At 43.9% G+C, this 144,179-nt stretch overlaps 5 protein-coding genes and 1 pseudogene across 10 annotated transcripts; 3 read left to right on the forward strand and 3 right to left on the reverse strand.

Moving 5' to 3' along the window:
• The first annotated feature begins 8,144 nt into the window (after positions 1 to 8,144).
• LOC121549703 (zinc finger homeobox protein 2) lies at positions 8,145 to 25,441 on the forward strand. 2 transcript variants are annotated; one of them, XM_041861545.2, is made up of 5 exons: positions 8,145 to 8,211; positions 10,144 to 10,302; positions 10,707 to 10,767; positions 11,076 to 15,274; positions 23,958 to 25,441. In XM_041861545.2, exons 1-5 carry the CDS (start codon positions 8,206 to 8,208, stop codon positions 24,369 to 24,371), a joined length of 4,839 nt encoding a protein of 1,612 aa, XP_041717479.2. In that variant the 5' UTR covers positions 8,145 to 8,205; the 3' UTR covers positions 24,372 to 25,441. The 2 variants fall into 2 exon arrangements, with proteins under 2 accessions (XP_041717479.2, XP_041717478.2); XM_041861544.2 differs by lacking the exon at positions 8,145 to 8,211 and adding an exon at positions 8,632 to 8,748.
• Positions 25,442 to 30,148: 4,707 nt separating this feature from the next.
• LOC121549701 (polyadenylate-binding protein 2) lies at positions 30,149 to 51,989 on the forward strand. 3 transcript variants are annotated; one of them, XM_041861541.2, is made up of 7 exons: positions 30,149 to 30,650; positions 32,305 to 32,413; positions 32,632 to 32,699; positions 33,947 to 34,053; positions 40,953 to 41,040; positions 41,534 to 41,688; positions 51,356 to 51,989. In XM_041861541.2, exons 1-7 carry the CDS (start codon positions 30,504 to 30,506, stop codon positions 51,540 to 51,542), a joined length of 861 nt encoding a protein of 286 aa, XP_041717475.1. In that variant the 5' UTR covers positions 30,149 to 30,503; the 3' UTR covers positions 51,543 to 51,989. The 3 variants fall into 3 exon arrangements, with proteins under 3 accessions (XP_041717475.1, XP_041717477.1, XP_045066345.1); XM_041861543.2 differs by lacking the exon at positions 51,356 to 51,989 and adding an exon at positions 50,466 to 50,541 and having other exon boundaries at positions 30,150 to 30,650; XM_045210410.1 differs by lacking the exon at positions 30,149 to 30,650 and adding an exon at positions 30,963 to 31,046.
• A 1,552-nt stretch (positions 51,990 to 53,541) lies between these two features.
• LOC121549431 lies at positions 53,542 to 57,957 on the reverse strand (annotated as a pseudogene).
• Positions 57,958 to 70,737: 12,780 nt separating this feature from the next.
• On the forward strand, positions 70,738 to 80,638 carry LOC121549700 (solute carrier family 22 member 17-like). Its single transcript, XM_041861540.1, has 9 exons — positions 70,738 to 71,090; positions 73,948 to 74,051; positions 74,466 to 74,620; positions 76,923 to 77,088; positions 77,616 to 77,731; positions 77,849 to 77,954; positions 78,480 to 78,703; positions 79,507 to 79,618; positions 79,809 to 80,638. The coding sequence occupies exons 1-9, from the start codon at positions 70,767 to 70,769 to the stop codon at positions 80,083 to 80,085; spliced, it is 1,584 nt and encodes a 527-aa protein (XP_041717474.1). The 5' UTR covers positions 70,738 to 70,766; the 3' UTR covers positions 80,086 to 80,638.
• A 6,305-nt stretch (positions 80,639 to 86,943) lies between these two features.
• On the reverse strand, positions 86,944 to 103,074 carry LOC121549430 (sialic acid-binding Ig-like lectin 13). Its single transcript, XM_041861238.1, has 7 exons — positions 103,021 to 103,074; positions 101,549 to 101,623; positions 100,328 to 100,714; positions 99,894 to 100,199; positions 99,612 to 99,757; positions 99,286 to 99,460; positions 86,944 to 86,996 (listed from the first exon to the last, which is right to left on the reverse strand). The coding sequence occupies exons 2-7, from the start codon at positions 101,595 to 101,597 to the stop codon at positions 86,944 to 86,946; spliced, it is 1,116 nt and encodes a 371-aa protein (XP_041717172.1). The 5' UTR covers positions 101,598 to 101,623; positions 103,021 to 103,074.
• Positions 103,075 to 124,207: 21,133 nt separating this feature from the next.
• On the reverse strand, positions 124,208 to 127,508 carry LOC121549584 (B-cell receptor CD22-like). Of its 3 annotated transcripts, none has more exons than XM_041861367.2 (6): positions 127,140 to 127,508; positions 126,715 to 127,020; positions 126,312 to 126,578; positions 125,244 to 125,328; positions 125,074 to 125,131; positions 124,208 to 124,695 (listed from the first exon to the last, which is right to left on the reverse strand). In XM_041861367.2, the coding sequence occupies exons 1-6, from the start codon at positions 127,483 to 127,485 to the stop codon at positions 124,417 to 124,419; spliced, it is 1,341 nt and encodes a 446-aa protein (XP_041717301.1). In that variant the 5' UTR covers positions 127,486 to 127,508; the 3' UTR covers positions 124,208 to 124,416. The 3 variants fall into 3 exon arrangements, with proteins under 3 accessions (XP_041717301.1, XP_045066272.1, XP_041717302.1); XM_045210337.1 differs by having other exon boundaries at positions 127,347 to 127,506; XM_041861368.2 differs by having other exon boundaries at positions 127,341 to 127,506.
• Positions 127,509 to 144,179: the final 16,671 nt, after the last annotated feature.

Raw genomic sequence — 144,179 nt, forward strand, 5'->3', positions numbered from 1 at the left:
ATGCTGTCAATCCAGCATGACTTCTTCCGCCTTCAAAATAACTAGAAACTCTGAACTGGGAAATCTCAGACTTCAGTGAGTTCAAGACAACTGGAAACTCTGATAAAACTAGCTCATACTGGGAAAATACGGAAAATACTTTTGAACGGTCATCCAACTCGGAATTCTAAGTAGGGATTTAAGGAATTCTAAGTAGGAATTCTAAGTAGGCCTCTTTCTAGAGCCCACAAGACGGACCGCCGCGCCACCTTCCTGTTCAAGTGAGAAGAGCACAACAAGGTGAGTACAAAAATGTATTGTATGCTGCTGCATAAATGATGTAATATACGAAGGAGATATGTATACTGTAGCCAAAAAAGTAATACTAAGTGTATGTTGTGTGGCGCAGCGGTCTAAGGCACTGCATCTCAGTGCTAGAGACGTCACTACAGAACCCGGTTTGATTCCAGGCTGTATCACAATCCGGCCGTGATTGGGTGTCCCATAGGGCGGCGCACAATTGGCCCAGTGTCGTCCGGGTTTGGCCGGGGTAGGCCGTCATTGTAAATAAGAGTTTGTTCTTAACCTACTTGCCTAGTTAAATAAAGGTTAAATCAAATAAAATAGTAATATGTTAGTAGCCCTTGTGCCTCACCCTATTAATTTGTATTGTTTAGTGTTGTAGCTTTGCTGGCATGCATCCCACAACATTTTTGTTGTTGTTTGCCCCACCAAGATTTACATGCTAAAATTGCCACTGAATAACGGAAAATCCCAAATACTTTACATGTAGTGTGTGTGTGTGTGTGTGTGCATCTATGAGTTACACATACATGTCAGTACATGCACAAAAAGTAGGTCACATGGGGTAGAGGCATTGTGCCATGAGGTGTTGCTTAATTTGTTTTTTGAAAGCAGGTTTACTGTTCACTTGTGCTATATGAGATTGAAGGGAGTTCCATGCAATCATGGCTCTGTATAATACTGTACGTTTCCTTACATTTGTTCTGGACCTGGGGTCTGTGAAAAGACCCCTGGTGGCATGTCTGGTGGGGTAAGTGTGTGTGTGTGTCAGTGCTGTGTGTAAGTTGACTATGCAAACAATTTGGAATTTCCAACACATTAATGTTTCTTACAAAAACAAGAAGCGATGCAGTCAGAGAGACTGGCATGCATAGTTGATATTAGCCCAGTGATTACATTTACATTGCATTTTTACATTTTAGTCATTTAGCAGATGCTCTTATCCAGAGCGACTTACAGTTAGTGAGTGCATACATTTTCATACTGGCCCCCTGTGGGAAACGAACCCACAACCCTGGCGTTGCAAGCGCCATGCTCTACCAACTGAGCTACAGGGGACTACAGATCCACAGTATCTCTGTTGAAAGTTACATTTATATTAAATAATTTTCAAATCAACATAATTTCATACAATTCCATGGAAAAACACAAGTACACCACTATCACAAAGGCACATGTTACATGCATGTTATACATATAGTATTATTAATTAATTCAGTTTCCCGTTGGCTATAAATTGCTTTTGGCCCACTGTTCCTTTGTATTAGTATGTTTTATAAAGGACCATGGTAATATTAGGGTTGCTGTCTATCACTGTTTCACTGGCATGGTATAATGCTCTCCACACAGCTGGAGGTCCACTCCTGGCGCTCGTTGATGGGCAGGACATGCTGGCACACCATCTTGGTTCTAATGAAGAGGAAAACGTGCCACTTTTCTGGTCCAGCTGCAGCTTAACTAGTTCCTTCTTTGCAGCACTTGACCATATGACTGGACAATAATCAAGATGAGACCAAACTAGCGCCTGCGGGACTTGCTTTGTGGATGACATGTCTGATAAAGTGTAGCCACTGAGTGTAGCACGCTAGCTAGCTAGCTTAGTTCATGCCCCTAGCTAGCCTACTGCGACGCTGCCTAGCACTGAGTGTAGCACGCTAGCTAGCTAGCTTAGTTCATGCCCCTAGCTAGCCTACTGCGACGCTGCCTAGCACTGATTTGTTACAAACCACGTGCAAATAACCAAGGAATACAAAAACCATGACTATTCCAATTCCAAATAGGTACCTAAATAAACAAGAACATTATTTTTTATCTAAAATGTGATTTATGACATGATCGAGCTGAAGAATTGACAGGTCATTGTTCCAAAGCTGGACATTTGCTTGTCTTTTTTTTGGGGGGGACTCAGTCTGGCTTTCAATTTACTCCAAAAAGTTGTAAAAGTAGAATGCACAAGGTGCAATTTCGAAATTGGGTAGTGCATCAGCAGTTTACATCTTGTCATGTCATTCATTGCAGACTGAGGTAATTATACTATACTAACTCAATGTTATTTGTTTTGTTTTTTTCAAGGTTGGTTAACAAGACCAAACACACCTAGTTTGGTGATAGAGGTTGGACGACACATTCCCATTCCTAATCATCCAACACCTCCAGCTAGAGTGGATCCAAAACTTGCTGAATGGCAGATGGAAGTATCGTTATGTGACACTGGAAGTGATTGCTCTGATTTGACTGACTCCACATATGGACAGGTTGGTAGTTCATTATTCTTTAGAAGTGGTTGAATTACCATGTACTACGCCAATGACACCCAGACAGCACAGCAGGACATATCTGGAAACTTGGGAACCAATCATAATAACTTTTCATTGAATATTTGTAATAACAAAATTAGACCATCATTTTAGTGTTAACCATTTTAATTAGACAAAGTTAAGGACATGACAAACTAAAATAAAGTATTAGAATATGCAGAATTTTCTCTGACATTAGTCAGCTACCTTTCAGCTACTATTTGTTACAATATACAGCTGTATGTGCACTAATTTTGCATAGTGCTCTGGACAGTATCTTTGCAGGTAGACATCCATTTTCTCCTTGAACCCTCTGATCGTCAGACAGACCTAAAGGTGGAGGGGGAGAGTGAAATATAAAGAAAATATAACATATTTATAACATAAATACAAACTTATCGGACACTACAGCATGGAATATAGTGGTAATAACATGGTAAGGATAGGGTAACAAGTTCTAGTTACTCATGGTTACACCACATACTTTGTGCCATAGTATAGAGAGGTAACAAAACAGATGCCCTTTCCCAGCCCTCAAACCCTAATCGGCAGTGTAAGTAAACATATTATTCTTAAAGCACAAAGTATTACCCTTAAACAAGAATGTAATTATACTGAAATTAAGGGGTATCAATGTTTTCATTGTAACTATAACTAACCATACTATACTAAACCATCCTATTATCATGCTATTACCACTTGGTTCTGTGCTGTTTGTAAAGCGCTACCAAATTATCTTTAAGAAGACATTAGTACAATATACAGTGGGGGAAAAAAGTATTTAGTCAGCCACCAATTGTGCAAGTTCTCCCACTTAAAAAGATGAGAGAGGCCTGTAATTTTCATCATAGGTACACGTCAACTATGACAGATAAAATGAGAAAAAAAAAATCAAGAAAATCACATTGTAGGATTTTTTATGAATTTATTTGCAAATTATTACATTTACATTTACATAAATTATGGTGGAAAATAAGTATTTGGTCAATAACAAAAGTTTCTCAATACTTTGTTATATACCCTTTGTTGGCAATGACACAGGTCAAACGTTTTCTGTAAGTCTTCACAAGGTTTTCACACAATGTTGCTGGTATTTTGGCCCATTCCTCCATGCAGATCTCCTCTAGAACAGTGATGTTTTGGGGCTGTCGCTGGGCAACACGGACTTCCAACTCCCTCCAAAGATTTTCTATGGGGTTGAGATCTGGAGACTGGCTAGGCCACTCCAGGACCTTGAAATGCTTCTTACGAAGCCACTCCTTCGTTGCCCGGGCGGTGTGTTTGGGATCATTGTCATGATGAAAGACCCAGCCACGTTTAATCCTCAATGCCCTTGCTGATGGAAGGAGGTTTTCACTCAAAATCTCACGATACATGGCCCCATTCATTCTTTCCTTTACACGGATCAGTCGTCCTGGTCGATGATGTTTCCAACCCCGTTTCACAGTAGGTATGGTGTTCTTTGGATGCAACTCAGCATTCTTTGTCCTCCAAACACGACAAGTTGAGTTTTTACCAAAAAGTTATATTTTGGTTTCATCTGACATTCTCCCAATCCTCTTCTGGATCATCCAAATGCACTCTAGCAAACTTCAGACGGGCCTGGACATGTACTGGCTTAAGCAGGGGGACACGTCTGGCACTGCAGGATTTGAGTCCCTGGCGGCGTAGTTTGTACTGATGGTAGGCTTTGTTACTTTGGTCCCAGCTCTCTGCAGGTCATTCACTAGGTCCCCCCGTGTGGTTCTGGGATTTTTGCTCACCGTTCTTGTGATCATTTTGACCCCACGGGGTGAGATCTTGCGTGGAGCCCCAGATCGAGGGAGATTATCAGTGGTCTTGTATGTCTTCCATTTCCTAATAATTGCTCCCACAGTTGATTTATTAAAACCAAGCTGCTTACCTATTGCAGATTCAGTCTTCCCAGCCTGGTGCAGGTCTACAATTTTGTTTCTGGTGTACTTTGACAGCTCTTTGGTCTTGGCCATAGTGGAGTGTGGAGTGTGACTGTTTGAGGTTGTGGACAGGTGTCTTTTATACTGATAACAAGTTCAAACAGGTGCCATTAATACAGGTAACGAGTGGAGGACAGAGGAGCCTCTTAAAGAAGAAGTTACAGGTCTTTGAGAGCCAGAAATCTTGCTTGTTTGTAGGTGACCAAATACTTATTTTCCACCATAATTTGCTAATAAATTCATAAAAAATCCTACAATGTGATTTTCTGGATTTTCTTTTCTCAATTTGTCTGTCATAGTTGACGTGTACCTATGATGAAAATTACAGGCCTCTCTCATCTTTTTAAGTGGGAGAACTTGCACAATTGGTGGCAGACTAAATACTTTTTTTTCCCCCACTGTATGCCATCAATCTGTATGATGCATGCTTTCTGGCAGAAACAACCATTAACATGAAAAAGAAAAGAGAAAGAAGCATAATTGCATTATGTAACGACTGACACCGGAATCCCCTGCTCACCCAGTCTTTGGGCAGTCTTTTCAATGTTCCTCAGTGCAGACTGTCTTCTCCCTATGGCACGAGAACCTCTATCTCCCCATCACAAAAGCCAAAGTCAGCCTGGTCAAGGTCTACACGCACTTCACTATCCTCTCCTTCCCCCTCAAAAGTAAAAGAACACCTCTGTGTTGTACACTGTGCAAAGCAAACCAGATTCAGTTCCATCAGCCTGGAATCAATCCCTGTCGGGCACATCTCTCAAGGTGAGGTTGAAGTCTGGGGTGTCAAAATACTGGTCTTGGAATTGTGTCTGACCAATACACACCACTGGTAAGAGAAAAGCTGCCAGAAAGGGGGAGGGGTGCAGCGAGAAAATGTATTACATACAGTTGAAGTAGAAAGTTTACATTTACATATTTTACATTTTTAGTCATTTAGCAGACGCTCTTATCCAGAGCGACTTACAGTTAGTGAGTGCACACATTATATTTTTCATACTGGCCCCCCGTGGGAATCGAACCCACAACCCTGGCGTTGCAAACGCCATGCTCTACCAACTGAGCTACATCCCTGCCGGCCATTCCCTCCCCTACCCTGGACGACGCTGGGCCAATTGTGCGCCGCCCCATGGGTCTCCCGGTCACGGCCGGCTACGACAGAGCCTGGATTCGAACCAGGATCTCTAGTGGCACAGCTAGCACTGCAATGCAGTGCCTTAGACCACTGCGCCACTCGGGAGACAATACACTTAGGTTGGAGTCATTAAAACTTTTCTTTCAACCACTCCACAAATTTCTTGTTAACAAACTATAGTTTAGGCAAGTCAGTTAGGACATCTACTTTGTGCATGACACAAGTAATTTTTCCAACAATTGTTTACAGACAGATTATTTCACTTATAATTCACTGTATCACAATTCCAGTGGGTCAGAAGTTTACATACACTAAGTTGACTGTGCCTTTAAACAGCTTGGAAAATACCAGAACATGATGTCATGGCTTTAGAAGCTTCTGATAGGCTAATTGACATAATTTGAGTCAATTGGAGGTGTACCTGTGGATGTATTTCAAGGCCTACCTTCAAACTCAGTGCCTCTTTGCTTGACATCATGGGAAAATCAAAAGAAATCAGCCAAGACCTCAGAAAAAAATGGTAGAACTCCACAATTCTGGTTCATCCTTGGGAGCAATTTCCAAACGCCTGTACAAACAATAGTACGCAAGTATAAACACCATGGGACCACGCAGCCGTCATACCGCTCAGGAAGGAGACGCGTTCTGTCTCCTAGAGATGAACGTACTTTGGTGCGGAAAGTGCAAATCAATCCCAGAACAACAGCAAATGACCTTGTGAAGATGCTGGAGGAAACAGGTACAAAAGTATCTATATCCACAGTAAAATGAGTCCTATATCGACATAACCTGAAAGGCCGCTCAGCAAGGAAGAAGCCACTGCTCCAAAACCGCCATAAAAAAGCCAGACTACGGTTTGCAACTGCACATGGGGACAAAGATCGTACTTTTTGGAGAAATGTCCTCTGGTCTGATGAAACAAAAATAGAACTGTTTGGCCATAATGACCATTGTTATGTTTGGAGGATAAAGCTCCAAACAAGCCGAAGACCACCATCCCAACCGTGAAGCACGGAGGTGGCAGCATCATGCTGTGGGGGTGCTTTGCTGCAGGAGGGACTGGTGCACTTCACAAAATAGATGGCATCATGAGGAAGGAAAATTATGTGGATATATTGAAGCAACATCTCAAGACATCAGTCAGGAAGTTAAAGTTTGGTCTTCGAAATGGACAATGACCCCAAGCATACTTCCAAAGTTGTGGCAAAATCGCTTAAGGACAACAAAGTCAAGGTATTGGAGTGGCCATCACAAAGCCCTGACCTCAATCCTATAGAAAATGTGTGGGCAGAACGAAAAAGCGTGTGCGAGCAAGGAGGCCTACAAACCTGACTCAGTTACACCAGCTCTGTCAGGAGGAATGGGCAAAACTTCACCCAACTTATTGTGGGAAGCTTGTGGAAGGCTACCCGAAACGTTTGACCCAAGTTAAACAATTTAAAGGCAATGCTACCAAATACTAATTTAGTGTATGTAAACTTCTGACCCACTGGGAATGTGATGAAATAAATAAAAGCTGAAATAAATCATTCTCTCTACTATTATTCTGACATTTCACATTCTTAAAATAAAGTGGTGATCCTAACTGACATAAGACAGGGAATTTATACTAGGATTAAATGTCAGGAATTATGAAAAACTGAGTTTAAATGTATTTGGCTAAGGTGTATGTAAACTTCTGACTTCAACTGTATCCTTTGAATAATATTTTTTTCACCTCACTGCTAAAAAGGATGCACATTTGTTTATAATTTGTAAGTATAGTGTGATGGATTCTAAATGAAATCAGTCCCCATATGACTAAATGAACATAGCTAGTAGTCTACATTTGAGTTTTCTCTACCAACCTTCATCAACAGCATTCCACTTGAATTAATCTGTTGGCCCACATTATACATTCTAAGTGTGTACTCTATATTGTAAGTGCATCTATCATATTTGAAAGTGTTTTTTAATATAAAATTATGAGTTATGGCAATGCCGTCGGGGCACAATTGTACAATCTGGAGTCTATACACACCTATCTCTTCCAATTGTTTCTGAATATCAGCATCACAGACACATTTCCTCTCCGTTCCAAACTCATTGACTCTACAATGAGACAAATGTATTAACATCAAAATGCTCACTGCGAAATAAATTCGTCTAAGAACTACACATAAGTTCATTTGGAAAATAGTATGTGGTCTTATTGGCTTTGTTGCCATGTGGAAATGTACGATGTCATAGACAGAGAGCGCGTGCAGCAGTAACACTAGCTAGTACATTCGCATTATACATTTCAAATAGGCAAATATTATTTGAATGAACTAATATTGTTACATAAAGGTTTTATATTGACGACTAATGTCTGCGTCCCTGCTGAACGTCAGCAATCAGCCTTGGGGGGAGCTGTCGTGTGTTTACTAGAGGTAAGAGGGGAAAGAGGGAGAGAGCGAATGAGTGAGTGAGGGAGAGAGAGAGAACAGGCGAGGGAGGGCGACCAGAAAAACTTTTCAGTTTTAAAGAGCGAGAGGAAGCGTGTGCTGGAGCGGCGACCATGCAGGTAAATGCATTAACTAATTGCTCTGAAGTTAATTAAACGATATTGGCGATGTCTTGATTGCGATTGTGTTTGGAAGATTGCTGCGCAAATGATAGTTTCAATCGAACGATTAATTGTTGTATATCAAATAGTTCTATGCACCGAATTCGAACATTATTTTCAAACTTTTCAACCTCCCTTTCTCTTCACCCCACCACCCCCCTTTGCCGTGCGCAGTGTGCAAGTAGTCTGTTTCAAGTAGCTTAGCATTTGATTATTGTGTCAATTATTGCACGAAACCATCTACAATGATTGTTAAGATGTTCATGAATACTAAATATATTGGATAATGAAGCTGATCATTAAAATGCGTTCTGGGTTTTGTGGAATGGTGAGGGAGGAGGGGGTGCGATGTTTTTTTTTTTTTTACACATCTGTGAAGGGAAGCCATATTCATTAATTAAATCGCTTAGTCCATGTAGGCCTCAATTTGCGCTGTTGAGCAGGCAGCGGTTGGTGTAATACTGGATGCCCGATTGGCAGCCCACAATCTGTGGGGTAAGGGAACCACTCTAGGCCGAGGTTTCGGATTGGGAACCAAAAGCCTAGCGACTCAGTCTATGTATCTATTTGTAGTGGAACGCTATGCTTCAGGATGTGTAGCTATGTACACCTGGGCTAAGTATTGTTTTTTTTTTTGTCTACTGGACTAGCTAGTTGAAGGACGGTTGAGAGTGCGACGGGTTATCTTGCTAGCTAGCAGGTTGGCACCATTGTTTTGATCCTTTTGTTTAATTTCGCAACATTAATGAATAATCAATGCGGTAGTATCGAGTCTCTGTTTTAACCGTCTTTATAATTGCAGAGCAGAACTAGTGTTTCTTGCATTTCATAACATTAGTTAGTAACACAACGTTGATAGCTTGGCTAACTAGCTTGCTAGCTAATTGACTGATCACTGTTCCGCGTAGTTAATTAAGCTGTACCTTAATTAGCTAAAGAATCAAGAGCAATGGGCATTTTTTATATGTAACTTTACAGTTGTATAAATCATTTACACTGGTTTATAACGCACTGCACTCTCTCAACCATAATAATCATGCAACCTTGCTAGTAAAACGATATTTTCTGGGAACGGCTAGCTAGCTAATTGGTGAGGACGGAAGTGGGTAATACAGCAGTGTTGGTATTCGGCATGTATGTTTTTTTTATCGCTCATCGATTAATTTAGAAGTACCGGTATTCAAAGTTGTAGCCTAATAATAGGGTCGTTTTAAGTAGTTTGGTCTAATCACACAATTCAATTTCTGCCGAGTAGCATTGGAAAAGGACAACACTGCATTGTCTCGTGGTGGGGTATGCTGGCCGTTTACCAGGCTATTTCGTTGGTGTGTGTGAACGTTCAAATGGCCAATGGTTCGTTCATTAGTTACAATGAAGCGACATGTTATGTTTTGCATGACCCTAGATATCATACTCGTCTCAGAAATGTGCTAAATGTATGCTGGTCAAGGTCAATAATCAGGCCATTCACAACAATTGAAGTGGTTTAAATTTTTCTTCGTGCCAAGTGAAGTGACATTGCATTCGAGTCAGAAAATATTCGGTATTTTTTTGTTGTCTAATGTCATTTGAAGTTGATTTTATTGATTTGGACCGAGTTCATTTAAAACTATTTTGGGTGGGTCTGTAGCCTAAACAATTGGGATAGCGATAGGCTATATTTGTTTCTTCTGTTATCAGCGTCTGATAGGCCTCAATATAGATAATTAACTAACTTGGATCACTCTCACTGTTTAGGTTTATTTAGATTTCCAACATACTTACTGAAATAACATTTGCGCTGTCTAGCCTTTTTTTTTGTTTTGTTTTCTACAGAGAAACACCACTGGATATGGTCATGATTTCAAAGCAATATTTTTCAATCGACTGAAACACATTTTGATCTTGCAGGAGAAGTCTGGCGAGACAGTGTGCAGTGACAGCAACGAGGTGGCGGTGTGGTTGTGCCCCCTGTGTCAACAAGGGCTACCAGACAGGGGCTCCCTTTCTCTGCACCTGACAGACAGTCATAGCGTGCTCCATAACTGTGTAGACCAGCTGCTGGACATTGTAAGTAGTGCTACGCTACGCTACATCATATGGGTCAACAAAACTTGACATGTGTGTCTGTTATGTTGATGTATTTTATGAATGATACTTGGATGATGTCAAACAGAAATACATTATAAATTATTGTACATACATTGTGTATACATAGTTGTGGGATTTTAGACCGTTTAGGATGTGATAATACAATACAACTTTATTTATCCCCTTAGGGCATTATTAGTAGAGGATCCCTGGTTATGTGAAAGAATGCAAAATCGTAGAATGAGTCACCAATTTGTACTAAGATGCTCTCTTGTTGGACTGCAACACAAAGCAGTTGGTTCCTGTGTCAGCAGAATTTAGTCTTAAGGTAAAGTTTCCTTGACATGTTTTTCAGAATGAATTAATCACGTTTTCTTCACCAGGCTGCTCCCAAACAGGGGGCGAGGGGAGGGGACGGGGACACCGATGTTCAGCATGACGCAGGTGAGTTTGTCCTCCGATTGACAGCAGTACCTACCATTTTGCACTGGATTAATTGATCAATATTGTATTTACGAATGCATTTGATTTATGGATTATTTGAATAGAGGATACAAGCACATTGACAGAGTAGCCTAAACAACTAGCTTGTGCTCATTTTAAAACGTCTGTCACTAAGACGGTATTGTTACACCTACAAGCATACATCTGCTATGACTGTATTTGTGTTGTCAGGTAATCAATCAGGTGCTGTCAGGGTTCCATCTACCAAAAAAGCTTTTGAAATATCTTGCCTTTCTCCTTTACATCAGATGCCACATCAATACAGCTGAAGCTTTTAGAAGGCTCCACCTCCCTCTCAGACCTATGTCAAAATAATGAGAACACTGAAGGACCCCAACAAAATTCTGACAGTAGGCACACTCTCATTGGGTCTGAAGACAAAGATAAAGAGATGGACAAAGAAGTAGAGGGAACTAGAGACCCGGAGGGAGATGGAGTTGTCTTTGAGACAGATCAGGAGAGAAATCAGTCCACAGGAACACCTGACAACAATGAAGAGTCAACGGGTACAAATTGTGTAATGGCTGAAGGCGATGACAGCCGACCATTCAAGTGTAATGCGTGCTTAGAGGCTTTTCCTACAAGGACTGCATTAAGTGTTCACTACAACTCTGCATCCCATGTGCAATGGATGAGAACAGGATCCCTAAAACAGGGTGGTGAAAATGACACCCCAGCCACTCCCTCAGTCCCTTTTCTGTCTCGGCCATATCTATCAAACAAGCCCTACCAGTGCGCTGTTTGTCGAGTCTCTTACAACCATGCCATCACCCTGGAGAGTCATTTGAAATCTGTTTTGCACCAGACCCGCAGCAGAAATGCAGGAATCTCTGCCAACAGTGCAGCTGGAAATTCAGGAAGCAACAACATGGCTACCAACTTAGTAGTTACATCTGGGGGCAGCGCTGCACAGTTGGTTAGCACTACCACCAGCGATTGTGTCACCCCGGCAAGCCTGACAGCAGTAGCAATGACTACCAAAGACGGAGAACCAATTGAAACCCAGCCGGCTCCCTCACTGCTTTCCTCCCCTGTGGCCTCTGCTCAGGCAGTCTCAGCTTTTCTCACCCTCCTCACGTCCAGCCCAAGCTCTCTCTCTCACTCCCTCCTCCCCCCTCTGTTTGCGGCTGGTGCGTCACCTGCCACAGCCTCACCTCAGCTCATAACCCAGCCTCAGATGCTCGTCCCCTTTATCCTGAATGGGCTCCAAAGCCAGAGACTAAATCCAGAGCTTTTGACACAGTCTGTACCCTTACTAGGTCTCAATGCTGCTCAGCAAGCTATCCTGGCCCAAAGACTCGGTAGTTTACAGAACCAGTGGCCAGCTGTCGGTCACCAAGCAACCACACAAGCCTGTTCAGAAGACAACCAAACAAACAAGAGCAAAGTGAAGCAAGACACAAATGAGACGACAACTGAGGAGAAAGAGTCACTTAAGGCTGAGAAGGGGGAAAATAGGTCCATGGAATGTGGTGATGGAGAAAGAGAGATTTGTGAGGAGGATGGTAAAGGATATGCACAAGAGCTCCTCAGCGCATTGGTAAGCAAAAATAGCAAGGCTGAGTCATGTAGGATAGATGGAGATAATGAAATGAAAGCGAGCACAGCGGAGAGTGGGAACTCAGCAGATCACATGGGGGCAGATGAGAAATGGGGGGACATTGACAAGTGTAGTGACCGCTCACCGTCTGTTACCAGCAACTCAAACCTAAGTCCTACCACTTTAAATCTTATGCTTAGCCCTGATTCTACCCCTCAAAAATCTGAAGTTGGCACAAGCCCTTATGCCTCGGTCTGCTCCCCAAAATCTAGCCCCTCTAAACGCGCCTTCAATTCCTCTGATCCAACTCGTTCCCATGCTCATTTGAGGGCTTGCCACTTCTCCTCAGGCCCCCCGGTACTGTCAGAGTTTCAGATACAGGTTCTGCGTGCTTTTCTGGAGTCGCGTAGTGAGGCCGACGCGGCCAGTCCTCCCCGTGATGACTGCGAGTCGTTGGGCAGGGAGGTGGGGCTCACCGAGGCGGAGGTACGCAGGTGGCTCACAGAGGCCCGACGAGCCAAAAAGAGTCTGAAAGCTGGGGAAACAGGGCACATGAGCAGCATTGTAGCCTATGGTAAAAAATACAAGGGTCTTGATAATGAAGAGGAGGAAGGTTCTCTTACAATAGATGAGACCGAGGGTGGGGACAGCGACGAGGCCTCTGGCAGTCACGCAATGGATTTGTCCAATAGTGGAGGGCGGAAAGAGATTGGGAGGGAGAGCCAAGGGGACTCGTGTCTGACCTCAGACAATGAAGAATTCTACACCTCTGTCATTGTGAGTGATGAGGACAGCCTGAGTGGCTCCATGAGGGAGAGGCCAGGCAGCCCTGCTAAAGAGGAGGCTCTGGTAGAACTGGCAGGAGACAAGGGCTCAGGTGGAGGAAAGGTGCTGCGCTCCACCACTGTGTTCCTCTCAGACGCTGAGGATGACGATGATGCCGAGGAGGCCGCAGCTCAGAGAGCGAAGAGGAGGAAGAGGAAGAGGGAGTTGGAGGAGGTCGAGGTTAAGAAGGAGAGACTAGACCCCGACGTGGATTTACAACTAGAGGCTCAAGCTGATCCTCCTTCCCACCTTCCTATCACCATTGACCATCAACAGCTTACAAGTGGCATTCTACACCCCCTCCCTCTGTCTCTGTCCCTTACTCCATTCTCTACTCAGTTCCATAGCCCTTATGTTCTCTCTCTCCCTCCCTCAGTGGTTGGGCTCAGTGTTGCAGAAGGAGATGGAGGCAAAGTACCTGCCTTTCCAAACCCCCCTAACATCACCCGGTTCTCTGACCCTCTCATTACATCATCTCTCTCCTCCCACACCTCCCACTACATGTCTAATGGTGGAGACTGTGAGGCTGCTTTAGATCTCAGCATTGGGAAAAGCAACAGCTCAACATCTTATTCCTCCACGTCTATCACGGGTGACAAGACTTCAGCACAAAAGGGCCGTCTGCTTGACGGACTCGGTCTAAGGCCCACAGCTTTTGGGGTACCTGGGGAAGGGAGACTCATTGTGGTCAAGGTCAAACCTGAGCAAGCGACTTACAACAGCAGTGGCTTTGTCAGTGGCAATAACATGGCAAAGGCCAGCACTGTCTACATGAGGACAGAGGAGAGGGAAAAAGAGGAGCGGGACCAGAAAGGCAGGCCCAAAGCACGACGGTACCGGGACATGAGACGTTCCAGGACCATCATCCAGGCTGAGCAGCTAAATGTGCTTTATGGCTGCTATTTCAAAGACCCAAATCCTGGGAAACATGAGTTTGAGCAGATATCAGAGTGGGTCCATCTCCCGAAAAAAGTTGTACAGATCTGGTTCCAGAACATGCGGGCTAGGGAGCGCAAGGGCGAGGTTCGCTTCATCAGTGATGGCACTCTGGCAGCAGTTGGCAAACCGCTTATCAAGTTCACCTGGCCACTGTCACAACCCATCTTCTCCTGCACCCCCAAATCAAACCCCAACTCCAACAGCAGTCTCTCTACTGGAGCCAATCCAGTACGGACCCTCCCAAAGACGGAGGTGAAGAAGGAGGAAAATGTAAAAAAACAAGTTCCGAACAGGCCCAAGGTAGCCTCCTCTTCTGTGTCTTCAGTGAGCGGCAGTGTGTCTTCAGTGAGCGGCAGTGTGTCTTCAGTGAGCGGCAGTGTGTCTTCAGTGAGCGGCAGTGTGTCTTCAGTGAGCGGCAGTGTGTCTTCAGTGCCAAAGACCAAAATGGAGATGACAAACAATGTCACAATGGTCAAAATCGCCCCCAAAAGCATCGCTCCGGCCCTCGCTGTCATCCCCAAGGAAACCCGACCTCGCCCCTCTCCCAAACATGCGCCTGATGAGGAAGTGGATGATCGTAACCAAGAGAAGCCACTAGCCATGCCTGGCTCCACCAACCGCATGGTGCCAAAACTGCCCTCTACGCCAATTAGCAAGTCCCCTGCTGCGACGTCACAAAAACAAAAGGGGCTCAATTACTGGTCGGCAAAGGGCCCGTTTAAGATCAACACACTTTCTAGGGAACAGTTGGGTCTGTCAACACCCTGTACCCCCCCAGTTGTTGGTGCAACTGCTGCCCCCACTGCCATCACCATTTCTGCTGCCTCTGCTGCCACGACCGCAGCAACTACCACCACCACAACAGCAAGCCCTCAAACCACCATCAGCATTGTCACCATCGCTAAGACCGCTCCATCGGAGAGCAGCTTCCTGCACCACTCTACCACCCGCAGGCCACGCACACACCTGTCCTGTTTGCAGCTGTCCATCCTGCAGTCTTGCTATGAAACATGCGCCCACCCTAACGCGCTGGAGTGTGAGGCAGTAGGGACGGAGCTGGGGCTGCCGCTCAAGGTGGTGCAGATCTGGTTCCAGAATACCCGCGCCAAGGAGAAACGCTGGAGGCTGCAGCAGGAGAAACTGGTGAGACATTTTACTGTACAGTATGCAATGAATTGGTATATATGTGTGTGTGTGTGTGTGTACAGTGGGGAAAAAAAGTATTTAGTCAGCCACCAATTGTGCAAGTTCTCCCACTTAAAAAGATGAGAGAGGCCTGTAATTTTCATCATAGGTACACGTCAACTATGACAGACAAAATGAGAAAAAAATATCCAGAAAATCACTTTGTAGGATTTTTAATTAATTTATTGGCAAACGATGGTGGAAAATAAGTATTTGGTCAATAACAAAAGTTTCTCAATACTTTGTTATATACCCTTTGTTGGCAATGACACAGGTCAAACGTTTTCTGTAAGTCTTCACAAGGTTTTCACACACTGTTGCTTGTATTTTGGCCCATTCCTCCATGCAGATCTCCTCTAGAGCAGTGATGTTTTGGGGCTGTCGCTGGGCAACACAGACTTTCAACCCCCCTCTAAAGATTTTCTATGGGGTTGAGATCTGGAGACTGGCTAGGCCACTCCAGGACCTTGAAATGCTTCTTACGAAGCCACTCCTTCGTTGCCCGGGCGGTGTGTTTGGGATCATTGTCATGCTGAAAGACCCAGCCACGTTTCATCTTCAATGCCCTTGCTGATGGAAGGAGGTTTTCACTCAAAATCTCACGATACATGGCCCCATTCATTCTTTCCTTTACACGGATCAGTCGTCCTGGTCCCTTTGCAGAAAAACAGCCCAAAAGCATTATGTTTCCACCCCCATGCTTCACAGTAGGTATGGTGTTCTTTGGATGCAACTCAGCATTCTTTGTCCTCCAAACATGACGAGTTGAGTTTTTACCAAAAAGTTATATTTTGGTTTCATCTGACCATATGACATTCTCCCAATCCTCTTCTGGATCATCCAAATGCACTTCAGACGGGCCTGGACATGTACTGGCTTAAGCAGGGGGACACGTCTCGCACTGCAGGATTTGAGTCCCTGGCGGCGTAGTGTGTTACTGATGGTAGGCTTTGTTACTTTGGTCCCAGCTCTCTGCAGGTCATTCACTAGGTCCCCCCGTGTGGTCCTGGGATTTTTGCTCACCGTTCTTGTAATCATTTTGACCCCACGGGGTGAGATCTTGCGTGGAGCCCCATATTGAGGGAGATTATCAGTGGTCTTGTATGTCTTCCATTTCCTAATAATTGCTCCCACAGTTGATTTCTTCAAACCAAGCTGCTTACCTATTGCAGATTCAGTCTTCCCAGCCTGGTGCAAGTCTACAATTTTGTTTCTGGTGTCCTTTGACAGCTCTTTGGTCTTGGCCATTGTGGAGTTTGGAGTGTAACTGTTTGAGGTTGTGGACAGGTGTCTTTTATACTGATAACAAGTTCAAACAGGTGCCATTAATACAGGTAACGAGTGGAGGACAGAGGAGCCTCTTAAAGAACAAGTTACAGGTCTGTGAGAGCCAGAAATCTTGCTTGTTTGTAGGTGACCAAATACTTATTTTCCACCATAATTTGCAAATAAATTCATTAAAAATCCTACAATGGGATTTTCTGAAATTTTTTTTCTCAATTTGTCTGTCATAGTTGACGTGTACCTATGATGAAAATTACAGGCCTCTCTCATCTTTTTAAGTGGGAGAACTTGCACAATTGGTGGCTGACTAAATACTTTTTTTCCCCACTGTATATACAGTGAGGGGAAAAAAGTATTTGATCCCCTGCTGATTTTGTATGTTTGCCCACTGACAAAGACATGATCAGTCTATAATTTTAATGGTTGGTTTATTTGAACAGTCAGAGACAGAATAACAACCAAAAAAATCCAGAAAAACGCATGTCAAAAATGTTATGAATTAATTTGCATTTTAATGAGGGAAATAAGTATTTGACCCCTCTGCAAAAAATGACTTAGTACTTAGTGGCAAAACCCTTGTTGGCAATCACCAAGGTCAGACGTTTCTGGTAGTTGGCCACCAGGTTTGCACACATCTCAGGAGGGATTTTGTTCCACTCCTCTTTGCAGATCTTCTCCAAGTCATTAAGGTTTTGAGGCTGATGTTTGGCAACTCGAACCTTCAGCTCCCTCCACAGATTTTCTATGGGATTAAGGTCTGGAGACTGGCTAGGCCACTCCGGGACCTTAATGTGCTTCTTCTTGAGCCACTCCTTTGTTGCCTTGGCCGTGTGTTTTGGGTCATTGTCATGCTGGAATACCCATCCACGACCCATTTTCAATGCCCTGGCTGAGGGAAGGAGGTTCTCACCCAAGATTTGACAGTACATGGCCCCGTCCATCGTCCCTTTGATGCGGTGAAGTTGTCCTGTCCCCTTAGCAGAAAAACACCCCCAAAGCATAATGTTTCCACCTCCATGTTTGACGGTGGGGATGGTGTTCTTGGGGTCATAGGCAGCATTCCTCCTCCTCCAAACACGGCGAGTTGAGTTAATGCCAAAGAGCTCGATTTTGGTCTCATCTGACCACAACACTTTCACCCAGTTCTCCTCTGAATCATTCAGATGTTCATTGGCAAACTTCGGACGGCCCTGTATATGTGCTTTCTTGAGCAGGGGGACCTTGCGGGCGTTGCAGGATTTCAGTCCTTCACGGCCATAGTGTGTTACCAATTGTTTTCTTGGTGACTATGGTCCCAGCTGCCTTAAGATCATTGACAAGATCCTCCCGTGTAGTTCTGGGCTGATTCCTCACCGTTCTCATGAGCATTGCAACTCCACGAGGTGAGATCTTGCATGGAGCCCCAGGCCGAGTGAGATTGACAGTTATTTTGTGTTTCTTCCATTTGCAAATAATCGCACCAACTGTTGTCACCTTCTCACCAAGCTGCTTGGTGATGGTCTTGTAGCCCATTCCAGCCTTGTGTAGGTCTACAATCTTGTCCCTGACATCCTTGGAGAGCTCTTTGGTCTTGGCCATGATGGAGAGTTTGGAATCTGATTGATTGATTGCTTCTGTGGACAGGTGTCTTTTATACAGGTAATAAACTGAGATTAGGAGCACTCCCTTTAAGAGTGTGCTCCTAATCTCAGCTCATTACCTGTATAAAAGACACCTGGGAGCCAGAAATATTTCTGATTGAGAGTTTATTTTTATTTTTATTCTCTCTCACTGTTCAAATAAACCTACCATTAAAATGATAGACTGATCATTTCTTTGTCAGTGGGCAAACATACAAAATCAGCAGGGGATCAAATACTTTTTCCCTCACTGTGTGTGTGTGTGTGTGTGTGTGTGTGTATATATATATAAAAAATATATATATATATATATATATATATATATATATATATATATATATATATATATATATATATATATATATATATATATATATATATATATATATATATATATATATACAGTTGAAGTCGGAAGTTTACATACACTTAGGTTGGAGTAATTAAAATATGTTTTTCAACCACTCCACAAATTTCTTGTTAACAAACTATAATTTTGGCAAGTTGGTTAGGACATCTACTTTGTGCATGACACAAGTAATTTTTTCCAACAATTGTTTACAGACAGATTATTTCACTTATAATTCACTGTATCACAATTTCAGTGGATCAGAAGTTTACATACACTAAGTTGACTGTGCCTTTAAACAGCTTGGAAAATTCCAGAAAATGATGTCATGGCTTTAGAAGCTTCTGATAGGCTAATTGACATAATTTGAGTCAATTGGAGGTGTACCTGTGGATGTATTTCAAGGCCTACTTTCAAACTCAGTGCCTCTTTGCTTGACATCATGGGAAAATCAAAAGAAATCAGCCAAGACCAAAAAGTCTGGTTCATCTTTGGGAGCAATTTCCAAACGCCTGAAGGTACCACGTTCATCTGTACAAACAATAGTACGCAAGTATAAATACCATGGGACCACGCAGCCGTCATACCGCTCAGGAAGGAGATGCGTTCTGTCTCCTAGAGATGAATGTACTTTGGTGCAAAAAGTGCAAATCAATCCCAGAACAACAGCAAAGGAACTTGTGAAGATGCTGGAAGAAACCTGTACAAAAGTATCAATATCCACAGTAAAACGAGTCCTATATCGACATAACCTGAAAGGCTGCTTAGCAAGGAAGAAGCCACTGCTCAAAAACCGCCATAAAAAAGCCAGACTACGGTTTGCAACTGCACATGGGGAAATTATCGTACTTTTTGGAGAAATGTCCTCTGGTCTGATGAAACAAAAATAGAACTTTTTGGCCATAATGACCATCGTTATGTTTGGAAGAAAAAGGTGGACGCTTGCAAGCTGCAAGCCGAAGAACACCATCCCAACCGTGAAGCACAGAGGTGGCAGCATCATGCTGTGGGGGTGCTTTGCTGCAGGAGGGACTGGTGCACTTCACAAAATAGATGGCATCATGAGGAAGGAAAATTATGTGGATATATTGAAGCAACATCTCAAAACATCAGTCAGGAAGTTGAAGCTTGGTCGCAAATGGGTCTTCCAAATGGACAATGACTCAAAGCATACTTTCAAAATTGTGGCAAAATGGCTTAAGGACAACAAAGTCAAGGTATTGGAGTGGCCATCACAAAGCCCTGACCTCAATCCTATAGAAAATGTGTGGGCAGAACTGAAAAAGCGTGTCAGAGCAAGGAGGCCTACAAACCTGACTCAGTTACACCAGCTCTGTCAGGAGGAATGGGCAAAAATTCACCCAACTTATTGTGGGAAGCTTGTGGAAGGCTACCCGAAACGTTTGACCCAAGTTAAACAATTTAAAGGCAATGCTACCAAATACTAATTGAGTGTATGTAAACTTCTGACCCACTGGGAATGTGATGAAAGAAATAAAAGCTGAAATAAATAATTCTCTCTACTATTATTCTGACATTTCACATTCTTAAAATAAAGTGGTGATCCTAACTGACCTAAAACAGGGAATTTGTACTAGGAATTGTGAAAAACTGAGTTTAAATGTATTTGGCTAAGGTGTATGGAAACTTCCGATTTCAACTGTGTGTGTGTGTGTGTGTGTGTGTATATATATATATATATATATACACACACACAGTGGGGGAAAAAAAGTATTTAGTCAGCCACCAATTGTGCAAGTTCTCCCACTTAAAAAGATGAGAGCGGCCTGTAATTTTCATCATAGGTACACGTCAACTATGACAGACAAATTGAGAAGAAAAAAAATCCAGAATCACAATGAATTTCTGTGCAAATTATGGTGGAAAATAAGTATTTGGTCACCTACAAACAAGCAAGATTTCTGGCTCTCACAGACCTGTAACTTCTTCTTTAAGAGGCTCCTCTGTCCTCCACTCGTTACCTGTATTAATGGCACCCGTTTGAACTTGTTATCAGTATAAAAGACACCTGTCCACAACCTCAAACAGTCACACTCCAAACTCCACTATGGCCAATACCAAAGAGCTGTCAAAGGACACCAGAAACAAAATTGTAGACCTGCACCAGGCTGGGAAGACTGAATCTGCAATAGGTAAGCAGCTTGGTTTGAAGAAATCAACTGTGGGAGCAATTATTAGGAAATGGAAGACATACAAGACCACTGATAATCTCCCTCGATCTGGGGCTCCACGCAAGATCTCACCCCGTGGGGTCAAAATGATCACAAGAACGGTGAGCAAAAATCCCAGAACCACACGGGGGGACCTAGTGAATGACCTGCAGAGAGCTGGGACCAAAGTAACAAAGCCTACCATCAGTAACACACTACGCCGCCAGGGATTCAAATCCTGCAGTGCCAGACGTGTCCCCCTGTTTAAGTCAGTACATGTCCAGGCCCGTCTGAAGTTTGCTAGAGTGCATTTGGATGATCCAGAAGAGGATTGGGAGAATGTCATATGGTCAGATGAAGCCAAAATAGAACTTTTTGGTAAAAACTCAACTCGTCGTGTTTGGAGGACAAAGAATGCTGAGTTGCATCCAAAGAACACCATACCTACTGTGAAGCATGGGGGTGGAAACATCATGCTTTGGGGCTGTTTTTCTGCAAAGGGACCAGGACGACTGATCCGGGTAAAGGAAAGAATGAATGGGGCCAAGTATCGTGAGATTTTGAGTGAAAACCTCCTTCCATCAGCAAGGGCATTGAAGATGAAACGTGGCTGGGTCTTTCAGCATGAAAATGATCCCAAACACACCGCCCGGGCAACGAAGGAGTGGCTTCGTAAGAAGCATTTCAAGGTCCTGGAGTGGCCTAGCCAGTCTCCAGATCTCAAGCCCATAGAAAATCTTTGGAGGGAGTTGAAAGTCTGTTGCCCAGCGACAGCCCCAAAACATCACTGCTCTAGAGGAGATCTGCATGGAGGAATGGGCCAAAATAACAGCAACAGTGTGTGAAAACCTTGTGAAGACTTACAGGAAACGTTTGACCTGTGTCATTGCCAACAAAGGGTATATAACAAAGTATTGAGAAACATTTGTTATTGACCACATACTTATTTTCCACCATAATTTGCAAATAAATTCATTAAAAATCCTACAATGTGATTTTCTGGATTTTCTTTTTCTCATTTTGTCTGTCATAGTTGACGTGTACCTATGATGAAAATTACAGGCCTGTCTCATCTTTTTAAGTGGGAGAACTTGCACAATTGGTGGCTGACTAAATACTTTTTTTCCCCACTATGTATGTATGTGTGTGTGTGTGTGTGTGTGTATATATATATATATATATATATATATGGACAGGTTTTCACAGAAAGAGATTAAGCCCAGTTGTGGACAAGAAATATATTTCTAAAGGAGCTCTCCATTGTGTGTGTTAGGCCAGGACTAGGCTGTGTCTGGGAAACCAGCCCTAAAACTTTGCTTCTTGTCTAGAACTGTATATATGTACAGTACCAGTCAAAAGTTTACACACCTACTCATTCAAGGGTTTTCTTTATTTTTTACTTTTTTCTACATTGTAGAATAGTAGTGAAGACATCAAAACTATGAAATAACACCTATGGAGTCATGTAGTAACCAAAAAAGCGTTAAACAAATCAAAATATATTTTGAGATTCTTTAAATAGCCACCCTTTGCCTTGATGACAGCTTTGCACACTCTTGGCATTCTCTTAACCAGCTTCACCTGGAATGCTTTTCCAACAGTCTTGAAGGAGTTCCCACATATTCTTAGCACTTGTTGGATGCTATTCCTTCACTCTGCCGTCCGACACATCCCAAACCATCTCAATTGGGTTGAGGTTGGGGAATTGTGGAGGCCAGGTCATCACTCTCCTTCTTGGTCAAATAGCAGCCCTTACACGGCCTGGAGGTGTGTTGGGTCATTGTCCTGTTGAAAAACAAATGATAGTCTCCTGAGTGGCGCAGTGGTCTAAGGCACTGAATCGCAGTGCTAGCTGTGCCACTAGAGATCCTGGTTCGAATCCAGGCTCTGTCGCAGCTGGCCGCAACTGGGAGACTCATGGGCGGCGCACAATTGGCCTAGTGTCGTCCAGGGTAGGGGAGGGAATGGCCAGCAGGGATGTAAAAAAAATGTATTCACTAACTGTAAGTCGCTCTGGATAATGACTAAAATGTAAATGTAATAGTCCCACTAAGCCCAAACCAGATGGGATGACGTATCACAGCAGAATGCTGTGGTAGCCATCCTGGTTAAATGTGCATTGAATTCTAAATAAATCATAGACAGTGTCACCAGCAAAGCACCATAACACTACCTCCTCCATGCTTTACAGTGGGAACTACACATGTAGAGATCATCTGTTCACCCACACCGCGTCTCACAAAGACACAGCGGTTGGAACCAAAAATCTCAAATTTGGACACCAGACCAAAGGACACATTTCCACAGGTCTAATGTCCATTGTTCGTGTTTCTTGGCCCAAGCAGGTCTCTTCTTCTTATTGGTGTCCTTTAGTAGTGGTTTCTTTGCAGCAATTTGACCATGAAGGCCTGATTCACACAGTCCCCTCTGAACAGTTGATGTTGAAATGTGTCCGTTACTTGAAGTCTGTGAAGCACTTATTTGGGCTGCAATTTCTGAGGCTGGTAACTCTAGTGAACTTATCCTCTGCAGTAGAGGTAACTCTGGGTCTTCCATTCCTGTGGTGTTCCTCATTATAGCCAGTTTCATCATAGCGCTTGATGGTTTTTGCGATTGCACTTGAAGATACTTTCAAAGTTCTTGAAATGTTCCGTATTGACTGACCTTCATGTCTTAAAGTAACGATGGACTGTCATTTCTCTTTGCTTATTTGAGCTGTTCTTGCCATAATATGGACTTGGTCTTTTACCAAATAGGGCTATCTTCTGTATACCACCCCTACTTTGTCACAACACAACTGGTTGGCTCAAACGCATTAAGAAGGAAAGAAATTCCACAAATTAACTTTTAAGAAGGCACACCTGTTAATTGAAATGCATTCCAGGTGACTACCTCATGAAGCTGGTTGAGAGAATGCAAAGAGTGTGCAAAGCTGTCATCAAGGTAAATGGTGGCTATTTTGAAGAATCTCAAATATATATATTTTTGTTACTACATGATTCCATATGTGTTATTTCATAGTTTTGATGTCTTCACTATTATTCTACAATGTACAAATAAAGAAAAACCCTTGAATGTAGGTGTGTCCAAACTTTTGACTGGTAGTGTAAGTTGAGGTAGTACACCAGTGACCGTTTGGCCTTTTTGTTGAACATGCATGTCAGAAGCCAGTGTTGGAGTAACATCTTGGTCTCTGCCCCTCTCTCTCCCCCTTGTAGTCTCCTGTGTCGTCAGATCCCTCCCAGAAGGTTGACATGAGCTCGGGCAGCTACCTGCAGTACAACGCTCTGCGAGCCCACCGTCCCATCCTTCCCAAACCGGTTCAGCTGACCGTCCTGGAGCCCTCTTCTCCCCCAGCCGGGGGCCAGCCTGCAGGCCGAGAGACGCTGAGAGGCAAGTGCGAGGCCTGCAACACAGGCTTTGAGTCCAGAGCAGCAGCAAGATCCCATGTCTTCTCCCTTCGGCATCTAGCCACTCTGAGAACCACTAACTTTGGCCAGCCGGCGACCATCGTCAACAATAAATCTGATACCGGGTCTATTTCTGTTTCCGCCTCCGGGTCTTGTGTGGAGGACCCTCCAGCTTCCCCACCCCCAACTCCAACCCCACCCCCAGCCAGCAGCACCAGCTAAGGCACCCGACTCCGGACCTATTGGGCTCCTTACATTTTTATAAACACATTGGGCACTGGTCCTCCAAGCTAATATTCTTTAGTTTCTGATGGAACGGCCCAATCACCTACCACCCTTGCTCCCCCTCTCATTGGAAGTCTTTCTGCCGAGTTCTTGTGTCCAAACTGGATACAGTTGTTGTCACACTGCTTCACCAAAAGTTATGAAATGAGTGAACATTTACCAATCCCCTTTGATATTGTCCTGGGCTGCGGTTAGAATCTTTGTCGCCACATCCTTGTCCTAAACCATCCTGGCCCAATTTTTTTAAATCACTCTTACAAAACGTGTGTATTATCCCTAAAGACTGTGCTTATGCAAAAACAATTAGGCCATTATCTGACAGACTTAAAAGATTCTTATCCTCGTGACCTGTAACTGGATAGATTTGACCAGAAGAAATGAGAAGTAGCTCTGTTTTAGTGGCGTTGAACTTGCCGTCTTGATTGGGTCTGTATCAGTACAAACGTTCTGTCAGGATACAGGTGGAGTGTGTTCAGAGATGGTTCATGCCACGTCACATGGAATCGAAAGGTACTTTTAACTGATGGGACTAGAATTGGCCTGTTAAACTGAACAGATGATCCCCTCCTGTAAACACACTGGCTGCGGCTGAAATGGAATCCTATTCCCTATATAGTGCACTACTTTCGACCAGAGCTCCATGGGCCCTGGTCAAAAGTAGTTCACTATATAGGGTGCCATTTGGGATGCACCCATTCACTGTGTTCTCATGACAATCCTCTATAGACAGGGAAAAGAGAGGCTGAAGAGGGCAGACTCTCATTATACGGCACTTTGATGCGTTTTACATTGTATGAAACGTTTTTATTCTTAAGCGTTCTTATGCAGAGCGTCTTTCTACTTAATGAAAGATGTGCGTGTTGCATGTTGGATGTCTTATTGTAAGTCATGAATTAAATTGAAGCATTGTTTTTGGTACTTGCAGTCTGTCAAAAAAAGATCTACAGTGAGGGGAAAAAAGTATTTGATCCCCTGCTGATTTTGTATGTTTGCCCACTGACAAAGAAATGATCAGTCTATAATTTTAATGGTAGGTTTATTTGAACAGTGAGAGACAGAATAACAACAAAGAAATCCAGACAAATGCATGTCAAAAATGTTATAAATTGATTTGCATTTTAAATTAGGGAAATAAGTATTTGACCCCTCTGCAAAACATGACTTAGTACTTGGTGGCAAAACCCTTGTTGGCAATCAGAGGTCAGACGTTTCTTGTAGTTGGCTACCAGGTTTGCACACTTCTCAGGAGGGATTTTGTCCCACTCCTCTTTGCAGATCTTCTCCAAGTCATTTAAGGTTTTGAGGCTGACGTTTGGCAACTCGAACCTTCAGCTCCCTCCACAGATTTTCTCCCTCCACAGATTTTCTATGGGATTAAGGTCTGGAGACTGGCTAGGCCACTCCAGGACCTTAATGTGCTTCTTCTTGAGCCACTCCTTTGTTGCCTTGGCCGTGTGTTTTGGGTCATTGTCATGCTGGAATACCCATCCACGACCCATTTTCAATGCCCTGGCTGAGGGAAGGAGGTTCTCACCCAAGATTTGACGGTACATGGCCCCGTTCATCGTCCATTTGATGCGGTGAAGTTGTCCTGTCCCCTTAGCAGAAAAACACCCCCAAAGCATAATGTTTGAGTTGATGCCAAAGAGCTCAATTTTGGTATCATCTGACCACAACACTTTCACCCAGTTCTCTGAATCATTCAGATGTTCATTGGCAAACTTCAGGCGGGCCTGTATATGTGCTTTCTTGAGCAGGGGGACCTTGCGGGCGCTGCAGGATTTCAGTCCTTCACGGCATAGTGTGTTACCAATTGTTTTCTTGGTGACTATGGTCCCAGCTGCCTTGAGATCATTAACAAGATCCTCCCGTGTAGTTCTGGGCTGATTCCTCACCGTTCTCATGATCATTGCAACTCCACAAGGTGAGATCTTGCATGGAGCCCCAGGCCGAGGGAGATTGACAGTTATATTGTGTTTCTTCCATTTGCGAATAATCGCACCAACTGTTGTCACCTTCTCACCAAGCTGCTTGGCGATGGTCTTGTAGCCCATTCCAGCCTTGTGTAGGTCTACAATCTTGTCCCTGACATCCTTGGAGAGCTCTTTGGTCTTGGCCATGGTGGAGAGTTTGGAATCTGGTTGATTGATTGCTTTTGTGGACAGGTATCTTTTATACAGGTAACAAACTGAGATTAGGAGCACTCCCTTTAAGAGTGTGCTCCTAATCTCAGCTCGTTACCTGTATAAAAGACACCTGGGAGCCAGAAATCTTTCTGATTGAGAGGGAGTCAAATACTTATTTCCCTCATTAAAATGAAAATCAATTTATAACATTTTTGACATGCGTTTTTCTGGATTTTTTTGTTATTCTGTCTCTCACTGTTCAAATAAACCTACCATTCAAATTATAGACTGATCATGTCTTTGTCAGTGGGCAAACGTACAAAATCAGCAGGGGATCAAATACTTTTCCCTCACTGTACATTGAGTCATTTAAACACCAAACAAAATGGATCAGACCTTACTGCTGTGCAAGGAAAGTCTTAGTCCTGACACTTGTTAAATTATTTCTCAATTTATTAATTCACTAGTGGTGTGAAAGATCTATTGAATGAATGTGGAGCAAGAAAATAACATATTTCCTCCCTTTTTTGTCAATGAAAATATCCACAACAAATCATTGCAAGCATAAGATTGAAACAAGTGTTATTCCTTATAACCATCAATATACACTGAACAAAAATATAAACGCAACGTAAAATGTTGGTCCCATGTTTCATGAGCTGAAATGAAAGATCCCTGAAATTTTCCATAGGCACAAAAACCTTATTTCTCTCATTTTGTGCACAAATGTGTTTGCGTCCCTGTTAGTGAGCATTTCTCCTTTGCCAAGAAAATCCATCCACGTGACAGGTGTGGCATATCAAGAAGCTGATCATCAGAAACATGATCATTACACAGGTGCACCTTGTGCTGGGGACAAAAGGCCACTTAAAAAAATTGCAGTTTTGTCAACACAGATGTCTCAATATTTGAGGGAGCGTGCAATTGGCACGCTGACTGCAGGAATGGCCACCAGAGCTGTTGCCAGAGAATGGAATGTTAATTTCTCTTCCATAAGCCGCCTCCAACGTTGTTTTAGAGAATTTGGCAGTACGTCCAACTGGCCTCACAACCACAGACCACTTGTATGGCGTCGTGTGGGCGAGCAGTTTGCCCCATGGTGGGGTTATGGTATGGGCAGGCATAAGCTACGGACAACGAACACAATTGCATTTTATTGATTGCAGTTTGAATGCACAGCAAGACCGTGACGAGATCCTGAGGCCCGTTTTATAAAAAATTTTTAAGGTATCCGTGACCAACAGATGCATATCTGTATTCACAGTCATGTGAAATCCATAGATTAGGGCCTAATGATTTTATTTCAATTGACTGATTTCCTCATATGAACTGTAACTCAGTAAAATCTTTGAAATTGTTGCATGTTACGTTTTATATTTTTGTTCAGTGTACGTCAACTTCCGGGGGAGGTCAAATGAAACAGACTTGACAACAAGGAATAGAAAAGAACAGGGTTTTAATTTCTGTGATTTCATTTTGTTTTTTGTCTTGAAACATGTGGTTGCAAGCTAATACTTGTTATTTGTGTACTGGGTAGACATAATGCAACCAGTCCAGAAACCAGCAGAAGGGAGTCAGTTGGGTACACTTGTAGTCACCTTTGTGTTACTGGGGATACTTTTGTAAGCAATTGGGACATGCAAAAAGTCAAGACCGCACAAACTATGAAAGGTGCTGTTTTGAAGGACACATAAAATACTAAAGATGTTTTTCCTTCTGTTTTGTTGTATGTTAGTATTAATGTTACTATTAATAGTTTTAACAAAATGCAAAACTACAAAAATTACACTTTTTATTTTTTATTCTTTTTATAAATATATTAAGAAATAAATAAATGATATTCCAAAGTTATCCTTCCTATGCTTTCTGTCATAAAAAAAAAACCAAAAAGCAATCTTGAGGTTGACAGAGCAGGAGAGTTATTCTTCATGCAAACTGTAAAGGAACTCCCATGGCTTGACACTTGAGCCAGTCCAAGATTTTTACCATGAGCTACAGATGAATGCATTTCAGCCTTCACAACATGGGGCAGGCACTTGATTTGGCTCATAGACTACAAGTTTGAAAATATCCATAATTACTTCTTTTTTTTCTCCTGGTGTCGAGCTGTAGCTTGTGTCTAAAACAAGGACTGGGTTGCAGTGCTGTGCTCCAAGTCTGGGATCTGTCCAAGGTAGTTTTATAGAGATCTGCTTTTTATTCTAATCATTTTTCATTGTCACTTGATTATCACTATTGTTATAACTGTACTACTTCTGCTATTTTTACCATTTTACTGTTTTGATTATTATTGACTCATAACGGTTTTGATGTCTCTTTTACTCAAAGAGATTTTATATGAATATTGAACAATAATGGTGGCAGTGTGTTATAAGATGTTAGAATATTGATTTAAGCTTTTTTTTCCTTACTTGTACTTTCATTTTGTGTTGGATCGCAATTTGGTTTTCTTTGGTATACAGAAAATAAATTTAATTGAACAACAGAACGGGTCTAATTACTATGTTATGGGTATGTCAGTCTGGTGTACTACTCCTCATCTTGTTAAATGAATCTTATCAGTCACTTGTAATAGTCTACATGTTATCATAACCAAGAGAGTTGAGGTATTTACAAATTCACTGAACATAGCATAGCTGACTTTTTTGCCATATTACTACTTGGGCTCTGCTGCATGTCTAGTCGGACTAGTTGGTAGGGAGGGGAGAGAGAGTTCTGTCTCTGTCAGGAACCTGGGCTTTTGGCGTGGATGGTAGAGCTCTCCTCTGGACCATGGGATAATACGATCGCACCCCACTATGCCACTTCTCTCTCTATAACTCAGTTGGCTACATTGGTGGCAGGGGTGGGATGCCTATAGGTCCTTTGGAAAGGCATGGGGGTGTGGATGGTTCTAGAGGGGATTACAGTAGCATAGGGTGATGAGAGTTCTACTCTCTGAGGAGCTCTCGATATTTAGTTATTAAGCAGCCAGCCATTTAGTTTCTAGATTACAACCTAATCTGCAACCCAACCTGATCTGGTAATATAATAAAAACAAATGGTAGAAGTAAACATTCAGCTATGCTTTTTTTTAACACTTCCTCTCACTACACTTTTCTTGCAATAACTTCAACCACCATCATATTTGTTCAGCCATCCCTATGGGGAAAGAATAGGATTTGGGATTAAACACCGAAAATAAGGTCTGAGGTTAACACAGGTTTAGGCGCTATTATACGTTTTGTTCTATTGGATAATAGCAGTCAGTTAACAGCCTAGGTGATTCTTTAATTTTTTATTAATTTGTTATTATCCAAAAACCCTCCAAAAACACAATTTTCCTCATTCATAGGCTTTGTCAAACGAACCATGGCGGAGTTAGCGCCTACAAAAAGACGCCATTAATGATAATGCAGTAATAGGTCGCAAAACAAATAGGGGAGTGGGTTTTGTGATTGACAGATTTCTAATCGAATCAGATTTTGAAGTGTAAACCAAGATTTTGTAAAAAGGGATAAATGTGTTGCCAGATATCCAATAGACGCAGGGGTGTGTGTCTAAAATCCTCAACTGACTAATAAGATTGCGAGTTTACGGCCGCAGTGATACGTTACTCCACCCCCAGTTTCCATTTCTGAACTGAGGGACACGGCGCACGAGAAGAATCCTCGATTTTATGTATATTTCTTCATGTAAATAAACTGTAGATTATCGTCAGAAAATTCGCGAAATAAAACTGAATTAGCCACTAGCCTGTGAAATCGTAGCATATATTATCCGTTGAACCCGTTCGGACAGAGGCTAGAGTCGAAGCTGGCCTTTTATTTCACGTTTTAACTTTCCTAAGCGGCGTGTTCCGCCGTATTTTTTTTCTTTGACCCACTCACTCTCCCCCTGTGCGAGTAGTGGCCTGTAACGTTGATTTAGCCACGAGGCGCGTCGGATCAACCGGAATTGGGCGATGGCGGAGTTCGGTAACGGACTGGACTCAGGAATGACGGAGGAATCCCTGCTGGACTCAGACCCAGGGCACCCAGAACTAGAAGACCCGGGTGTTGGCGATGAGGAGCCGGGATTAGAGGAAGGAGAGGCCGCTATCGAGGACCCGGTAAGTGAAGGGCATAGTTTATGCCCAAAACCTCATTTAAAGTTGAGACAGTGTGTTTTGTACGATATGTATTGCGAGTGTAAACACGTTATTTTAAGATGGGTTTCGCTATATTCCTATACCCCGTGGTGGTATGCGACTGTGACTCTTATCTCCTGGTCGATATAACCGCCATTGTGGCTCACGCAGTGCAGTAGAAATGGGTGGTGACATGCGTGGTTTTGGCGGCCATGTTGGCGCAGCAGTGGTGGTAGTTTCTCTGCACCAGAGATGTCGACCTAGTGGGGGGAAAAAATCTTCGTCGCTAAAATGCGAGATGTAGACGGGCGAGGGTAGGACAGGCCGCCATTAGCCGCCGCATTGGGAGTCTATCCGTAGACACGGCGAGAGCTCACGGTAAACACGCCTCCTTTATTTTCTCATACGCTGACAGCTGCTGAAATAGAAGCGCTGAGGCGCATACAGAATATGATAGTCAATTAACAGTCATTGCTAGCTACAAGCAAGCATTGTAATGGGCTGTTAGTTATCCTTCTAACCTCATATAGCAAAAATGCTAGCAAAGGGTATGCGGCACTTGCGCTGTTGTAGGTAGGATGGATATGGACATTTAGGCTGGCTATAGTGGAGGGAGCCGAATAACTAACGTTAGCTAATTGGGACGATGATGACATGCACCTGACATGTTCATCCTCCCGCTTAAGGCATTTAGAAGGACAAGCAATTTTGTGTGAACGTTTAGTCTTTGATGTAATCTTGAGAATGTATTATCTGTTGATACATGAGTGGGTCATGGATATTACTGTAGTTGTGTGCAAAGATGCGGATTGCCAATACTCTTAAATTAAAGCTGTTGGTTTGCGTTTGAATGTTGGCTTGCTACAATATTTCAGATTTTATACGCACGTGTGATTTGTGGTCTTTGACATAGAATGTGTTCGAAAGCAGTTCTGGGGGTGCAGTATTTTTTTTTAGGGCTGGGCTCGCATCCTTCGGGTTTTTTTTAGGGCTGGGCTCGCATCCTTCGGGTTTTTTTTAGGGCTGGGCTTGCATCCTAAAATATTTTCAGAAGGGGGAGGGAGGGAAGAGAGGACACACTAAATATGCAACAAAATACAGCCAGGTATCAGTGATGACCGAGTCAAATAAGCCATGTAGTTGCCATGAATTTCAGTGTCCTTTTGAAGCCTGTCAAAGCTGTTGGATTTGTCTATTAGATGTGGATGTCATGTATGACATCCCCAAGACCTGGAATGGATTTAACTGCAATGCAAGTAGTGTCAGTCAGTGAGTGCATGTCTATATAGCTGAGGATGGCTCTGGAGCGAGAATGCTGCGGTGTCAGTGGAGTGTCTGAAATGAATGGTGAATAAATGCTGCCTGTTACAAAGACCCAGCCAGTGGTCATGTGCCAGGCTGTTCTAATCAGAAGCCAGTGTAGAAACGGGGTCAGCTCAGGCTGCTGACATTTTTAAGTGTTATGTGCATGCAGGTCATGGGTGAATATGATGAATTCATTCCTTTTGGTTATTTTTTTATTATTTTCTTCCGCTGATGTGTGTGTCAAGCCTGCTGACTGGTGTTCTTTGTAATTGATGGGTGTGTCTGTATTTGTTGATTTTTTTTAAAATTTATTTTTTATTTATTTTTTCAGGAGCTGGAGGCGATCAAAGCCCGGGTTCGAGAGATGGAGGAGGAAGCAGAAAAGCTGAAGGAGTTACAGAACGAGGTGGAGAAACAGATGAACCTTAGCCCTCCACCAGGTGAGTTTATGTGGAAGGAAAGGGTAATGAAGTGCCTCTGAGAATGTTTCCCAAAAACAACTGTTTGAGAACACTGAATGAATGTTGTTTTTCACTGAAGTTTCCAGAGAGCAGATACAAGACAGATTAATATCAGACTCATCCAAATCTATATCAGTTTGTTCTGAAGTTCACTATTTTAAATGTCACTCATCATTGCTCAATTTTGCTCTCAATAGCTGGTCCCGTCATCATGTCCATCGAGGAGAAAATGGAAGCCGACGCAAGATCTATCTACGTTGGAAACGTAAGGCTTCGCCTCTCCTTAACAACCTCAGATGTTGTTTGGGTTGCTCTTAGGGATGTAACGATTCACCAATATGCATCGGCCCCACGTTCAAATGTTTACGATCCAAATGCATCGGTACGCGGGAGCACAAACCAATCCAAATAAAGCATGCATCGATCAGAAAACCGTCCAAAATTTTACGAATCGCCCGATTCACTAATGTTTTTACTCGTATTGTTTTATCTGTTGTGACAATTGATGCGCCCTCTCTCCTTCAGTTCAGTAACCTATTGAGCTTTTATGCATGTAACTACTGTATGACTGTCATAACAACAGCGCGGGAGACAGCTGCTCGCGCCAACGAGAGGTCGGCCTATCCCTGTTCTAATAGGCTATTCGTACATTTGTGCGGCACCTACAGCATTCATATGCATGTAAAATGGCTTTAACTGGAGTGACAACCAATGTAATTAGCTGGGTCATTGTTACCAAATCCGCTGTAGAAAATGGAGTGTAGCCTACCAGTGGACGCAACTCCCATCCAACTGCTGATTGGGGTTTTCAATCATTCAGATTCGATTTAGATTGTTTTAATAAAAAAATTGAAAATAAATGTGTTCATGCCACACAAAAAAGTGCATAGACTCCTATCGAACTAAATCGCATCAATTCGTTCCCCTAATCAAACGAATCCCTCGACGAACCTGTGCCCCCGCACATTGACCCCTGTATATAGCCTCCCTACTGTTATTTTATTTTACTGCTCTTTAATGATTTTTTACTTATCTATTTCTTTACTTAACACTTATTCTTCTTAAAACTGCATTGTTGGTTAAGGGCTTGTAAGTAAGCATTTCTCTGTAAGGTTGTATTCGGCGCATGTGGCAAATAACATTTGATTTAATTTTAAATTGAGGCCATGTATCTAGATGCTTATCGAATCCTTAATGAAAGGAGATCTACACATCCTTGGTTGATCTGTTTGCATGTATGTGGGGTTCCCTTGGTCAGGCCTATCAGTTTGCATTTACTATCAGGTTCAAAGGGCTGACTCAAATTTCCACAAATGTCCCGTTGACATTAATGCAGCCATGATGTTCCGTTGACATTTTAATGCATGATTTTCACATGCATTTGTGCAAAAACCTTAATTTGGGGTTTGGCTCTGAGTGAATTCTGTATATGGAATCGACTAGCCACTCTCTCTCTCTGTGTGTCGGAGTGTTTGTCAGAGGTATCTCACTGTTCTCCCTTTCTGTGGACAGGTGGATTATGGCGCCACGGCGGAGGAGCTAGAAGCCCACTTCCACGGCTGCGGCTCCGTCAACAGAGTCACCATCCTGTGTGACAAGTTCACAGGGCATCCCAAAGGGTAAATATCTACACCCCCATTCCTCCATGTGCAGTAGTGTTCTTTCACTACAGGCCTGCTAGTACACAATACTGCAGTATTCTATCAGTCATCTAGAGGAAAGAGTATACACAACATACTTTACTAGCTGTACCCTCTAGGCATCCCAGATGGTAATTGTCTACACTCCATGTGCATAGTTAGCAAAGTAGTGCGCTTTTATTCTAATGGATGTACAGTGCCATCAGAAAGTATTCACACCTGTTGACTTTTGTTGTTACAAAGTAGGAATAAAATAGATTTAATTGTGGGTTTTTTTTTTTGTCAACGATCAACACAAAATACTTTGTCAAAGTGGAAGGATTATTATTATTATTTTTTAATGGAAAATAAAACACCAGGTATTCAAGCCCCTGAGTCAATACATGTTAGAATCAACTTTGGCAGCGATTACAGCTAGAGAACGACTGTTAATCAGCCGGGCCGATATATCGGGCCAATATTGGCTTTTTCTTCTCTATCGGCCTTGCTGATAGTCCCGCTACATGGCAAAACTGCTGCTATGCCAGCCGCCACTCACCACCTGAGCCACGAGGAATGTCTAGCTGGGAAAATCAGCAGCAAGCAGAAAGCTGGCTCATTCTCCAGCAGAAAGATGCAGTATTGAGAAATGGATGAATTGACAGTGTCCAAAATCAAACTCCTGTTGCAAATATTACTTTAGTTAATTAACTAATAAGGTTTGTCTCGACGTGCCCAGACATGCATGTAATAAGCAAGCTAGCTAGCTAAGCAGATAGCTATGTGACCTGTTAGCAAAGATTACAATAACTAACCCTTTCATCTGTGGTGTTTGCTAGCTATATTAGCTACTATGCTAGCTAGCTGGCTAGATCAGGGCACTCCAAATTGGTTCCTGGAGAGCTACAGGTTTTTGCTCCAACCCTAATCTAGCGCACCTGATTCTAATAATTAGCTGGTTGATAAGCTGAATCAGGTTAGTTACAACTGTGGTTGGATCGAAAACCTACAGAAGGGTAGCGCTCCAGGAACAGGGTTGGAGAGCCCTGGGCTAGATAAAAATGGTGATAAGATATCAGATTGGAGCTGATAGCCAACGTAGCTAGCTAACAGTAGCTGGTTATCATTTTGAACGAACCATCTGACTTGAGGTGTGACATTAGCCATTTTACTGGAGTGCTGATCTGAACAGCTGTAATCGTATACGTAAATTGACAGTTGATAGTCGGATTAGATGATTGTCGTAATAGGGAAAGAAGGAAGTGTTTTAAAATGCCCAAATAAAGGTTGGCAATAGGTTTAGCTAACAAAAAATATCCCTGCATGTTTATGGACCAGGAAAGCTGTAGATCAGCACGCGTGTGCGTTCTCATTTCTCAAACTATTTTTGAGTCATTCAGACAGAACGTGCATTGGTGTTGCATCTTTTTTTTCCTACCCTCGCTCTACTTGTTAGATATTATGCACATTTATGGCTTGGTAGCAAATGTCATCGCCATTGAGCTAGTTCTCACAGTAGCAGTAAACCGCAGCAAGTGATATGAGCCAATGGAGAGATGTGAAAGGAAGCAGCGTTACAGCCTCGCTCTATCCAATCGTAGCGGTAGGATCAACCCGCCCATTTCTTGACAGATGGCTGAACTAGCCAATTGTTTTGAATTTCCTCCTGGCAGCTGAATTGTTTAGAGATGTGTCCTGACAGCTGAAAAAATAACTTTTTCCCTATCACTGAAAATGACCAAAAAAAATCCTAGTTCGATTCCCACGGGGGACCAGTTTGGAAAAAGTATGAAAAATTTATGCACTCACTACTGTAAGTCGCTCTGGATAAGAGCTTCTGCCAAATGACTAAAATGTAAAAATGTAGTTTCATAAGCAGCAGTAATCACAAATCATGACATTACGTTGGACTCATTTGCATTGAATAGATGTTCTTTTATATTCTCAAACTAACAGCAGGTGCCTATATGATGTCTTTCCAAACAGGCATGACATACTGGAGTGATGCTTCTATGCAAATGTTGTTGATCGGTAGGCAAATATAACCCCTTATTTTAGCCACTGAACTATCTCCATATTTACTTCCATAATAAATAAATAAAACTGGTACCCGGTTACCTTCAGACTAGTCTTGGGAGGTTTATGGGTGTCCTAGAGCAAAACAACCGAAGTACTTGTTCGTGAGACACTCCCCTTTCCACAGAGGGGTCATATTAGTGTGTAACTGTTCAGACACTTCAGACAGAAGTTTGCAGATCGGCTTTAAAACTGCAAAATTATCTCCACCAACGAGGGGTGTGAACAGTTTGTGTCATGAACAGTGCTTGTACCCATAGAATAGACGTGGCAGGCGTGGGATGTTCCCCAATGCTGGAATGCCCCCCCGAGTGAAAATGTTTGGGAAGCACTGATCTAGAGCAGTGGGATTTAGTTAAAGAATAGGTTCAGCTTCCAGCCTAAATCTACATGCTCACAGGTCTATGTTGATCATTCATGTGCCACTGATTCACATAAACCCATTATTGGATACAGGCATGTTTTTGTGGATGTAAGGTTACAGATCTGTGTTCAGCCGACAACTTTGTCACATTGCTCATAGACCTATCTTAGCTAAGCTGTTACTTTGATAAGCTAGCACATGCTTTAGCAGTACAGTGGATGCTTATTGGAGCACGTGCTTGCTTGTATGAATAATTCAGCATTACTTCCATTGCTTGGTTAGACCGTAAGGACCACATGGCTTAAAGTGTTCTGACAGCTATAGTACATTGAGCATAGAGCTGGGTGATATGGAAGAAAACCCATATCGCGATAAATTGCCTGAATTTATGCGCTAACGATAAATAGAACGATAAGTTGCACCACATTTGTTTATTTATTGTCCTTTTAAACTATACTGAACAAAATATAAACGCAACATATAAAGTGTTGGTTTCATGAGCTGAAATAAAAGATCCCAGAAATTTTACATACACACAAAAAGCTTCTTTCTCACAAATGTTTTGCACTAATTAGTTTACATCCCTGTTAGCGAGCGTTTCTTCTCCTTTGCCAAGATAATCCATCCACGTGACAGGTGTGACATATCAAGAAGCTGATTAAACAGCATGATCCTTACACAAGTGCACCTTGTGCTGGGGGTAAAATAAAAGGCCACTCTAAAATGTGTAGTTCTGTTACACAACACAAGGCCACAGATCTCAAGTTTTGAGGGAGTGTAAATTGGCATGCTAACTGCAGGAATGTCCAACAGAGCTGTTGCCAGAGAATTGAATGTTCATTTCTCTACCATAAGCCACCTCCAACATTGTTTTAGAGAATTTGGCAGAAGATCCGACCGGCCACACAACCGCAGACCACGTGTAATCATTTCTAACTTCACATTTAACTCGAATAGGCTACTTATCGCAATGAACGATATCAACAAAATGCATGCAATAAGTGATCAATAATTTTAGGTTTATCGTCTCAGCTCTAATGGATGACCAAGGTTTTCTTTTCTGACATAATGGTCTAGCTCAATCCTGTACCCATTTACTATAGCCATGCAAACCGATGCACAATTCATGACTAGTATCAGTGTTTCCCCTATATTCTTTTAATTCCCCTATATACATTTCTTACCACTGCTGCCAAAAATGAGTATTTAAAAAAAAAAAAATTTTATTACTGAGTGAACAAAACATTAAGAACACCTCCCTAATATTGAGATGCACCCCTCCCCCCTTTTCCCTGAGAACAGCCTCATTTCGTCGGGGCACTTTATAAGGTGTCAAGTGCCAATTTGTAAGTCGCTCTGGATAAGAGCGTCTGCTAAATGACTTGAATGTAAGTGTTCTGTGGAAGGTATTAGGCATCCCGGGCTCATGTTGCCTCCAATGCTTCCCACAGTTGTCAAGTTGGCTGGATGTCCTTTGGGCGGTGGACCATTCTTGATACACACGGGAAACTGTTGAGCGTGAAAACCCCAGCAGCGCTGCGGTCCTTGACACACTCAAACCGGTGCGCTTGGCACCTACTACCATACCCCATTCAAAGGCACTTCAATCTTTTGTCTTGCCCGTTCACCCTCTGAATAGCACACATACACAATCCATGTCTCAATCATTATGAATAAGAATGAACAGAAAGAAGCAGAGACCAGCTTCGCCAAAATATCTGATTCTCAGATTATACAGGACTATAGAAATAATGGTGTGGGGGACAGTGAGGCACTCTCTTTCTCGCTCACTCGCCTCTCCTCCATCTACACTGATTTTGAAGTGGATTTAAGAAGTGACATCAATAAGGGATCATAGCTTTGGCCTCGATTCACCTGGTCAGTCGGTCATGGGAAGAGCAGGTGTTTTGTACAGTGTATATTTCTGCTTTTAAATGGATAGTCGTTGGCTCAATGAGTTAAGTCTGTGGGAACCGCTAGCTACTCGCTTACGTGTCTTTTGTTAGAGCCAAACTTTTTGTGGAAGGTACTACATCGCGCACTCAACGTTGACGAAATACGTTTAGTTTCCTTGTAGGTCTACAGGGAAACTGTGAAGCCAGCTGTACAGCCTATTGCCTGTTTCTGTTTGACTCTCTTTTTTATTAAAGAATGTGAAACGATGTCTGTTTTGATCATTTTCATTACATCATAGCTTTTCTTTATATGGCCTTAAATAAATGTGTTCCTATGTGCAGGATATTACACTACCTGCTCGTCGAACATCTCGTTCCAAAATCATAGGCATTAATATGGAGTTGGTCCCCCCCATTGCTGCTATACCAGCCTCCACTCTTCTGGGAAGGCTTTCCACTAGATGTTGGAACATTGCTGTGGGGACTTGCTTCCATTCAGCCACGAGCAGTAGTGAGGTCGGGCACTGATGTTGGGCTATTAGGCCTGGCTCGCAGTCCGTGTTCCAATTCATCCCAAAGGTGTTCGATGGGGTTGAGGTCAGGGCTCTGTGCAGGCCAGTCAAGTTCTTCGACACCGATCTCGACAAACCATTTCTGTATGGACCTCGCTTTGTGCACGGGGGCATTGTCATGCTGACACAGGAAGGGCCTTCCCCAAACCGTTGCCACAAAGCACAGAATCGTCTAGAATTTAATTTTATGCTGTAGCGTTAAGATTTCCGTTCACTGGAACTAAGGGGCCTAGCCCAAACCATGAAAAACAGCCCCAGACCATTATTCCTCCTCCACTAAACTTTACAGTTGGCACTATGCATTGGGGCAGGTGGAGTTCTCCTGGCATCCAATAAACCCAGATTTGTCCGTCGGACTGCCAGACGGTGAAGCGTGATTCATCACTCCAGAGAATGCGTTTCCACTGCTCCAGAGTCCAATGGCGGCAAGTTTTACACCACTCCAGCCGACGCTTGGCATTGCGCATGGTGATCTTAGGCTTGTGTGCAGCTGCTCGGCCATGGAAACCCATTTAATGAAGCTCCCGACGAACAGTTATTGTGCTGATGTTGCTTCCAGAGGCAGTTTAGAACTCTGTAGTGAGTGTTGCAACCGAGGACAGATTATTTTTACGTGCTTCAGCACTCGGTGGTCCAGTTATGTGAGCTTGTGTGGCCTACCACTTTGCGGCTGAGCCGTTGTTGCTCCTAGACGTTTCCACTTCACAATAACAGCACTTACAGTTGACAGGGGCAGCTCTAGCAGGGCAGAAATTTGAGGAATGGACTTGTTGGAAAGGTGGCATCCTATGACGGTGCCACGTTGAAAGCCACTGAGCTCTTCAGTAAGGCCATTCTACTGCCAATATTTGTCTATGGAGATTTTATACACGTCAGCAACGGGTGTGGCTGAAATGGCCGAATCCACTATTTTGAAGGAATGTCCACATACTTTTGTGTGCATCTATAGGTTATAGCATACCGAATTGTGTTCAGTTATGAAAGAACAATGCGCAAAAAATGGATCTGGTAAAAGGCCGACATTTCAATAAAAAAGACTAGATGGATGGCTTCGATAGTCTAGCAATTGAATTGCTAGTCGTTCATATGCTAATAATCAAAATGTTCTGCTTAAAGATCTTGCACTGCTACCCTCAGCATTCATTACTCTCATAGGAGCAGAACAAGCAATGGAAACCGAATGTATCCTCTGTGCGTGGAAAAAATATCCTGGCGCATGAAGACTACACTTACAGACGGGAACGTCAGACCGCAGATCAGTCCTTCTGGAAGTGCGCCGACTATGATTCTTTTGAATCCCGAGGTTGTATAACCCTCACCGACAGGGTTATTTCCACGTTAAACGACCAATGTTCATACATAGGACACAGCTACAGTAACGGGTCGATAGCGACAGTTAACTTTTCAGACAATAAAAAAAAAAAAAATATATGCTGCATCAGACAGTAGATTTCTGCTCCGGCATAGAATGTTCTATTGTTTCCCTGACAACAATAAACGTTGCTGATTTGATGTGCTGTTTTTTTATGGTAGGGTAGATGTTTTTTTCTTTCTACACATTTAATAACAGACTCATGCAATAGTTTACAGCTGGCTTCACAGCTTCCCCATCACTTCACAGCTTCCCCATCACTTCACAGCTTCCCCATCACTTCACAGCTTCCATGGGACACTCGATGTGTTGTAGCCTCACGCAGACGTTCACGGTAAAATAAATGAGCTAATTGCACACTGTGACTCAATTCCCAGTAGTGTTACATTAGTGAATAGTTATTGCTTATTCTAATAGCCTGGAGTGCTCTTTTCTGAATCTCGTAGAAACTGGTGATGCTGATGACCAGGTTGTTCGTCTTACCGTTTATTCTTGTTAAGGGAATTATTGAAGAAAAAATAGGTGTTCCTGATTATTTTTATTTTTTTTGTTCAGTGAATTTAGTCCGTTCTCTGCGACATCATTTTAGTGACCCATTTCTATTTCTGCTGCTGTTGCAGGTTTGCCTATATCGAGTTTTCAGACAAGGAGTCTGTGAGGACGGCCATGGCATTGGACGAGTCTCTGTTCAGAGGAAGGCAGATTAAGGTGAGGATGTGACAGTGTATACACATCAGTGGAGGCTGCTGAGGGGAGGACGGCTCATAATAATGGCTGGAACAGAATGGCGTCAAACACATAGAAACCATGAATTTGATATCATTCCTCCTGTTTCCGCTCCAGCCATTACCACGAACCCGTCCTCTCCAATTAAGGTGCCACCAACCTCCTGTGATTCCATTTGAGTCATTTGGCAGACGCTCTTATCCAGAGCGACTTACAGTTAGTGTGTTCATCTTAAGATAGCTAGGTGACAAAACCACCAGCTACTTTTCCTCAAAGTAGCTATCGGCAATGTCAGCACTAATAGTTGTCGATTCAACTAAAGCACTTGGAAACTCAGAATTCTGAGCAATGTATCGGTCTATGAACTGAATTTCAGTTAGATTTTCTACATTGGGACTGGGCTATGGGAACTCTGGCCCCTGTGCTAGTGTCTAACCTGTGGTTTCCTGTTTCCCCTCTCTCTCGGTCCTGGCAGGTGGGGGTGAAGAGGACAAACAGGCCAGGCATCAGCACCACAGACCGCGGGTTCCCCCGGGCCCGCTTCCGCTCACGAGGAGGGAACTTTAACCCGTCGCGCGCACGCTACTACAGCGGCTACGCACCGCCCAGAGGCAGAGGACGGGCCTTCAGGTGAGCACCCCGGGACACTCATACCCTGAGACTGAGAGACAGCTGGCCATTACCGGAGGGAGGAGGAGTATGGAGAAGTGAGGGAGTTTGAGTTGAAGGGCAGAAGGGTAGTGAGTGAGATTATAGAAGTAGTGAAGATAATCAGAGGGGGAGATGGTTAGCAGGGGGGAGAAGAGCACCCCGTGAAGCCTTGTTAGTCCTGAGGAGAGGACCCCCACGAAGCCTTGTTAGTCCTGAGGAGAGGACCCCCGCGAAGCCTTGTTAGTCCTGAGGAGAGGACCCCCGCGAAGCCTTGTTAGTCCTGAGGAGAGGACCCCCGCGAAGCCTTGTTAGTCCTGGAGGAGAGGACCCCCGTCGAAGCCTTGTTAGTCCTGAGGAGAGGACCCCGCGAAGCCTTGTTAGTCCTGAGGAGAGGACCCCCGCAAAGCCTTGTTAGTCCTGAGGAGAGGACCCCCGCAAAGCCTTGTTAGTCCTGAGGAGAGGACCCCCGCAAAGCCTTGTTAGTCCTGAGGAGAGGACCCCCGCGAAGCCTTGTTAGTCCTGAGGAGAGGACCCCTGCGAAGCCTTGTTAGTCCTGAGGAGAGGACCCCCCGCGAAGCCTTGTTAGTCCTGAGGAGAGGACCCCCTGCCAAGCCTTGTTAGTCCTGAGGAGAGGACCCCCCCGCCAAGCCTTGTTAGTCCTGAGGAGAGGACCCCCCGCAAAGCCAAGCCTTGTTAGTCCGGAGAGGACCCCCCGCAAAGCCAAGCCTTGTTAGTCCTGAGGGGAGAGAGGAAGGGAGGGAGGGAGGAAGTATGCCCAAAGCATCCCCCTGCACCTGTCCTAGACTCTGTCCATCAAGAAGTGTCTATGGGCTGGAGGTTGAAACTGGCCATATAGAGAATCATTCAGAAGGCATGTCTATAAGCCTGCCTGTAGTGGGACGAGACTGAATCTGTGACTAGCATTGATGAACAACAACATTACAGCAATATCAGAATGTGTGTTTCTAGAGCAGAGTGGAGGAGAGGTTTCCTTTAGTGGGGTTATGGTGAGTGGAGGAGAGGTTTCCTTTAGTGGGGTTATGGTGAGTGGAGAGGTTTCCTTTAGTGGGGTTATGGTGAGTGGAGAGGTTTCCTTTAGTGGGGTTATGGTGAGTGGAGGAGAGGTTTCCTTTAGTGGGGTTATGGTGAGTGGAGGAGAGGTTTCCTTTAGTGGGGTTATGGTGAGTGGAGGAGAGGTTTCCTTTAGTGGGGTTATGGTGAGTGGAGAGGTTTCCTTTAGTGGGGTTATGGTGAGTGGAGAGGTTTCCTTTAGTGGGGTTATGGTGAGTGGAGAGGTTTCCTTTAGTGGGGTTATGGTGAGAGGAGAGGTTTCCTTTAGTGGGGTTATGGTGAGTGGAGAGGTTTCCTTTAGTGGGGTTATGGTTAGTGGAGAGGTTTCCTTTAGTGGGGTTATGGTGAGTGGAGGAGAGGTTTCCTTTAGTGGGGTTATGGTGAGTGGAGGAGAGGTTTCCTTTAGTGGGGTTATGGTGAGAGGAGAGGTTTCCTTTAGTGGGGTTATGGTGAGTGGAGGAGAGGTTTGCTTTAGTGGGGTTATGGTGAGTGGAGGAGAGGTTTCCTTTAGTGGGGTTATGGTGAGTGGAGGAGAGGTTTCCTTTAGTGGGGTTATGGTGAGTGGAGGAGAGGTTTCCTTTAGTGGGGTTATGGTGAGTGGAGGAGAGGTTTCCTTTAGTGGGGTTATGGTGAGTGGAGGAGAGGTTTCCTTTAGTGGGGTTATGGTGAGTGGAGAGGTTTCCTTTAGTGGGGTTATGGTGAGTGGGGAGGTTTCCTTTAGTGGGGTTATGGTGAGTGGAGGAGAGGTTTCCTTTAGTGGGGTTATGGTGAGTGGAGAGGTTTCCTTTAGTGGGGTTATGGTGAGTGGGGAGGTTTCCTTTAGTGGGGTTATGGTGAGTGGAGGAGAGGTTTCCTTTAGTGGGGTTATGGTGAGTGGAGGAGAGGTTTCCTTTAGTGGGGTTATGGTGAGTGGAGGAGAGGTTTCCTTTAGTGGGGTTATGGTGAGAGGAGAGGTTTCCTTTAGTGGGGTTATGGTGAGTGGAGAGGTTTCCTTTAGTGAGGTTATGGTTAGTGGAGAAGTTTCCTTTAGTGGGGTTATGGTGAGTGGAGGAGAGGTTTCCTTTAGTGGGGTTATGGTGAGTGGAGGAGAGGTTTCCTTTAGTGGGGTTATGGTGAGTGGAGGAGAGGTTTCCTTTAGTGGGGTTATGGTGAGTGGAGGAGAGGTTTCCTTTAGTGGGGTTATGGTGAGTGGAGGAGAGGTTTCCTTTAGTGGGGTTATGGTGAGTGGAGGAGAGGTTTCCTTTAGTGGGGTTATGGTGAGAGGAGAGGTTTCCTTTAGTGGGGTTATGGTGAGTGGAGAGGTTTACTTCAGTGGGGTTATGGTGAGTGGAGAGGTTTCCTTTAGTGGGGTTATGGTGAGTGGAGAGGTTTCCTTTAGTGGGGTTATGGTGAGTGGAGAGGTTTCCTTTAGTGGGGTTATGGTGAGTGGAGAGGTTTCCTTTAGTGGGGTTATGGTGAGAGGAGAGGTTTCCTTTAGTGGGGTTATGGTGAGTGGAGAGGTTTCCTTTAGTGGGGTTATGGTTAGTGGAGAGGTTTCCTTTAGTGGGGTTATGGTGAGTGGAGGAGAGGTTTCCTTTAGTGGGGTTATGGTGAGTGGAGGAGAGGTTTCCTTTAGTGGGGTTATGGTGAGTGGAGGAGAGGTTTCCTTTAGTGGGGTTATGGTGAGTGGAGGAGAGGTTTCCTTTAGTGGGGTTATGGTGAGTGGAGAGGTTTACTTCAGTGGGGTTATGGTGAGTGGAGAGGTTTCCTTTAGTGGGGTTATGGTGAGTGGAGAGGTTTCCTTTAGTGGGGTTATGGTGAGTGGAGAGGTTTCCTTTAGTGGGGTTATGGTGAGTGGAGAGGTTTCCTTTAGTGGGGTTATGGTGAGTGGAGAGGTTTCCTTTAGTGGGGTTATGGTGAGAGGAGAGGTTTCCTTTAGTGGGGTTATGGTGAGTGGAGAGGTTTCCTTTAGTGGGGTTATGGTGAGTGGAGGAGAGGTTTCCTTTAGTGGGGTTATGGTGAGTGGAGGAGAGGTTTCCTTTAGTGGGGTTATGGTGAGTGGAGGAGAGGTTTCCTTTAGTGGGGTTATGGTGAGTGGAGGAGAGGTTTCCTTTAGTGGGGTTATGGTGAGTGGAGGAGAGGTTTCCTTTAGTGGGGTTATGGTGAGTGGAGGAGAGGTTTCCTTTAGTGGGGTTATGGTGAGTGGAGGAGAGGTTTCCTTTAGTGGGGTTATGGTGAGTGGAGGAGAGGTTTCTTTTAGTGGGGTTATGGTGAGTGGAGGAGAGGTTTCCTTTAGTGGGGTTATGGTGAGTGGAGGAGAGGTTTCCTTTAGTGGGGTTATGGTGAGAGGAGGAGAGGTTTCCTTTAGTGGGGTTATGGTGAGTGGAGGAGAGGTTTCCTTTAGTGGGGTTATGGTGAGTGGAGAGGTTTCCTTTAGTGGGGTTATGGTGAGTGGAGGAGAGGTTTCCTTTAGTGGGGTTATGGTGAGTGGAGGAGAGGTTTCCTTTAGTGGGGTTATGGTGAGTGGAGGAGAGGTTTCCTTTAGTGGGGTTATGGTGAGTGGAGAGGTTTCCTTTAGTGGGGTTATGGTGAGAGGAGAGGTTTCCTTTAGTGGGGTTATGGTGAGAGGAGAGGTTTCCTTTAGTGGGGTTATGGTGAGTGGAGAGGTTTCCTTTAGTGGGGTTATGGTGAGTGGAGGAGAGGTTTCCTTTAGTGGGGTTATGGTGAGTGGAGAGGTTTCCTTTAGTGGGGTTATGGTGAGTGGAGGAGAGGTTTCCTTTAGTGGGGTTATGGTGAGTGGAGGAGAGGTTTCCTTTAGTGGGGTTATGGTGAGAGGAGAGGTTTCCTTTAGTGGGGTTATGGTGAGAGGAGAGGTTTCCTTTAGTGGGGTTATGGTGAGTGGAGAGGTTTCCTTTAGTGGGGTTATGGTGAGAGGAGAGGTTTCCTTTAGTGGGGTTATGGTGAGTGGAGGAGAGGTTTCCTTTAGTGGGGTTATGGTGAGAGGAGGAGAGGTTTCCTTTAGTGGGGTTATGGTGAGTGGAGGAGAGGTTTCCTTTAGTGGGGTTATGGTGAGTGGAGGAGAGGTTTCCTTTAGTGGGGTTATGGTGAGTGGAGGAGAGGTTTCCTTTAGTGGGGTTATGGTGAGTGGAGGAGAGGTTTCCTTTAGTGGGGTTATGGTGAGTGGAGGAGAGGTTTCCTTTAGTGGGGTTATGGTGAGTGGAGAGGTTTCCTTTAGTGGGGTTATGGTGAGTGGAGAGGTTTCCTTTAGTGGGGTTATGGTGAGAGGAGGAGAGGTTTCCTTTAGTGGGGTTATGGTGAGTGGAGAGGTTTCCTTTAGTGGGGTTATGGTGAGAGGAGAGGTTTCCTTTAGTGGGGTTATGGTGAGTGGAGAGGTTTCCTTTAGTGGGGTTATGGTGAGTGGGGAGGTTTCCTTTAGTGGGGTTATGGTGAGTGGAGAGGTTTCCTTTAGTGGGGTTATGGTGAGTGGAGAGGTTTCCTTTAGTGGGGTTATGGTGAGTGGAGGAGAGGTTTCCTTTAGTGGGGTTATGGTGAGTGGAGAGGTTTCCTTTAGTGGGGTTATGGTGAGAGGAGAGGTTTCCTTTAGTGGGGTTATGGTGAGAGGAGAGGTTTCCTTTAGTGGGGTTATGGTGAGTGGAGAGGTTTCCTTTAGTGGGGTTATGGTGAGTGGAGGAGAGGTTTCCTTTAGTGGGGTTATGGTGAGTGGAGGAGAGGTTTCCTTTAGTGGGGTTATGGTGAGAGGAGAGGTTTCCTTTAGTGGGGTTATGGTGAGTGGAGGAGAGGTTTCCTTTAGTGGGGTTATGGTGAGTGGAGAGGTTTCTTTTAGTGGGGTTATGGTGAGAGGAGAGGTTTCCTTTAGTGGGGTTATGGTGAGAGGAGAGGTTTCCTTTAGTGGGGTTATGGTGAGAGGAGAGGTTTCCTTTAGTGGGGTTATGGTGAGAGGAGAGGTTTCCTTTAGTGGGGTTATGGTGAGTGGAGAGCTAAGAGAGACCGGTGGGAGGGAGTCGGGTAGGTTCGTCGGTGTGTGTGTGTGGTGGTCTTGTTGCATGCACCGCCTACAACCGTTTCAGAGGAGGCAGCTGAACTCTCAGTCCACAGCAGTGAGGTCCTCCCAGGCTGTACATGTATGGGAGGCAGGCTGTTTGTATGACTTGGAACTACATTAAGTATACCCACTGTTGACTGTGAGGGGTCATCTCTCCCACTGGGCTGCTCATTAATACTAAAGGTGACAGGCAAAGTTTCACTTAAATGTCAGATTTTATGTTCTCATTTGTTCAGTGCTAATGGTTGGATTCCATTTTAGAATTTTATAATGCAATCATAAGGATCATTAAGATGCCGTATAGATTTAAATGCAGATTGCTGTCTTGAGTGTACCATGGATGGCCTCCATTTTAAAGAAGTTCATCTTTGTAGACACGTTAGCATTGTTGCTTAAACATTAATTGGCATGAGTGTGTGTGTATATCTGTGATATAGTTCAGTTGTCTTGATGTACAGTTAAAAGTAGTAGCCTGTATCCATCCTGTGTTCCATTTCATCAACGCGGTGTTTGTGTGTGTTCACCTGTTCTGGGCCAGCTGCTCCAGAGCTGTGTTTTTTGCCTGTGACCTTTCAAAAGCAACACCCCTGGTATCTGGATTTGTTTTCAATCTGTACAAAAGCTTGCCCCCTATGTATGTAAAACCTGGAGTGGATCAAAGCGCTGTGCACTGGGAGTCTGGTGTGTCTCCCTGGAGTGTGTGTCCAGTGTCTCTCAGTGTGAGGTGAGAGGGGGGTTCCCGTGATGACTCATTGAGCGCTCAAAGTGGGCCTCACGCTGGAGCTCTGTCTCTGGGCCCATGTCCTGTTTTTAGAAGCATTGCTGAGAAGAGGGGCTGCAGAGCAAGCACAATGAGCATCCTCACCAACTGACATGCACTGAGAGATTCTGACCAATGGACCAACCTTTCCACTCACTAGACCAATGGTGTCAGAGTTAGTAATGTGTAGTAGTGCCTCATTGGCCCCTCTGTGAGAGCTTCTGAAATGATTGTCAATCACTGAATGATAAGATCTTTTAGAGGGGCAAAACTTTGAATCTGTAAGGTCCTATTTAGCACAATTGTAAGGATGACATCCTGTGAGTGTAAATTGTTTGGTGCCATTCAGAATCTCATGCCCCCTGCACTCAGATGGCTCATACACATAGCTCAGACATAGACTAGCCTAGGAATGGGTGGCCCACTATAGGGAGACGAAAAGCAAGTGTCCGGATGCTTTGCCTTGTTGCTAAAGCCAACTCTGTTGTTAACTACACATTGGTGCACCAGACACACAGGCTAGATGTTCCACCCACTGCCTTCACTTCCAGAATGAAGGGTTCATTCCTGCAGCCTGATTTTGACCTCAGCATTCTAACCACTGGTTTCTACTGATGTGACCTGTGTGTTTGTGGGCACTGGATGCCTGGGTTTGACAGTCGTGGTGTGCGTGTGTGACAGGGTTTCCGTTAGCTGGTAATAACCAGCTTTTGTCTATAATTTGTTTGTTTGTTGAAAAGCTGATAAATAAAATTGGTGCTGGCCAGTTGTCTGGGAGAATGAAAAAATCCCATTGCGAAATGCTTTTTTTTGCCTATTAATTTATGTAAATACCAGTCGATGTAAATACATTTGACTGGTCATGCTTATTGGTCTATAGGTTAATTTGTATAATTTAGTGGAATTGGCGGGTGTGTACAGTGTATATATACATTTTGTATCTTATTTATCACACCGTACAGATACAGAGCCTTTGAGTGGATCTGTCAGACCGAGCAAGAGCTGCCACTGCATCTTTGTGGTGCTTTCAAGACAACTGGGAATACGATGTCAAATCATGACGTCAGTGATCTTCAGGTCGGAGATCTAGAAAGAGGCCAGAGATTCCGAGTTGGATGACCGTTCAAAAAGATTTTTCCCAGTTGGAGGTCGTATTTTTCCCAGTCATGAGATTTCCCTTTTCCCCAGTTGTTTTAAACACGGTGTCAAACGGCAACGAAAGGCAGGCTTCCGCAGTGCGTCACTCCACTTTGCAATGGGCTGGAGGCGGTATGCATTTTGAAAACATATATACTTCATTGTTTGAAACCTGAATGTTTTACTACATATTATGAGGCGTGTTTTACCTTGCTTCAAATTAGCCTATTAGATCTCTCTAAAGTTCTAACCGATATCATGTCACATGAAACCGCTCCCGTGTGCATTGCCCTTTTTACAACAGTGTTTTCCTGCCAATTATTATTATTTTTTTAGTCATTTAGCAGACGCTCTTATCCAGAGCGACTTACAGTTAGTGAGTGCATACTTTCTTTTTTTCATACTGGCCCCCCCGTGGGAATCGAACCCACAACCCTGGCGTTGCAAACGCCATGCTCTACCAACTGAGCTACATCCCTGCCGGCCATTCCCTCCCCTACCCTGGGCCAATTGTGCGCCGCCCCATGGGTCTCCAGGTCGCGGCCGGCTACGACAGAGCCTGGATTCGAACCAGGATCTCTAGTGCGCCACTCAGATTAACATTTGTTCGTAGCCTACAGCCTTGTGCACATTGCTGAGCTGATAATGTTCAGAAATAATAGTTAATCAACATTTTAAGCAAAACGTTCTGATCTGTTACATCAGACTCACTGTTTTTTTATGTATCCTAGGCCTACTGGTTGTATGAATTTGGGATCTTTCGTCCCACAACTGTCCCAGAGTCTGTTTGGAATAGGCTGTTTCTTTCTCGACAAACTGGCCAAAAGAGTAGGTAGCCTAAACTTTTCTACTACAGTAGATTGACACAGGCTAGTGATTTTGCTGTTCGTTACTCGTCTTGTTGTTCTGTTAATATGAATTACCATATTCAAAATGTGATTTCTGTCATTTTTTGATTGCTGTGTGTGGACGCCTTAATCAGGTCACGCACACCCAATGCATACGGTTCCGGTACAGTTCTCAAACGTCCGGTAAATTTAAAATGTTGCCGGTCAAATGTCCGGCTCCACATTGTCCTAGCGGAAACCCTGGTGTGTGAGTGGAAAAGCGATGTGTGGTGATTGAGTGATGGGGCAGTCCAGGTTATCAGGAGAAGGGGTCAGTCAAGTCTGCTTGTCTGCTTGCTGAAGCTATATGTGTGTGGCCCTTCCTATAGCATGTGCCATGTGAATGACTTTATGACTATTCTGTGGGGTGGGATGGAGGCTTCTGTCCTCAGGGTCTCTCCCAACAGCGTCCTCGGGAGCCGCTCTCGCAGAGAGAGAGAGAAAGAGAGAGAGAGAGAGAAAGAGGGAGAGAGTGCCTCACTGTCCCCCACACCATTATTTCTATAGTCCTGTATAATCTGAGAGTTACAGATATTTTACTGTTGGCGAAGCTGGTCTCTGCTTCTTTCTGTACTGTTAATTCTTATTTATAATGATTGAAATTGTGGTAATTCAACACTTATCAAAGAAAGGCACAATACCATTAAGATGGTATACATGTCATCCTACCAACAATTTGTGTATACTTAAACAATTATTCATGCATACATTTTCCCCCCAGTTTACCTCAAGGATTGAGTTCTCACCAGGCCCCCGTTCTACCTGCCCACATACATAAGCACACTACATACCCTAAAATTGGTGTCCGTCTTTTTAAGGCAATCAAGAAACTCACACTCTTTTTCTCTCTCTTTTCCAGGGGCCGAGGGCGAACAACATCGTGGTATTCCCCTTACTAATACCCCCCCCACCCCCTACTATCACCCCCCGTCCCCAAACAAAAAAAGAATGAAAAAAAAAAGTCCCAGGAAAACACTGAGAAGAGAAAAAATAAATGAAAAAAAAAAAAAAAACTTCTCCTGGACAGACAGACTGACTGGCCACAGTGTGCGATTGTGTGTGAGCGTGCGTGTGTGAAGGTGGTGCGGTCACCCTGGTAAGGTATATGATGGCCGTTGGGAGATTTGGTGGCATTTCTTTTTTGAGAAGATGTCATCTCAGGCTGCAGATTTGTCTCCTTTGTCTGGCTGTGACCCTCACACCCAACACAGCCCCCAAAATGCTTGCATTCGAAAAGCAAACACATCGACGAGAAAGGAATTCGTTTTTTTTATTTTTATGTACCGTACATGTTAAACTTCCAAGAGCAAGAATGTTGTTGTTTATTTTTGAAGTTGTGGTGTTGGGAGTTTCACTCCCTTTTCTCTCTCTGATCAGTTGCCACTCACCCCACCCCTTAACTCTCATCACTTTTGCTACCATCTTCTCCCTCTGGTTCCATCCCACGCTCTCTTTGTGTTCAGTATAGCTGTGACTGCTGTTCAGAGGGTGATTTTTTTATTTTTTCCTATTGTCCCTTCCCTTTTAGCCCGTAGCATTCACGCCAGGAAGGCATGGCCAGAGCTCTGCCGACTTTTCGGTTGAGTTTTTTTGTGGGCCTCAACCTTTCCCCCCCTCTTCTTGCGACCCTCTGCCTTTCTGTGCTGCTACTACCGTTTTGTCCTTCACCTCTTCCTCTCCATGTCCCTCTCTCATTTCTTTCTCCTTCTCTTCTCTCTCTGTATATTAGACCACTTCTTGTCGTTTCAGGTTTCAGGACCAGTGGAGGCTGACAACCCCTCCTCCGGTGGCCGCGGCACCCCCCAATGTCTCGGCAGGGTCTCTCTCTCTCTCTGCTCCTGCTATGCACACTCACCCCATCTTGTCTGTGTGGGGGGGAGGGGGTCAGGGCGACCACAGGGCCACCGCAGGGGGCATTTACTACAACAAGCGTTGAGTTGACTTACTCTCCCACACGCACTCACACATACTAGGCACACATACTAGGCCCACACACTTCACAGACACCACACAACCAACCACCACACATATTTATATAGCGAGAGCTAGAAGTCAAGATGGCAGCAGCTGTTTTAATTGGGAGTGAGAAAGACAGGACCAGAGAAAGGGTGGGGGGGGTTCCAGGGCCCTGGCCCCGACTTTGACAGTGCATAGTGCAGCAACGGCTTGTTGAGGACCAGGAGTGGGGCTAAAGGCATCAATTAATTTAATAGCCGAGAGGGGCGGAGCTTTTATTTTAGGGGGGGGGTAGGGGGTGGGTTTGTGTGGCGAGGTTTGAATTTTTTGAAACGGGAGAGTGGGTTAAACAAAAAAAAGATGTTTTGCTTTTTTTTATTTTTAACCCATGAGTCTGTAATTAGAACAAAAAAAATAAAATAAAGACGTTGTGTAAAAATTATTCATTTGTTTGTGATTTTTGACCCTAGTTGCAAAGCATTTTAAAATTGGTTCTTGAAAGTTAAGCTGGGAGAATTCTGAACCTAATGACTGACATTCTGCAGTGTTTTTAATATCAGTATAGTTTCAAATGTCTTCCTTGCTTTCCTTCTGTTCCTTCAATTCTTTAAAAGTGCACTATGCAGAAATCGCTCTGCCATTTCCTGGTTGCTAAAATTCTAATAGTTCGCCTAATTTCAGTTTGACGAAATTGTACCATCTCTAAACGGCTGTGAAATATATTTTCCATAACCCAAAATATTGTGTTTTCAGCAGTTTGAAGCTGGTGTAAAATATGTACAAACAAAACTTAAGAATTGGAACATAAATAGCGCACATAGCACAGATCTGCTGCTTCTTAGACAAATACAGATCTATAACTCACATTTCTATGTGAATTTGGCCGGGTCACCCAAATGGTTACATATTGCAGCTTTAAATGTTGTCGTTTTAGGCTCGTCTTCTTCAGTACCCTCTTTAATAACATACAGGAGCCTAACACCCCTATGAGGTAGAATGACCATTCTAACAATTTTAAATGTTTTAGTTGAATGTGTCAAGCCAATTGCATTTTTTAAGTGTTCATACCTTTCTGTATTATTATTATTACAAAGCAGTGAATAAGATGTTATCTTAGGAAGAAACTAAATCAAATACTTGTAAATAAACAAATCTAGCTAATAGGCTCTTATGCCACAAGAAATAAGGTATTTAAAGAACAATGAGTTAATGTTCGAGATAGGGGCGCCAGGTAGCTTAGCGGTTAAGAGCGTTGTGCCAGTAACCGAAAGGTCGCTGGTTCTAATCCCCGAGCCGACTAGGTGAAAAATCTGTCTGTGCCCTTGAGCAAGGCACTTTACCCGAATTGCTCCTGTAAGTTGCTCTGGATAAGAGCGTCTGCTAAATGACTAAAAATGTTTTAAAAAATGAGAACATATTTCAACAATACACTTGAATTTGAGAGTGAATTCGGTAGGGATAAATGTGTAACATTTTTATTAGACCATGTTTGATTCAGTCCCTCAAATTGAATTCACGTAAAACAAAACAAAAATTATATATCCTGAAAGGGTGTGACTTAACTAGTGACATTTAGTTAATGCCCAAGGAAAATGAATCCGCTCTGTGCATTCCAAATTGGGGGGAATTTGGGTATTCAAATGGATTTTGGGCATCCATGATATTGAAAACTTGACATTCATGGGGGTAAAATCCTCCTTTAATACACATGATTTGAGCACCAACAATCACGAAAAGCTATTCCAAGTGAATCGTCCCATTTATCAGAAAACCTCAATCTTCATCCTGCTTTGTGTGGTTTTAGGTTTCCGTTACTGATCTTATCTTCTGAAAGCCGCAGGTAAAGAATGACGGATAATCCCTGCACTCCAAGTAAAATGGTCTAACATTGAGAATCAATGATGTGAGTAATTGAAATTGAATTCACAATTTATCATTAAAAACACTGGAGGAAAGAAATCACTGATGTCCTGGCGATGTTAACACAAAACACACAACTTTTTTGTTTTCTTCATTAGTTTCTTCTTGGGCCCAGGGTTATCCATGTCTTGAAGGGAGGGACAGAAAACGTTGGGGTTAATATCGTCCAACATGGGCCATCATCCCTAAGGAGAATACATCTTAAGTGTGCCAATTATTATTCCCTGGACATAAAAATGTATGCGCGCATGACTACGGTGATTTGAATAAAAGAGTCTGCTAAATGGCATATGTCTACAAAACATTAACACCTGCTCTTTCCATGACAGACTGACCAGGTGAAAGCTATGATCCCTTATTGATGTCACTTGTTAAATCCACTTCAATCAGTGTAGATGAAGGGGAAGAGACAGGTTAAAGAAGGATTTTTAAGCCTTGAGACATGGATTGTGTGTGTGTGTGCCATTCAGAAGGTGAATGGGCAAGACAAAATATTTAAGTGCCTTTGAACGGGGTGTGGTACTAGGTGCCAGGCAAAGCAGTTTGAGTGTGTCAAGAACTGCAAAGCTGCTGGGGTTTTTCACGCTCCACAGTTTCCCGTGTATATCAAGAATGGTCCAAAACTTGACACAACTGTGGGAAGCATTGGAGTCAACATGGGCCAGCATCACTGTGGAACGCTTGACACCTTGTAGAGTCCATGCCCCGATGAACTGAGGCTGTTCTGAGGGCAAAATAGGGGGGGTGCAACTCAGTGTTCTTAAGGTTTTGTACACTGTGTATATTATATTATCGATCACTGCATGGCAGTAAGGAGTGACCTGTAGAATACTGGCGTGTCCCTCTCCGCCCTTCAGGGCTGTGATGTCACTGAACCATGGGATGCCACTCAGCTGACCAGACATTCCTAGCATTCATGCCTCATCTTAGCATTTCTCTCATTTCGGGGCACTTGCAGACGCACCATCATTGACTCAAAGTTTTTCCTGAAGGAAGAAAAATTAATTACATGAAGGGACCAAATGAGAGGACTAAAACTATGGTAGTACTACACAGTTAAATGAGAAACGTGTCAATAACAATCTTATCGATGATTATGTGATGAATATGTCTGATGATGACAGCACTGACCTGTGCAGCTGCTCTCGGCTCTGTCTCGGTCTTGAAGTCCCTGTGGTGGCGGATCTCTACAGGAGTGTCGCTGTACTGCTGCCGGAGCTCCTGGATCACAGAGCTGTGGACCTCTGCTTTTTGTCTGCGTCGGTCATGTCTCCATCCGTGGGTCAGGTAAAGATACAGTTGAAGTCGGAAGTTTACAAGTCGGTTAGGACATCTACTTTGTGCATGACACAAGTAATTTTTCCAACAATTGTTTACAGACAGATTATTTCACTTAGAATTCACTGTATCACAATTCCAGTGGGTCAGAAGTTTATATACACTAAGTTGACTGTGCCTTTAAACAGCTTGGAAAATTCCAGAAAATGATGTCATGGCTTTAGAAGCTTCTGATAGGCTAATTGACATAATTTGATTCAATTGGAGGTGTACAGTGGGGAAAAAAAGTATTTAGTCAGCCACCAATTGTGCAAGTTCTCCCACTTAAAAAGATGAGAGAGGCCTGTAATTTTCATCATAGGTACACGTCAACTATGACAGACAAAATGAGAAAAAAAATTCCAGAAAATCACATTGTAGGATTTTTAACGAATTTATTTGCAAATTATGGTGGAAAAAAAGTATTTGGTCAATAACAAAAGTTTCTCAATACTTTGTTATATACCCTTTGTTGGCAATGACACAGGTCAAACGTTATCTGTAAGTCTTCACAAGGTTTTCACACACTGTTGCTGGTATTTTGGCCCATTCCTCCATGCAGATCTCCTCTAGAGCAGTGATGTTTTGGGGCTGTCGCTGGGCAACACGGACTTTCAACTCCCTCCAAAGATTTTCAATGTGGTTGAGATCTGGAGACTGGCTAGGCCACTCCAGGACCTTGAAATGCTTCTTACGAAGCCACTCCTTCGTTGCCCGGGCGGTGTGTTTGGGATCATTGTCATGCTGAAAGACCCAGCCACGTTTCATCTTCAATGCCCTTGCTGATGGAAGGAGGTTTTCACTCAAAATCTCACGATACATGGCCCCATTCATTCTTTCCTTTACACGGATCAGTCGTCCTGGTCCCTTTACAGAAAAACAGCCCCAAAGCATGATGTTTTCACCCCCATGCGTCACAGTAGGTATGGTGTTCTTTGGATGCAACTCAGCATTTTTTGTCCTCCAAACACGACGAGTTGAGTTTTTACCAAAAAGTTATATTTTGGTTTCATCTGACCATATGACATTTTCCCAATCCTCTTCTGGATGCACTCTAGCAAACTTCAGACGGGCCTGGACATGTACTGGCTTAAGCAGGGGGACATGTCTAGCACTGCAGGATTTGAGTCCCTGGCGGCGTAGTGTGTTACTGATGGTAGGCTTTGTTACTTTGGTCCCAGCTCTCTGCAGGTCATTCACTAGGTCCCCCGTGTGGTTCTGGGATTTTTGCTCACCGTTCTTGTGATCATTTTGACCCCACGGGGTGAGATCTTGCATGGAGCCCCAGATCGAGGGAGATTATCAGTGGTCTTGTATGTCTTCCATTTCCTAATAATTGCTCCCACAGTTGATTTCTTCAAACCAAGCTGCTTACCTATTGCAGATTCAGTCTTCCCAGCCTGGGGAAGGTCTACAATTTTGTTTCTGGTGTCCTTTGACAGCTCTTTGGTCTTGGCCATAGTGGAGTTTGGAGTGTGACTGTTTGAGGTTGTGGACAGGTGTCTTTTATACTGATAACAAGTTCAAACAGGTGCCATTAATACAGGTAACGAGTGGAGGACAGAGGAGCCTCTTAAAGAAGAAGTTACAGGTCTGTGAGAGCCAGAAATCTTGCTTCTTTGTAGGTGACCAAATACTTATTTTCCACCATAATTTGCAAATAAATTCATTAAAAATCCTACAATGTGATTTTCTGGATTTTATTTTCTCAATTTGTCTGTCATAGTTGACGTGTACCTATGATGAAAATTACAGGCTTCTCTCATCTTTTTAAGTGGGAGAACTTGCACAATTGGTGGCTGACTAAATACTTTTTTTCCCCACTGTACCTGTGGATGTATTTCAAGGCCTACCTTCAAACTCAGTGCCTCTTTGCTTGACATCATGGGAAAATCTAAAGAAATCAGCCAAGACCTCAGAAATTTTTTTGTAGATCTCCACAAGTCTGGTTCATCTTTGGGAGCAATTTCCAAACGCCCGAATGTTCCACGTTCATCTGTACAAACAATAGTACGCAAGTATAAACACCATGGGACCACGCAGCCGTCATACCGCTCAGGAAGGAGACGCGTTCTGTCTCCTAGAGATGAACGTACTTTGGTGCGAAAAGTGCAAATCAATCCCAGAACAGCAGCAAAGGACCTTGTGAAGATGCTGGAGGAAACGGGTACAAAAGTATCTATATCCACAGTAAAACGAGTCCTATATCGACATAACCTGAAAGGCCGCTCAGCAAGGAAGAAGCCACTGCTCAAAAAACGCCATAAAAAAGCCAGACTACAGTTTGCAACTGCACATGGGGACAAAGATCATACTTTTTGGAGAAATGTCCTCTGGTCTGATGAAACAAAAATTGAACTGCTTGGCCATAATGACCATCGTTATGTTTGGAGGAAAAACGCGGCAGCTTGCAAGCCGAAGAACACGATCCCAACCGTGAAGCACGGAGGTGGCAGCATCATGCTGTGGGGGTGCTTTGCTGCAGGAGTGACTGGTGCACTTCACAAAATAGATGGCATCATGAGGTAGGAAGATTATGTGGATATATTGAAGCAACATGTCAAGACATCAGTCAGGAAGTTAAAGCTTGGTCGCTTAATGGGTCTTCCAAATGGACAATGACCCCAAGCATACTTCCAAAGTTGTGGCAAAATGGCTTAAGGACAACAAAGTCAAGGTATTGGAGTGGTCATCGCAAAGCCTGACCTCAATCCTATAGAAAATGTGTGGGCAGAACTGAAAAAGCGTGTGCGAGCAAGGAGGCCTACAAACCTGACTCAGTTACACCAGCTCTGTCAGGAGGAATGGGCCAAAATTCACCCAACTTATTGTGGGAAGCTTGTGGAAGGCTACCCGAAACATTTGACCCAAGTTAAACAATTTAAAGGCAATGCTACCAAATACTAATTGAGTGTATGTAAACTTCTGACCCACTGGGAATGTGATGAAAGAAATAAAAGCTGAAATAAATCATTCTCTCTACTATTATTCTGACATTTCACATTCTTAAAATAAAGTGGTGATCCTAACTGACCTAAGACAGGACATTTTTACTAGGATTAAATGTCAAGATTTGTGAAAAACTGAGTTTAAATGTATTTGGCTAAGGTGTATGGAAACTTCTGACTTCAACTGTACATCTTATACATCACAGCCATGGTTTTGTCAAATCACACATCACAGAAATATTGCAGCTTTGGGAAGATTTGGGTATGTTTTTAAGAGGGGATGACTACATAAGATTCAACAGCAGAAGAGGAAATAGTGTTATATTAACATTATATTGGCCCCCGGACTATTTACGTTGTTTGTTATCTATGCATAGTCCCTTTACCCCTACCTACATGTACAAACTACCTCGACTAACCTCTACCCCCTCACATTGACTTGGTACCGGTACCCCCTGTACATAGCCTCGTTATTGTTATTTTATTGTGTTACTTTTTATTGCAATTTTTTAAACTTTTGTTTATTTAGTAAATATTTTCTTAACTCTTTCTTGAACCGCATTGTTGGTTAAGGGCTTGTAATTAAGAATTTCACGGTAAGGTCTACACCTGTTGTATTCGGCGAATGTGACAAATACGATTTGATTTGATTTGATTACCATAGTGCATTGGAGCAATCTTGGGGGATCATGTTCCTTGCCACTAGATGGTACTTTTCTCAGCGCCTTCAGCCTTCTCTCCATTTTCACCCTCAGTCTTCTGATTCACTTAGCTTTGGCATGAAATAAAACATTTTAAGGTAAAGACATTCAGAAGCTGTTGCACAAACCAGATTTTATTCTGCCATAGGGAGCAACGAAACAAAATGAACAAGAATGATATAATTGTATTCATTTCACACAGATTGAGATGCCAGGAGGTGGAAATGAAGCCATCTTACTGTCCTTTACTGAACTTTTATACGGTCCCAAGATGCACAGAAATACAACAACAATACATCACAAAACAACAAACGGCGTCTTTTCGATTTTGAATTGCATTTTTGGAAATGAGGGCATCTTACTGTTCTAACGGTGACCAGTCTGTGAAGGGCGACCAGTCTGTGAAGGGTGACCAGTCTGTGAAGGGTGACCAGTCTGTGAAGGGCGACCAGTCTGTGAAGGGTGACCAGTCTGTGAAGGGTGACCAGTCTGTGAAGGGCGACCAGTCTGTGAAGGGCGACCAGTCTGTGAAGGGCGACCAGTCTGTGAAGGGTGACCAGTCTGTGAAGGGTGACCAGTCTGTGAAGGGTGACCAGTCTGTGAAGGGCGACCAGTCTGTGAAGGGTGACCAGTCTGTGAAGGGTGACCAGTCTGTGAAGGGCGACCAGTCTGTGAAGGGCGACCAGTCTGTGAAGGGTGACCAGTCTGTGAAGGGTGACCAGTCTGTGAAGGATGACCAGTCTGTGAAGGGCGACCAGTCTGTGAAGGGCGACCAGTCTGTGAAGGGTGACCAGTCTGTGAAGGATGACCAGTCTGTGAAGGGCGACCAGTCTGTGAAGGGCGACCAGTCTGTGAAGGGTGACCAGTCTGTGAAGGGTGACCAGTCTGTGAAGGGCGACCAGTCTGTGAAGGGTGACCAGTCTGTGAAGGGTGACCAGTCTGTGAAGAGTGACCAGTCTGTGAAGGGTGACCAGTCTGTGATGTGAAGGGCGACCAGTCTGTGAAGGGTGACCAGTCTGTGAAGGGTGACCAGTCTGTGAAGGGTGACCAGTCTGTGAAGGGCGCCAGTCTGTGAAGGGCGACCAGTCTGTGAAGGGTGACCAGTCTGTGAAGGGTGACCAGTCTGTGAAGGGTGACCAGTCTGTGAAGGGTGACCAGTCTGTGAAGGGCGACCAGTCTGTGAAGGGTGACCAGTCTGTGAAGGGCGCCAGTCTGTGAAGGGTGACCAGTCTGTGAAGGGTGACCAGTCTGTGAAGGGCGACCAGTCTGTGAAGGGCGACCAGTCTGTGAAGGGTGACCAGTCTGTGAAGGGCGACCAGTCTGTGAAGGGTGACCAGTCTGTGAAGGGTGACCAGTCTGTGAAGGGCGACCAGTCTGTGAAGGGCGACCAGTCTGTGAAGGGTGACCAGTCTGTGAAGGGCGACCAGTCTGTGAAGGGTGACCAGTCTGTGAAGGGCGCCATTGTCTTTCACACTACCACCCTCTAATTTGAGACTGATCAGGTCAGTGACATCTTGTAGGTAAAACAGCAGCAGCTGGTATCGCAAGTCCAGGAAAGACAAACCCTACAAGATAGTGGGAAATTAACATTTTCATGAATCATTTTAGAGAGACATAACTTACCTTGGATGTTTGGAATGTTCCATCTTGGACCCTCATGTAAATCTCAAACATGCACTGCAACTGAAGCCACCTAGGATTGAATGTGCACAGACAGACCTTATACATCTGAGTGACTGGTAAGTAGTAATATATACAGTATAACTGTTAAACAACACTACCTTAGCTATGTCATATTATTAGCAAGAAGGCTACAGAAGACAAATGGCTACCAAGAATGGACTAAAGGAGTCTAACATTAATCCTTATAAGGACCTTTCATGTTCTGTTTAGAGGCAAATTGGCCCTGACAGCCAAAACAGCCAAATACTCTATCTAAATGTGAATCGATTCTCAATTGCAGTATGGTTCTAGAAACATAAAGCCCTGTACTTTCATATCACATCAAAATAATTTCCTAGATGCAAAATACACACTTACTGTACACCAGAGGAGGCTGGTGGGAGGAGCTATAGGAGGACAGGCTCATTAATGGCTGGAATGGAATAAATGGAACAGAGTCAAATGGTTTCCATGTTTGATGTTTGAGACCACTCCATTCCAGCCATTAATGAGCCTGTCCTCCTATAGCTCCTCCCACCAGCCTCCATATTTTTGTAGTACATTCACATTTACATAATTTAGCAGACGCTCTTATCCAGAGCGACTTACAAATTGGTGCATTCACCTTATAGCTAGTGGGATAACCACTTTACAATATGTTTTTTCTTTTTTTTTGGGGGGGGTAGAAGGATTACTTTGTCCTATCCCAGGTATTCCTTAAAGAGGTGGGGTTTCAAGTGTCTCCGGAAGGTGGTGAGTGACTCCGCTGTCCTGGCGTCGTGAGGGAGCTTGTTCCACCATTGGGGTGCCAGAGCAGCGAACAGTTTTGACTGGGCTGAGCGGGAACTGTGCTTCCGTAGAGGTAGGGGGGCAAGAGGGCAAGAGCTGGATGAACGCAATGCCCTCGTTTGGGTGTAGGGACTGATCAGAGCCTGAAGGTACGGAGGTGCCGTTCCCCTCACAGCTCCGTAGGCAAGCACCATGGTCTTGTAGCAGATGCGAGCTTCAACTGGAAGCCAGTGGAGTGTGCGGAGGAGCGGGGTGACGTGAGAGAACTTGGGAAGGTTGAACACCAGACGGGCTGCGGCATTCTGGATGAGTTGTAGGGGTTTAATGGCACAGGCAGGGAGCCCAGCCAACAGCGAGTTGCAGTAATCCAGACGGGAGATGACAAGTGCCTGGATTAGGACCTGTGCCGCTTCCTGTGTAAGGCAGGGTCGTACTCTCCGAATGTTGTAGAGCAACATAATGTATTATTTTTTTGTTTTTTGCTCAATCTGATTGGGTGGGCCTGGCAGGGCCTGGCTCCCCAGTGGGTGGGCCTGTGTCCACCCCTGCCTCCCAGTGGAAAACTAATTAGAAATATTGCACAAACAGGACACAGTTACATAGGCCTATACTGTATGTAGGCTATACATACAGTTCAAAACAACAAAAAGCAGACCACAACTATAACAAAACAACATTACTGTAATGTAAAAGCCATATACTAACCTATACAAAGCAAACAGTTGAGACACAGGTAGCCTACCTTTAGAGACAGTAACAATGGTCATGAGAATTTGGTGGCCTCTCCAAAGTTACACAGAATATATCCAACTTTTACCAGCAAACTAATGTGAAATGTATCTACTTTGGAATGATAGACAGGATATAGGCTACATAGGACAGGATAGCTGATAGACAGGACAGGACACCTGATAGACAGGACAGGATACCTGATAGACAGGACAGGATACCTGATAGACAGGACAGGATACCTGATAGACAGGACAGGACACCTGATAGACAGGACAGGACACCTGATAGACAGGACAGGACACCTGATAGACAGGACAGGACACTGCTATACTGGTAATACAAAACAAAAAGAAGCAGACCACAACTATATAAAACATACCAAATACAAACTATAGAAAGTTATACAAAATACTATGACTCCGCCCGAGTCATAGTAATCTTGGTCCAGGTCGCTCCCAGCATCTGTCTGACTCACTAAGAATTTCCTCAAAGCCTCTTTCTCGGTGTACCTGGCTTTTGTCATCTTGTTACCGTCCTGTAGTTTTCTTGGTTTTTCACTTTTTTTTTTTTTACATCCCTGATAAGCCATTTTTATGCCAAAGCGATGATAGAACCGTGGGAAAATCCTCTGCAATATCATTAACAGCAGACTAGTTCATTTCCTCAGTGAAAACAATGTACTGAGCAAATGTCAAATTGGCTTTTTACCAAATGACCGTACGACAGACCACGTATTCACCCTGCACACCCTAATTGACAAACAAACCAAAACAAAGGCAAAGTCTTCGCATTCTTTGTTGATTTCAAAAAAAGCTTTTGACTCAATTTGGCATGAGGGTCTGCTATACAAATTGATGGAAAGTGGTGTTGGGGGGAAAACATACGACATTATAAAATCTATGTACACAAACAATAAGTGTGCAGTTAAAAGTTGCAAAAAACACACACATTTCTTTCCACAGGGCTGTGGGGTGAGACAGGGATGCAGCTTAAGCCCCACCCTCTTCAACATATATATCAATGAATTGGCGAGGGCACTAGAACAGTCTGCAGCACCCGGCCTCACCCTACTAGAATCTGAAGTCAAATATCTACTGTTTGCTGATGATCTGGTGCTTCTGTCCCCAACCAAGGAGGGCCTACAGCAGCACCTAGTTCTTCTGCACAGATCTAGACACCGTTGCCCTAGAGCACACAAAAAACTATGCAAACCTTGGCCTAAACATCAGCGCCACAGGTAACTTCCACAAAGCTGTGAATGATATGAGAGACAAGGCAAGAAGGGCCTTCTATGCCATCAAAAGGAACATAAAAATGGACATACCAATTAGGATCTGGCTAAAAATACTTGAATCAGTTATAGAACCCATTGCCCTTTATGGTTGTGAGGTCTGGGGTCCGCTCACCAACCAAGAATTCATAAAATGGGACAAACACCAAATTGAGACTCTGCATGCAGAATTCTGCAAAAATATCCTCTGTGTACAACGAAAAACACAAAATAATGCATGCAGAGCAGAATTAGGCCGATACCCGCTAATTATCAAAATCCTGAAAAGAGACGTTAAATTGTATAACCACTTAAAAGGAAGCGATTCCCAAACCTTCCATTACAAAGCCATCACCTACAGAGAGATGAACTTGGAGAAGAGTCCCCTAAGCAAGCTGGTCCTGGGGCTCTGTTCTCAAACACAAACAGACCCCACAGAGCCCCAGGACAACAACACAATTAGACCCAACCAAATCATGAGACAACAGAAAGATAATTACTTGACACATTGGAAAGAATTAACAAAAAAACAGAGCAAACTAGAATGCTATTTGGCCCTAAACAGAGAGTACACAGTGGCAGAAGCTCATTAAAATGCAAATCAATTTATAACATTTTTGACATGCGTTTTTTTTTGTTGTTGTTATGCTGTCTCTCACTGTTCAAATAAACCTACCATTAAAATTATAGACTGAACATGTCTTTAAAGAGTGGGCAAACGTACAAAATCAGCAGGGGATCAAATACTTGTTGAAACAGTCACATACGTGCTTCCATCTGGGAGTATTCCAAATGTTGACATATCTACAGGGTTCATCCTAAAGTCAACTAAAGTTGTGAGTCGAAGAACAAAAAAGTTCCAAGTACTTTAAAAACTACAGTAGGAGCTTTCTTGTCTGTGGTTAGATGTGTGACACAGATCTCAGTACACTATCTACCTACACTATTTTCCCTTGGAAATGACATGGCAAGAACGATTGCCGAATCTGATTACCCAATACTTTATATGGTTTCAAAAAGATTCATTGAAATAAGCACCACTACGTATAATGCTGTTGTCACCAATTGGTTGGAAGTACCGGAAATAACCTTGTTACCATGCTATTATTTAGTAGATATCAGGCAAAAGTTATGTAATTGTGCAATTCAATTTCTTTTAAATAAGTATTTTTATGGCTCTTTCTCAACATTCTGTGTTATATGACTTACAGTTAAATCAAGGTACAAAATAAAAAAAATAAAGAATGTTTAACTAACACTCAACGTTTATGAACACTATCGTCTTCAAATGCACATTTGTGATTTAATCAAAGGATATGCCTAATTTCCTTAGCTGACAATCTCCTCCAAGTGATTGTATTGCATCTAACATGGCTATAATAATGGCTATGGCTAAACCCGGTTATCTCCTGCTATTTAGCTTCTTCAGTGTAGTATTTTATAAGCCTGTAAGAGCACATAGAGATGCCCCCCTTCACTCTGTTCACAAAGACCGTTAAAAACATACACAATGACACGGGAGTTTTATGGGTAGAGAGCTGGGCCGGCCTTTGTGGGATGGGTAAGATTTCAGCACAGCATGGGACAAAAAGACTATCAGCACACAGGAGTGAGAGAGCCTTCCCGGGGCAGCGATAGCAGTTAAGGGACAGAGATAAGATTAGATAGATAGATAGATAGATAGATAGATAGATGGATAGATGGATGGATGGATGGATGGATGGATGGATGGATGGATGGATGGATGGATGGATGGATGGATGCAGCAGATTGACGAGGGCGGCAAGACACACCTCCAACAACAACACATAAAACCGCACATACAGTGCATTCAGAAAGTATTCAGACCCCTTTACTTTTTCCACATTTTGTTACGTTACAGCCTTATTCTAAAATGGATGAAATCGTTTTTTTTAGAAATATGACCTTTACATAAGTATTCAGACTCTTTACTCAGTACTTTGTTGAAGCACCTTTGGCAGCAACTACAGCCTCGAGTCTTCTTGGGTATGACGCTACAAGCTTAGCACACCTGTATTTGGGGAGTTTCTCCCATTCTTCTCTGCAGATCCTCTCAAGCTCTGTCAGGTTGGATGGGGAGCGTCGCTGCACAGCTATTTTCAGATCTCTCCAGAGATGTTGGATCGGGTTCAAGTCCGGGCTCTGGCTGGGCCACTCAAGGACATTCAGAGACTTGTCTCGAAGCCACTCCTGAGTTGTCTTGGCTTTGTGCTTAGGGTCGTGGTCCTGTTGGAAGGTGAACCTTTGCCTCAGTCTGAGGTTCTGAGCGCTCTGGAGCAGGTTTTCATCAAGGATCTCTCTGTATTTTGCTCCGTTCATCTTTCCCTCGATCCTGACTAGTCTCTCAGTCCCTGCCACTGAAAAACATCCCCACAGCATGATGCTGCCACCACCATGCTTCACCGTAGGGATGGTGCCAGGTTTCCTCCAGATATGACACTTGGCATTCAGGCCAAAGAGTTCAATCTTGGATTCATCAGACCAGAGAATCTTGTTTCTCATGGTCTGAGATTCCTTTAAGTGTCTTTTGGCAAACTCCAAGCGGGCTGTCATGTGCCTTTTACTGAGGAGTGGCTTCTCTACCATAAAGGCCTGATTGGCGGAGTGCTGCAGAGATGGTTGTCCTTCTGGAAGGTTCTCCCATCTCCACAGAGGAACTCTGGAGCTCTGTCAGAGTGACCATCGGGTTCTTGGTCACCTCCCTGACCAAGGCCCTTCTCCCCTGATTGCTCAGTTTGTCCGGGTGGCCAGCTCTAAGAAGAGTCTTGGTGGTTCCAAACTTCTTTCATTTAAGAATGATGGAGGCCACTGTGTTCTTGGGGACCTTCAATGCTGCAGAATGATCAATGGAAACAGGATGCACCTGAGCTCAATTTTGAGTCTCATAGCAAAGGGTCTGAATACTTATGTAAAAATTGTATTTCTGTTTTATATTTTTTATAAATTACCAAAAATGTCTAAAGACCTGTTTTTGATTTGTCATTATGGGGTATTGTGTAGATTGAGGGGAAAAAATAATTGAATACATTTTAGAATAAGGCTGTAACATAACAAAATGTGGAAAAATGGAAGGGGTCTGAATACTTTCTGAATGCACTGTAAATCTACCCAAAACACTGACCATTTCTCTCAACCAGTGGCATATGGGCATTTTTGTTGAGCGCTGATGATGCCTTTTTATAAGCAGTGCCCACTTTGTCAAAGGCAGGGGCGCAAAATATTTTGCTTGTCCATTCCCAGCATGCCTCTCCAGGGTGCTGCTGGAGAGATGCATCTCTGCAGCGCTCCACCAACGTTCAGTCAGAAAAATTATCTAATATAAATTATGTAGCAGATATAGGATATGGTAGAAAGAGTATGTGGCCTTTTCTGTAGCCTACAGACCAGGGGCGGTGTGTTCATTAGGGCGATATGGGCGACGCACTGCCAAACGGGAAAAGGAAGGGATTTTTTTTCTAATCAATTATATCACGGCAACAGTAGTTATCAGTGTTCTAATCTAGACGTCTGATCTGCCACTAAATGTCCAATCAGGCTAAAGTCGTGCTTCAAATGGCCCCGCCCCTTTTGGGGCGATTTCAGTCAGGTTGAAAATCGCCCCAGAAGTCTCTCATAGACTCTCATGTAAAATCTTTTTTTTTCAAATATCAGAGCTTTCAATACAATCTCTATGGGTTCCGGGAGGGCTTGCACTTACGTGCTTTCGTCATACGTAACATAACCATGAACGTAACTAAGAAAAGAGCGGGTAGCAGCGTCAATCAATTCACGTACTACTGTCAAGATGGCTAGCGTTCAGTGCAACTCGATTGTCTCTTTGAAAGAAGTTCCTTTTTGTCGGCGAACAAATCAAGATAAATTGGCAACGAAACAATTAGGACCTCCCAGACCAAATTTAATAATTCAACAGGTTTCTACTAAAGGGGGAAAGTCCTACACCCGAGGATTTTCCAAAAATTGGTACGAACGAAAAACCTGGCTAGCAGGCTGCGATGTAGCTAATGCAGTCTTCTGCTACCCCTGCTTACTCTTTCACCCTGAAGGCGGCACGGCAGACAGCACCGCTTGGACAGCGACTGGTGTAACGGACATGCACCATCTTTCAGAAAAGATTAAGAAACATGAGCTGTCAAAGACCCACATGGATAGCTGTTTGAGATTGTCTGCTTTGGGGAGAGTGAACATTGCCACTCAACTGGATGAGGGATACAGGCTAGCTGTCCGCCGCCACAACGATGAGGTTAGCAAGAACCGCCACATCCTCAGCCGGCTAATCCAGTGTGTGAAGTTTTGCGGAGTGTTTGAGTTAGCTTTGCGAGGCAAAGATGAAACTGAGGGCTCCACCAACCCTGGTATTTTTCTTGGACTTGTCAACTTTGTGGCACAATTAGATGAGGTGTTTTATGGAAATGCATATTGTTTATGCAGTGTTGAGGAATGTGAAAGAACACCCTTGATTATTTTTACTGTGATAACTTATTTTGCTTTTGTAAGCCAACACTTTTGAGATCAGTCAATAAATGCTTCTGGTATTGACTTATATGCTGCCCCTGTCTTCATGTTGTTGCTGGACATATCTTTTTTTAAATGTGTGTAGGTCACCTAAATCATCAGAAAAATTGCCCCCCCTGAGTATTTTTTCAGGAGCCGCCACTGCTACAGACTGGAGATAAAATGTATGACAATGTAATGAGACTGACACTTTTTACATCATGCAGGTTTCTCCAATCAAATAGCCTAACCTAAATGGCGCTCAATCAAATAACAAATGCACTGTCATGTTAACAAACAACATACCCTAAAAACAGGACAGGACAAAGTAAAATGGACAATAACAACTGTGGTCCAGGAGTTTCACCCCGTTGTCATGATCAGTGGTTTCAAGTTTGTATCAGTCAATTTTTGACAAGCTGATCATAGTGAAAAAGAAACTACTTTGGCATTTCCCTCTGTGTAAACATTTTAGTCGTTTAGCAGACACTCTTATCCAGAGCGACTTACAGTTAGTGAGTGCATACATTTTTCATACTGGCCCCCCGTGGGAATCGAACACACAACCCTGGCGTTGCAAGCGCCATGCTCTACCAACTGCGCTACAGGAGGGTCAGATAACTCCAAATAAAGTTGGGTAGCTGATATTCAGAGCTTAAGTAGCCAAATTGATTAGTCACAGGAATCAGGACTAATAAAGCCAATGTAACGTACTGTTTTACAAACGGTGGGCCCATCACATGGATGGGCATTCATAAAACTCAATTGCGGGCCGACATAGTAGGCTACACCCCAGTAAGCACGAGCCAACACCTTTGAAAAAAAGTATACTTCTACCCCTTTTTTCTCCCCAATTGGTAGTTACTGTCTTGTCCCATCGCTGCAACTCCCCTGCAGACTCGGGAGAGGCGAAGGTCGAGAGCCATGCGTCCTCCGAAACACGACCCTGCCAAGCCGCACTGCCTCTTGACACACTGCTCGCTTAACCCGGGATCCAGCCGCACAAATGTGTCGGAGGAAACACCATCCAGCTGGCGACCAAAGTCTACTTGCAGGCACACCGCCCAACACAAGGAGTCGCTAGAGCGCGATGGGACAAGGAAATCCCGGCTGGCCAAACCCTCCACTAACCCGGACGACGCTGGGCCAATTGCGCGCTGCCTCTTGGGTCTCCGTGACCACTGCGCCACTCCGGAGGCCACGAGCTGATATGTTTTGGACTTTTTTTGGTACAGTTCCGGACCGGCCTTGATTTCCACATCCAAGGACATTGGTTTTTGGTCCGGTCTGGGCCAAATCTGAACCAATCATAGATGTCTGTGTTTGGTTCAGATTTTGTCCGGTGTGGACCAGCCTTGATTTGGGCCAAACATAGACGTCTATAAATTACTTGTTTTTAAATTTCATTCAGAGCCAAAAATGAGCCTGATTTCAACATCCAGAAGATATTCGTTTTGCGGGGGGGGGGGCAGAAGGCAGAAGTAGAATGCCACAGTGTGCCCAAGGGTAGAGGCACGAAGGGAATATCTACAATATGCTCTCCATGCAAATTACAAAAGAATCTGGACAGTCCTCCTATTATACAACGCATAATGCGCGCTCTTTCAACCTTGACAATAATCTATGATGTATGGCCCCACCAGGCGGCAGATGGCTCAATTTGCAGTGAAAGAGGGGGACGTCTCAACGATTACACCCGATTTCTCACGAGTCTGGAGATAGCTTCTCCCATTGCAGTTTTCCACCCCCTCTTTCTCCCAGAGACAGAAATGGTCGGTTCGCCATGTTCAGCCAGACAGCCAGCAGTTCTGTGACCCGTCCCCTTTAAGATGATGTCAGAAATAATCATTTATTATTTAATGACTTTGTTTAATGTCGGCGGACATTACGTTAGCAACAACGTTAGAAATCAGGGACCGGTAGAAGTCGAGCATCAACCTTTCTGCCACAGCAAAACGGATTGCTTCCTAAAGTAGGCTTCAGTGGGTGTCAATGTTGAAGCCCTACGTTGTCTTCTCTGACAGGACTTTAGTTTCCAGTGCTTTATATAACACTACCCTGGGACAGCAGCCTATATGTCACAGGTTGGAATAATAGACAAAGCCGACAGAGAGAAGACGCATAGGAAGAGTAAGGGAATGCGGTGAAATCTCAACTCAATTCCGAACACTGTTATCTTTATCCCCTTCAATGTTTTGGCTTGACCAATGGACAATGGGCAATCGTTAACCCAGTGGATTTATTATCATATCCGACGACTATAATAATACTGGAAAGGGGTACGTCATTCATTTTACTGCAACTGTCCCCATGCCACGCAGCCTGTGACCATATTGTGTATTTACAAAATCATGTGTTTTGCTGTCTGCCCAGGGCAGATGCGTGCGTGCGTTTGTTTCAGTGACCGAATATGTCACCACCATGCCAGTTTTATTCATGTTACAATGTTACACAGTAATGTTACGAATTTTTTTATTTTCTGGTGATTCGTGTGTTGCTCTGTGTTACCTCTTAAAATATGCGTTAGTTCTTTTCCTTCCGTGTAGTACTTTCCCCTGTCTGAAAAACCTCATGTAACATTCCTTTAGCAGTAGCCTAGTTCCTGGCCTTTCCAATATAATGGACCATGCACATATTGGCTGATACTGGGCCTTAATGGCTGATAGTATAGACGTGTCCAAATACCTTCCTTGATCTTGGGCGATACGATACAGCGGTACAACGTATTTCCTACACGTGGATAGTCATCCTACACGTGTATAGTCATGCTAAACTTGTGTGTTTTTACACAGCAATAGAATGGTTATATCCACAATTTGAATAATAGGCTAAACATTATTTAATGCGGTTGGCATTGCTCCCTCTAGGCTCTTTTATGGGATTGATTGGAGATGTCATTTGCCAGGCTTTATGATTAATAAAGTATGCACAATGAAAGTTGTAAAACTGACTGTTCAAGTCTGTAAATAAATAAAAAAGAAGCTCCATTCACTGAGCTAATTCTGCAGGTGCACTGTATACTGTAGCTAATAATATATACAGTTGAAGTCGGTCTATTTCTTACTTACTGTAGCTAATAATATATATGGGAGGAAGTAGTCATGGTGAATCCAGGCATGTCAATATTTGTGTATGTTTTCCCTCCACAGATATTTCCCATATTTCCCAGTCCATCTAAGAAGTGACCACAGCCTCTCTGGTCCTCAGTCATGACATCACCTGAGTCTACCCTCCCCTCCCCTTCCCCCTATCCGCCTCCCCCTTCCTCCCTCCCCTCCTCTCCCACTCCCTCCTCTCCCACTCCGTCCTCCTCCCTCCCGCCTCCCCCCTCCCTGCCTCCCACGGGGGAGGTGATGGTCCTGGCCCTAGGGAGGAAGAAACAGAGGATGCTGATCTGTCTCTCCATCCTCCCCAATCTCTTCCTGGCCTTCCTTCTCTCCTCGGACGCCCTGCTTACCTTCACCTCACCGCACCACTGCCGCCTCCCGGGACCCTTGCCTGCCCCGCAGATCCTTAACGCCTCCCTGCCCTGGGAAAAAGGGGACAGAGTGGGGGACAGCGGGGGGCTGTCTCAGTGCAAGCAGTTTATCAACGGTACCCAGTCCGGGGTGGAAAACTGTGAAGCTGGCTGGAACTACAACGTCACAGAAGGATTGAGGATTAACGTTGTTACTGAGGTACCTCAAGGAACTTCGTCGGCTTCATTGTTTTCTTGATTAGTTTTGTAATTCCCGGTCTCAGCATCCAAGTGGCTCCTAGCGGAACAGGGAATGATTGTTTAACAACGATATAATGAATTACTCAGTGAAGTCCTGATACCTTTACATGCAGTGTAACGTAAAACTGTAATTTATACAGTAATTTTGGGTATTACCATTAGTAAAATACTCTGAAACGTTTTACTGTAGCATACTGTCAATTATGGTGCATTGTGGGAAAATGTTGTGGGTGGGGAAAGAATGGCTGTATTTCGAATGGTACTGTAATTCCATCCCACAGAATACAGTACCATACTGTATCTTTGGAGCGCCAAAAACCTTTTGACCAAAACTGGGTTTCTGGCTCATTAACATATTTTGAGGCATGCCTTGTAAGGCTATATTTGTAGCACCCGTTAGTGAGAATGCTGTACCAATTTAACTCCTATGTGTTATAGTGCCCCCATCAATTTGTATAGGGGACATGATTGGAGTGGCAGCAAGTCTTAAGCATTAAATGGTTGAGCATTTTGCCATGTTCTTTTGGTCTGATTTGCCCTGTATTCACTGTCAGCTTGGAAGCCTTTGTTCAGGCCTCTAGAAGTGCAAGGGATATCAAACACCACATATTTATAGATATGCTGTACTGTGTATCCCTTGTAATTACATTAAAATACTGTGAAATACAAACCACTCCCCTCAATGAAATTCATCCATTGATCCATTCATTATGATTACAGTAGCATTTACTTTTTTACAGTATAATACAATAAATGTTACAGTATTGTACTGTGTCATTACACAGTACTTGCTTTGATACCGTAATTAGATTACAGTAGGTGTACTGTAATATGAAAAACAGAAAATGTACTTGCCAATGAGCTGCCTGTAAGTAACTGTCAAATTCACGGCAACCCATTTACAGTGTGGTAAAAAAAATGCTTTCACCATTTAACACAGCTTTGATGAAGTAGGCCTATGTTATAAACAGTCACGGCACCCACAGGATCAGAAACAGTAGTAGAGGGAGGTCATGGGAAATGTACAACCAAACTCCTCCTGCCTTTATTCATTTAATGATGTGTTCTACATTGCCTTATGACGCTCCAGGCCTAATGTCTTTAGCAGGACTCTTGTTCAATGTCCACCACACCCAATATTTCCATGGAGGTCTTAAGCTCTCGATTGGTCCACTGTGTTTTCCATGGAGGTCTTAAGCTCTCGATTGGTCCACTGTGTTTTCCATGGAGGTCTTAAGCTCTCGATTGGTCCACTGTGTTTTCCATGGAGGTCTTAACCTCTCGATTGGCCCACTGTGGACTCACATTCTATTTGTTTTGAATTCCATGCATGGTGACGCGGGTGGCATACTCAACGTTTCTGTAAGCTTTTCTGTGGGCCTGTTGCCCTCTGTGGTTAACTGAACATACACTGGTCTCAAGGAGTCCTTCTAACTGAAGAGACAGACTACTGCAGTGGTTTTTCCATGTGCCTATAGACTGAAGAGACAGACTACTGCAGTGGTTTTTCCATGTGCCTATAGACGGCAGGGACAGACTACTGCAGTGGTTTTTCCATGTGCCTATAGACGGCAGGGACAGACTACTGCAGTGGTTTTTCCATGTGCCTATAGACTGAAGAGACAGACTACTGCAGTGGGTTTTCCATGTGCCTATAGACGGCAGGGACAGACTACTGCAGTGGTTTTTCCATGTGCCTATAGACTGAAGAGACAGACTACTGCAGTGGTTTTTCCATGTGCCTATAGACGGCAGGGACAGACTACTGCAGTGGTTTTTCCATGTGCCTATAGACTGAAGAGACAGACTACTGCAGTGGGTTTTCCATGTGCCTATAGACGGCAGGGACAGACTACTGCAGTGGTTTTTCCATGTGCCTATAGACTGAAGGGACAGACTACTGCAGTGGTTTTTCCATGTGCCTATAGACCGAAGGGACAGACTACTGCAGTGGTTTTTCCATGTGCCTATAGACGGCAGGGACAGACTACTGCAGTGGTTTTTCCATGTGCCTATAGACCGAAGGGACAGACTACTGCAGTGGTTTTTCCATGTGCCTATAGACCGAAGGGACAGACTACTGCAGTGGTTTTTCCATGTGCCTATAGACCGAAGGGACAGACTACTGCAGTGGGTTTTCCATGTGCCTATAGACCGAAGGGACAGACTACTGCAGTGGTTTTTCCATGTGCCTATAGACCGAAGGGACAGACTACTGCAGTGGGTTTTCCATGTGCCTATAGACTGAAGAGACAGACTACTGCAGTGGTTTTTCCATGTGCCTATAGACTGAAGAGACAGACTACTGCAGTGGGTTTTCCATGTGCCTATAGACGGCAGGAATATAATTCAGTCACTCTTTTCATAGACACAAGGCCAGATTCAGTGGTTGGTTTCAGAGTATATTTTTACCTTGTCATGATCCACCAGTATAACACCACTGTGCTTTCCATGGAGGTCTTAACCTCTCGATTGGTCCACTGTGTTTTCCATGGAGGTCTTAAGCTCTCGATTGGTCCACTGTGTTTTCCATGGAGGTCTTAACCTCTCGATTGGTCCACTGTGTTTTCCATGGAGGTCTTAACCTCTCGATTGGTCCACTGTGTTTTCCATGAAGGTCTTAAGCTCTCGATTGGTCCACTGAAAGGAAATGATTTAAATCACATTTCAATATACTGCAGTTTGGTTGTAATGACTTTTTCTGTATGATCTGGAACAATGTCCTATTGATGGAGTGATTGTGCATAACATGTTTAACTCTCTTCCCTTTCTGTAATCTTCTGTTGATTTCCCACCTCTTTGCTTTCCTCTACCAGTGGGATTTGGTGTGTGGTCAGTACTGGCTGGTCCCAGTCGAGGAGGTGTCCTTCATACTGGGCGTTCTGACAGGATGCCTGGGACTGGGCTTTGCAGCTGACAGGTGAGACGAGCTGAGAAATACAAAGGAAATACAAGGGTTAGACTGGGGGGAGACCTCTTGAGGATTTAAAGTGAGATGAACAAATTTAATTAGACAATATTCTGTTCATTAAAGGTCGTTGAATGAATGAGGCTTTCGGCGACTGAGCTGAGCTGCACCTGAATCCAGAAATGTGGTTGAATTAAAATTGTTTAAGTATATTTCTAGATGTCCCTAAAAAGCTATGTATTTACATGGAAATTACCTTTGTTATTTAGTAGCTTAATCCAGGACTTTTAACTGTGTTTTTAAACCTCTGTTTTTACAAGGCCTTTTCCTGGATTCAATTTCCATGAAACCGGCCCATAGCGTTCAGAGGCCATTGCTTATGCATGACTTAAACAGAGCTTTGTCTCTTCTCTATGTTTTCCTCAGACTGGGCAGGTTGAAGACACTGCTCATTTCGCTGACCCTCTCAGTGGTATTTGGGGTGCTTGTGTGCGTCTCTACCTCACCCCCTTTTTTTATTGTCATGCGCTTTTGCCTGGCTGCTGCTAGCGCTGGTGTCTACCTCACGCTTTACATCACACGTGAGTAGTCTCCAGATACTGGTTCTATAGTTAGGGCCTTTACATCACACGTGAGTAGTCTCCAGATACTGGTTCTATAGTTAGGGCCTTTACATCACACGTGAGTAGTCTCCAGATACTGGTTCTATAGGTAGGGCCTTTACATCACACGTGAGTAGTCTCCAGATACTGGTACCATAGTTAGGGCCTTTACATCACACGTGAGTAGTCTCCAGATACTGGTTCTATAGTTAGGGCCTTTACATCACACGTGAGTAGTCTCCAGATACTGGTGCTATAGTTAGGGCCTTTACATCACACGTGAGTAGTCTCCAGATACTGGTGCTATAGTTAGGGCCTTTACATCACACGTGAGTAGTCTCCAGATACTGGTACCATAGTTAGGGCCTTTACATCACACGTGAGTAGTCTCCAGATACTGGTTCTATAGTTAGGGCCTTTACATCACACGTGAGTAGTCTCCAGATACTGGTTCTATAGTTAGGGCCTTTACATCACACGTGAGTAGTCTCCAGATACTGGTTCTATAGTTAGGGCCTTTACATCACACGTGAGTAGTCTCCAGATACTGGTTCTATAGTTAGGGGCCTTTACATCACACGTGAGTAGTCTCCAGATACTGGTTCTATAGTTAGGGCCTTTACATCACACGTGAGTAGTCTCCAGATACTGGTTCTATAGTTAGGGCCTTTACATCACACGTGAGTAGTCTCCAGATACTGGTTCTATAGTTAGGGCCTTTACATCACACGTGAGTAGTCTCCAGATACTGGTTCTATAGTTAGGGCCTTTACATCACACGTGAGTAGTCTCCAGATACTGGTGCTATAGTTAGGGCCTTTACATCACACGTGAGTAGTCTCCAGATACTGGTGCTATAGTTAGGGCCTTTACATCACACGTGAGTAGTCTCCAGATACTGGTACCATAGTTAGGGCCTTTACATCACACGTGAGTAGTCTCCAGATACTGGTTCTATAGTTAGGGCCTTTACATCACACGTGAGTAGTCTCCAGATACTGGTTCTATAGTTAGGGCCTTTACATCACACGTGAGTTGTCTCCAGATACTGGTTCTATAGTTAGGGCCTTTACATCACACGTGAGTAGTCTCCAGATACTGGTTCTATAGTTAGGGCCTTTACATCACACGTGAGTAGTCTCCAGATACTGGTTCTATAGTTAGGGCCTTTACATCACACGTGAGTAGTCTCCAGATACTGGTTCTATAGTTAGGGCCTTTACATCACACGTGAGTAGTCTCCAGATACTGGTTCTATAGTTAGGGCCCTGTGTATTGCGCAATCACGTGACATAGCATGATTCTATTCTATATTTTAAGCCTTATCCAGAAATGAGATTTACTCCAAAAATGAAAGCAATTTTCTGAGGATGGTGCTGGACCATCTGCCATAAGGAGAAAAAAGGACCGTTTGATACATTTAAAGTTCAAATCCAGGCATGTCACATGATTGCTCAAAACACAGGACCCTTGCCACAGTTCCAAAGGCTGTCACGTTCGTTCATAGACGGGTCAGACCAAGGCGCAGCGTGATATGCATACATGTTGGGCGGCAGGTAGCTTAGTGGGTAAGAGCGTTGTGCCAGTAACCGAAAGGTCGCTGGTTCTAATCCCCGAGCCGACTAGGTGAAAAATCTGTCGATGTGCCCTTAAGCAAGGCACTTAACCCTAATTGCTCCTGTAAGTCGCTCTGGATAAGAGCGTCTGCTAAATGACTAAAATGTAAATGAACCGAAAAAAACAACGACAAAACAACAAACTAAACGAAACGTGAAGTCCCAAGGTACACAAACAACATACCTCACACGGAACAAGATCCCACAACCCACTAGTGCCAATAGGCTGCCTAAGTGTGGTCCCCAATCAGAGACAACGAGCCACAGCTGCCTCTGACAGATATACACCACATAGAAAATCATACCCTGACTCAACAAATAAGAGTCCCCAGAGTCAGGGCGTGACAAAGGCTCTAGAGTCAGGGCGTGACAAAGGCTCTAGAGTCAGGGCGTGACAAAGGCTCTAGAGTCAGGGCGTGACAAAGGCTCTAGAGTCAGGGCGTGACAAAGGCTCTAGAGTCAGGGCGTGACAAAGGCTCTATCAATAGCATCAAAACACTACTGCCATGATGACTACTGCTGATCTTTTCAAACCTGACACCACACAGAAAATAGCATCTTAAAACCATTTTGAGGATACTTTAAAGACCAAACTTGTTTATTAATCGTTCAGCACTGTTGTGTCTGTAATCATTCATTGTTTTGTCTGTGTGTTTGATTGACAGGTCTTGAACTCTGTGACCCCTCACTACGTCTGCTGGTCACCATGGTAGCAGGACTAACTACGGTTGCTGGAGAGCTGCTGTTGCTGGGTGTTGCTCTGGGTTGCCAGTCCTGGAGGGGCTTACTTGGAACTGGGGCTGCACCGCTCTCTCTGTTCCTCACCTATGGGTGAGTGTGTGTGTGTGTGTTTGGGGGGATAGTAGCTTATTGACAAGGGAAAGAGGAATATGGTATTCATTTGATTAAAGACCTAAGTGCAAACTGACTTGCTGACTCCAGCATTGTATTGATTTCAATCCCCCTGTTTCATTCAGCCATTAACTGAAGTCAGAATACATTAGCATTTGGCTTCAAGGTGCAGTGTCCCTCCCAGAGTCCTCATTACCTTTTATTGCAAATAGCAAATTTAACACAGAGCAAATGAAATAACAACTTTGACGTTCCAGGGGAGAAAATAGCTTGGTATGGATCCTAGGTTGAAGAACCTAATAATTCCATGTGGATGCTAACTAGCATAGCTGGTCCCATTGTTTAGAATTCTTTCTAAGAACAGCCCTTAATCAGGAGTCATCACACGGTAATCCCTGGGTTCTCATGCCTTATGGCTTCATTACAATCCTATTTTAACCGTTGTTATCCTCAACCTAGAAGGAAAGCTAGGAGGAAATGACATTCAAATGTTTGTTTTGTTTCAGTATTCCAGGGGTATTCCCTGAGTCTCCTCGCTGGCTTCTTCTCTCTGAGAGATCAGCTGATCTGAATTCCTTCAGTGAAAGAAGACATAGAGAGAGGGATGAAGAGAGCTTCACAGGTGTGTGGCAACCATTTTGTCTTTTCATGAGATGTATGACTTTTGATTGGGGGGGAAAAAAATGTCTCTGCTGATGCCTCCAGTGTGACATTTGTGGTGTTGTTGTCATGATATCAGAGCTGGACTCGGAGCTATCTCCCTCTACTCGCCCACACCTGTCCTTCCCAGAGCTCGTACACAGCAGGAACATCTGGAAAAACATCTGTGTGCTCGGCTTCACCTCGTAAGTCACCTAACTGTGCTGTTTGAAGCTCCCCTCACATTTTTAAATAGCTGCACACGTAGTAGTAGTAGTAGTAGTAGTAGTAGTAGTAGTAGTAGTAGTAGTAGTAGTAGTAGTAGTAGTAGTAGTAGTAGTAGTAGAATAAGATATTTAGGGATGTAATAATGTTATATGATGTACTGTTTTATCTTTTATTTTATTTCTAATGTAAGTGCCTTAATGTGTTTGGACCCCAGGAAGAGTAGCTGTTGCCAATGAGGATCCCTAATAAATACAATTACAAATACAGTACATTAAAGTTTTTAACTTCTTTGTGTAACTACACAGTAACTACACCGGTTACTAGTGAGAAGTAATGACATTTTGGTAACCAAACATATTACCATGTATGCTACCTATAGTGTAATATAAAGGTTTGCCCTTGCTTCTATCAACATTTTACTGGTAGGGACCCAGAGGATTCATATAGTAGTTGCCAATCAGACCATGATTCTCCCTCTCCATCACTCTCCTGTTGTCTGTCAGGTTCATTTCCCATGGCATTAGTCACTGTTACAGCTCGTTCCGCGGTGATGTCAGAGGCACTGCCCCCAGCTTCTATTGGACCTATCTGCTGTCTGTCTGTGCGGGAGGAGGGGCCTGGCTGTTGTTATGGGCAACCGTGAACAGGTGTGGTCGCCGTGGTATCCTGCTCCTCGCCATGACGATGACAGGGCTGGCATCTCTGATTCTCCTCGGACTGATGGAGTGTAAGTTGGCGTTCAAGGTAGAAGTTGCCCTTAAAGCTAGAATCCTTAGTTACTACACCCATTTTTTGACTTATAAATTAATGATTAATACCAATTGATTCTTTAAGAATATAACTAAAATGCCTCATGAGCTTAGTTCAACTGTCGTACCCCATCAGAACCCAAAATATAAGCTTGTTTTACTCCAATGTTTGTAAACAATGTAAACAAACACTGTATAGCCTTAAAACATGGTTCAAACTATAATTCCGATAATGGTCAGTCCTTGCATCCATAGCTTTGTCTATGCATTTGAGTGGTTCCTTTTCTCCAGGTCCATCCCTCTGCTTTTTACCGAAACAGAGATGGGGTGGCTGGCCGCTTTGTTATTGTTTCAAATGCGAATTGGCCCTTTAAGCAACATAATGCTTTGGAGAAAGTAGATATGGTCCCTTCACCGCTGATACAGGATCAGGTATGTTTTCATCCACTAAAACATATAATCCTGTGTCAGTGCTTAAGGGCCAAATTCTACCTACTCCTAACCTTGAATACACAGAGAGTAAATGTAATTCAGTTCATAGGAGAACATATGTCATGACGTAGTTACGACTCCATCATTTTCTCAATTGACATTGAAAACAGGAAGCACAGGTTCTCTTTTCATGGCCCCACCTTGTGGCTGAATGGTGGTATATCAGTTCCTGTAGGACACTGCCGTGGCAGGAAAGTCAAAGTCGCGTCTCAGTTTCAGCTGTAATCAGCAGTCGGTCAGTCTGTGGAGTTAAGTAATAAGTTAACTCTCCCTCCTGTTCCTCTCTCAGATCTAAGTGAGGCGGCCATCACTGTGTTCTCTGTGATGGGTCTCTTCTCCTCCCAGGCCGCTGCCTCTCTCTGTGTCCTCTTTACAGCAGAGATCATGCCCACCGTCATTAGGTAAGGACCAGCAACTCATAGGCTGTCACACCAGTCTTCCCCATCTAGGCTTGTTCCTTGTATTAGACATATTATTAGGCCTGATATTCATATTAATGGGTGTCATTTTTGGCTTCATCCTCATGATATCTCTCTTCCCTGATCTTTCCTCTTGGAGATCACTGACCTTTGAACTTTCCCTCTTGTCCAGGGGCATTGGCGTGGGCACGGTGTTGGCCCTGGGCTGTGTTGGCCAGCTCACCTCGCCGCTCATGGACCTGCGCAACCACTACGGCTACTTCCTTCACCACGTGGTGTACTCCTCCCTGGCTCTGCTGGCTGTGCTCTCCATCCTGCTGCTGCCCGAGAGCAAGAGGAAACCGCTGCCCCAGACGCTGGCCGACGGGGAGCGGTACCGACGGCCCCCGCTGGGCCGGAGGAGGAGGGACAACGTGCCCCTGCTGGCCACCCCCAACCCAGAGACCTAGCACGTCACACACCAGTCATAACGCCAGCCCAGAGTGTCAGCAGGTCGCGGAGAGGAAGATGGAGAGGGAGAAGAGGGTCAGCTGTCTGCTGAAGATGGTTATGCAGAGCCCCCCCCCCACACCTTTCCCATAAGGCCTGTGTGTCATGAAAGGGAGCAGCTGCTTTCTGCCCATGCTCCAGACAACCACCATCAGAGAGCCTTTTGATTTGTGTAGTATGGCATCACCCACAGCTCACAGAGGTAGAGGCAGGTATGCTATGGAAACTGTCCTGTAAATACCTACAACTTAGTTTCGTTAACTTTATGAATTCTGGGTTATCTGTTTATAAAAAACAGTAGGAGTTTTGTTTCTGGAAAGGTAATTTGTATTGCGCAAAAGCATGGTACTAAGCCAAGATGAGGGCACTTTCGACTACTGCTCTTAAAGGCATTGGGGGAAATTACATTGATTGATTGAAGATTTTTTTTACGAGTAACGTTATACTTAACGGTAGTTTGGGGAAACTTTGTGAACTTGCATTAAATAAATACTAATAGGCTCCCTCCTCAAACCCTGTCATGAGCACTCTCTCTCCCTGGTAGCAACATTAATTGCATTCAATTATCTTCCACTCTGCTCACCTCCCTCTCTCTACTCAGCCTAACTAGCTCCACCTGCCCTGCTCTGCTCTTGTTACCTGGCCAGCTGCACTGCATTTCCCACTCACCATCCTCACCTTGCCTCACTCTGTTCTAATTACTCTGCCAGCTGAACTGCATTTCCCCACTACCTCTCCCAGTATATCAAGCCCTGTTTTTCAGCCAAGCCCTGTCAGATCGTCTTCAAACCCGGACCAGTAACCTGCCTGTCTGCGCTCTGACTCCTGTTTGTGATACCGATCCTTTCTTGACTGCCTCCTTGTTCTACTGCCCCGTCTATCCCAACCTGCCTTCTGGACCTCGACTACTCTCCGATCTTCAGCCCCTCCGGTAACTCGTTTCTGCCTTCTGTCTCTCACCACGATATTTGCCCAGCCCTGATCTGTACTTCTGCCTGCCATTCATATTGCTGTTGTGTGTGTGTGTTCCCCCAGGTCTCCGACCACCAGATGAGCGTGCCCAGACGTTTCACCACCCTCAGCCCGATACGCCGCTCCATCACTGGGGAACACACACACTAAGCACTTGGACTGGACACCCCCGGACATTTGGTGACCCCCGGAGCACAGGTACCCACAGGAGGACCCTGAAAGACCCCTGACACCCCTGGGACTCCTCTTCCCGCCTGTAACCTTGAATAAAGAACTCTGAATTTGAACTTGCGCTCTTGGGTCCTCTTCTGTTCGTGACAGAACGATCTGACCATCATGGACCCAGCGCACTCCCGACCACGATGGAGGAAGAGCCAGAGAGGACTGCCCTACAGCGACTGGAACGCTCTGAGGGAGACATAAATCGGATGGCTGGCGACATCGCTTCCCTTCTCCAGCTATTCAACCAGCAGCAACAACAGTTCCAACTGCAGCAACAACAGCTAGCCCAAGCCCTGCAACTACTCTCAAGCCCGGCTACTCCACCTGCACCCCCCTGGTCCTTTTGTTCCTGTACCACCGATACTCCTTCATCCCTCCGCTGGAGGTCCCAATGCTGCAGGCCCGGCAGTGCCGCCACCAGATCCCCACGCTCCTGAACCAAGGATTGGGAACCCGGAACGCTTTTGATGGCAACCAGAAGCAAGTAAGACCATTCTTGAGCAGCTGCCGAATCCAGTTTGCACTACAGCCCAGGACTTTCTCAACAGAGGGAGCCAAGGTGGGGTATGTCATCACACATCTCACCGGTCGAGCTCGGTTGTGGGGAACGGCGGAATTCGACCGGCAAACCCCAGCCTGTGCCTCCTTCAGTGCCTTTGAGGAGGAGATGTTAAAGGTCTTTGACCTAGGCTCGCCAACAGCCGAAGCGTCACAAGCTCTGCTCACCATCCGTCAGGGCAATCGGACAGTGGCAGACTTCTCCATTGACTTTCGTACCCTGGCCAGTCAAAGCTCGTTTAACCCAGATGCACTGGTGCAAGCCTTCCTCCATAGCCTGGCGGACTATATCAAGGACGAGCTTGTTTCCCATGACCCGCCCTCAACGCTTGATGCCGCCATTGACCTTGCCGTTCGCATTGACCGCCGTATACAGACCCGGAGGAGGGAGAAGGGCCGTCTCAGTCAACCTGCCATCCGTACTCGGGTCGATACCGCTTCTGTCCAGCCCCTGCCTGTCAAGTCCCATAGCCAACTCAATCAGCCTGAGCCCATGGAGATTGGCCGTGCCTCTCTGACTCCCGAGGAGCGTCGGCGCCGTCTAAGCTCCAACCTTTGCCTCTACTGTGGTGGCGAGAATCACCGTGTCGCTACTTGTCCGGCAAAAGCCGCAGCTCACCAGGTGTAGGGGAGATCCGGGTGAGCTCAACAAGCCTTCAGTCTCCCTCCATCCGAAAGACCCTGCTTCATCTCCGCCTTCAGCTTTCTGACAAGACTCATACATTGGCCGCCCTTGTGGATTCCGGAGCCGAAGCAAACATCATGGACCCTGAGCTTGCACAGCAACTGGGCGTGAACCATCATCAACTGACACAACCCATTCCTGCACGAGCCCTGGATGGGCATCATCTTGGCACTGTCACTCATATTTCCGCCCCTGTGACAATCCTGCTGTCAGGAAACCACCAGGAGTCCATCCAGTTTCACCTCCTACACTCACCTGGCCAACCACTCATTCTTGGATACCCGTGGCTCCGTCAGCACAACCCCCACATCGACTGGGAGACAGGAACAGTCCGTGAGTGGGGAAGGAGTTGTCACCAGACCTGTTTAAGGGGGGCCACCCTGCCCGTTCACCGGGAAGGATCTAGCGCTACCTCCGACATATCCAATGTTCCGGCCTGTTACCACAGCCTGAAAGAGGTGTTCAACAAATCCAAGGCGACATCTCTACCCCCCACACAGACCCTATGACTGCGCGATTGATCTCCTGCCTGGCACAGCACCTCCCAAGGGTCGTCTGTATTCACTGTCAGCCCCGGAAAGAAAGGCCATGGAGGACTACATTATTGACTCTCTTGCCTCCGGGATAATTAGACCGTCGTCTTCCCCGCAGGAGCGGGATTCTTCTTTGTCGGCAAGAAGGACGGTTCTCTTCGTCCATGCATAGATTACCGGGGTCTGAACGACATCACGGTTAAGAATCGCTACCCACTGCCCTTACTTCGTCTGCCTTCGAACTGCTGCAGGGAGCCACTGTATTCACTAAGCTGGACCTTCGCAATGCCTACCATCTGGTGCGGATGAGGGAGGGAGACGAATGGAAGACAGCGTTCAACACACCAACCGGCCACTATGAATATCTCGTCATGCCCTTCGGCCTCACCAATGCCCCAGCAGTTTTTCAAGCCCTAGTGAATGATATCCTCAGGGACATGCTAAATACGTTCGTATTTGTGTACCTTGACGATATTTTAATATTCTCAAAGACTCTGTCAGAACACACGCACCACGTCCGGTTGGTCCTGCGCCGCCTGCTGGAGAACTCTCTTTTCGTGAAGGCAGAGAAGTGCGAGTTCCATGCCAAGACCGTTTCATTCCTGGGGTATGTGGTGACCGAGGGCAGCATTCAGATGGATCTCACGAAGGTGTCGGCTGTCACTTCCTGGCCAGTTCCTGAGTCTCGGAAGAAGTTGCAACAGTTCCTGGGCTTTGCCAACTTTTATAGGAGATTCATCAGAAACTATAGCACAGTGGCTGCACCCCTCACGGCGCTAACCAGCACTAAACAACCGTACCAATGGACATCAGCTGCTGATAAGGCCTTCAATATCCTCAAGACATGTTTCACTTCTGCTCCCATCCTCCAGATGCCAGATGCAGCAAGGCAGTTTGTGGTGGAGGTAGATGCTTCGGACGTGGGAGTGGGTGCAGTGCTTTCTCAAAGAGCAGCTGAGGATGGCAAGATGCACCCCTGTGCCTTCTACTCCCGTCGGCTAACCCCTGCCGAATGCAACTACGACATTGGGAACCGCGAGCTGTTGGCTGTCAAGCTCGCCCCTTGAAGAATGGCGGCACTGGTTAGAGGGGTCAAAGGAACCATTCGTAGTGTGGACAGACCACAAGAACCTGGAGTATATCCAAACAGCCAGGAGGCTGAACTCCCGTCAACAGCGGTGGTCTCTGTTCTTTACGCGCTTCAATTTCACGCTCTCCTACCGCCCGGGATCTCGCAACATCAAACCTGATGCTCTTTCCCCGGATGTTTCAGAAGGGACGAGACCACCGCCATGACAGCTCCCATTCTTCCCAGCCACTTGGTCGTAGCGGCCCTCACCTGGGAGATCGAGAAGCAGGTCATGGAGGCTCTTCGGGACCAGCCAGGTCCAAGCACCAGCGCCCCCAACCGTCTGTTTGTTCCAGCAAATCTCAGGTCACCTGTGATTCAGTGGGGGCACGAATCCCGTCTGGCCTGTCATCCCGGCATCACTCGCACCCTTCATCTGGTCCGCCAGCGGTTCTGGTGGCGGGGATGAGACGGGAGGTCCGAGAATTCATCCGAGCTTGTCCCACTTGTAACCGAAACAAGACTCCCAACCAGCCTCCTGCTGGGTTGCTGCAACCCCTACTCATACCCAAGAGGCCCTGGTCCCACGTTTCACTGGACTTTGTTACGGGCCTTCCGCCCTCTGACGGACACACAGTCATCCTTACCATTGTTGACCGCTTTAGTAAGATGACCCACTTCGTGCCCCTTCCCAAACTACCCTCTGCTAAAGAGACCTCCCAGGTGGTCCTGGAACATGTGTTTCGTATCCATGGCCTACCCCAGGATATAGTGTCAGACCGGGGCCCGCAATTCTCAGCAACCTTTTGGAAGGAGTTCTGTCATCTCCTTGGGGCCACCGCCAGCCTATCGTCTGGATTCCACCCGCAGTCAAACGGCCAGACTGAACGCATGAACCAGGAGCTGGAGAAGGCACTGAGGTGTGTGGCTTCCCAAAATCCCCGGGCCTGGGCTCAACACCTGCTCTGGGTGGAATATGCCCATAATTCACTCACCAGTTCCTCCACCGGGCTCTCCCCCTTTCAGTGTGTCTACGGGTATCAACCTCCACTGTTTGCCAGCCAGGAGGCGGATGCCACCTGTCCGTCTGCTCTTGCGTATGCCCGCCGCTGCCGCCGCACTTGGGCCCAGGCTCGCACTGTGCTCCTGAAGTCTGGAACCAGCTACGCCGTCGGTGCCAACCGACGGAGGACCCCAGCACCTACTTACCGGGTTGGTCAGAAGGTCTGGCTGTCTGCCCGGGATCTGCCGCTGCGGGTTGTATCACGAAAGCTGGCCCCTCGCTTCATTGGTCCTTTTCCTGTGCAGAAAGTCATCAGTCCAACGGCGGTCCGACTTCAGTTGCCCGCTTCCATGCGGGTCCACCCCACCTTCCACGTCTCCAAGGTCAAGCCGGTCCATGAAAGTCCCCTGGTCCCTGCAGCTCCGGCGCCACCTCCTCCGCGCCTCGTAGATGGCGGTCCTGTCTTCACCGTCCGGCGGCTGCTCCGCTCTAGGCGAAGGGGTAGGGGGTCTCCAGTACCTCGTTGATTGGGAGGGATATGGTCCAGAGGAGAGGACCTGGATCCCGGCCAGGAGGATAGTGGACCGGACCCTTATCACTGACTTCCACCGACTACATCCTGATCAGCCTGCAATCCGTAGGGGCCGTCCAAGAGGGGTTCCTAGCCGTCCGGCCCGCCCTGCTCCTGTCTCAGTGCCTGTCCTGTCTCCCCGACCGTGACCCTCCAGCTCCTTCTGAGGATGAGGAGATTCACTCGGACCGCTCGGAGGAGTTCTGACCCGCCGCCTGCTCCCCTCCACCCTCCCGGCATGATGTTGTTCTTGGGACTTCTGGGGCCGTCCCTTGGAGGGGGGGTCCTGTCATGAGCACTCTCTCTCCCTGGTAGCAACATTAATTGCATTCAATTATCTTCCACTCTGCTCACCTCCCTCTCTCTACTCAGCCTAACTAGCTCCACCTGCCCTGCTCTGCTCTTGTTACCTGGCCAGCTGCACTGCATTTCCCACTCACCATCCTCACCTTGCCTCACTCTGTTCTAATTACTCTGCCAGCTGAACTGCATTTCCCCACTACCTCTCCCAGTATATCAAGCCCTGTTTTTCAGCCAAGCCCTGTCAGATCGTCTTCAAACCCGGACCAGTAACCTGCCTGTCTGCGCTCTGACTCCTGTTTGTGATACCGATCCTTTCTTGACTGCCTCCTTGTTCTACTGCCCCGTCTATCCCAACCTGCCTTCTGGACCTCGACTACTCTCCGATCTTCAGCCCCCTCCGGTAACTCGTTTCTGCCTTCTGTCTCTCACCACGATATTTGCCCAGCCCTGATCTGTACTTCTGCCTGCCATTCATATTGCTGTTGTGTGTGTGTGTTCCCCCAGGTCTCCGACCACCAGATGAGCGTGCCCAGACGTTTCACCACCCTCAGCCCGATACGCCGCTCCATCACTGGGGAACACACACACTAAGCACTTGGACTGGACACCCCCCGGACATTTGGTGACCCCCGGGAGCACAGGTACCCACAGGAGGACCCTGAAAGACCCCTGACACCCCTGGGACTCCTCTTCCCGCCTGTAACCTTGAATAAAGAACTCTGAATTTGAACTTGCGCTCTTGGGTCCTCTTCTGTTCGTGACAAACCCAAGAGTCCTTACAATCAGTTGAATAAGAAAAGAGAGAAAATGACATTTGAATGTACTGTAGTTCCTCAGACTTGGTTGGATGTGATAAAATGATATGAATTCAATTTCCAGATGTGGCCTGGAGCCAGTACTGTTTATGGGTCATTCGTCTTGATGGTCTGGGCTCTCAGACCAGTCTTACTCTGGGCTGAAGACATAGGTAGAGAGTATAGGAAGAGTGCCTGTGCATTCAGAGTAGAAAACGTTGGGTAGATAGAAATGTATGGTAGAAAATGGACACACATTTATATATTGTATCAGTTCTATGCTAAATATTATTATTACAGTTTGCAGCATTGAATTATAGCCCCGTCCAGAAACCACCCCAAGCCCGCACTCCCTAGGCACTGATCCAATAACAAATGGTGCCGGAGGGGATGGCTGCCATTTTATGGACTCGTAACCAACCGTGCTATTTTGTGTGTTTTTTCGCATTGTTTGTAACTTATTTTGTAAATAATGTTGCTGCAACTGTCTCTTATGACCGAAAAGAGCTTCTGGACATCAGAACAGTGATTACTTACCTTGAACATAGCCAAATAATTGTTATTTTATGAGTCGGAGGAGAGGGATTTGCTCCAGACACCCGACAGGGCCCTCATCCCCGTCATTTGCAGTAGAAAGAAAGGGAGATATCTCGGAAGGAGATCGGGGTGCCTGGTAAGGAGCCGGCAACGAGTGGCTAATCTGCCTTTGCCATCGATACTATTGGCCAATTTACGATCGCTTGATAATAAAATGGACAAACTACAGGCACGAATATCCTACCAACGGGACATTAAAAACTGTAATATCTTATGTTTCACAGAGTCGTGGCTGAATGATGACATGAATAACATACAGCTGGCGGGTTACACTGTATCGGCAGGATAGAACGGCAGCCTCTGGTAAGACAAGGGGTGGCGGTCTATGTATATTTGTAAACAACAGCTGGTGCACAATATCTAAGGAAGTCTCGAGGTTTTGCTCGCCTGAGGTAGAGTATCTCATGATAAGCTGTAGACCACACTATCTACCAAGAGAGTTTTCATCTAGATTCTTCGTAGCTGTCTATTTACCACCACAAACCGATGCTGGCACTAAGACCGCACTCAATGAACTGTATATGGCCATAAGCAAACAGGAAAACGCTCATCCAGAGGCGGCGCTCCTAGTGGCCGGGGACTTTAATGCAGGGAAACTTAAATCCGTTTTACCTCATTTCTACCAGCATGTTAAATGTGCAACCAGAGGAAAAAAAACTCTAGAACACCTTTACTCCACACACAGAGACACGTACAAAGCTCTCCCTCGCCCTCCATTTGGAAAATCTGACCATCATTCTATCCTCCTGATTCCTGCTTACAAACAAAAACTAAATCAGGAGGCACCAATGACTCGGTCAATAAAAAAGTGGTCAGATGAAGCAGATGCTAAGCTACAGGACTGTTTTGCTAGCACAGACTGGAAGATGTTCCGGGATTCTTCCGATGGCATTGAGGAGTACACCACATCAGTCACTGGCTTCATCAAGAAGTGCATCGATGATGTCGTCCCCACAGTGACCGTACGTACATACCACAACCAGAAGCCATGGATTACAGGAAACATCCGCACTGAGCTAAAGGGTAGAGCTGCCGCTTTCAAGGAGCGGGACTCTAACCCGGACGCTTATCAGAAATCCCGCTATGCCCTCGGACGAACCATCAAACAGGCAAAGAGTCAATACAGGACTAAGATTGAATCGTACTACACCGGCTCCGACGCTCGTCGGATGTGGCAGGGCTTGAAAACTATTACAGACTACAAAGGGATGACTATGTGATCACACTCTCCGTAGCCGATGTGAGTAAGACCTTTAAACAGGTCAACATTCACAAGGCCGCGGGGCCAGACGGATTACCAGGACATGTACTCCGAGCATGCGCTGACCAACTGGCAAGCGTCTTCACTGACATTTTCAACCTCTCCCTGTCCGAGTCTGTAATACCAACATGTTTCAAGCTGACCACCATAGTCCCTGTGCCCAAGAACACTCAAATCAACACCATTATCCCAGAAACCTTAGACCCACTCCAATTTGTATATCGCCCCAACAGATCCACAGATGATGCAATCTCTATTGCGCTCCACACTGCCCTTTCACACCTGGACAAACGGAACACCTATGTGAGTATGCTATTCATTGACTACAGCTCAGCGTTCAACGCCATAGTGCCCTCAAAGCTCATCACTAAGCTAAGGACCCTGGGACTAAACACCTCCCTCTGCAACTGGATCCTGGACTTCCTGAAGGGCAGCCCCCAGGTGATAAGGGTAGGTAACAACACATCCGCCACGCTGATCCTCAACACGGGGGCCCCTCAGGTGTGCGTGCTCAGTCCCTTCCTGTCTTCCTGTTCATTCATGACTGCATGGCCAGGCACGACTCCAACACCATCATTAAGTTTGCAGATGACACAACAGTGGTAGGCCTGATCACCGACAATGACGAGACAGCCTATAGGGAGGAGGTCAGAGGCCTGGCCTTGTGGTGCCAGGACAACAACCTCTCCCTCAACGTGATCAAGACAAAGGAGATGATTGTGGACTACAGGAAACCGAGCACGCCCCCATTCTCATCGACAGGGCTGTAGTGGAGCAGGTTGAGAGCTTCAAGTTCCTTGGTGTCCACATCACCAACAAACTAACATCGTCCAAGCACACCAAGACAGTCGTGAAGAGGGCACGACAAAACATATTCCCCCTAAGGAGACTGAAAAGATTTGGCATGGATCCTCAGATCCTCAAAAGGTTCTACAGCTGCACCATCGAGAGCATCCTGACTGGTTGCATCACTGCCTGGTATGGCAACAGCTCAGCCTCCGACCGCAAGGCACTACAGAGGGCAGTGCGTACGGCCCAGTACTTTACTGGGGCCAAGCTTCCTGCCATCCAGGACCTCTATATCAGGCGGTGTCAGAGGAAGGCCAATTGGGGGAAATAAACACCTCCCCCTGCAGGTCTTTGGTAGTTTCTAAACAAATCTAATAATAATATGGATATTACTGATGATGATAATAACAATGAATAACTTGACAACAGTAATAAGTTGTTAGACATTGCTGGTTCCTTAAGATTATCTATTAAGCAATAACAGCAATGTAATTATGTTAATAACTCTAACCTGATTGAATTGGAAAATAAAATGTTAAGTAAACAATGGGTTGTGGTGGGTCTTGTCTGTGTATTGATGGACGAAGAGGGTCCTGTCGTCAGGAAGCTAACAGATCATCATATTGATCTAGTATATTATTACCTTTAAGATTGTATCATTGACTTTTTGTTATGCACCCCCAGAAAACAACGTCGAGATTTTTCACAGTGTTTCTGATAAAGATGGTACGAGTTCCGTAAATCCATTAGGGACGCAAAACAATGATACAAATCTATTTTCGACAACTCAGACTCGCAACGCATGTGGCAAGGACTACAGGCTATCATGGACTACAAAGGCAAATCCAGCTGTGTGGTTCCCACCGAAGCCTCCCTCCCAGACTAGCTTAACACATTCTATGCTCTCTTTGAGGCAGACAATACCGAGCCATGCAGGAGAGCTCCCGCTGCTCCGGACGAACAGGTGCTTTCGCTCTTCAAGGCTGACGTAAGGAAAACTCTCAAAAGAGTGAATATAGTTCAGCATTCAACACTATTATTCCCTCCAAACTTTTAGTTTTGTGTCTGAGCACTACCCTCTGCAACTGGATCCTGGACTTCCTGACGGGCAGACCACAGGCTGTGCAGATTGGCAACAACACCCCCTCCACACTGACTGTTAACACAGGGGACCCTCAGGGGTGTCCTCAGCCCTCTGCTGTACTCCCTGTTCACCCACGACTGTGTGGCTTTGCACAACACCAACTCCATTATCAAGTTTGCTGACGACACCACGGTTGTAGGCCTGATAACCAACAACGACGATTCAGCGTTTAGGGAGGAGGTAAGTGAACTGGCATTGTGTTGCCAGGCCAACAACCTCTCCCTCAAAGTCAGCAAAACAAAGGAATTGATTGTTGACTTCAGGAAGCAGAGGGAACACGCCCTGATCCACATAAACGGGACTGCAGTAGAGAGAGTCAGCAGTTTTAAGTTCCTCAGCATCCACATCACCGATGATTGACATGGACCAACAACACCACCGCTGTTGTCAAGAGGGCGCATCCCGCTCTAGCGACTCCTTGTGGCGGGCCGGGGGCATGCACACTGACTTCGGTCGCCAGTTGTACAGTGTTTCCTCCGACACATTGGTGCAGCTGGCTTCCGGGTTAAGCGAGCAGTGCGGCTTGGCAGGGTCATGTTTCGGAGGACGCATGTCTCTTGACCTTCGCCTCTCCCGAGTCCGTACGGGAGTTGCAGTGATGGGACAAGACTGTAACTACCACTTGGATATCATGAAATTGGGGAGAAAAGGGTGTAAAAAGTACAAAGAAAGAGGGCGCAACAGCGTCTCTTCCTAAGGTGGCTGAAGAAATTTGGCATGCCATTCCGGGTCATCTCCAAACACTACTGCTGCACCATCGAGAGCTTCCTGACCAGCTGCATCACGGCCTGGTACGGGAATTGCTCCGTCCATGACCGAAAGGCCCTCCAGTGGGTGGTGAAGACGGCCCAGTACATCACTGGGGCCGTGTTCCCAACCATCCAGGACATCTACTTGAAACGGTGCCTGAGGAAGTCCAGCAGCACCATCAAGGACCCCACACACCCCAGCCACGATCTGTTTACTCCCTTACCGTTGGGCAGACAGTATTGAAGCATGATGTCTGATACAAACAGGCTTAGAGACAGTTTCTATCTACAAGCCATCAGACACACACATCACAACTGCTGTTACCAGACTCTAATTTACTATTGTTAATACTGCACAATTTAAACACTTGCCGCCCAATCCCCCCTTCCCTGATACACATGTAAATATTGTACTATAAATTGTGCCTTCCTGTATTATACTATGCTAAATATATATATATACAGTGAGGGAAAAAAGTATTTGATCCCCTGCTGATTTTGTACGTTTGCCCACTGACAAAGACATGATCAGTCTATAATTTTAATGGTAGGTTTATTTGAACAGTGAGAGACAGAAAAACAACAACAAAAATCCAGAAAAACGCATGTCAAAAATGTTATAATTTGATTTGCATTTTAATGAGGGAAATGAGTATATGACCCCTCTGCAAAACATGACTTAGTACTTGGTGGCAAAACCGTTGTTGGCCAGGTCAGACGTTTCTTGTAGTTGGCCACCAGGTTTGCACACATCTCAGGAGGGATTTTGTCCCACTCCTCTTTGCAGATCTTCTCCAAGTCATTAAGGTTTCGAGGCTGACGTTTGGCAACTCGAACCTTCAGCTCACCTCCACAGACTTTCTATGGGATTAAGGTCTGGAGACTGGCTAGGCCACTCCAGGACCTTAATGTGCTTCTTCTTGAGCCACTCCTTTGTTGCCTTGGCCGTGTGTTTTGGGTCATTGTCATGCTGGAATACCCATCCACGACCCATTTTCAATGCCCTGGCTAAGGGAAGGAGGTTCTCACCCAAGATTTGACGGTACATGGCCCCGTCCATCGTCCCTTTGATGCGGTGAAGTTGTCCTGTCCCCTTAGCAGAAAAACACCCCCAACAGTGGCGGCTCCTGAAAAAATTCTCAGGGGGGGCAATTTTTCTGATGATTTAGGTGACCTACACACATTTTAAAAAAGATATGTCCAGCAACAACATGAAGACAGGGGCAGCATATAAGTCAATACCAGAAGCATTTATTGACTGATCTCAAAAGTGTTGGCTTACCAGGGTTGGTGGAGCCCTCAGTTTCATCTTTGCCTCGCAAAGCTAACTCAAACACTCCGCAAAACTTCACACACTGGATTAGCCGGCTGAGGATGTGGCGGTTCTTGCTAATGTCGTAGTAAATATATTTGTTATAGTGAATATGGAATATGATATGTTGAGTAAAATGTTGTGCTAAGATCTATTTAGGTCAGGAGCTGGTTATAAGTTCTGTTCCTATCCAATAACAATGGACAAAAGGGTCCTATCTTGTCAGCCTTGTCAGCAGGTGGCCAAGGACAACACCCACGCCATAGGCCTCTCAGTTCTTCCAACTCACGAGTTCTTGCTCTGAGGACACACACACACACACACACACAAACACACACACACACACATCATCACTGTTAAACACACACACACACACACACACACACACATCATCACTGTTAAACACACACACACACACACAAAAATCCCCTCTCTTAGGCTGAACATTTGAAGACAGAGAACCCGACTCAGAGCCAATGCAACAGTGACAGTAGCCTGGAGGGGACCTCACCCAACTCATCAGGACCAATCAGAAGATCAGAACTACTAGATTCAACCTACTTCATTTATTGCATAAAATGTCTGCACACAATGTTTCGGGGCTCTCTTCAGATAATAATAATAATAATAATAATATGCCATTTAGCAGACGCTTTTATCCAAAGCGACTTACAGTCATGCGTGCATACATTTTTGTGTATGGGTGGTCCCGGGGATCGAACCCACTACCTTGGCGTTACAAGCGCCGTGCTCTACCAGCTGAGCTACAGAAAGTGGATACTCATGGATGCGCATCGCAATTGTAAAATGTCAACACAATTGGAGACACCACGTCATTTTTGGAGACATGTTATTGACAGTAAACTATTGTAGATGCGACTGCTAACTAAATAAAACATTTTAGCTGGCTAGCTAATCATCTTAGCTAAATGTGGGGCAAACAATTCAGTTATTTACCGTTAATTCGAGGGATTGGGGTGAAAGAAATCGAGTTACATAGTGATACTTTACGATATACTGTATTGACAATATCGCAATATTTTAGCGCTAGTTGGCTGTACCTGCACCAAAACACCATTATTGTTCCTTCATAGCTTGTTCTCAATCTTTTCACATTGGGAGCCAATTTGTTTTCAGCACTTTTATTTCCATGACTGATCAAAACTCGTTCTCATGGCTTTCTGATCCCTCTGCAACAGACATATGGTGCGCAATAAAATCACAGTATCGAATCGCAATACGTATAGAATCATGAGACTCGCAATGCATATATCTTATCGTGAGGTTCCTGGCAATTCCCAGCCCAAGTTCATTTGCCACAACAAATCTCTTCGCTAGCAAACGCGATGTCTTCTCCAAAACGGCAATGTGTCTCCAACAATGTTTACTTTTTTGACGTTCTATGGCATCTCCACTTTCCAAGCATATATGACCACATGTAATATTTTGGTAAGTGATGCAAATAGTGAACTATGTAGGGCCAGGATGTAAAATATATGTAGCTCCCTAAGAGTTTGACGAACGGGTCCGTGCACGCGATTCCAGATATCTTTACCTCTGAATAAACTGCCTTTATTATACCATATCCACCCTGTCCAAAGTCTCTACTTGGTCTCAGTTCTCCAGTAAACTTGTGATTATCAACACTAACCTCATCGTTGTGGCGGCGGACAGCTAGCCTGTATCCCTCATCCAGTTGAGTGGCAGTTATTTTTTCGTTCGTACCAATTTTTGGAAAATCCTCGGGTGTAGGACTTTCCGCCTTTAGTAGAAACCTGTTGAATTATTAAATTTGGTCTGGGAGGTCCTAATTGTTTCGTTGCCAATTTATCTTCATTTGTTCGCCGACAAAAAGGAACTTCTTTCAAAGACACAATCGACCGCTATTTTCTTAGTTACGTTCATGGTTACGTTACGTATGACGAAAGCGCGTAAGTGCAAGCCCTCCCGGAACCCATAGAGATTGTATTGAAAGCTCTGAAATTTGAAAAAAATAGATTTTACATGGGAGTCTATGACAGACTTCTGGGCGATTTTCAACCTGACTGAAATCGCCCCAAAAGGGGGGGGAGCCATTTGAAGCACGACTTTCGCCTGATTGGACATTTAGTGGCAGTGTGGCACTGTGGCAGATCAGAGTCTATATTACAACACTGATAACTACTGTTGCCGTGATATAATTGATTAGAAAAAAATTCCCTTCCTTTTCCCGTTTGGCAGTGCGTCGCCCATATCGCCCTATTGAACAGACCGCCCCTGACCCCCAAAGCATAATGTTTCCACCTCCATGTTTGACGGTGGGGATGGTGTTCTTGGGGTCATAGGCAGCATTCCTCCTCCTCCAAACACGGCGAGTTGAGTTGATGCCAAAGAGCTCCATTTTGGTCTCATCTGACCACAACACTTTCACCCAGTTCTCCTCTGAATCATTCAGATGTTCATTGGCAAACTTCAGATGGGCATGTATATGTGCTTTCTTGAGCAGGGGGACCTTGCGGGCGCTGCAGGATTTCAGTCCTGCGGAGAGCTCTTTGGTCTTGGCCATGGTGGAGAGTTTGGAATCTGATTGATTGATTGCTTCTGTGGACAGGTGTCTTTTATACAGGTAACAAACTGAGATTAGGAGCACTCCCTTTAAGAGTGTGCTCCTAATCTCAGCTCGTTACCTGTAATAAAGACACCAGGGAGCCAGAAATCTTTCTGATTGAGAGGGGGTCAAATACTTATTTCCCTCATCAAAATGCTAATCAATTTATAACATTTTTGACATGCATTTTTCTGGATTTTCTTTATTTTATTCTGTCTCTCACTGTTCAAATAAACCTACCATTAAAATTATAGACTGATCATTTCTTTGTCAGTGGGCAAACGTACAAAATCAGCAGGGGATCAAATGCTTTTTTCCCTCACTGTATATTCAACTGAGCCATTTACTTTATGTTCGTATTCTTATCTTTTAGTATTTCTTATTGTTGTTGTATTGTCGAGAAGGAACCTGCAAGTAAGAATTTCGTTGGACAGTGTATACCATGTGTATCCTGTGCATATGACTAATAAAACGTGAAACTTGAGATGACATGATTGATGGCCAGATTGTGTTTGTGTGACACCAACGTCATTTCAGTGTTATTATTTGTCGGACTGGAATGGCGTTATCATATTTACCTCTCAAAACATTGCTGAAACCAGCTCATAACTGCTCTTGTGAACCAATAAGAACAAAAGTGACACACAAAAAAGTTACAATATGTTAATGTGCCCAGAGACAAGCTGTTTACTTCAAATATATGCGGCATGATGAGACATGGGTCTACATTCAATGTGGGGCTAATCAGATGGACAAACCGGATAAGGCAGAAAATATCTTACATTCCTGGCCACTGTCCTGGACACTAGTCACAGTGCACTTGATTCCGACCGGAGTTAAGCGCGCTTAAAACACTTTTCCCTCTATGTGTATTCTGACCTTGAATTTAAGCATGAGAATAGTGTGCTATTCACCTGCTATTCGTCATGGGTGGAGATTGAATAAATGAAGGTGTGGCGGTGTGTCTACAGATAGGCTGTATTCTGACATATACTTCATTTCCTAATAATTCCACCACCTTTACGCGCGAGGAAACCATGAATAAGGTCTAGCGAATCTACCGGTTCCAACTGGAAAAAGCATCTACTTTATTTTTTCCGATCGAAACAACACCATTCTCCATGCATTGTAATTTACAACATGATAAGAGCTATTGATAAGAGCTAGGTAAATGAGTAATCCGTTTGGATTAGGGAATTGTAAATATAAATGACACTTGTTTTAGATATATTTTACCTTATAATCACTGGAGAAAAATGTGAAACCAGTCATAAGGCAGCAAACTAAAGCATATTAACATATCAACTTTCCCACCGTAATATTTATGAAATGTGGTATTTTATTAGGATCCCCATTAGCTTTTGCAAAAGCAGCAGCTACTCGTCCTTGGCTCCACACAAAACATGAAACATTACATAATACAGAACATTAATAGTCAAGGACAGAAGTACATATTGTATTTATTTTTTAAAGGCACACATAGCCTACATATCAATACATACACACAAACTATCTAGGTCAAAAAGGGAGAGGCGTTGTGCCGTGAGGTGTTGTTAAGGTGAAATGCTGTGCCATTATGTGTAATTTAAATTGTACAGCCTTTTAATTTGCAGGGATGGTCACTCTCGAATGTTATTATTACAGGCTACCCCGACTTTCTCTGTTTCCTATTTCTATCATGTTAAATATTAGCCACGACCGTCAGTAGGCCTAATAACAACACATATTCAACAGCCAATTTATCGTTAGTTCCCTTCAGTTGGTATAGTCCACATTATCAATCCATTTAATTACATTGTTTTGTTAACCTTCATTTGCTTCCTGTGTAAACGTCGTCACGGCCGTTTGGTTGTTGCTGACAATCATTAGTAATAGTTGATCATTTATATAAAAAATACATTAAATGGTTATGGAACGGAGCTCAGACCAAGCCTTAACAGTTTGAACTGGACGAATGGCGCAGTTACCCCCAACAGGTGGAGGGAGAGCTGAAGGCTCTGGAGGACAGGGTCAGGAATGAATTGAATCAGAAGGGAATGTTTGAAGAGAGAAAGCTATGACTATTGGACACTACATTACACACTGATGCTGCAATATGTTGGGGATGTGGATAGGGTGGGACTGATAAAAACAATCACTGACAAGCACATTGCAATTTTGCATTGAGTATATGTGGGTATTTAAATGTAAGAACATACAATGAAACGAGGTGTCTGCATGCAGTTCATGCTACCACACACTGTCAGTGGCTATATGAGTAGATATTGGGTGATAGAGCAGAATCAGTGTTTAGCAGTACCTTAATGACATCGTGCAATGAAGTATAACGGCATTGGATGTTTACAAGCTATAGCCCAAAGAATCTTATCTAATCATGACAAGCTTTAATATCCATATTAATTTCAACATTTCTTGCAGAATGTTACCTCAATATCCTTTTATTTGCTCACATGTCCCTGGGATTAATAAATGGCCATTGGCTACGAACATGTGGAGGAAATACATCTGGTTGGCTCAGGGGGAAAGATTCATTAGCATTTCTTCTCACTTTTGTATTATTTCCAATAAAAATCATTATGATCTAATGAGACATGCAACATGTTGGACCAATAAAACTGAGACTTCATGGAAATGTAATGTAAAGTTTTTATTACAGTGCAATTAATAAACAAACATCAATTTCAGCCTCAATTGTGTCTCTTGATCAACACAACATAAAAACTGACATAACTCCCCAAAATATATACATTAAAAATATATATGTAATGGAATATTTAAGATGAATAAAGTTCACATTCAGGTTAGAGTAATTAACATAATGTTTGCAATATTGATATAGTTTCCCTTTCTGTAACACGTGATTTCCAGTATTCTGTTTCTAACACTTGGGATGATGGTCACTAGAATCAATGCTGTATGTTATGGATTAAACTCATAACTGTTGATAGTGATTGACTCCAGACTGGAGGTCCAAGGACCGAGGACACACTGATTATTATTGTATTCTGTGAAACACTGATTCTGTAGTAGCTGACAAAGCCACTGCCTTTTCTTTTGACTTCCTACAAGCCTCTCAGGCTGGTGTTGACAGAACATTTGTGTGTCTGATTAGGATATAAAGGGCTGGACTCCAAGAGGCCAGTTAGACATGATCTCTGCTTCTATGCTGGAAGTTGTTTCCCTGTTGCAACTTGTATTAATCCAGATTGATTTATGATTGACTTTATCAATGATTTCTCTTCTCTTTTGTTCAGAGAGTCACAAATATCATACCCCCAAGACATGCTAACCTTTCACCATTGCAATAACATGGGAGGTTAGCATTTTTTTGGGGGGGAGTATGATATTTTCTCACTCATCATTTTTCACAATTCATTTAGGATTATGCGTCATCGTGGTAGCATCCACATTAATGTACAGTAGAAGTGTTTAGAAACATATTCTATTCTTATTTACAATAAAAGTGACTGCAAAATGACACAATACATTATTTACCATGAATTTCTATTGGGCACAAAATAATCTGAAACACAACCAAAACAAACAGCAAATGCATCCAACAAGTTTGTAGAGTCACAAGCTCGATGTTGTCATTGTGTGCTAATATGGGACCAAATACACATTTTACTACTTTAATACACATAAGTGAATTTGTCCCAATACTTTTGGTCCCCTAAAAATGGGGGGACTATGTACAAAACGTGCTGTAATTTCTAAACAGTTCACCCGATATGGATTAAAATACCCTGGAATTAAAGCTGACAGTATGCTTTTTAACCTCATAGTCAATGTTTCATTTCAAATCAAAAGTTCTGGAGAACAGATTCTAAAAAGTTAAATAAATGGCACTGTCCCAGTACTGTTGGAGCTCAGTGCACACAAGACATACTGTATATACCCCAAATACTTAAAATGCACCTCTTTTATTCACTTGTGCATAAAGCCCATCTATGTAGTTAAGGTGTGGTTCCTGGGGCCCTCTCCTGGTCACATTGACTTCAGCGTACTCACTCTCCTGCCCCTGGACCCTGTTCCTGTCCTGGGCTGCAGCTGGGGTCTCTTTGGGCCGTAGTTTGGAGAAGTCTATGTCACCATAGTGGATCTCTTCAGGCTGGTCTTCTGCAGGTTCCTCTGGTTTCTCTCCGGCTGTGGTCTGGTTAACACACACCGTCCCAACCGGCGAGTTCTGTGGAGAGAACACAGAGAGAGGAACAGGTGTAAAGTTCTAAGCTCAGTCATTTGTAAAACTCTAAAGTCAGCAGGTTACACAACACATACTGAGGGGATGTCAATGACAATGTCAATTAAACTGACCAGTAACTCTGTCCAGATGCTACCTGTGTTGGTTTACCCCCACTGATATTGAACCAGGTGAAGTTTGTCACAGGAGGGTTGGCTGTACTGCTGCAGGTCAGATTAACACAGCTGCCCACTAATACTGGACCAGCTGGACTGATGGAGGCTGAGGTGTCCTTAGGAGAGACTGAGGGAGAGGGGTTCATTTAGAATGTATCTGGATGTGGTATATTGAACAGTCTAATCAAAACCACTCTATGAATATCATCAGTGAAAACATGATAGAATGATCTATTCTACAGGAAACTGTGACTAAATCTTACATGAAACGTTAAGCATCATGGTATGTTCAGCTGTCTTGTTGATTGTCCCTACTGGGTAGACTGCAGTACAAGTGATGTTTTTCTCATGATGAAGGTATGACGGAGTGAAGTTCACTATGGAGAGAACTGATTTGGTTTGGTCTGGATTCTCCTGCAGTTGGTTCTCAGGTGTGAACTGTGTTGGGAGGGTCCATGTCAGCTCAGGGGGGTGTTCGGGACAGGGAGCGACAGCAGAGCAGTTCAAACTGACAGGGGTCTCTTCCTTCACCTCACCTGAGACAGTAATGATGGGGCTGGGAGGCAAATCTGTAATACATTGCAGATAAATATATTTTACACTAATAGCTAAACTGTCCACTTGTTCTACTCTTATCTTTGATGCAAGGAATCTAAACTGGACAAAATAGTTGGTAAACAGTTAAATTGTCTCTTACCCCTGACATCTATATTAACAGACTTGTCTGGGTCTGTTGCACGGTATGGTTGACTGTCAATCCTGAATAAGTATTTATCAGAGTAACTGGTGGTTACATTGAAGAAGACTGTGGTGCAGTTCTTCTGGGACATGTTTCCAGTTATGTTCCCTTGATATCTGTTGTCCGTCTTACTACTGTTAAATATCACATTGTTCGGACTCTGAGCAAACTGTGGTGATTCTTTAATCCACACTCCAAAGGTAAGTATTGTGCTGTTAAATGTATAGTCCTTTTGGTTAGGAATTTCAAATGCACATGGGATTTGCACACAGGAGCCAGTCAGTACATCCAGTCTATCTGGCATTGTGGCGATCAAACCTCGTTCGCCAAAAAAGGCCAAAACACCTGCAACATAAAAGACAACATCAGGGAGGTTCTGTGATCTTTTCAGTACAGTCACTCTCTCCCAATATTCTGCCTCTGCAGCAAAACATATGAACTCATTTCAATGTACAGGTGATTCTTGATGTCGTGACTCCATGCCCTAAACTGGAGCATTCATCCAGCATTGAATCCAGACTATTAAACTATACTTATTAATGGGGAATATATTATCTATTATGCTGTGAGAGAAAGATCACGTATTTACCTGATTTGTTTAATATTAATAGTTAACAATTAATATGCTTAACAATAGCAGAGACATTTCTTAACTACCAATGCTGTGCTTTTCGTAAGGATGGTTCCCTCCAGCTCCCTGCAGCTGGTCTGGGCGTGTAGTCAAGGACATGGGATAGAGATAAACTTGAGGAACAGAGACCTGTATTGTTTCAATTTCTTGTTGCTTACACATAGCCACAAGAAGAAAACAAGGTGGCTCCTGATCTGCCAGGGAGGGGCGTGCATGTACGAAAAGCAGAGATTGTTTTGGACACTTTGCAGAACTTATGAAGAGCTACATTTCACTGTTGACTCAATATTAACGTCTGCCTACAATTGCATAACTAAAGATATTTTACATATACTCAGTGTCTGTGTCATTTTCTAAAGTTTAAAGTTTGTTTAAGAATAAGAGAATATCAGCACTGTGCAAAGAACCCTCTACATTATCAGGAGTCAACTGTACACTTTTCTACACATTGAGACAGATGGGAATATAGCTCATACCATGAAATATCATGACTTGTGCTTATTCCTCTGTCTGATTCATAACTAGTTGTTGCTGTGTGGAAGACTCACCTGACATAAAGAGGCCAATGAGAAAAAACATGTTCTCAGGACAAGCCATGTGAGAACTCACACACTACTGATCACCTGAAACAGGACAAACACACACTTACTGGTAGAATATCTTAACTCACACAACACATTGCATTGAACAATCCCCATATCAAATACACTATATACACATAAGTATGTGGACACCCCAACAAATGAGTGGATTTGGCTATAAATTGAGCACACAACCATGCAATCTCCATAGACAACAATTGGCAGTAGAATGGCAATGCTGAAGAGCTCAGTGTCTTTCAACGTGGCACCGTCATAGGTCCAATTTCTGCCCTGCTAGAGCTGCCCCGGTCAACTGTAAGTGCTGTTATTGAGAAGTGGAAACGTCTAGGAGCAACAACGGCTGAGCCGCGAAGTGGTAGGCCACACAAGCTCACAGAACAGGACCGCCGAGTGCTGAAGTGGGTAGCTGGTAAAAATTGTCTGTCCTCGGTTGCAACACTCACTAACGAGTTCCAAACTGCCTCTGGAAGCAACGTCAGCACAAGAACTGTTCGTCGGGAACTTCATGAAATGAGTTTTCATGGCCGAGCAGCCGCCCACAAGCCTAAGATCACCATGCGCAATGCCAAGAATCGTCTGGAGTGGTCTGAAGCTCGTCGCCGTTGGACTCTGGAGGAGTGGAAACGCGTTCTCTGGAGTGATGAATCACGCTTCACCATCTGGCAGTCTGACGGACGAATCTGGGTTTGACGGATGCCAGGAGAACGCTACCTGACCAAATGCCTAGTGCCAACTGTAAAGTTTGGTGGAGGAGTAATAAAGGTCTGGGGCTGTTTTTCATGGTTCGGGCTAGGCCCCTGCCGTGTAGTTCTGGGCTGATCCCTCACCTTCCTCATGATCATTGATGCCCCACGAGGTGAGATCTTGCATGGAGCCCCAGACCGAGGGTGATTGACCGGTTGGAGTCTGTTTGATTGAGTGTGTGGACAGGTGTCTTTTATACAGGTAACGAGTTCAAACAGGTAGAGTTAATACAGGTAATGAGTGGAGAACAGGAGTGCTTCTTAAAGAAAAACTAACAGGTCTGTGAGAGCCGGAATTCTTAATGGTTGGTAGGTGATCAAATACGTATGTCATGCAATACAATGCAAATTAATTACTTAAAAATCATACAATGTGATTTTCTGGATTTTTGTTTTAGATTCCGTCTCTCACAGTTGAAGTGTACCTATGATAAAAATTACAGACCTCTATATGCTTTGTAAGTAGGATAACCTGCAAAATCGGCAGTGTATCAAATACTTGTTCTCCCCACTGTACTTTTGGTCATGTTGTGTATGTCTTTCAGTTGTGAAGCTAAAACATGAACGGATAACAGTACTTTGAACATATTGAATCTCATTACTTGTAATTCATTTCCTAAATTTAATCGGAACATTAAAATGTAAAGATAAGATAGTAAAGAAGTCGACACTTGCCTTCCAATGATGTAAACGGTCCACAGGAGAGACTATCACACACCCATAGTGTGGTCTGACAAACTAAAGTGCTGAAATTTATGTGACACATCTCACATCTCATCAGTGACGTACTTCCTAATAAGTGTGTGAGAAATTATTTCAAAAGAATACTACAGTATTTGTATAACAGGATGCTTGAATAGTCTATGTACTGGGTGTCCTTGTCAGCTGTGAAAACACTGTATGCATAAATAAGTGCTCAGAACATTTCCATTTTCTAATGAACCTTCTGCTCTGCTAATGAACCTTCTGTTTCTGTCACTTGAGACATTGCAGAGGTGGCCTTAATCATGTTCCACCAGTTTCAAATGAAATGGTTCTAAAGACAAATTATGTTTTATCCACTGATTCAACAGCTTTATATGGCCTATACATTTAATTAAATGTGACTTAATGGGGGGTAGAAGAACACCTCAACAGCATGTTGAAACAGGCCCCGAAATTGCTAAGTCCTCCCCTGAAACATCAATAAATATAATAAAGGAAACTTTAGGTAATATAACCATCTCCCTCTCCCCTGTCTCCCAGGCTTCAATGGGAATGTATGTGGGATTAAAACATATAGTTAAATCATGAACCAAAATCCACTATTAATTTCTTTAAGACAAAAAAAAAAGTTACATTTGAGTTCGATACAAAACATATGGTTCTCACATAATTTTTTTACATGAAAAACAGACTTGGTATGTAACAGAGTAACTATAATTGTATCTGACTGATTCTCACACACCACTCAACTTCTACTGCACTAACTTCCTGTTTCTTGCTTCACTTCCTCTTTGAGGTCTATTTCCCCCCAGGAGTTTACTTACTATATTTAAACCCATTTTGCCATGGTGCAGAGAGAAAAATGTAGAGTTTTATAATGCTATTCCACACATTTTGTCCTGAAGCTGATCAGAAATGTTGCTGTTTTTAAGCAAATGTCCTGATATTCAACACATTTTGCTATCATATGCTATCTGGGGCCGTTCGGTAATTGGGCCCTACTCCCAAAATGACTTCTTATTGAAATTTCATGAAAATAGCATGGCCGTGGTGCCACAGGAAGGAGCCAGCGACCTGCAGGGCCTGGGTGGCAAGGTGTACATGGGCACCCTCTTCGACGATGATGTGTAGATGGGATACATTTTTTGTCAAATTAATGTCAAAAGTTGAATTTTTTTATCATTTCAGCTAACCCTAACCCTTTTCTTTACATCAATCTAATTTTCCTAACCTGCTACGTTAATTATCCGAACCTGCTGCATAAATTGCTTTAAACCAACCTGCTAGGAAAAGTCAATTTTGTCAAAAGCTGTATCCCTTCTAGAAAAAAAAAACCTCTTCGACCTACCCAAGGCCTTCTGGGAGAAGGAGACCCAGGAGCCGAGGGTGTACTTTACCCAGCAGTTGAGAGCCGACCTCCCCAACAGGTGGAGGGAGAGCTGAAGGCTCTGGAGGACAGGGTCAGGAATTGAGAGGTGGAGGGACCAGATGATTCAGAGAGAGAAGAGAGAAAGTATGGACTATTGGACACTACACTATGCTGATGCTGCAATATGGTGGGGATGGGGATATGGTGGGACTGACAGAAAAGGGACTAACAAGCTCATTTCAGTTTTGTGGAAACTGCTTTTCCTATATGTGGGTAAAATGTAAAATAATACGATGAAAAGACGTGTCTGCATGCAGTTCAGGCTACCGAATACTGTCAATGGATATATGAGTAGGTATTAGGTGATAGATCAGAACCAACATTTAGAAGTATCTTACTGCGCTTTTCATGACAGACTGACAAGGTGAATCCAGGTTAAATCTATGATGCCTTATTGATGTCACTTGTTTAATCCACTTCAATCAGTGTAGATGAAGGGGAGGAGACAAGTTCAAGAAGGATTTTTAAGCCTTGAGACAACTGAGACATGGATTGTGTATGTGTGCCATTTATAGGGTGATTGGGCAAGACAAAAAAATTTAAGTGCCTTTGAACAAGGTGTGGTAGTAGGTGCAAGGCGCACCGGTTTGTATCAAGAACTGCAACACTGCTGGGTTTTTTCGCACTTAACAGTTTCCTGTGTGTATCAACAATGATCCTCCATCTAAAGGACATCCAGCCAACTTGACACAACTGTGGGAAGCATTGGAGTCAACATTGGTCAGCAACCCTGTGGAACGCTTGACACCTTGTTGAGTCCATGCCCCAATGAATTGAGGCTGTTCTGAAGGCAAAAGGGGGTGCAACTCAATATTAGGAAGGTGTTCCTAATGTTTGGTATACTCAGGGCCTTCAGAAAGTATTCATACCCCTTGACTTATTCCACATTTTGTTGTGTTAATGCCTGAATAAAACATTGATTATGTATTTGTTTTCTCACCCATTTACACACAATAACCCATAATAACAAAGTGAAAATATGTTTTTAGAAAAGTTTGGAGTTTTATTGAAAATTAAATACAGAAATATTTAATTTGCTTAAGCATTCACACCCCTGAGTCAATGCACATTTTGCAGCGATTACAGCTGTGAGTCTTTCTGGGTAAGTCTCTAAGAGCTTTGCACACCTGGATTGTACAACATTTGCACATCATTCTTAAAACAATTCTTCAAGCTCTTTCAATTTGGTTGTTAATCATTGCTAGACAGCCATTTTCAAGTCTTGCAATAGATTTTCATGCCGATTGAAACTGTAACAATGCCACTTAGGAACATTCAATGTTGTCTTAGTAAGCAACTCTGGTGTATATTTGGCCTTGTGTTTTAGGTTATTGTCCTGCTGAAAAGTGAATTTGTCTCCCAGTGTCTTTTGAAAAGCAGACTGAACCAGGTTGTAACTGCCTCTGTCGCCAGTTTATTTAATGTATTAGCACTTTAGTTATTTTATGTATTTGCACTTTTTATTATTTAATTTCTTCTGAATAGTACGTTTACAGCAAGACGGAACTAATTATTGGTTCCGCCCGAGTGTTGTCACCCGAGCGCCTTTAGCGACGCACCGAGGAAACTTTACCGCAAAAAAAAGCGAATTATTTTTCCACTGTTATCGTGTTTAAGTGCATACTTACAAAGAAAGTATACAGAAGAAGATAAAGGACATTTAAAAGGATGTTTAGCACCTCTGTGTGATAAGCAGCAATGAGTTCTCACGGGTTGACCAGCATTAAAGCCCTGTATTCAAATCAAGACCTCTTGCCTCATGCCTGTCACTGGAGGAGCTACAGTGAGAACTCATCTGCTCTGCATGAGTAGACGAGGAAGACAGTACCAAAGAGCCGTGATCCATGGACAAGAAGGGACATCTCTACATCCAAGAGTGTGCATCTGCTCCTGACATTTACACAGCCGCAGCATCCACAGAAGAATCCAGGCGCCTTACCATGAATCCAGCTGATGCAAAGAAGCTTAAACTATTTCCCACAAGAGACTGACACATTTTTGCCTTCATATTCATACGGTATAGTTGTGTGTATGTTTAAGTGTTAACTAAGCTACAACCAAGAGACTGAATTTTGCATTTCATAGAACAACGTGATATTGATTTGTGTGAAGTAGATGTGAATATGTTCTAAAAAATAATATTAGTGGTAAAAATAGTATAAATGTGAATAGCTAATGGGAGCTGAATCACTTAGCTACAGGCCAAATTAGATTTAACCCAAATTTAAGTACACCAAGTAACAATGTCAGAGCCTAGTCTTACCTCTGGGAGAAAGCACGTTAATGTAGGTGAAAGTATAGAGCAGCAGTGCATAGACATGCAACCACAGGCTACTAGAGGCACAAGAGCTAACGACCACACTTCCTCACAAGAACCACGAAGAAGCCAAAGAGACCGAAAGTTAACAGAAAAGGGCCAAGAACTGTACAATGAGCAAATAAGACGATTTGCTCACCGTTTCACTGTGAGCTATGAGGAGTGGAAGGCTATTGCTAAAGACGCCAAGCAAGCTTTGAGTGGACAATGCTCAAACAACCTGCTACATGAACACATAAGCAAAATAAGTGCTGCCTCAGAGAATCTGAACATTGCTTATGATGAGTTAAGGCGCATAGACAACCCTGACCATGACACACGTCGCAGAATTGACACCTGTGATGCAGTAACCAGGAAGATCATCCAAACTGCAAAAGATCGTTTGGAGACAGCAGATAACGGTGGAGGAGATGAACAACGAGGCAACAGGGCGACATCGTCTATATTCAAGTCTGTAGTCTCAGACAAGATAAGTATCAAATCCCAATGCACTAAGTCCTCTCATGCTCAAAGCAGCTCCAGACATTCAAGTCAGATTTCTGTTAGCTGACAAGATGCCGCTGCTGAAGTTGCTGCCAATGAAGCTACTCTAGAAGTACTACTAGAACAAGAGTGTTGCATTGAGGAATTGGAAAGGCTTGAAGCTGAAGCTGCAGAGAGACAAAAGGTGCTAGATGCAAAGTGGAGACAACTGGAGCGACTAGAGACAGTTAAAAGGTTAAAGGCTGCTAAGGCACGTCAGCGAGTGTATGATCAGAGTGAGTGCTCAGATAAAGAAATAAGCAGTCTACTCCATCAAAGTGTCTGTATGAAGGAAAAGGAAGAAGTTAAACATGAAAATAATCTGTTGCAGCACCATTCTTCACCACAAGACCGGGCACATTCAAAACAGGATGACAGCACAGCAGCTCTTGTTAGAGCACTTGCAGAGTCCATCAGTGCAGGTCGTCTTCCTATACCTGAACCAACAATATTCAATGGCGACCCACTCAGATTCAATGACTGGAAGGTTTCATTTCAGACACTCATTGATCGGAAAAACATTCCAGCCGAAGAAAATATATATTACTTGCGAAAGTATGTGGGTGGACCTGCTAAAAAGGCTATAGAGAGCTACTTCCTGCTTGGTTCAGAGTCAGCCTATCACGCAGCATGGATGATTCTCGAGGAAAGATATGGAAATCCATTCCTCATAGCCAAAGCATTCAGAGATAAGCTGGAGGCATGGCCCAAGATAAGCTCCAAAGGCAGTATCGAACTTCAAGAGTTTGCTGATTTTCTTCGGAGCTGTGAGGCTGCTATGACTCAGATCAGAGGCCTCGAAGTACTTAATGACTGCAATGAGAACCAGAAGTTACTTGCAAAGCTTCCAGACTGGCTGACCTCGAGATGGAACTGAAAGGTCATAGAAGCGGAGGAAGACAGTCACACATTCTCAAGCTTCCAGCAGTTTGTAAAGTTTCTCACACGTGAAGCTAAGATTGCTAATAACCCAATAACATCTCTCCATGCTCTGAAACCTGCTGAAGGTGAGCAGATCAAGGTTTTAAAGAACAGAGCTCTCGGAGCAAAGGTACTAGCAACTAACTCAGATGAAAAGCTTCCTCCACAAGCTGTGTTTTTTGTGAGAAGTCAGGTCACAGTCTACACAAGTGTTGGAAATTTATGAATAAAACCATCTCTGAGCGAGTCAAGTTTGTTCAAGGGATGAAGTTGTGCTTTGGCTGTCTGAAGCCTGGCCATCGCTCAAAGGAGTGTGAAAATAGAAGGATCTGTGATACTTGTGAGAAAGGACATCCAACCTGCCTACACGATAATCGCAGCAAAGAAAGAGGAATGTCAACAAGGACTGATGGAGAAATGGAGAGTGACAAGTCAAGAGAAGGAACGACAGATCGTTCACAAGAGAGGGTGACAAAACCACCACGCGAGGTAACATCTAACAGAGTTATCCAGAATGTTAAAGGCACCCATACATCCTCAGTCATTCCTGTGTGGTTGTCCACTACAAGTAAGCCAAATCATGAAGTTCTTGTGTACGCTCTTCTAGATACACAGAGTGACACGACCTTCATCCTTGAAGAGACAGCAAAGGTGCTTCACACTAAAAATGAACCAGTCCAGTTAAAGCTCTCCACAATGGCTTCAAGAAATACAGTGGTGCCTAGCAGAAGGCTGACTGATCTACAAATAAGAGGATTCTACTCCGATAAGATAATCTACCTGCCAGTAACTTACTCAAGAGAATTCATCCCTGCAAACAGAGATCATATTCCCACACCAGAGACTGCCAAGGCATGGTCTCATCTTGAGCACATTGCAGATGAAATTGCTCCTCTGCAGAGCTGTGACATCGGCCTACTAATTGGCTACAACTGTCCTCAAGCTCTTGTACCAAGACAAGTGGTTGCTGGAGAAGAAAATGAGCCCTTTGCTCAGAGAACAGACTTGGGTTGGAGTGTAGTCGGCTATGGCAACCCATGTCTTGACTTTGGAGATGCCTTTGGAATAAGCCATCAAGTCATTGTGAAGCAAGTGACATCAGTTCTTCCAAATCTCCCAAACGAAGTGCACTATGTCTGTAGAACACAGATCAAAGAAGTAGTCCTTCCAACAGACGTCATCAAGGTGTTGGAATCTGATTTTGTAGGAAGGGCTTCAGAAGATGAACACCTTTCTCAAGAGGATCTCCAGTTCATGTCAATTATGGAGAGTGGCATCAGACTCAAGGATGATGGGCACTATGAAATGCCACTTCCCTTCAAGAAAGGAAGACCAAACTTACCAGATAACAAGGTATGTGGCATCCACCGTCTCAGATGTCTGGAGAAGAAGTTAAAGGGAAATGAGCAGTACTGCAGAGACTATAAGACCTTTATGGATGAGACAATAGCTTGTGGAGACGCCGAGCTTGTCCCTGAAGAGGATATTAGCAAGACCCCAGCGTGGTACATCCCCCACCATGGGGTGTATCATCCCCAAAAGCCCGGTAAGATCCGTGTCGTTTTTGACTGCTCTGTAAGGTTTCAAGGGACAGCCTTGAATGACCATCTCCTGACTGGCCCAGAGTTAACAAACACCTTGGTGGGAGTTTTGTGTCGGTTCAGAAAGGGTCGTGTGGCAGTTATGTGTGACATAGTGTCAAAGAAAATCCACAATCATTCTCCCTCCTCCTGGAAAGTTTGTCAAGGAGGATCTCTACCTCCGCAAAAGATGGCGCAGAGTTCAACTCTTAACCAACAACTTTTGGGTACGATGGAAAAAGAAGTATCTCCTGAATCTCCAACACAGACAGAAGTGGACCAAAGATCGCAGAAATGCAAAGGTCGGTGACATTGTTCTGTTACAAGATGCTGCCACACCACGAAACCAATGGAAGCTAGCAAGAGTCATCGAGGTGTATCCTGGAAGTGATGAAAGAGTGAGGAGACTCAAGTTACTCATCAGTGACTCCTCCCTGGATGGAAGAGGAAAGCGTACAGCCAAACCTGTTTACCTGGAGAGACCCATTCAGAAAACAGTTACATTGCTAGAAGCAGACTGATGGTTCTATCATACACTCATACACAGTTTATTAGTTGTTTATTAGGACAGAGTTTCATTTAATTTATTCATGCAGTAGGTTTGTCTCCAAGTTTTAAGAAATAACTTGTGATTTGGTGGGAGTGTAACTGCCTCTGTCGCCAGTTTATTTCATGTATTAGCACTTTAGTTATTTCATGTATTTGCACTTTTTATTATTTAATTTCTTCTGAATTGTACGTTTACAGCAAGACGGAACTAATTATTGGTTCCACCCGAGTGTTGTCACCCGAGCGCCTTTAGCGACGCAACGAGGAAACTTTACCGCAAAAAAAAGCAAATTATTTTTCCACTGTTATCGTGTTTAAGTGCATACTTACAAAGAAAGTATACAGAAGAAGATAAAGGACATTTAAAAGGATGTTTAGCACCTCTGTGTGATAAGCAGCAATGAGTTCTCACGGGTTGACCAGCATTAAAGCCCTGTATTCAAATCAAGACCTCTTGCCTCATGCCTGTCACTGGAGGAGCTACACAGGTTTTCCTCTTGCGGAACTTCACCATGCTCAAAGGGATATTAAATGTCAGATTTGTTTTCTTTTTACCAATCTACCATTGGTGCCCTTTTTGCGAGGCATTGGAAAAGCTCCCTGGTCTTTGTGGTTGAATCTGTTTGAAATTCGCTGCTCTACTGAGGGACCTTTAAGATAATTGTATGTGTGGGGTACAGAGATGAGGTAGTCATTCAAAAATCATGTTAAACACTATTATTGCACAGAGAGTGAGTGCATGCAACTTATTATGTGACTTGTTAAGCAAATCTTTACTCCGGAAAGAATTTAGGCTTGCCATAAGAAAGGGGTTGAGGAAAGGGGTTGAATACTTATTGACTTGTAAAAATGTTGAATGTTAAGGACTTTCAACTCCCTCCAAAGATTGTCCATGGGGTTGAGATCTGGAGACTGGCTAGGCCACTCCAGGACCTTGAAATGCTTCTTACGAAGCCACTCCTTCGTTGCCCGGGCGGTGTGTTTGGGATCATTGTCATGCTGAAAGACCCAGCCACGTTTCATCTTCAATGCCCTTGCTGATGGAAGGAGGTTTTCAGTCCCTTTTCCTGGTCCCTTTGCAGAAAAACAGCCCCAAAGCATGATTTTTCCACCCCCATGCTTCACAGTAGGTATGGTGTTCTTTGGATGCAACTCAGCATTCTTTGTCCTCCAAACACGACGAGTTGAGTTTTTACCAAAAAGTTATATTTTGGTTTCATCTGACCATATGAGATTCTCCCAATCCTCTTCTGGATCATCCAAATGCACTCTAGCAAACTTCAGACGGGCCTGGACATGTACTGGCTTAAGCAGTGGGACATCTCTGGCACTGCAGGATTTGAGTCCCTGGCAGCGTAGTGTGTTACTGATGGTAGGCTTTGTTACTTTGGTCCCAGCTCTCTGCAGGTCATTCACTAGGTCCCCCCGTGTGGTTCTGGGATTTTTGCTCACCGTTCAAGTGATCATTTTGACCCCACGGGGTGAGATCTTGCGTGGAGCCCCAGATCGAGGGAGATTATCAGTGGTCTTGTATGTCTTCCATTTCCTAATAATTGCTCCCACAGTTGATTTATTCAAACCAAGCTGCTTACCTATTGCAGATTCAGTCTTCCCAGCCTGGTGCAGGTCTACAATTTTGTTTCTGGTGTCCTTTGACAGCTCTTTGGTCTTGGCCATAGTGGAGCTTGGAGTGTGACTGTCTGAGGTTGTGGACAGGTGTCGTTTATACTGATAACAAGTTCAAACAGGTGCCATTAATACAGGTAACGAGTGGAGGACAGAGGAGCCTCTTAAAGAAGAAGTTACAGGTCTGTGAGAGCCAGAAATCTTGCTTGTTTTTAGGTGACCAAATACTTATTTTCCACCATAATTTGCAAATAAATTCATTAAAAATCCTACAATGTGATTTTCTGGGTTTTTTCCCTCAATTTGTCTGTCATAGTTGACGTGTACCTATGATGAAAATTACTGGCCTCTCTCATCTTTTTAAGTGGGAGAACTTGCACAATTGGTGGCTGACTAAATACTTTTTTCCCCCACTGTATCTATCTCTATATTGTTCTTAATGTTGTGCCATTGGTGATGATGTCAGATATTGTAAATTCCATTTATATGCAGATGACACAGTGATGTACTCTATTGCTCCAACAGCGGACCAAGCTTTAATGCAGTTGGAGTCTGATTTTAGGATACTACAGGGGTCTCTTTTACAGCTTAAACTTGTTTTTAACGCTAAGAAAACAAATGTCATGTTTTTTTCTAGGTCTAAACTCTCAATTAGAAACACTTTTGTAATCACTAGCTTGGATGGTACTCAAATCAAACAGGTCTCTGCATATAAATACTTAGGGGTATGGTTAGATGATAGGCTTTCTTTTAAAAAACATGTTACTGAATTTGGAAAAAAGCTCAAAATCAAGATAGGGTTCCTTTACAGAAACAGGGCTTGTCTGTCCTCCGTAAATAGAAAACAAATTGTGCAGGCTACTTTTATGTCCGTTTTAGATTATGGTGATATTATCTATATGCATGCATCGGCAAACACATTAAAACCACTGGATGCTATTTACCATTGTGCACTCAGGTTTATCATGGGTGATAGTTACAAAACTGATCACTGTATCCTATATCAACATGTGGGTTGGGCCTCTCTATCTGTGAGGCGAGAGCAACATGCTCTCTTGTTTATTTATAAAGCACTTCTTTTAAAACTACCTCCACATATATCATCATTAATGTCCACTAGATATACTAATTATAAAACCAGATCACAGATGTGGATTACATTAGAGACTTCTGTGGTCTCCACAGAGTTGGGAAGGACTGCCTTCAGTTCCTTTGCACCTTATTTATGGAACAAACTGCAGATCCAACTTAAGTTAGACACTCTGGTGTCCCTTGCCCATTTAAAACATGTTATGGAGGATCAATATGATGTTGTCTGTGATTGTTTCTGTTGAATTGTGTTTTTCGTTTTGTATGTTTGAAATGTTCTTGTCTGTATGTCTAAAACCGTACATGTCAACATGTTTACACAGGGCACAGCCGTAAAAGAGATCCACGTCTCAGTCTGTTTTTCCCTGTTAAAATAAAGATAAATATATATATATATATTGAATGTGCCACTGCTTCTACCTTTAATAGCCAGCTGCACTTCCGTTGACTTCCCACGGCCGTGACTATTTCTTGCTTCACAGTAGTACAGTCCTCCATCACCAACAGTCACATTGAGGGTGTAACTCAGTCCAGATGCTACCTGTGTTGGTTTACCCCCACTGATCTGGAACCAGGTGAAGTTTGTCACAGGAGGGTTGGCTGTACTGCTGCAGGTCAGATTAACACAGCTGCCCACTAATACTGGATCAGCTGGACTGATGGGGGCTGAGGTGTCCTTAGGAGAGACTGAGGGAGAGGGGCTCATTTATAATGTACAGTGAGGGAAAAAAAGTATTTGATCCCCTGCTGGTTTTGTACGTTTGCCCACTGACAAAGAAATGATCAGTCTATAATTTTAATGGTAGGTTTATTTGAACAGTGAGAGACAGAATAACAACAAAAAAAATCCAGAAAAACGCATGTCAAAAATGTTATAAATTGATTTGCATTTTAATGAGGGAAATAAGTATTTGACCACTCTGCAAAACATTACTTAGTACTTGGTGGCAAAACCCTTGTTGGCAACCACAGAGGTCAGACGTTTCTTGTTGGTCAGACGTTTCAGGTTTGCACACATCTCAGGAGGGATTTTGTCCCACTCCTCTTTATAGATCTTCTCCAAGTCATTAAGGTTTCGAGTCTGACGTTTGGCAACTCAAACCTTCAGCTCCCTCCACAGATTTTCTACGGGATTAAGGTCTGGAGACTGGCTAGGCCACTCCAGGACCTTAATGTGCTTCTTCTTGAGCCACTCCTTTGTTGCCTTGGCCGTGTGTTTTGGGTCATTGTCATGCTGGAATACCCATCCACAACCCATTTTCAATGCCCTGGCTGAGGGAAGGAGGTTCTCACCCAAGATTTGACGGTACATGGCCCCGTCCATCGTCCCTTTGATGCAGTAAAGTTGTCCTGTCCCCTTAGCAGAAAAACACCCCCAAAGCATAATGTTTCCACCTCCATGTTTGACGGTGGGGATGTTGTTCTTGGGGTCATAGGCAGCATTCCTCCTCCTCCAAACACGGCGAGTTGAGTTGATGCCATAGAGCTCGATTTTGGTCTCATCTTACCACAACACTTTCACCCAGTTCTCCTCTGAATCATTCAGATGTTCATTGGCAAACTTCAGACGGGCATGTATATGTGCTTTCTTGAGCAGGGGGACCTTGCGGGCGCTGCAGGATTTCAGTCCTTCATGGCGTAGTGTGTTACCAATTGTTTTCTTGGTGACTATGGTCCCAGCTGCCTTGAGATCATTGACAAGATCCAATGATATGTATTAACACTAGATGACTGACAGGGTCCGCTGTTTGGAAGCCACCGCACACCCATATTTTTACTCCTCTATTGTAAAAAAGATTTTGGAAGCTATAGAAATGCATTTTTTAATGTCTACATTTGTTTTTGACAAGTATATTCTATTGCAGACAATGCAAACATATGTATTATATTTTTTGACCTGCAATACTTCCTTCAGCAGAGAGACCCTACCCTTGCTCCATCTAATGATTGCATCTTGCAACTCACTGAACTGGTATTATCCAATAACTGCTTCATCTTTGAGTCAGACTTTTCCTTTAAATTCGGGGTGTAGTCATGGGTTCCCCCCTTTGCCCAACTATGCGAACCTGTATGTGTGACAATTTGAGGAAGCACTCATTTACAAAATAGAGACACACCCCCTACTTTCTAGAACATCCTCCTATGGAAGAGATACATAGATGTCTTTGTGCTCTGGGAAGGAAGTCAGCAGGAACTAAATTAATTCTAAACTCTGCTAAACGAGAGCTCTGAATATCTCAAGTTCACCATGCAGTCTGATGAGAGAATAATAATCTACCTGGATTTATGGATCATCAAAGAGAATGATGCATTACATACAGACTTATACACAAAGCCAACAGACTGCAATACCTTGATACGTGCGGATAGTATGCATCCTCCTCCCCTCAAGAATGGTCTACCATATAGCCAGTTATGCAGGGTTAAACAAATCAGATTTTGACAGCAATGCTAAGGAAATGACAGATAAATTCAAAATGAGAGGCTACAAGGACAAAACTCTTGATGCTGCAATGATGAAAATATCTCAAAAACCAAGAGAGGAATTGCTAAAAACTAAACCAAAGAAGAAAAACAACGCAACAGTGTTACACCAAGTGTTCAGAGAAAATGAAAGCAATCCTGAAAAAGCACGGGCATATTCTGCAATCAGACAAAAAAATTGCACACCTCTTCAAGGAACCCCCACTGGTGGTCTGTAAGCGTGGTCGCAATATTGGGGATAGCTTGGTGAGATCTGACCTGCCCCCTGAGCCCACTCAGACACTCTTGACACCCCATTCCAAATGGGAACTACAAATGTGGCTCATGCGCACAGTGCTATAGCACTACAAAAACATCCATCTTCAGACACCCACATACAGGTCGAAAACTCCCTGTTAGGGTTATCATCTCTTGCAAGACAAAGGGAGTAATCTATCTCATCACCTGTTCATGTTGGAAAGCCTTCATAGGACATACGAAAAGACAATTAAAACAACGCATAGCTGAACACCGCAGCTCATTCACGTGTAAGAACACTTTGTTGAAGCTAACCATCCCACCTCCTCCCTCAAATTGTAACGATCCCGGCAGTCTGAGTCGGGTCCTGTCTGTGGACTAGTTGTTATGTTCGTGATCTCCAGTTTCCCGAGGGTTCTGGAACGCTCCGGGGAGCTCTCTTGATTTCCGCACCTGCATCCCATCAGCAATCTGCACACCTGGTCCTGATCATCACCCTTCTTAGGCTCTGGCCTAACATCCATTCCCTGCCGGATCGTTAGCCATGAACAGTAGGTTTACCAGAGTATCAGTCTTAGAGCCTAGCGTTAGTTTTGTTGTTTTTGCACCTTGTTGGTTTGTTGCTTACTTACCCCCGTTTTGTTCCATCTGCAGTCACCCGTCCGGAACCTTCATCCAACCTCTGCCTGGTGGTCGGCGGCTGCCGACCCAGGATGGGATCAACCACTGCACCCCCAACAACTAATCAACGCCGCCCGCTCTGTTCCCTGGATTATTCAGCATCACTCTTGAACTTGTAAATAAACACTCACCTTCGTTTCAACTTACCTTGTCCTGGTCTGCTTCTGGGTTCTGGCTTAGCAACTCGTGACAGAACGATCCGGCCTGGATCTAAGAACGGCAAGGCGGACGCCTTGTCCCGGATGTTCTCCAAGACGGAGGAGAGTGGGTCCAAGACCGAGACAATTCTCCCCCGGAACTGCGTCGTGGGAGCAGTTATGTGGAAGATTGAGGAGGAGGTGCTGGCGGCCCTTCGGACTCAGCCCGGTCCCGGTAACGGTCCACCCGGTCGGTTGTTTGTGCCTGAGTCGGTTCGTCCTGCTGTCCTCAAATGGTCCCACGCCAGCAAGATGGCTTGTCACCCTGGCGTGGCTCGGACAATGGCGTTTCTTCGCAGACGTTTTTGGTGGCCTGCCATGGCCGAGGATACTCGGGGTTATGTTGCTGCCTGTCCAGTGTGTGCGCAGAATAAGAGTACCAATCGGCCCAGCTCTGGACTACTTCACCCCCTTCCTATTCCCCGGCGACCATGGTCGCATCTGGCCCTGGACTTTGTCACTGGGTTGCCCGCTTCTGAGGGGAACACGGTCGTTCTGACTATCGTGGACAGATTCAGCAAGTTCGCCCACTTTGTGCCTATTGCCAAGCTTCCCTCTGCCTCGGAGACGTCCGAGATCCTGGTTAGGGAGGTTTTCAGGGTCCACGGGTTGCCCAGTGATATCGTTTCCGACCGTGGCCCTCAGTTTACCTCTGCTGTCTGGAAGTCCTTCTGTTTGGCCATTGGAGCTACAGTCAGTCTCACATCTGGTTTTCACCCCCAATCTAATGGTCAGGCGGAGAGAGCCAACCAGAAGATGGAATCCACGCTACGCTGCCTGGTCTCTTCCAACCCCACCTCCTGGGTCTCTCAGTTGCCTTGGGTTGAGTATGCCCACAATACTCTCCCTACATCTGCCACTGGGATGTCTCCCTTCCAGTGCCTGTATGGCTACCAACCTCCCTTGTTCCCTTCTCAGGAGAAGGAGCTCTCAGTGCCTTCTGTTCAGGTCCATATTCGTCGTTGCCACCGGACCTGGCATCGGGCCAGAAAAGCACTCCTTAGAGTTTCGGACCGGTATCAGCTCCAGGCGAATCGTCGCCGGATCCCCGCTCCCACCTACACCATCGGAGATAGGGTCTGGTTGGCCACACGGGATCTTCCTTTACGGACTGAGTCTAGGAAGTTGTTACCGAAGTTCATTGGTCCGTTTGTGGTGGAGAAGGTGATCAATCCGGTGGCAGTTCGACTCAAACTCCCGAGGACGCTCAGAGTCCATCCCACCTTTCATGTCTCCTGCCTCAAGCCTGTTTTCCTCAGTCCTCTGTTGCCTCCTCCGCCTCCTCCTCCTCCTCCTCGGATGATCGGAGGTGGTCCTGCCTACACGGTGCGTCGCATCATGGATTCCAGACGGCGGGGCCGGGGTTTCAGTATCTCGTGGACTGGGAGGGGTATGGTCCTGAAGAGAGGAGTTGGATTCCGCGGCGACAGGTCCTAGATGCTGACCTCATCAGTGACTTCTACCGCCTCCATCCTGGCGCTCCGGGGAGTCCGCCCGGTGGCGTTCGTCGGAGGGGGGTACTGTAACGATCCCGGCAGTCTGAGTCGGGTCCTGTCTGTGGACTAGTTGTTATGTTCGTGATCTCCAGTTTCCCGAGGGTTCTGGAACGCTCCGGGGAGCTCTCTTGATTTCCGCACCTGCATCCCATCAGCAATCTGCACACCTGGTCCTGATCATCACCCTTCTTAGGCTCTGGCCTAACATCCATTCCCTGCCGGATCGTTAGCCATGAACAGTAGGTTTACCAGAGTATCAGTCTTAGAGCCTAGCGTTAGTTTTGTTGTTTTTGCACCTTGTTGGTTTGTTGCTTACTTACCCCCGTTTTGTTCCATCTGCAGTCACCCGTCCGGAACCTTCATCCAACCTCTGCCTGGTGGTCGGCGGCTGCCGACCCAGGATGGGATCAACCACTGCACCCCCAACAACTAATCAACGCCGCCCGCTCTGTTCCCTGGATTATTCAGCATCACTCTTGAACTTGTAAATAAACACTCACCTTCGTTTCAACTTACCTTGTCCTGGTCTGCTTCTGGGTTCTGGCTTAGCAACTCGTGACACAAATACACAGTCATTTTCTATGAACAAGTCTTATAAATGAATATATTCTTTCTACAGCTTGTCAGCGTACACCCAATATGTTCCCCCTGTTGATGATGCTTATTATGCATTATGGTTGAACCAAAAGATTACATGTAACAACATTTAATGAAATTGGAAACAATTACATATATGTGAAATTAAATTAAACAATAATGTATGTTGATGCTAATGTTATGCTAAAGTTAATGATAACAATAGCCTAATATATTCAATATGCTACAAACTATTGTCTTTTAACAGTTTCACTCAATTCATTCTATTTAACCTCATAATTATGACACACCCCCTCACTATTGACAATGGTTGCACTAATTGCGCTGTTTGTCTACATCACCTGGTTCAAACATTCATGACATTACCCTGAAGAAGGCACAGTAATATTTTTTAGAACTATTCAGACCCTTTACTCAGTACTTTGTTGAAGCACCTTTGGCAGCGATTACAGCATTGAGTTATCTTGGGTATGGCGCTACAAGTTTGGCACATCTGTATTTGGGGAGTGTCTCCCATTCTTCTCTGCAGATCCTCTCAAGCTCTGTCATGTTGGATGGGGAGCGTTGCTGCACAGCTATTTTCAGGTCTCTCCAGAGATGTTCAATCGGGTTCAAGTCCGAGCTCTGGCTGGGCCACTAAAGGACATTCAGAGACTTATTCCGAAGCCACTCCTGCGTTGACTTGGCTGTGTGCTTAGGGTCGTTGTTCTGTTGGAAGATGAACCTTTGCCCCAGTCTGAGGTCCTGAGCGCTCTTGAGAAGGTTTTAATCAAGGATCTCTCTGTACTTCGGCTCTGTTAATCTTTGCCTCAATCCTGACTAGTCTCCCAGTCCCTTCCCCTGAAAAACATCCCCACAGTAATGATGCTGCCACCACTATGCTTCACCGTAGAGATGGTACAAGGTTTCCTCCTGACGTGACGCTTGGCATTCAGGCCAAAGTGTTCAGTCTTGGTTTCATCAGACCAGAGACTCTTGTTTCTCATGGTCTGAGAGTCTTTAGTTGCCTTTTGGCAAACTCCAAGCAGGCTGTCATGTGCCTTTTACTGAGGAGTGGCTTCCGTCTGGCCACTCTACTATAATGACCTTATTGGTGGAGTGCTGCAGAGATGGTTGTTCTTCTGGAAGTTTCTCCCATCTCCACAGAGGAACTCTAGAGCTCTGTCAGAGTGACCATTGGGTTCTTGGTCACCTCCCTGACCAAGGCCCTTCTCCCCCGATCGCTCAGGTTGGCCGGGCGGTCAGCTCTAGGAAGAGTCTTGGTGGTTCCAAACTTCTTCCATTTAAGAATGATGGAGGCCACTGTGTTCTTGGGGACCTTGAATGCTGCAGACATTTTTCTTACCCTTCCCCAGATCTGTGCCTTGACACAATCTCGTCTCAGAGCTCTACGGACAATTTCTTCGACCTCATAGCTTGGTTTTTGCTATGACATGCACTGTCAACTGTGGGACCTTATATAGGCAGGTGTGTGTGCCTTTCCAAATCATGTCCAATGAATTGAATTTACCACAGGTGGACTCCAATCAAGTTGTAGAAACATCTCAAGGATGATCAATGGAAACAGGATGCACCTGAGCTCAATTTCGAGTCTCATAGCAAAGGGTCTGAATTCTTACGCAAAAAAGGTATTTCTGTTTTTAATTTTTTATACATTTGCTAAAATTTCTAAAAAACTGTTTCCGCTTTCTCATTATGGGGTATTGTTGTAACGTAACAAAATGTGAAAAAGTCAAAGGGTCTGAATACTTTCCGAAGGCACTGTATGTATAGTGTGAAACTCTATTTGTTTTTGTATCTTCCAGTTTATTCTCTGTTAGTCAGCACCTCAGTAATTCTCTCTGGGTGTGACAGCTCATGCTTTTTATATGACCTGAACATTAAAAATAAAAAAATAAACATGTAAAGACATTAAAGTATTTTTTTTATAGAGTACTAATTTTACCGTCCCCTCTACAACAAAATACTTAAATACATGTAATTTTGTCCTTGAAACATATTATTTAAATAGTGTAGAATTTCATGAATTCTTATGGAGGATGCTTCTTCTGGGGGTACCAATATAGCGACCGGTGGTTTCAAAGCCTCTCATTGGCCGTTACATAGCATCAGCGATCCAGGTTTTTTATTTTTATTTTTTTCACCTTTATTTAACCAGGTAGGCCAGTTGAAAACAAGTTCTCATTTACAACTGCGACCTGGCCAAGATAAAGCAAAGCAGTGCGATACACATCATTGCTACAGTTTCTCCCAATAATAATAACATTAACTTATTTCAGTGTACAGGTGATTTTTCAATTGGTTGGTATGTTGTCAAGGAGTGCGATGACGTGTGTTTGCGAGCAGATGACCACTAGGTTGATCCCGGTATGGGGATAGGGACAGTGGAGGAAGCTATACTGTTAGCAGCATACTGACGTTGGTTTCATGTGTAGAATTTCATTAATTCTTATGGAGGATGCATAATATTAATATGATAATAATATTAACTTATTTCAATGTACAGGTGATTTTTCAATTGGTTAGTATGTTGTCAATAAGTGCGATAAATGCTATGGTGCAATGGACGTCTCTCTCCAGCAGGAGGCTAAAACACTGGTACACTTTTGTGTACAAAGTATTGATAGGACAACTCCCTTTGTATTTCTGTTCCTTACTGACCAGATCAGTCACTCAATACAGTCTTCGTTCACAGTCGCTGCTGTCCTTGTCTGTTCCTAAGGCTAGAACTGAGATGGGGAAACAATCTTTTTCCCATAATGCCCCTTCATCCTGGAACATGCTTCAAAATATATTAAAGTTCGGGGAGTTAGTGTCCTTGACTGTTTTTAAGACTCTGATCGACAACACTGTTTGTGATAGCTGCAGTTGTTTCTAATCTTCAATTGTATCTGTAACTTGTGACTCTTTGTCTTTTGTGTGTATTTTGTATTTTTCTGTACTATTTTATTTACACGCTGCTATTTCCCTGTTTTGCCTTCTTGCCAGGTCGCCCTCGCAAAATAGGGTTTTTAACCTCAATGGGTCTTACCTGGTTAAATAAAGGTTAAATAAAATAAAATAAAATCTCCCTCTCCCCTATCTCCCAGGCGTGAATGGGAATGTGTGTGGTATTTTAACAAATATGTAGCTCAATCTTAAACCAAAATCCATCCAACTTGCCTAGTTAAATTTGAGTTCAGTAAATGATACCCGGTTCTCACATTATCTTTCAACACGTAAAATAGACTTTGTCAGAGACAGAGTAACTGTAATTGTAGCTGACGGATTATCACACACTCCTCAATTTCTCCTGCACACACTTCCTCTTTCATTGCTTCACTTCTATCTGCCAGGAAGAGCATGGTGGGCTGGGAGCCACAGGAGGGAGCCATCGACCTGCAGGGCCTGGTCAGCAAGGTGGACATGGGCACCCTCTTCAACGGTCATGTCTAGATGGGATACAGCTTTTGTCAAATTGACGTCAAAAGTTGATTACATTTTTTATTTTAGCTAACCCAAACCTGTTTCCTTACCTTAATCTAAGTATCCTAACCTACCACATTAATTATCCTAACCTGCTGCACAAGTTCTCCTAAATTTGCTAGGAAAAGTCCATTTTCACAAAAGCTGTATCCCTTCTATAAATAAACCCTCTTCGACCTGCCCAAGGCCTTCTGGGAGAAGGAGACCCAGGAGCTGAGGGTGTACTTTACCCAGCAGGTGGGAGCCGACCTCCCCAACAGGTGGAGGGAGAGCTGAAGGCTCTGGAGGACAAGGTCAGGAATGAATTGAATCAGAAGGGAATGTTTGAAGAGAGAAAGCTATGACTATTGGACACTACATTACACACTGATGCTGCAATATGTTGGGGATGGGGATAGGGGTGGGACTGATAAAAACAATCACTGACAAGCACATTGCAATTTTGCATTGAGTATATGTGGGTATTTAAATGTAAGAACATTCAATGAAACGAGGTGTCTGCATGCAGTTCATGCTACCACACACTGTCAGTGGCTATATGAGTAGATATTAGGTGATAGAGCAGAATCAGTGTTTAGCAGTACCTTAATGACATCGTGCAATGAAGTATAACGGCATTGGATGTTTACAAGTTATAGCCCAAATAATCATATCTAATCATGACAAGCTTTAATATCCATATTAATTTAAACATTTCTTGCAGAATGTTACCTCAATATCATTTTATTTGCTCACTAGTCCCTGGGATTACTGAATGGCCATTGGCTACGAACATGTGGAGGAAATACATCTGGTTGGCTCAGGGGGAAAGATTCATTAGCATTTCTTCTCACTTTTGTATTATTTCCAATTATATGATCTAATGATGCAACATGTTGGACCAATAAAACTGAGACTTCATGGACATTTAATGTAACGTTTTTATTACAGTGCAATTAATAAACAAACATCAATTTCAGCCTCAATTGTGTCTCTTGATCAACACAACATATAAAAACTGACATAACTCCCCAAAATATATACATTAAAAATATATATGTAATGGGAATATTTAAGATGAATAAAGTTCACATTCAGGTTAGAGTAATTAACATAATGTTTGCAATATTGATATAGTTTCCCTTTCTGTAACACATGATTTCCAGTATTCTGTTTCTAACACTCGGGATGATGGTCACTAGAATCAATGCTGTATGTTATGGATTAAACTCATAACTGTTGATAGTGATTGACTCCAGACTGGAGGTCCAAGGACCGAGGACACACTGATTATTATTGTATTTTGTGAAACACTGATTCTGTAGTAGCTGACAAAGCCACTGCCTTTTCTTTTGACTTCCTACAAGCCTCTCAGGCTGGTGTTGACAGAACATTTGTGTGTCTGATTAGGATATAAAGGGCTGGACTCCAAGAGGCCAGTTAGACATTATCTCTGCTTCTATGCTGGAAGTTGTCTCCCTGTTGCAACTTGTATTAATCCAGATTGATTTATGATTGACTTTATCAATGACTCTTTTGTTCAGAGAGTCACAAATATCATACCCCCAAGACATGCTAACCTTTCACCATTGAATAACATGGGAGGTTAGCATTTTTGGGGGAGGAGTATGATATTTTCTCACTCATCATTTTTCACAATTCATTTAGGATTATGCGTCATCGTGGTAGCATCCACATTAATGTACAGTAGAAGTGTTTAGAAACATATTGTATTCTTATTTACAATAAAAGTGACTGCAAAATGACACAATACATTATTTACCATGAATTTCTATTGGGCACAAAATAATCTGAAACACAACCAAAACAAACAGAAAATGCATCCAACAAGTTTGTAGAGTCACAAGCTTGATGTTGTCATTGTGTGCTAATATGGGACCAAATACTACACATTTTACTACTTTAATACACATAAGTGAATTTGTCCCAATACTTTTGGTCCCCTAAAATGGGGTGACTATGTACAAAACGTGCTGTAATTTCTAAACAGTTCACCCGATATGGATGAAAATACCCTGGAATTAAAGCTGACAGTCTGCATTTTAACTTCATAGTAACTGTTTCATTTCAAATCAAAAGTTCTGGAGAACAGAGACTAAAAAGTTAAATAAATGGCACTGTCCCAGTACTGTTGGAGCTCAGTGCACACAAGACATACTGTATATACCCCAAATACTTAAAATGCACCTCTTCTATTCACTTGTGCATAAAGCCCATCTATGTAGTTAAGGTGTGGTTCCTGGGGCCCTCTCCTGGTCACATTGACTTCAGCGTACTCACTCTCCTGCCCCTGGACCCTGTTCCTGTCCTGGGCTGCAGCTGGGGTCTCTTTGGGCCGTAGTTTGGAGAAGTCTATGTCACCATAGTGGATCTCTTCAGGCTGGTCTTCTGCAGGTTCCTCTGGTTTCTCTCCGGCTGTGGTCTGGTTAACACACACCGTCCCAACCGGGGAGTTCTGTGGAGAGAACACAGAGAGAGGAACAGGTGTAAAGTTCTAAGCTCAGTCATTTGTAAAACTCTAAAGTCAGCAGGTTGCACAACACATACTGAGGGGATGTCAATGACAATGTCAATTAAACTGACAGAAGAAAATAATTACATTTTGACAACAAATGAGCTCCAATCTACAGAAAATACTGTCAAAGTCCAACAGCTATTCTGTTATCATTCAATGTTGTTACAGGATGTGGAACTGCTTTCAGTGTGGTCATCTCACCCTAAACATTCTCTAAAATGATGTTAACCTCATGGCTTTGGGTAGTTTCATCATTAATTCAGTAATTGCTTAGATACACTTTGTAGATGGTTTTTGAATGTTGAGCCTTATTCCCACCTGTCCCTGTGGATTGTCCATCCTTTCAAGTCCATCGGGGAGCCTAGAGTTTCTCCTCCTGGAAGACATTTAGAAAGGTATTCTGAATGCACTGAGAGGGTTTTCATATGCAAAAGCACAAACACAACTTAAACAAATAGTTTTGCATTGATGCCAGGAATAGTTTTTACCATCCAAAAAGACAGACCAGGCTGATAAGCAGAAAGACCCCCAGAGTTCCTGCTGCAACCCCAAACACCACAGGCTCTATTTGCCCTGAAAATACAGCACATATTATGGTCATTTCTAACTAAAAGATCACTAAAGTACACAACATGAACAAAAGTATGTGGACACCTGCTCGTCAAACATCTCATTCCAAAATCATGGGCATTAATATGGAGTTGGTCCCCCCTTTGCTGTTATAACAGCCTCCACTGTAGCATTAAGATTTCCCTTCACTGGAACTAAGGGTTCTAGCCCGAACCATGAAAATCAGCTCCCATTATTCCTCCTCCACCAAACTTTACAGTTGGACCTATGCATTGGCGAAGGTAGCGTTCTCCTGGCATCCGTCAAACCCAGATTTGTCCGTCGGACTGCCAGATGGTGAAGCAGGATTCATCACTCCAGAGAACCGGTTTCCTATTCTCCAGAGTCCAATGGCGGTGAGCCTTACACCACTCCAGACGATTCTTGGCATTGCGCTTGTTGATCTTAGGCTTGTGTGCGGCTGCTCGGCCATGGAAACCCATTTCATGAAGCTCCCCACAAATAGTTATAGTGCTGACGTTGCTTCCAGAGGCAGTTTGGAACTCGGTAGTGAATGTTGCAACTGAGGTCAGATGATATTTACGAACTATGCGCTTCAGCACTCAGCTGTCCCGTTTTCTGAGCTTGTGTGGCTTACCGCTTCGCGGCTGAGATGTTGTTGCTCCTAGAAGATTCCACTTCACAATAACAGCACTTACAGTGGACCGGGTTAGCTCTGGCAGGGCAGAAATTTGACGAACTGACTTGTTGGAAAGGTGGAATCGTATGACAGTGCCTCGTTGAAAGTCACTGAGCTCTTGAGTAAGGCCATTCTACTACCAGTGTTTGAGTATGGAGATTGCATGGCTGTGTGCTCGATTTTATACACCTGTCAGCAACGGGTGTGGCTGAAATAACCAAATCTACTAATTTGAAGGGGTGTCCACATACTCTTGTATATACAGTGTATATCTAATCTAAGATTGTGCCCAACGTGCCTGTTTTACCTTTAATAGCCAGCTTCTCTTCCTCTGACTTCCCACGGCCGTTACTATTTCTTGCTTCACAGTAGTACAGTCCTCCATCACCAACAGTCACATTGAGGGTGTAACTCTGTCCAGATGCTACCTGTGTTGGTTTACCCCCACTGATCTGGAACCAGGTGAAGTTTGTCACAGGAGGGTTGGCTGTACTGCTGCAGGTCAGATTAACACAGCTGCCCACTAATACTGGACCAGCTGGACTGATGGAGGCTGAGGTGTCCTTAGGAGAGACTGAGGGAGAGGGGTTCATTTAGAATGTATCTGGGTGTGGTATGTTGAATAATCTAATTAAAACCACTGAATGACAATCATCAGTGAAAACATGATAGAATAATCTATTCTACAGGAAACTGTGACTAAATCTTACATGAAACGTTAAGCATCATGGTATGTTCAGCTGTCTTGTTGCTTGTCCCTACTGGGTAGACTGCAGTACAAGTGATGTTCTTCTCATGATGAAGGTATGACGGAGTGAAGGTCACTGTGGAGAGAACTGATTTGGTTTGGTCTGGATTCTCCTGCAGTTGGTTCTCAGGTGTGAACTGTGTTGGGAGGGTCCATGTCAGCTCAGGGGGGTGTTCGGGACAGGGAGCGACAGCAGAGCAGTTCAAACTGATAGGGGTCCCTTCCTTCACCTCACCTGAGACAGTAATGATGGGACTGGGAGGCAAATCTGTAATACATTAAAAATAAATATATTTTACTCTGACAGTCACACTGCCTACTTGGTCTTATTCTACTCATATTATTTTAGAAAAGTTTATAAAAGTTAAATAGTCTCTGTCTTATTACCCCTGACATCTATATTAACAGACTTGTCTGAGTCTGTTGCACGGAATGGTTGACTTTCAATCCTGAAGAAGTATTTATCAGCGTAACTGGTGGTTACATTGAAGAAGACTGTGGTGCAGTTCTTCTGGGACATGTTTCCAGTTATGTTCCCTTGATATCTGTTAACCGTCTTACTACTGTGAAATATCACATTGTCCTGACCTTCACCAAATTTTGTTGATCCTTTCATCCACACTCCAGACGTAAGTATTGTGCTGTTAAATTTATAGTCATTTTGGTTTGTAATATCAAATGCACATGAGATTTGCACACAGGAGCCAGTCAGTACATCCAGTCTATCTGGCATTGTGGCGATCAAATTTTGTTGGCCAAAACAGGCCAAAACACCTGCAACATAAAGGACAACATCAGGGAGGTTATGTGATCTTTTCAGTACAGTCACTCTCTCCCAATATTCTGCCTCATATTAATTAATTTCAATGTACAGGTGATTCCTGATGTCGTGACTCCATGCCCTAAACTGGAACATGGACATATCTGGAGCAAAGAATGTTTGAATCCAGAATATTAAACTGTACTTATCAGGAGTCAACTGTACACTTTTCTACACATTGATGGGAATATAGCTCATACCATGAAATATCATCACTTGTGCTTATTCCTCTGTCTGATTCATAACTAGTTGTTGCTGTGTGGAAGACTCACCTGACATAAAGAGGCCAATGAGAAAAAACATGTTCTCAGGACAAGCCATGTGAGAACTCACACAATACTGATCACCTGAAACAGGACAAACACACACTTACTGGTAGAGTAGCTTAACTCACACAACACATTGCATTGAACAATCCCCATATCAAATACACTATATACACATAAGTATGTGGACACCCCAACAAATGAGTGGATTTGTTAAATTGAGCACACAACCATGCAATCTCCATAGACAAACATTGGCAGTAGAATGGCAATGCTGAAGAGCTCAGTGTCTTTCAACGTGGCACCGTCATAGGTCCAATTTCTGCCCTGCTAGAGCTGCCCCGGTCAACTGTAAGTGCTGTTATTGTGAAGTGGAAATGTCTAGGAGCAACAACGGCTGAGCCGCGAAGTGGTAGGCCACACAAGCTCACAGAACAGGACCGCCGAGTGCTGAAGTGGGTAGCTGGTAAAAATTGTCTGTCCTCGGTTGCAACACTCACTAACGAGTTCCAAACTGCCTCTGGAAGCAACGTCAGCACAAGAACTGTTCGTCGGGAACTTCATGAAATTAGTTTTCATGGCCGAGCAGCCGCCCACAAGCCTAAGATCACCATGCGCAATGCCAGGAATCGTCTGGAGTGGTCTGAAGCTCGTCGCCGTTGGACTCTGGAGCAGTGGAAACGCGTTCTCTGGAGTGATGAATCACGCTTCACCATCTGGCAGTCTGACGGACTAATCTGGGTTTGACGGATGCCAGGAGAACGCTACCTGACCAAATGCCTAGTGCCAACTGTAAAGTTTGGTGGAGGAGTAATAAAGGTCTGGGGCTGTTTTTCATGGTTCGGGCTAGGCCCCTTAGTTCCAGTGAACAGAAATCTTATAGCTACAGCATACAATGACGACTCTGTGCTTCCAACTTTGTGGCAACAGTTTGGGAAAGGCCCTTTCCTTTTTCAGCATGACAATGCCCCCGTGCACAAAGCGAGGTCCATACAGAAATGGTTTGTTGAGATCAGTGTGGAAGACTGACCTGCACAAAGCCCTAACCTCAAACCCATTGAAACCCTTTGGGATGAATTGGAACGCCGACTGAGAGCCAGGCCTAATTGCCCAACATCAATGCCCGACATCACTAATGATGTTGTTGCTGAATGGAAGCAAGTCCCCGCAACAATGTTCCAACATCTACTGGAAAGCCTTCCCAGAAGAGTGGAGGTTGTTAAAACAGCAAAGGGGGGACCAACTCCATATTAATGCCCATGATTTTGGAATGAGATGTTTGATGAGCAAGTGTCCACATACTTTTGGTCATGTTGTGTATGTCTTTCAGTTGTGAAGCTAAAACATGAACGGATAACAGTACTTTGAACATATTGAATCTCATTACTTGTAATTAATTTCCTAAATTTAATCTGAACATTAAAATGTAAAGATAAGATAGTGAAGAAGTCGACACTTGCCTTCCAATGATGTAAACGGTCCACAGGAGAGACTATCACACACCCATAGTGTGGTCTGACAAGATAAAATGATGAAATTCATGTGGCACATCTCACATCTCATCAGTGACGTACTTCCTAATAAGAGTGTGAGAAATTATTTCAAAAGTATAACAGGATGCTTGAATAGTCTATGTACTGGGTGTCCTTGTCAGCTGTGAAAACACTGTATGCATAAATAAGTGCTAAGAACATTTTCATTTTCTAATGAACCTTCTGCTCTGCTAATGAACCTCTGTTTCTGTCACTTGAGACATTGCAGAGGTGGCCTTAATCATGTTCCACCAGTTTCAAATGAAATGGTTCTAAAGACAAATGATGTTTTATCCACTGATTCAACAGCTTTATATGGCCTATACATTTAATTAAATGTGACTTAATGGGGGTAGAAGAACACCTCAACAGCATGTTGAAACAGGCCCCCAAATTGCTAAGTCCTCCCCTGAAACATCAATAAATATAATAAAGGAAACTTTAGGTAATATAACCATCTCCCTCTCCCCTGTCTCCCAGGCTTCAATGGGAATGTATGTGGGATTAAAAAATATAGTTAAATCATGAACCAAAATCCACTATTAATTTCTTTAAGACCAAAAAAAAAAGTTACATTTGAGTTCGATACAAAACATATGGTTCTCACATAATTTTTTAACATGAAAAACAGACTTGGTATGTAACAGAGTAACTATAATTGTATCTGACTGATTCTCACACACCACTCAACTTCTACTGCACTAACTTCCTGTTTTTCTTGTTTCACTTCCTCTTTGAGGTCTATTTCCCCCCAGGAGTTTACTTACTACATTTAAACCCATTTTGCCATGGTGCAGAGAGAAAAATGTAGAGTTTTATAATGCTATTCCACACATTTTGTCATGAAGCTGATCAGAAATGTTGCTGTTTTTAAGCAAATGTCCTGATATTCAACACATTTTGCTATCATATGCTATCTGGGGCCGTTCGGTAATCGGGCCCTACTCCCAAAATGACTTCTTATTGAAATTTCATGAAAAGAGCATGGCCGTGGTGCCACAGGAAGGAGCCAGCGACCTGCAGGGCCTGGGCGGCAAGGTGTACATGGGCACCCTCTTCGACGATGATGTGTAGATGGGATACAGCTTTTGTCAAATTAATGTCAAAAGTTGAATTTTTTTAGCATTTCAGCTAACCCTAACCCTTTTCTTTACATCAATCTCATGTTCCTAACCTGCTACGTTAATTATCCGAACCTGCTGCATAAATTGCTTTAAACCTGCTAGGAAAAGTCAATTTTGTCAAAAGCTGTATCCCTTCTAGAAAAAAAAAACCTATTCGACCTACCCAAGGCCTTCTGGGAGAAGGAGATCCAGGAGCCGAGGGTGTACTTTACCCAGCAGTTGAGAGCCGACCTCCCCCAACAGGTGGAGGGAGAGCTGAAGGCTCTGGAGGACAGGGTCAGGAAGTGAGAGGTGGAGGGACCAGATGATTCAGAGAGAGAAGAGAGAAAGTATGGACTATTGGACACTACACTATGCTGATGCTGCAATATGGTGGGGATGGGGATATGGTGAGACTGACAGAAAAGGGACTAACAAGCTCATTTCAGTTTGGTGGAAACTGCTTTGCCTATATGTGGGTAAAATGTATGAAAATACAATAAAACGACTTGTTTGCATGCAGTTCAGGCAACCACTCACTGTCAATGGATATATGAGTAGGTATTAGGTGATGGATCAGAACCAACATTTAGAAGTATCTTACTGCGCTTTTCATGACATAGACTGACAAGGTGAATCCAGGTTAAATCTATGATGCCTTATTGATGTCACTTGTTTAATCCACTTCAATCAGTGTAGATGAAGGGGAGGAGACAAGTTCAAGAAGGATTTTTAAGCCTTGAGACAACTGAGACATGGATTGTGTATGTGTGCCATTTATAGGGTGATTGAGCAAGACAAAAAAATGTAAGTGCCTTTGAACAAGGTGTGGTAGTAGGTGCAAGGCGCACCGGTTTGTATCAAGAACTGCAACACTGTTGGGTTTTTTCGCACTTAACAGTTTCCTGTGTGTATCAACAATGATCCTCCATCTAAAGGACATCCAGCCAACTTGACACAACTGTGGGAAGCATTGGAGTCAACATGGGCCAGCAACCCTGTGGAACGCTTTCGACACCTTGTTGAGTCCATGCCCCGATGAATTGAGGCTGTTCTGAAGGCAAAAGGGGGTGCAACTCAATATTAGGAAGGTGTTCCTAATGTTTGGTATACTCAGGGCCTTCAGAATGTATTCATACCCCTTGACTTATTCCACATTTTGTTGTGTTAATGCCTGAATAAAACATTGATTATGTATTTGTTTTCTCACCCATTTACACACAATAACCCATAATAACAAAGTGAAAATATGTTTTTAGAAAAGTTTGGAGTTTTATTGAAAATGAAATACAGAAATATTTAATTTGCTTAAGCATTCACACCCCTGAGTCAATGCACTTTTTGCAGCGATTACAGCTGTGAGTCTTTCTGGGTAAGTCTCTAAGAGCTTTGCACACCTGGATTGTACAACATTTGCACATCATTCTTAAAACAATTCTTCAAGCTCTTTCAATTTGGTTGTTAATCATTGCTAGACAGCCATTTTCAAGTCTTGCAATAGATTTTCAAGCCGATCGAAACTGTAACAATGCCACTTAGGAACATTCAATGTTGTCTTAGTAAGCAACTCTGGTGTATATTTGGCCTTGTGTTTTAGGTTATTGTCCTGCTGAAAAGTGAATTTGTCTCCCAGTGTCTTTTGAAAAGCAGACTGAACCAGGTTGTAACTGCCTCTGTCGCCAGTTTATTTCATGTATTAGCACTTTAGTTATTTCATGTATTTGCACTTTTTATTATTTAATTTCTTCTGAATTGTATGTTTACAGCAAGACGGAACTAATTATTGGTTCCGCCCGAGTGTTGTCACCCGAGCGCCTTTAGCGACGCACCGAGGAAACTTTACCGCAAAAAAAAGCGAATTATTTTTCCACTGTTATCGTGTTTAAGTGCATACTTACAAAGAAAGTATACAGAAGAAGATAAAGGACATTTAAAAGGATGTTTAGCACCTCTGTGTGATAAGCAGCAATGAGTTCTCACGGGTTGACCAGCATTAAAGCCCTGTATTCAAATCAAGACCTCTTGCCTCATGCCTGTCACTGGAGGAGCTACAGTGAGAACTCATCTGCTCTGCATGAGTAGACGAGGAAGACAGTACCAAAGAGCCGTGATCCATGGACAAGAAGGGACATCTCTACATCCAAGAGTGTGCATCTGCTCCTGACATTTACACAGCCGCAGCATCCACAGAAGAATCCAGGCGCCTTACCATGAATCCAGCTGATACAAAGAAGCTTAAACTATTTCCCACAAGAGACTGACACATTTTTGCCTTCATATTCATACGGTATAGTTGTGTATATGTTTAAGTGTTAACTAAGCTACAACCAAGAGATATGAATTTTGCATTTCATAGAACAACGTGATATTGATTTGTGTGAAGTAGATGTGAATATTTTCTAAAAAATAATATTAGTGGTAAAAATAGTATAAATGTGAATAGCTAATGGGAGCTGAATCACTTAGCTACAGGCCAAATTAGATTTAACCCAAATTTAAGTACACCAAGTAACAATGTCAGAGCCTAGTCTTACCTCTGGGAGAAAGCACGTTAATGTAGGTGAAAGTATAGAGCAGCAGTGCATAGACATGCAACCACAGGCTACTAAAGGCACAAGAGCTAATGACCACACTTCCTCACAAGAACCACGAAGAAGCCAAAGAGACCGAAAGTTAACAGAAAAGGGCCAAGATCTGTACAATGAGCAAATAAGAAGATTTGCTCACCGTTTCACTGTGAGCTATGAGGAGTGGAAGGCTATTGCTAAAGACGCCAAGCAAGCTTTGAGTGGACAATGCTCAAACAACCTGCTACATGAACACATAAGCAAAATAAGTGCTGCCTCAGAGAATCTGAACATTGCTTATGATGAGTTAAGGCGCATAGACAACCCTGACCATGACACACGTCGCAGAATTGACACCTGTGATGCAGTAACCAGGAAGATCATCCATACTGCAAAAGATCGTTTGGAGACAGCAGATAACGGTGGAGGAGATGAACAATGAGGCAACAGGGCGACATCGTCTATTTTCAAGTCTGTAGCCTCAGACAAGATAAGTATCAAATCCCAATGCACTAAGTCCTCTCATGCTCAAAGCAGCTCCAGACATTCAAGTCGGATTTCTGTTAGCAGACAAGATGCCGCTGCTGAAGTTGCTGCCAATGAAGCTACTCTAGAAGTACTACTAGAACAAGAGTGTTGCATTGAGGAATTGGAAAGGCTTGAAGCTGAAGCTGCAGAGAGACAAAATGTGCTAGATGCAAAGCGGAGACAACTGGAGCGACTAGAGACAGTTAAAAGGTTAAAGGCTGCTAAGGCACGTCAGCGAGTGTATGATCAGAGTGAGTGCTCAGATAAAGAAATAAGCAGTCTACTCCATCAAAGTGTCTGTATGAAGGAAAAGGAAGAAGTTAAACATGAAAATAATCTGTTGCAGCACCATTCTTCACCACAAGACCGGGCACATTCAAAGCAGGATGACAGCACAGCAGCTCTTGTTAGAGCACTTGCAGAGTCCATCAGTGCAGGTCGTCTTCCTATACCTGAACCAACAATATTCAATGGCGACCCACTCAGATTCAATGACTGGAAGGTTTCATTTCAGACACTCATTGATCGGAAAAACATTCCAGCCGAAGAAAAGATATATTACTTGCGAAAGTATGTGGGTGGACCTGCTAAAAAGGCTATAGAGAGCTACTTCCTGCTTGGTTCAGAGTCAGCCTATCACGCAGCATGGAGGATTCTCAAGGAAAGATATGGAAATCCATTCTTCACAGCCAAAGCATTCAGAGATAAGCTGGAGGCATGGCCCAAGATAAGCTCCAAAGGCAGTATCGAACTTCAAGAGTTTGCTGATGTTCTTCGGAGCTGTGAGGCTGCTATGACTCAGATCAGAGGCCTCGAAGTACTTAATGACTGCAATGAGAACCAGAAGTTACTTGCAAAGCTTCCAGACTGGCTGACCTCGAGATGGAACAGAAAGGTCATAGAAGTGGAGGAAGAAAGTCACACATTCCCAAGCTTCCAGCAGTTTGTAAAGTTTCTCACACGTGAAGCTAAGATTGCTAATAACCCAATAACATCTCTCCATGCTCTGAAACCTGCTGAAGGTGAGCAGATCAAGGTTTTAAAGAACAGAGCTCTCGGAGCAAAGGTACTAGCAACTAACTCAGATGAAAAAGCTTCCTCCACAAGCTGTGTTTTTTGTGAGAAGTCAGGTCACAGTCTACACAAGTGTTGAAAATTTATGAATAAAACCATCTCTGAGCGAGTCAAGTTTGTTCAAGGGATGAAGTTGTGCTTTGGCTGTCTGAAGCCTGGCCATCGCTCAAAGGAGTGTGAAAATAGAAGGATCTGTGATACTTGTGAGAAAGGACATCCAACCTGCCTACACGATAATCGCAGCAAAGAAAGAGGAATGTCAACAAGGACTGATGGAGAAATGGAGAGTGACAAGTCAAGAGAAGGAACGACAGATCGTTCACAAGAGAGGGTGACAAAACCACCACGCGAGGTAACATCTAACAGAGTTATCCAGAATGTTAAAGGCACCCATACATCCTCAGTCATTCCTGTGTGGTTGTCCACTACAAGTAAGCCAAATCATGAAGTTCTTGTGTACGCTCTTCTAGATACACAGAGTGACACGACCTTCATCCTTGAAGAGACAGCAAAGGTGCTTCACACTAAAAATGAACCAGTCCAGTTAAAGCTCTCCACAATGGCTTCAAGAAATACAGTGGTGCCTAGCAGAAGGCTGACTGATCTACAATTAAGAGGATTCTACTCCGATAAGATAATCTACCTGCCAGTACCTTACTCAAGAGAATTCATCCCTGCAAACAGAGATCATATTCCCACACCAGAGACTGCCAAGGCATGGTCTCATCTTGAGCACATTGCAGATGAAATTGCTCCTCTGCAGAGCTGTGACATCGGCCTACTAATTGGCTACAACTGTCCTCAAGCTCTTGTACCAAGACAAGTGGTTGCTGGAGAAGAAAATGAGCCCTTTGCTCAGAGAACAGACTTGGGTTGGAGTGTAGTCGGCTATGGCAACCCATGTCTTGACTTTGGAGATGCCTTTGGAATAAGCCATCAAGTCATTGTGAAGCAAGTGACATCAGTTCTTCCAAATCTCCCAAACGAAGTGCACTATGTCTGTAGAACACAGATCAAAGAAGTAGTCCTTCCAACAGACGTCATCAAGGTGTTGGAATCTGATTTTGTAGAAAGGGCTTCAGAAGATGAACACCTTTCTCAAGAGGATCTCCAGTTCATGTCAATTATGGAGAGTGGCATCAGACTCAAGGATGATGGGCACTATGAAATGCCACTTCCCTTCAAGAAAGGAAGACCAAACTTACCAGATAACAAGGTATGTGGCATCCACCGTCTCAGATGTCTGGAGAAGAAGTTAAAGGGAAATGAGCAGTACTGCAGAGACTATAAGACCTTTATGGATGAGACAATAGCTTGTGGAGACGCCGAGCTTGTCCCTGAAGAGGATATTAGCAAGACCCCAGCGTGGTACATCCCCCACCATGGGGTGTATCATCCCCAAAAGCCCGGTAAGATCCGTGTCGTTTTTGACTGCTCTGTAAGGTTTCAAGGGACAGCCTTGAATGACCATCTCCTGACTGGCCCAGAGTTAACAAACACCTTGGTGGGAGTTTTGTGTCGGTTCAGAAAGGGTCGTGTGGCAGTTATGTGTGACATAGAACGTATGTTCCACCAGTTCCATGTTAAGCCAGAGGACCAAGATTACCTCAGATTCTTGTGGTGGAAGGATGGAGATCTTAAAGCCCAGCCCTCCATCTATCGAATGAAGGTCCACTTGTTTGGTGCAGCTTCATCACCTGGATGTGCTAACTATGGCCTGAAGCACCTTGCCGCTCAAGGACATGGACGCTTTAGAGAAGAAACCATCAGGTTCATCCAGAAGAACTTCTACGTCGATGATGGATTGGCAAGTGTAGAATCTGAAAACCAAGCAATCCAACTAGTGAAGGAAGCAAGAGAGCTTTGTCACACAGGCAAACTTCGATTGCACAAGTTCATCTCCAACAGCAAAGAAGTCTTAGCCACAATTCCTGAGGAAGAGTGTGCTAAAGCCGTCAAGGACCTGACCATGATGTTGGGAGAACCACACATGGAAAGAGCACTAGGAGTACAGTGGTGTGTGACTTCTGATGAGCTGCAGTTCAGAGTGGTTGTCAAAGAAAATCCACAATCATTCTCCCTCCTCCTGGAAAGTTTGTCAAGGAGGATCTCTACCTCTGCAAAAGATGGCGCAGAGTTCAACTCTTAACCAACAACTTTTGGGTACGATGGAAAAAAATCTCCTGAATCTCCAACACAGACAGAAGTGGACCAAAGATCGCAGAAATGCAAAGGTCGGTGACATTGTTCTGTTACAAGATGCTGCCACACCACGAAACCAATGGAAGCTAGCAAGAGTCATCGAGGTGTATCCTGGAAGTGATGAAAGAGTGAGGAGACTCAAGTTACTCATCAGTGACTCCTCCCTGGATGGAAGAGGAAAGCGTACAGCCAAACCTGTTTACCTGGAGAGACCCATTCAGAAAACAGTTACATTGCTAGAAGCAGACTGATGGTTCTATCATACACTCACACACAGTTTATTAGTTGTTTATTAGGACAGAGTTTCATTTAATTTATTCATGCAGTAGGTTTGTCTCCAAGTTTTAAGAAATCACTTGTGATTTGGTGGGAGTGTAACTGCCTCTGTCGCCAGTTTATTTCATGTATTAGCACTTTAGTTATTTCATGTATTTGCACTTTTTATTATTTAATTTGTTCTGAATTGTACGTTTACAGCAAGACGGAACTAATTATTGGTTCCGCCCGAGTGTTGTCACCCGAGCGCCTTTAGCGACGCACCGAGGAAACTTTACCGCAAAAAAAAGCGAATTATTTTTCCACTGTTATCGTGTTGAAGTGCATACTTACAAAGAAAGTATACAGAAGAAGATAAAGGACATTTAAAAGGATGTTTAGCACCTCTGTGTGATAAGCAGCAATGAGTTCTCACGGGTTGACCAGCATTAAAGCCCTGTATTCAAATCAAGACCTCTCAAGACCTCAAGACCGCCTGTCACTGGAGGAGCTACACAGGTTTTCCTCTTGCGTTTTGCATGTGCAAAAGTGTAATTAATAACTTCACCATGCTCAAAGCGATATTAAATGTCAGATTTGTTTTCTTTTTACCAATCTACCATTGGTGCCCTTTTTTGCGAGGCATTGGAAAAGCTCCCTGGTCTTTGTGGTTGAATCTGTTTGAAATTCGCTGCTCTACTGAGGGACCTTTAAGATAATTGTATGTGTGGGGTACAGAGATGAGGTAGTCATTCAAAAATCATGTTAAACACTATTATTGCACAGAGAGTGAGTGCATAAAACTTATTATGTGACTTGTTAAGCAAATCTTTACTCCGGAAAGAATTTAGGCTTGCCATAAGAAAGGGGTAGAGGAAAGGGGTTGAATACTTATTGACTTGTAAAAATGTTTTAAAACATAATTCCACATTATGGGGTATTGTGTGTAGTCAGTGACACAAAATCTCAATTTAATCAATTTAAATTAGATATGTAAAAGGTTGGACCAATAAAATCCAAAAGATTTAATTGAAGTTGAATGTTAAGTTTTTATTTGTATGAATTAACAATATTAAAATCAGCCTAAATTGTTTGTCTTGTTTAAAACTCAACATAAAACTGACACAATAACTTCTAAATAGATATAAAATTAAAATAGATAATATTATTATTCTGGTAACTGCACAAAAGATGCAGAGAAACAGTGCCTAGTAGATGTTAACACCATTCTGCCGTCATGTAGACATACTTCACCAACTTCCTGTCTTGTATCCGACCACTGTCTCTCCAACTAACTGTGTCTTCTCTCCTCAGTCATCATTGACTTTATATGGTCTTAAACTGCCTTCTGTAAGATAGTTGAACTCAGCAGTTCCTCTATACTGGAACCCATTAAACAGATGCTCTGTGAACGCAACACTCAAAATGAATTGGCTAAAAATAAATTATACAAATATGCAGATAATCAAAGAGCACACAAATATAAAGTAACTAAAGTACCAATAGAAAACAGATACAATAATGACATTAATCTACATAAACACTTAATACCCATTGGCAAAATACTTAAAATGCACCTCTTTTATTCACTTGTGCATAAAGCCCATCTAGGCAGTTAAGTGGTGGTTCCTGGTCCCCTCTCCCGACTGTGGCCTGGTTAGAGAACACCGTCCGAACCGGGGAGTTCTGAGGAGAGAACACAGAGAAAGGAACAGGTGTCAGGACAGACACTTCAGAAGAAGAATGACTTCATAGTTACAGTTGGTTATACAACACAGTATTCAATCAATTCTTCCTTAAATGCACATTCTAGATGGGTTTTAAAAGATGACTCTTTATTTTTATTTTTTACACCTTTATTTAACCAGGTAAACCAGTTGAGAACAAGTTCTCATTTACAACTGCGACCTGGCCAAGATAAAGCAAAGCAGTGCGATAAAAACAACAACACAGAGTTACATATGGGGTAAAACAAAACAATGTCAAAAAAAATACAACAGAAATACATATATATACAGTGTGTGCAAATTTAGCAAGTTATGGAGGTAAGGCAATAAAATAGGCTATAGTGCTCTAACATTCCCACCTGTCCCTATGAACTCTCTGTTGTTTCAAACCCATTGGAGAGTCTAGATGTTGTCCTCCTCCTGGAAGACAAGAATGAAGGTATTTTGACATCATTTAGGTTTTCATATACAAAAGTACAAATAGCATGACATATATGTTTGCAATGAGACTGGGAATAGCTTATTACCATGCAAAGAACACGATCAGGCTGAAAAGGAAAAACAACGGCAAGGTTTTTCCTATAATCTCATAAACCTTTGGGTTAACAGGCTCCTCTTGCCCTGTAAATAAAGCACATATTATGGTCATCTGTTCCAAAAAGAGGAAACATTTTGCACATTGTCTAATATTACAAATTACACGTGTACTGTAGATGTACAGATGTAAGATCTTAATTTGACCAGTATTGTTGCAGCAAAATAATCCTGCAGCAAAAGTATTTTAACGTTTAGTCCATAATGTTGTTCCATTGGTGGTTAGGCTATTAGCTCTCCAAAATAAGGCTACATGAAAAGTGCAATACTATTAATATAACCACTTTTTTGGTGCAGGTGTTTAGTGAATTTATGTAAATCACAAAGCTTATCTGCATTTTCACGGTGCAAGAAACTTCTCAGCAACAAAATAGTGATCAAATTAAGATCCTACAACTGTATCATACCTAGATACATATATAGTGGGGAGAACAAGTTTTGATACACTGCCGATTTTGCAGGTTTTCCTACTTACAAAGCATGTAGAGGTCTGTAATTTTTATCATAGGTACACTTCAACTGTGAGAGATGGAATCTAAAACAAAAATTCAGAAAATCACATTGTATGATTTTTAAGTAATTAATTTGCATTTTATTGCATGACATAAGTATTTGATCACCTACCAACCAGTAAGAATTCCAGCTCTCACAGACCTGTTAGTTTTTCTTTAAGAAGCCCTCCTGTTCTCCACTCATTACCTGTATTAACTGCACCTGTTTGAACTTGTTACCTGTATAAAAGACACCTGTCCACACACTCAATCAAACAGACTCCAACCTCTCCACAATGGCCAAGACCAGAGAGCTGTGTAAGGACATCAGGGGTAACATTGTAGACCTGCACAAGGCTGGGATGGGCTACAGGACAATAGGCAAGCAGCTTGGTGAGAAGGAAACAACTGTTGGCGCAATTATTAGAAAATGGAAGAAGTTCAAGATGACGGTCAATCACCCTCAGTCTGGGGCTCCATGCAAGATCTCACCTCGTGGGGCATCAATGATCATGAGGAAGGTGAGGGATCAGCCCAGAACTACACGGCAGGACCTGGTCAATGACCTGAAGAGAGCTGGGACCACAGTCTCAAAGAAAACCATTAGTAACACATTACGCCGTCATGGATTAAAATCCTGCAGCGCACGCAACGTCCCCCTGCTCAAGCCAGCGCATGTCCAGGCCCGTCTGAAGTTTGCCAATGACCATCTGGATGATCCAGAGGAGGAATGGGAGAAGGTCATGTGGTCTGATGAGACAAAAATAGAGCTTTTTGGTCTAAACTCCACTCGCCGTGATTGGAGGAAGAAGAAGGATGAGTACAACCCCAAGAACACCATCCCAACCGTGAAGCATGGAGGTAGAAACATCATTCTTTGGGGATGCTTTTCTGCAAAGGGGACAGGACGACTGCACCGTATTGAGGGGAGGATGGATGGGGCCATGTATCGCGAGATCTTGGCCAACAACCTCCTTCCCTCAGTAAGAGCATTGAAGATGGGTCGTGGCTGGGTCTTCCAGCATGACAACGACCCAAAACACACAGCCAGGGCAACTAAGGAGTGGCTCCGTAAGAAGCATCTCAAGGTCCTGGAGTGGCCTAGCCAGTCTCCAGACCTGAACCCAATAGAAAATCTTTGGAGGGAGCTGGAAGTCCGTATTGCCCAGCGACAGCCCCGAAACCTGAAGGATCTGGAGAAGGTCTGTATGGAGGAGTGGGCCAAAATCCCTGCTGCAGTGTGTGCAAACCTGGTCAAGACCTACAGGAAACGTATGATCTCTGTAATTGCAAACAAAGGTTTCTGTACCAAATATTAAGTTCTGCTTTTCTGATGTATCAAATACTTATGTCATGCAATAAAATGCAAATTAATTACTTAAAAATCATACAATGGGATTTTCTGGATTTTTGTTTTAGATTCCGTCTCTCACAGTTGAAGTGTACCTATGATAAAAATGACAGACCTCTACATGCTTTGTAAGTAGGAAAACCTGCAAAATCGGCAGTGTATCAAATACTTGTTCTCCCCACTGTAGCAGCCATGCTTTATCTGGTCTGTTCCACAAAAACAAGTATATCTCTTCTTCATTATATATACAGTGGGGGAAAAAAGTATTTAGTCAGCCATCAATTGTGCAAGTTGTCCCACTTAAAAAGATGAGAGAGGCCTGTAATTTTCATCATAGGTACACGTCAACTATGACAGACAAAATTAGATTTTTTTTCTCCAGAATATCACATTGTAGGATTTTTTATGAATTTATTTGCAAATTATGGTGGAAAATAAGTATTTGGTCAATAACAAAAGTTTCTCAATAATTTGTTATATACCCTTTGTTGGCAATGACACAGGTCAAACGTTTTCTGTAAGTCTTCACAAGGTTTTCACACACTGTTGCTGGTATTTTGGCCCATTCCTCCATGCATATCTCCTCTATAGCAGTGATGTTTTGGGGCTGTTGCTGGGCAACATGGACTTTCAACTCCCTCCAAAGATTTTCTATGGGGTTGAGATCTGGAGACTGGCTAGGCCACTCCAGGACCTTGAAATGCTTCTTACGAAGCCACTCCTTCGTTGCCCGGGCGGTGTGTTTGGGATCATTGTCATGCTGAAAGACCCAGCCACGTTTCATCTTCAATGCCCTTGCTGATGGAAGGAGGTTTTCAGTCCCTTTTCCTGGTCCCTTTGCAGAAAAACAGCCCCAAAGCATGATGTTTCCACCCCCATGCTTCACAGTAGGTATGGTGTTCTTTGGATGCAACTCAGCATTCTTTGTCCTCCAAACACGACGAGTTGAGTTTTTACCAAAAAAGTTCTATTTTGGTTTCATCTGACCATATGACATTCTCCCAATCCTCTTCTGGATCATCCAAATGCACTCTAGCAAACTTCAGACGGGCCTGGACATGTACTGGCTTAAGCAGGGGAACACCTCTGGCACTGCAGGATTTGAGTCCCTGGCGGCGTAGTGTGTTACTGATGGTAGGCTTTGTTACTTTGGTCCCAGCTCTCTGCAGGTCATTCACTAGGTCCCCCCGTTTGGTTCTGGGATTTTTGCTCACCGTTCTTGTGATCATTTTGACCCCACGGGGGTGAGATCTTGCGTGGAGCCCCAGATCGAGGGAGATTATCAGTGGTCTTGTATGTCTTCCATTTCCTAATAATTGCTCCCACAGTTGATTTCTTCAAACCAAGCTGCTTACCTATTGCATATTCAGTCTTCCCAGCCTGGTGCAGGTCTACAATTTTGTTTCTGGTGTCCTTTGACAGCTCTTTGGTCTTGGCCATAGTGGAGTTTGGAGTGTGACTGTTTGAGGTTGTGGACAGGTGTCTTTTATACTGATAACAAGTTCAAACAGGTGCCATTAATACAGGTAACGAGTGGAGGACAGAGGAGCCTCTTAAAGAAGAAGTTACAGGTCTGTGAGAGCCAGAAATCTTGCTTGTTTGTAGGTGACCAAATACTTATTTTCCACCATAATTTGCAAATAAATTCATTAAAAATCCTACAATGTGATTTTCTGGATTTTTTTCCCTCAATTTGTCTGTCATAGTTGACGTGTACCTATGATGAAAATTACTGGCCTCTCTCATCTTTTTAAGTGGGAGAACTTGCACAATTGGTGGCTGACTAAATACTTTTTTTCCCCACTGTATATATCTCTATATTGTTCTTAATGTTGTGCCATTGGTGATGATGTCAGATATTGTAAATTCCATTTATATGCAGATGACACAGTGATGTACTCTATTGCTCCAACAGCGGACCAAGCTTTAATGCAGTTGGAGTCTGATTTTAGGATACTACAGGGGTCTCTTTTACAGCTTAAACTTGTTTTAAACGCTAAGAAAACAAATGTCGTGTTTTTTTCTAGGTCTAAACTCTCAATTAGAAACACTTTTGTAATCACTAGCTTGGATGGTACTCAAATCAAACAGGTCTCTGCATATAAATACTTAGGGGTATGGTTAGATGATAGGCTTTCTTTAAAAAAACATGTTACTGAATTGGGGTAAAAGCTCAAATTCAAGATAGGGTTCCTTTACAGAAACAGGGCTTGTCTGTCCTCCGTAAATAGAAAACAAATTGAGCAGGCTACTTTTATGTCCGTTTTAGATTATGGTGATATTATCTATATGCATGCATCGGCAAACACATTAAAACCACTGGATGCTATTTACCATTGTGCACTCAGGTTTATCACGGGTGATAGTTACAAAACTCATCACTGTATCCTATATCAACATGTGGGTTGGGCCTCTCTATCTCTGAGGCGAGAGCAACATGCTCTCTTGTTTATTTATAAAGCACTTCTTTTAAAACTACCTCCATATATATCATCATTAATTTCCACTAGATATACTAATTTTAAAACCAGATCACAGATGTGGATTACATTAGAGATTTATGTGGTCTCCACAGAGTTGGGTAGGACTGCCTTCAGTTCCTTTGCACCTTATTTATGGAACAAACTGCAGATCCAACTTAAGTTAGACACTCTGGTGTCCCTTGCCCATTTTAAAAATGTTATGGAGGATCAATATGATGTTGTCTGTGATTGTTTCTGTTGAATTGTGTTTTTCGTTTTGTATGTTTGAAATGTTCTTGTCTGTATGTCTAAAACTGTACATGTCAACATGTTTACACAGGGCACAGCCGTAAAAGAGATCCACGTCTCAGTCTGTTTTTCCCTTTTAAAATAAAGATAAAAAATATATATATATTGAATGTGCCACTGCTTCTACCTTTAATTGCCAGCTGCAC

Source organism: Coregonus clupeaformis, chromosome 34, assembly GCF_020615455.1.
Source record: "Coregonus clupeaformis isolate EN_2021a chromosome 34, ASM2061545v1, whole genome shotgun sequence".
In the NCBI taxonomy this organism is placed as follows: Eukaryota; Metazoa; Chordata; class Actinopteri; order Salmoniformes; family Salmonidae; genus Coregonus; species Coregonus clupeaformis.

Excerpts from the sequence above, each read along its gene's own strand:
- LOC121549700 (XM_041861540.1), top strand. The coding sequence starts at position 70,767 with ATGGTCCTGGCCCTAGGGAGGAAGAAACAGAGGATGCTGATCTGTCTC. Across the intron at positions 77,089-77,615 it reads TCTCTGTTCCTCACCTATGG|TATTCCAGGGGTATTCCCTG; the intron begins GTGAGTGTGTGT and ends GTTTTGTTTCAG. Across the intron at positions 77,955-78,479 it reads TGTGTGCTCGGCTTCACCTC|GTTCATTTCCCATGGCATTA; the intron begins GTAAGTCACCTA and ends GTTGTCTGTCAG.
- LOC121549703 (XM_041861544.2), top strand. The coding sequence starts at position 8,719 with ATGCCCGATTGGCAGCCCACAATCTGTGGG. Across the intron at positions 8,749-10,143 it reads GGCAGCCCACAATCTGTGGG|GAGAAGTCTGGCGAGACAGT; the intron begins GTAAGGGAACCA and ends TTGATCTTGCAG. Across the intron at positions 15,275-23,957 it reads GGCTGCAGCAGGAGAAACTG|TCTCCTGTGTCGTCAGATCC; the intron begins GTGAGACATTTT and ends TCCCCCTTGTAG.
- LOC121549701 (XM_041861541.2), top strand. The coding sequence starts at position 30,504 with ATGGCGGAGTTCGGTAACGGACTGGACTCAGGAATGACGGAGGAATCC. Across the intron at positions 30,651-32,304 it reads AGGCCGCTATCGAGGACCCG|GAGCTGGAGGCGATCAAAGC; the intron begins GTAAGTGAAGGG and ends TTATTTTTTCAG. Across the intron at positions 32,414-32,631 it reads GAACCTTAGCCCTCCACCAG|CTGGTCCCGTCATCATGTCC; the intron begins GTGAGTTTATGT and ends TGCTCTCAATAG.
- LOC121549430 (XM_041861238.1), bottom strand. The coding sequence starts at position 101,597 with ATGGCTTGTCCTGAGAACATGTTTTTTCTCATTGGCCTCTTTATGTCA. Across the intron at positions 100,715-101,548 it reads CATTGGCCTCTTTATGTCAG|GTGTTTTGGCCTTTTTTGGC; the intron begins GTGAGTCTTCCA and ends TTTATGTTGCAG. Across the intron at positions 100,200-100,327 it reads TGTTAATATAGATGTCAGGG|ATTTGCCTCCCAGCCCCATC; the intron begins GTAAGAGACAAT and ends AATGTATTACAG.
- LOC121549584 (XM_041861367.2), bottom strand. The coding sequence starts at position 127,485 with ATGCCAGATAGACTGGATGTACTGACTGGCTCCTGTGTGCAAATCTCA. Across the intron at positions 126,579-126,714 it reads CATGATGCTTAACGTTTCAT|TCTCTCCTAAGGACACCTCA; the intron begins GTAAGATTTAGT and ends CCTCTCCCTCAG. Across the intron at positions 125,329-126,311 it reads AGAGAAGCTGGCTATTAAAG|GGCAAATAGAGCCTGTGGTG; the intron begins GTAAAACAGGCA and ends CTGTATTTTCAG.